Genomic DNA, 144,179 nt, shown 5'->3' with positions numbered 1-144,179 from the left:
TTCATAACTGTTCATCCATGTTGGCTTATGGTGATCAATATTGCACATGTGAGACTATGTTTGGTAGTCAAGTGGTTGCAATTTCCATCCTGGGAATCTCTGCACTGCATACTTTCATGTGTTTTCTGTGCCACAGTATAACATACCTGACTGAGCTCATAAAACATGTGACCGTGAGTTGTTTTCAACCAGGTGTGTTACAGCAGAAAACACAATAATGTGCATTTTATCCCAGGATTATAACTGAAAACCAGTGTTGTATGTAGAGAAATGGGAAATGGAGCGCTTTATGAACCTCTTAATGCTCATTAGGAAAAATGAGCTGTAGATGAGACACACAGACACAAAGGAAGGAATAAGGAATCTCAGTTTGCCAAAATCAGGCTTTCTTGTTTGCCAGCAAGAAAGAATGGAAACTACAGGGTGTCCCAAAAGTCTTCGTACATAGGGAAAATTGACACTTTTGAACAAAATGTCTTCCAAAATTTTCCATACTTTTATTTTATATATATTTTATAGATAAAAATTCAAGAATGAATTTTGACATAAGAAGAGTATATTGAAATCATTCTCACGACTGGATCAGGAAGCTGTCGGAACGTTGTGTTGGACTTTAACAGGAAACATGGCAAGCACATGACACTGTTGCCAAACTTCTTAGGGAATTCAAAAAGACTAGAAGTAATGCGGACTAACCAAGAAGTGGGTGTCCACGAACATCCACTGACGAAGGCACAACCGACGTGGTCCTGGCAAACACAGTCCTCTATGTATGGAGATTTTTGGGACACCCTGTAGATCAAGCCTGCAATCAAACCTGTGACTCACCAGGTTATCTAAGTCCAGCATGGAGCCGGTAGAGACTTAATTCCAACAACGGTGCATATTTAACACACATTACTACCAGGACCAGTTAATTACAGGACCGATTCATCACTACACTCAATAATAAATCAGACACAGTATTGTTTTATTGCTTCAGTAAACAACCAGATAAAACATGACCTGCCGTGAACAGCACAATTTAGCTTTTAAGAGAACTCCTCACACAGCATTGTGTTCAGTGCATGTTAAAGGCATCAATAATATTTTCTGAACGATTTACATTATTGTATTAATACACACCTGACCCCACCCATAAGATAGCAGGATCCTCTTACCCATAGGCAAAGGAAATTCCATTTACAGCAGGAAGCATGCTTCACCACTTTAAGTTATTTTCTTTCAGCTGCATGCGTCTATCAGGTTGCTGTGAAACAAGGCCGGGATTTGGAGCAGGCTAATGGATAGAGCAGATGATTGCTGCTGGCTGTACAAACTGCGATTTCACTTCCTGCTGTGTAGAAATGTTGAATGCGTATAGTCTCAGATATTTAAAGAAAAATCATAGACCATAAACATTATAGTTATTACTTATAATGGCTCTGAATGTATCTCACCTCAGCTGACCTTTAATCAAACCAAACAAATGCTTATGAGGTTTATGTTAACAGAGTTTGCTCCTTATCTTGAAGCAAAACTGGAGCATGAGAAAGTGGAATATTCAAGACTTTGTGAGGGTAGAGTATACTAGTGGTGAGCAGAATGTAAAAGTTATGTGCTCGATATTATATGGAGTCCAGGAACAATCACAGACATATCATAATTCATAGATCAAATAAACAGACACAACAGAAACAAAAACAACAAGGAGCATGAACCATAGCTCAAGAAACTGTGGCATGGTGATACATCTGACAAGACTTCACAACGAGACAAAGAAACAGCAGGGTATGAATAGACAAACAAGATAATTAAGAGATAAACATGGAAAAGGTGAACACATTTGGGGAACAAACCGATATCATGTCAGGGTTGGAGACAGGACCAAAACCTAAACAAAAGCACATGGCAAAACATTAGCAAAAATACATAATAAATACACACTACGCTAGGTACCGTGACAGTGAGAATCTCCAAATTTTAGGTTATTTGATAGATACCGTAAAAATGAACTGACTGTATAGTGGTAAAACTTTAAGACTAAATAAAAGTATCATTTTGTCTCTTTTCCATACAGTTTAATGAGAAAAAAATAAGGCTGTCCAAAAATCTTTTCTATATTTTATTTATGTTTTCCATTTTCTTTTTCTGAAATCAACCATTCAATATAACAGTTGATTGGGTATTTGATGATTCATCTTAGAGATTTTGAAACTAAAGTACTTCAGGGAGCAACGACTCAACATTTTCTGAAATTGCTTTCTTTGTAAAGATCATTGTGGTTCTGGTCTATTCAGGCTACAGGACAAAACAACCTCCTGGTCCAAAATCCCACATAAAAAATGTTGCAAAACGTGTTGGAAAATGATATCTAAAAGCTGCTTGTTTCACTTTTACAATTTCTTTATTGGCAAGAACTTTGTTTTCTTAAAATAAATGTTGATGAGTTAGTGTTATTAAAATGTAATATATATTGTGCATTATATAGTATAAATACTTGTGGACTGTTAATGTGAATGATGCAAAAGTAACATGTCCAGGTGGTCTATGATTCATCTTCTCCATTTAGGTTAAACTTGAGACTCTGAGGAAATGTGGTGGCCATATGGTGTTTTGACATATGAAATTCAGGTCCATGAAGCAGTTACCTGAGGTGTCTTGTCAGGAACAAAATGTGGTCATACAAATACTCCACACAGTAGTCTAGTGAGACTAGTTCCAACCCCCATTCAAAATCTGGTGTTTCGCAATTATAGCAACTAATGGTGAAAAGCGAGTCTGGCCTGATCAGCCAATTTGAAAGCACTTGGGTATAATTACGTGGGTGAGGTTAGGGTAATGGCCAGTTTAGCAGTCACAGATTTTCTTATGACTTACAGTAATTAATGTGAAATCACAAGCTTTTAATAATCTGATAGCCCAATATAGACAGTTTGCACAATGGAAATATGAGTGAAATTTAGGAAAACAAAATAAATCTGTTTTCACTGCCAGGATTTTTAAATGCCTGTTTTCTTCAGTTTCTCATTCATATCCTAGTGGTAAACTTTACTGCACTTCCTGACCTCTAAAACGGTACATTTCTGAGGCCTGATTTTTGTTGATCTCTCACAGTGTGTTCTCATAGTGTATTCTCATAGTGTGTTTTGACTGCATGGGAATGAAAAATACCCACTCTCTGGTTGAACTGACATTACAATCCCCAACTCATATACAGGTGCATTTAAAAAAAATTAGAATACCGTGGTAAGGTTCATTTTTTTCCGTAATTTAATTCAAAAAGTGGAACTTTCATATATTCTAGATTCCTTACACGTAAAGTGAAATATTTCAAGCTATTTTTATTTTAATCTTGATGATTACGGCTTACAGCTCATAGAAATCAAAAATCCAGTATATCTAAGAATAAAGAATTTATAATGCAGAAATGTCGACCTGAGAAGAGCTCTAATCAGCGAATTAACTCGAAACACCTGCAAAGGTTTCCTGAGTCTTTAATCTCTCAGTCTGGTTCAGTACACACAACCACAATCATGGGGAAGATGAAAGTAAATGTTGCATTTCATTTGGAAATCAAGGTTCCAGAGTCTGGAGGAAGAGTGGAGAGGCACAGAATCCAAGTTGCTTGAAGTCCAGTGTGAAGTTTCCACAGTCGGTGAGGATTTGGGGTGCCATGTCATCTGCTGGTGTTGGTCCACTGTGTTTTCTCAAGTCGAGAGTCAATGCAGCATCTACCAGGAGATTTTAGAGCACTTCATGCTTCCCTCTGCTGAGAAGCTTTATGGAGATGCTGATTTCCTTTTCCAGCAGGACTTGGCACCTGCCCACAGGGTGGCACCCCATCTAGGGTGTCCTCTGCCTTCTTCCCCTAGTTTCCTGGGATAGACTCCAGGCTCCTAGCAACCCTGTGTAGGATAAGCGGGATGGAAAATCTGAATGTTGAATATACGAAACACTGAACATTTCTTTCACCTTTGTTATTTTAATTCTAAAACTTTCTCAGTGACTGTGAAAATAATCAACTTACAGTGATTACTGAGTAGAATCTATTAGCCGTGGTCCAACTGAATCCCATACTTCCAGCAGTAGCTATGGCAGTATTCCATCTTATCCATGACGTGGTGTAGCCAGGACTTAATGTCAGGGGAGTATGAGGAAATGTGCTTGAGAAATTATGACTAATAAATGTACGATCTGTACAATTAAATTGATAGGTGTGATACACTCATGCATTTTGTGTGGATATCAGACAGTAGTAGAAGCAGTGATGAAATAAAAAAAATAATAATCTGGAAAAATACATTATCCCAATTCCAGCATAGTAGCTGATAGCTAATAAAATGTGATTAAACAAGCTAAAGAGATGACATCTATCAGTGGTTAGATATGGAGGAATCAAACTTTGACTTTGATGACTTTGTTGATAATTATTTGAACATCATTATAATGCAATTGCTGCACAAAACAATGTTAACTAACACTTACAGTATATAAGCAGTTGTGTTGTATGTGTGTTATAGTTTTCAGTACATAACCACCCAAAAATAAGCATTTGGAATTGTCATCATGTATTTTTTAGCTACGCCTATGAATCCTAGAGACTTGTGCGTCTTTATAGAGACAGCAGCTAACAGTTCCTCTAGCTGTTTTACTTGTGCTTTATATAAAGAAGACTGGTCTATTGGATCCATAAATGCAAGCATGTCTGTTCAGTCATTTGGTGCTTCAGATTTGTAAAGTTCTCAGTTAAACTCAGGGGAAACATTGAGTTATATCAACCCTCAGCTTTATTTTTAATAGCATCTATACAAACAACCTGTTCAGCAATAAAAGCTCTCTGCTTGGTTGGTTAGATTGCTTATAATACCAAGAATTATGCCTTCACATTTGTTATACTTTATGTTTAAATTCTACTCGAATCATAATGTTGTTTCTGCAATAACTACAAGTGTTGGGGGGGGGGGACAATATTTTCTCCTTTCAGGCCCTAGCAGTTTAGCAGTTTTAGAGGAAGAAGATATACATACATCTGCCTTTGGTTACAGATTGTACTGTATGGCCTCGCAGATAATATGAGGATTTACATTTGAAGTGTTATTTTAAAAAGGCGGATTTTAAAATTGAGATCTTTCCTAATCACGAAAAAGAAAATTATTGAAATGTTTTATATGGCATGAGATGAGTTTATGAATGAATGCAAATTGGACTGGGCAAGGGTTAGATATTAACAGGGGGAAGGTTTTAAATGATCTCAATGGATTTTAACAGACCAGAAGAGATAAGAAAATCAATTCTACTGTAGAAAGAAAAGAAAAAAAGAGTATAGTCCCTCTTATTTGGTTTCATAATACCACCGCATTTAGCTCAGTCATAAAAGCTGGTTAGCTGAGCATGCTTGACTAGAAGTAGGATCTATCCAGACAGCACATTATGATCACCATATTACATAAATATGCCAGCATATTGCTTTATATGTCATCATTGCAAAAAGGGGGTCAAAATATTCGACACATACTTCAACGCTAAACAAAATTGAATTCTATGTAAGATAAGATTTGTATAATGAAATCTGAGGGTGAAATCCTCTCTTGATATGGCTCTAAAAACACCCTTCATTTTATTAGGAGCACATGACTTTCAGATGATTTTGTAACGTTTATTTTGGTACCCCTGCACATCCTGCTGTTTTAAATGAGTTTCTCATATAAAAGCAATATGGGAATAAGGAAATCTAGGCATTCCATCCTCTTGACAGTCTCATTAAGACCATGTACAGTCCAGGAAATGAAATGATAGTCATCTGTGTTGCGTATTTACAATGCAGAAGCTAACATCATAAAGAGGTTTACAGACTTGTATATACAGTACTTAGCCGTATTGATCAATACAAATAATCAAAACTAAAAAGATACAAGCCCCATCAAGAACAACAGCGGCAGCCATAATTTAAACTGTGCTAGCATATCAGGGTATAAAATAAACTCTTTTTCTAGAGTTTTTATCAGTGCAGTCTTCAGTGACTCACTGAAATGAACCATTTACAAATGAACCATTTACTGTTTGTAATAAATCTGATTTCAAGCAATTGGAAGGCTCCGGATCCACCACGACTCTGGTCAGGATCATGCAGTAACTCAATTCAATTCAATTCAATTCCATTCCATTCCATTTTATTTGTATAGCGCTTTTTACAAGGGTCATTGTCTCAAAGCAACTTTACAGAAATATATAAACACAGGATACAGATTTTATCTTTTACTGAAGATAAATGTCTGAAACAAAGTGTGGAAATTGTTCATGTTTCTGTTGGTGGTGTTGCCCAAGAAAGATTGTCTAGCTTTGTTCATTTCCAGATTGTTGTAATGCAGTTTCTTTTTGCAGAGACTATACTGGATCTGAAGTAGGGTTTTCCTCCATATACATCTGGCCTAATGATGTTTTGACGAAGTGCTTTATGCTTGTTAGTAACTGTCTGACTTACCTGCAGCAATAGCATCAATAACATTTTAAATTCTGGAATTAAAATGGACAGGGAGTGTGTCAACAGAAATTGTATTACACGTAAAGCCGCAGCAGCTGACATGTTATTTCGGTGGTGATGGGGTTTGAGGGGGCTTTGGTGATGTGATCAATCTCAGAAAATCTGATTCAGTTTGTTTCTGAAATCGCTGATTTGTTTCATTTCCTTCTCATCATTTTAATGGCCAACAAATGAACAACTAATTTCATAGCCTTGCCATTTTTATCAGTTTTTGTCACAGTCAGGGAAAGCAAAACAGTCAATTTCATGCAAAACAGGAAATGTTGTTTCATATGAAAATCGCAGTGTGTTTGATAAACAAATATCTGTGTCCTTCGGGTGCTTGTGTTAGTACTGTAAGTGCTGTAAGGATTCTGCCAGATACGTGCACATGATAATGATTGCTAATGACATCTGGCAAGACATTTGACCCAGAGCTGAAGCAGTGAGATCGTCTCTGCTCTGACTTTTTTTAATTGTGTGCTGCCAAGCATCGTGCTCTGAGAGAACCGAGCAGGTAGCTTTCTATAATGACCGTCTGTGTGACAGTGACAGAGAAAGGAGAACTGTAGCCACGTTGTCTTGCTTTCTCTTCATTAGCAGTTCCTGCCATTAAATTCATTCTATATGTGCATTTATTTTGATATGTAATGTTGCCATAGGCGCCAGAGACAGGGTGTGTAGGTGACAAGTTTTGTAGCTGTCACCATTCCACTTTTAGCTGCAACCTATTATACCTCTAATGATGCTATGATAAGCCATCACTTAGAAACTTAAGACAGCACTTAGAAACTTATTGTTTTTCACCTGTAGAACAGAATTGACATTTAATTAAGTTATAAATACATACATGCTGTACACGTACAACCCTGAAGAATTAACTTGATTTCTTCCATACAGCAACAGTGTGAGTGTTAGCAGCCAGGTTTTGAGTGCACAACAAAGTGTCTATGAAATTAATGATGAAACAGCCTAAATAAGATGGATATTATATGCAGCAGGGGGGTTTATTTTAGCAAAACGCCCAATCTCCAGGAGAGAATAAGAAGCTTTATTGCCTCCTTAATTTATATTCTCTAGAAGCACAAGGATGAATACCAGTTTCCCAAAGTAATCATCCAGATTTTATTTACAGAGGTTTCTTCAGACCTGGCTGGGCATTTCAAAGACATGAGAGGGTCTTTCACCTTGGCCGTCTTGCTGACTACAAATCAATTCATATTATTTATCCATTAGAGCACTTGTTCTCTTCGTTCAGCAAAAGACAAATAGTCAGAGCTAGGGCTTTAGACTCTTTAAAAGATCCTGTATTGGGAGTGGAAATGATTAGTGGACACTCGGCTTGCTTTATGGTTGAATCTCCCACCCCAGCATTCTTTAATTCTTTAATTGATGGAGGAAAGTCTTAAGATATTTGGGGAATTGGCCTCGACCAGAGGCTAAATGTTTCATCAACCCTCCCCTGTTCAATCTTTCTAATCAGTGTGCTTCCAACTGGCTTCCAACAACTAATTGGCAAGTTTATACACGTATTCATTTGGTACTGTAGATGCTTTGATCCAAAACAACTCGAGGTAGAATACAATTCAAGCAGCGGTTCTCTGCCTGTCCTGGGATTTTAACTCACAACTTTCTAGTGCCTAGAACAGAACGTTCACGAATGTGCAGCACTTTTCAGGGGAAGTAGCTAATGTACACAGGAAAAATAGCTAGAAGTCATAAGATGGCAGCACTGACTAATTCATTGAATCTTTTGATCATTTTCATATAAAAACACAATACATGAAGAAGGAAGATTCTCTGAAGATGTTTAGAATAGAATAGAATAGAATTTAAAATATTTTATAATGGATTATAACATTTCTTGTGATCAGTGATTGGTCATTGGACACAATGGTGATCAGTGATTGGATGTTGGACACAATGATGATCAATGATTGGTTGTTGGACACAATGGTGATCAGTGATTGGTCGTTGGACACAGTGCTGATCAGTGCTTGGATGTTGGACACAATGGTGATCAATGATCGGTTGTTGGACACAATGGTGATCAGTGATTGGTCGTTAGGTTCAATGTTGGCCAGTGTTTGGGCATGTATGCTCACATAAGCACTACTCACTGCTGGTGAGTCTACTGAACCTCCTCTCTGAACTCATATAACCAGCAGCTGTGAGCTGGAGAGCCGTATCAAGTGCAGGTCAGACGCTAATTCTTGCTCAAAAAGTCATTAGATTTTAAATAAAAGTGATAAAGGGTTCTAAAAAGTCACTAAATCTAGTAATAAAGTTGTTACGTTGGCAACAGTGTATATACAAAGAAATGGCAACGAACACCATGTGCTTGTGTTTTGCTTTTTGTTCTAGTCCTGTCTCCACCTTGTCCTATGATTGGCTTGCTACCCAATGGTGTTCTGTTTGTGTGTGTATACAAACTTTTATTTGATTTGGACATGAAAGCAGGAAACAGTTGCGGCAGTGGACTCAGCTGTTGAGAGAGATGTAAGTGACAGGACAGCTCATTATGGTCAAATTGTACTGCCACTCTTGCTGAAGAATATCATTTTTGTCACCTGCTACATCCGCCATGTATGTGTGACTGAAAGTATTGTGTCCAAACATGAAGTTGTATTTAAATTCAGCCACAGTGACATTCGATGGGTTTTCATAGACCAACACACTTATACCTGTTTTATGTGTATGTATATATATATATATATATATATATATATATATATATATATATATATATATATATATATATATATATATTTAAATACAAAATAATGGATCAGTTACGCAGACATGGGGAATGAGATGTGCTGGATGGAAATGTTCATGGTTAAAATATCCTTCTCTATCTAACTAAAAATCCTTTCAATATTTTTCCACCTGCTTCTCTGACACATCCGTAACAGTTATTGAGGAGGTGCATGTGAAATATAGTTGTGGGTGTAAGAGGGTAAACGAGGTGTAATATTTACATTATAATATCCTTTTTTCCCCCCAAAATACCTGAAATGGAATCTTCCATTGAGACACACTGGTTTTTTTTCTGAGAAATAATTATTGAACGAATTTAGAGCCATTTCACTAAAACCTAAAAAACTAAGTCTCTGCAACAAGAGTTTGTGATCTATGGAATCAAATGCTTTAGACGGGTCAACAAGTAAAGCTGCACAATGGTGACTTCTGTCTAATTTCATGTGTAATTAGGGGGCAGTGGTGGCTTGGCAGTTAAGGCTCTGGGTTACTGATCGCAAAATCGGGGTTCAAGCCCCAGCCCTGCCAAGCTACCACTGTTGGGCCCTTGAGAAAGGCCCTCAACCCTCTCTGCTCCAGGGGTGCTGTATCATGGCTAACCCTGCACTCTGACCCCAACTTCCTGACATTCTGGGGTATGCGAAGAAAAGAATTTCACTAAGCTGTAATGTATATGTGATTAATAAAGACTCATTATCATTAACTAGCATTGCTGCTCTTATAGGACTGTGACCTGATCTAAAGCCTCATTGAAATTCATTTAGAATGTTATTTTCAGTTCAAACATGTTTTATTTGATCATTTATAAAAGATTCAAGTACTTTTGCCGACACAGACAATCTTGAAATGGGACGATAGTTATTTACGTCAAAGGGGTCTCCACCTTTTAGAAAAGGGAGAACTATAGCTGATTTCCATGCAAGGAGGAATGACATTTGAAGTTAGACTCAAATTAAAAATAGAAGTGATAGGTTCTGCTATAAGATCTGCAGCGATTTTTATAAAGTAAGGCTCTATTTTATCAGACCATGCTGATTTTTTATAATCTAAAATTTGATACGGCTTCATAAACTTGTGTGGCTAAAATAGGAGTAAAAGTGAACATCTGAGTAGGACAACATGAAACGGCTTCCACACTTCCTTTTATCTTATGTTCCCTCAAATTGATAAAATCCGAAATTGAACCAGTAGAAATAAAATGACTATTTAAGGCATTCACAATATTTATTTTATCATTGATTACACTCTCATTTACTTTTAAATAATCAGGCAGACTGGTGGATGTTTTTAATGAAAACATGATTTGGTCAATTCCCAGAACTTAGATGGATCATTCAAATTTTCATTTATCATATTTAAGTAATAGTCACACTTAGAATTTTTTTTAATCAATTTTGTACAATTATTTCTTAATGTTCTGTAATGTGTCCACTCCACATGATTATTTGTTTACTTTGCTTTAGCTCGTGCAGCATCTCTTTTTTTTTAATAAAAGAAGAGATTGACCCATTAAACCAAGGATTATCTCTGCCCCTTACCCTAAATCTTTTTAAAGGTGCATGTTTATCACGTATAGTCAAGAAAGTAAATTTAAAATACTCCCAAGCTAGATCACTAGTGGGTAACTGTGAAACAATGTACAATCACTCTTTGGAGTCTTACAATTTCTCACACAACTAATTGGCAAGTTTATACACGTATTCATTTGGTACTGTAGATGCTTTGATCCAAAACAACTCGAGGTAGAATACAATTCAAGCAGCGATTCTCTGCCTGTCCTGGGATTTTAACTCACAACTTTCTAGTGCCTAGAACAGAACGTTCACGAATGTGCAGCACTTTTCTGGGGAAGTAGCTAATGTACGCAGGAAAAATAGCTAGAAGTCATAATATGGCATCACTGACTAATTCACTGAATCTTTGTGATCATTTGCATATAAAAACACAATACATGAAGAGGGAAGATTCTCTGAAGATGTTTAGAATAGAATAGAATAGAATTTAAAATATTTTTCATAGTAGAAAGTAATGGATTATAACATTTCTTGTGATCAGTGATTGGTCATTGGGATCAATAGTGATCAGTGATTGGTTGCTGGGATCAATGGTGATCAGTGGTTGGTCGTTGGACACAGTGCTGATCAGTGATTGGATGTTGGACACAATGGTGATCAATGATGGGTCGTTGGGTTCAATGATGATCAATGATTGGTCGTTGGGTTCAATAGTGACCAGCGATTGGTCGTTGGGTTCAATGGTGACCAGTTATTGGTTGTTGGGTTCAATGGTGATCAGTGATTGGTCATTGGGTTAAATGGTGACTAGTGTTTGGGCAAGTATGCTCACATAAGCACTACTCTCTGGTGGTGAGTCTACTGAACCTCCTCTCTAAACTCGCATAACCAGCAGCTGTGAGCTTGAGAACTGTATCAAGTGCAGGACAGAAGCTAATTCTTGCTCAAAAAGTCACTAGATTTTAAATAAAGTTGATAAAGGGGTCTAAAAAGTCACTAAATCTAGGAATAAAGTTGCTATGTTGGCAACAGTGTATATACAAAGAAATGTCAATGAACACCATGTGCTTGTGTTTTAATTTCTGTTCTAGTCCTATCTCCACCTTGTCCTATGATTGGTTTGCTACCCAGTGGTGTTCACATGTTTTGCATTGGTCCTTGATTAGTTTGCCTATGCATACCCTGTTGTGTTACTATACCACTGCAAAGTCTTATTGTGCAATTCGTTATTTTACGCCTGATCCTTGTTTTCCAAGTTCTATGTTCAATTGTGGTCATGAACATGCAAAGGTCTAGTCCCTTTGTTCCTTATTATCGATGGATGATTGTTTAACTATGCCTGTGTTTTGATCCTTGCTATTGAGTTCGATTATTATTCTTGTATTTATGCAAAAAAACAACAACTTATATTATGTTTGCACACTTGCATCCTGCCTCTACTCTCTGCACATTACAGCCAGCTTGGTGCTTTATGAGAAGATTGCGACTTATAATGTGTGTGTTCTCTTAGAGTTATTTCATGCTTGGCACAACGCTGTTCTGTGTGTATGCCTGTTTGTGTGTGTATACAATCTTTTATTTGATTTGGACATGAAAGCAGGAAACAGTTGCGGCAGTGGACTCAGCTGTTGAGAGAGATGTAAGTGACGGGACAGCTCATTATGGTCAAATTGCACTGCCACTCTTGCTGAAGAATATCATTTTTGTCACCTGCTACTTCCGCCATCTCAGTGTGACTGAAAGTATTGTGTCCAAACATGAAGCTGCATTTAAATTCAGCCACAGTGACATCCGATGGGTTTTCACAGACCAAGACACTTATACCTGTTTTATGTATATATTTAAAATACTACAAAATAATGGATCAGTTACACAGACATGGGGAATGAGATGTGCTAGAGGGACATATAGCACTCCAGAAATAATTATGATGATTTTATGTTTAGCTCCATCAAATGTTCATGGTTAAAATATCCCTCCTTATCTAACTATCTATCCTAAAAATATTTAAAATCATTAAATTATTATAAAAGTCAGGGGCAATCATTGCAAGTATGTTATTTGCATTGTGGCACCCAATGACCATGACGTGAAACTGTATTAGTAAAAGAATAAGACCGATCTCTTCGAAAGAATGTTAAGGGCAGGCAAGATGTTCATTTTCTCTCTGTTGCACCTCCGTTTCTGTTTTGAATAACAGATCTTTAGGGCAAGATGTACAAAATTGGTTCCACTCTTCTCTTCCTTGTCACATACACACAATTAAACTCCAAACCGCACTCCAGCATTGAGCACACAAAAGATGTGGTTTCTGAGAAAGCTCCTAATATCTTAATTGGCAATGACTTTAAAGTTTTTCAAGTAGGAAATCAGGAGACCACTAAGTAGCCATAATTTCTCTGATTCCCAACTGAAAAAAGGTGCAATTACTGTAATCACTTTCTCTGCTTGAAATCCATACAAAAGAACCTGTGCTATGTTTTTCCATTTAGAGCCAGTTTAATGTTATCTTTCTTATTCATAAGAATGTCATATACAAATTTTGGCATTATTTCCAATCTTGCTTATATAAGTCCAATGGCTAGTCGTCCTCCTGTCTTTTGATGATAAGAAGACATCAGTGTAAGGTTTCATTTCCGGAATCCACATAAGATTATTTGCTGTAAACAAATGGTTGGGCTTTTGTGGAACCAAGCACAACAGCACCACTAAGTCATGAGTTAAATATCCAGAATGGTATGAAGAAGTGAGGCTGAGGCTGATTTCTTTTTAACCCAGACTGTAGATTCATGCAGCCTGTCAGTGACTGTCGTGTCAGATGGTTACACAGAGTGAAATGAGCCCTAGATTTGATCTCCATTTGGGTCAATATTTTTCCACCCGCTTCTCTGACACGTCCGTAACAGTTATTGTGGCGGTGCACGTGAAATATAGTTGCGGGTGTAAGAGGGTAAACGAGGTATAATATTTACATAATATCATCCTTTTTTCCCCTCCCAAAATACCTATAGAAGAGAAATTTAAACCAGCTAGACTACGCACACATTATGCAATGAAAGTACAAATTGCACATAATGGACAAATGACAGAACTGTAAGTTTAGCAGGTTTTTGTTTGTTTGTTTGTTTGTTTGTTTGTTTGTTTGAATGAAAGAGGTAAGCTAGGCATTACAGAATTGAAACACTTTAAAAAAGTGTATATTACATTTGAAGTTTGCCCCACATCATTCTTATTAAACAATCATTTAGACTTTGTGATATAATGCATTGGTCAACCCTATAATATTTTCAATGTCGAGCTATTCAAAGCTATTAGATTTTCTCCCTCCCATCTAATATCACAACAAACCATCACTTTATGAGTCATATGAATTTTACAAAGCATTTCAAAGCCAGGTTCTGAATACCACCCATACTGATTTGGAGTAAATATATAATATACCACTGAATTATGGCTGCTAAGTTTCCAAAATTTTAATTTCAGAGACTGAAATTCTCTAAAATGTCATCCAAGATAGCAGAAGCTCTTATAAGCCTGAGTGCCCTTTAAAGTCAAAGCTTGAAATTCAGCACCAAATTCTCATGTCCTACAAATAAGGGCTTTTATTTTTATTTTTTTTCTCCTCTGTGCTTAAACATTCCAGTTAAAAAGAATCTAATCTCTCAAGTACTGGACCAACTTATATGGAAATATAAAGCAGTTTTAATACAGCTTGGTATCATAAAGCAACAGCGGGTTCTTTGCACATTGCAGAAAAAAGATTATGCAGAGTGCTCTGTCTAGAGAGACTGAAATAATTAAAAGTTGCTGACATTTGAGAGAGAGAGAGAGAGTGATAGAGAGAGAGAATCGTAAGATATGAAATACAGAGACATTTTTAATAACTAATAACTCATATGAAAGGCAGAGAGGCTGAACGCGAAGCTTATTTATTCTACTCTTATTGATTAACTGCTGTCATTTATTTATTTATTTATTTGTTTATTTATTATTTATTTATTACTCAGTCATTTCTTGGAACAGGGCCAATAAAACATAGCTGTGGAATGTGCTAGAATATTTCAGATAAATAGATGTAGCTATAATATTTACCATACTCACTCTGTCTAAACCCGAGAGCTAACCCTAGAACAGCTGTCTCCTCTTCAGCAATTTTGAATTTAGATTTCAGGTATTTACAGCATATGAATTATAGATTTACTTACCATAATACAATATTGTGCATGGCCATTTTGTTTTTTGTTTTTTTTTAACAGGCTTTATACTATTTAAAGTATATACCAGTTGGCCCATCTGTTCTTCGTTTTTTGCCAATTAACCTTCAGGTCCTCAGCATCTTTCCTCCTTCTTCTCATCAGTCACTTGAGTGACAGCAAAAAGATCAGACAATAGGATAAAAGCGTCAGCTCTTGTCTAATCCCAGGAGGCATGGTGGTTTAGTGGTTAGCACATTTGCCTTGCACACCCGGGGTTGTGGGTTTAAATTCTGATTCCACACTGTGTGTGTGGAGTTCGCATGTTCTCCCCATGCTTTGGGGGTTTCCTCTGAGAACTCCGGTTTCCTCCCCCAGTCCATTTGAATGCCATTTCCAAATTGTTTGCATGGTGCGACACCATCTAGGATGTGCCCGAAGTTCCTTGGAATACGCTCCCCTGTGACCCTGTGTAGGATAAGCGGTATTGTAATGGATGTCTAATCCCAGCCGCATATTAACGTACCCACTAACTCTTCTGTTTGTTACATAAGTGAGGAAACATTCTTCAGCTTGAACTATGTCTATTGAGAAATTTATTTCAAAATGTTCAGTCTGGCCAGTTGCCAGAGCCTCAGTCTCACCATAAACACAACAAAGGAATAGGACAACATGTCAGATTCATCGCCATTCTAGTGTGGAGACGTAATGAGTAGTACGAGGCAGGATGCATGTATGTGAGGTTTATTAGGGTGAATCTAAGAATCATAATCCATGTCACCATAGCAGGGGTCAGTGCACTGGCGGGCAGCAGTGCGGGACAGTCCGTAACCAGGGGAATAAGCAAGGGTCAAATAAGCGAAAACAAAAACTGGAGAAACTGGAGACCTCGCAAAGATACAAGGAAACACAGAGGGTGAACCAGAACTGTGTGTGTAATCTTTTTATACTGTATCTTGGGGGAGGGGACCGAATGTCCCCACACACAGTAAAATTCCTAATGTTGAATTAACACCCACAGTGTTTATATAATCCAATTTGACTATATAAACACTGAAGGGTGTATATTCAACACTCTAGGTGTTAAATCAACACTGGGGATAATTAAGAATAGGCATATCTGACAGTTTTGACCTTATGAGGACAATTGGCTGAAAGAGAGAGAGAGGGGGGGGGGGGGAATGAAATGTCCCAGCTCTATTCAAACACATGACATGGCATACCCTTCACCCTGCCAAGTGTAGAGAGAGAGAGAGATGAAGACAGAGGATGGGACAGCCAGACAGAAGGAAGGAAAAAAGGAAAAGAGAAAAGGAGAGAGAGAGAGGGGGGGGGGGGAGAACCAACCAAATTATTCACTGAGTTCTGCAAAGAGACAGCTGAAGAAGTAAAGGATAGAGAGAAGTCACTGTTCCACTGAACAATTAGTCTCAGCACATGATGTTCAAGACCGTGAATCCAGTCTATTGTGGAGGGAGATCGTTGCGAATGAAAGAGAGAGGCAGTGACAGTCCCAGGTCCACTCAACCCTCACTGTCATCATAATCACATAAAATGAAAGGAAATTCGAAACTTGATAGACTGATCCTCCGAGACCTTGTGACAAGCTGTGATTGGTGGATGGCCTGCACCTGTTCCTATTTTTTCTTTATTTCTCCTTGTAATCTAGGGAGCAAATTTTTGCTTACGCCTCCCACTTTGATCTTTACGAGTGCACTATACACAGTGTCCATGTATTATAAACCAGCTCTGAAAATGGGGTGCCAGGCTGATCTAAGAGAAAAGTGTTTTGAACAACAGCAAAGCCCAATTTTCATTAATATTTGATTTCCAAGCTGTCAGGTACCAAGGTTCAGTTCATTAATGACTGTCCCGGGCTGTGCAAACAGCGTATTTACCCTTGGAATAGAGAGAGAAACTCTCTGTCCCATCCTGTGTACTTAAATGTATCCTATCAGGGAAATTAAAAGGAAAGTTTTACTTGCCTATCTGTCTGGATAAAGTTTCTTAATTATTAACTTCATGAGAGAGGAAAAAAGAGATGACGGTGAGGGAGCCACTGTTTATATCTGCTATAATGTTGTAGGTAGCACATTTGCCTCGTACTTCCGGGGTTGGGGGTTTGATTCCGACCTCAACATTGTAGGCTGATTGGCATTTCCAAATTGTCCGTAGTGTGTGAACGTGTGTGTGATTGTACCCTGCAATGGGTTGGCACCCCGTCCAGGGTGTCCCCGGCCTTGTGCCCTGGGTCCCCGGGATAGGCTCCAGGTTCCCTGGAGCATTACAGAAAATGGATGGATGGATGGATATTTCGTTATAGGACATATAAAATGCATCACACCACCTCTTTGTTGATTACTTTCCTATAAAAAGGTGTGCACCTTTGTGTTGCGTTTTATTCCTTACTGTTATGCATGACAGATCAGAATGATCAATTAATTTGCCCAAACAAATATCAGCATTTCCTTTCTCTAGTACTTTATCCTGATCTTTTTCTCCCCTACTAATTACTTTAATTAAAGCATTCTAGCAGGCAGCCGGCAGAAGTGTGCACGTACGTCAGCAGAGGAGCGTCAAGAAATGTGTATAAGTGCGGATGCGTTCTTAATCGTGCAGTTAATGTTGAGGAAATGGGGAGAAGGCTGACAGTGCAAATTACCTTTTACAGTTCATGAAGTATGTGGCACCAGCTGGGGCCTTGCCTCTGCACTACAATTTCACTAACTCTCAGCAATGAACATGTCTTTTGAAGGACAGTTTTCATCTTTCTTATCTAGGCCTACAGATCAATCACGCATTATTATTTTTGCAGCCGTGACTGATTCTGATTTACCATGAGGTGAGAGAGAGAGAGAGAGAAAATAAAATAAAGTGAAAATATCGAGCTATTGATAATGGGGAGCTAAGCAAACACTCTCTATCTTTTCAGCATTGTTAAATGTAGGTTATTGGACTTCATATAACCAGAATGAAAGACCATATCTTAAAATGGCTTATAAATTTTGCTACTGCCATGAGCAGTATTCTCATTGGTGTGGTTCAAAGTACAGAGTGGAAAAAGACATCTAGAATAAAAAGGAACATCCTGTTCACTACAGAGGCCCTTATTCAAGTTGTGTATGGTCAAATTTGATGGTAAAATAATATTTTAAAGCCAATACTTTAGCAATGTAATTTATGGCATATGTCACAGTAAACTCCCATCTGGTCAGACTGAGATGTAAATCTGAACAACTTTCTAACCCTGAAAATGTTCGATTTGCAGTTAAATAATTCAAATCAAAACAGTACCAATAATTATAGCATAACAAAATGGACTCGAAATCAAGACGAGGCCAAGATGAGGATACATTGGCTTCAAGATGAGAACAGTCTCAAGAACTCTTGTACCCACTATGGTACACCTTTTAGACACCCTATATAGCACGGCACTGGTGGATTTTCAACTCGGTCTCACTCTAAATTCATTATAGAATTGAACTCATTATAAAATTGAACACTGATTTTCACATAAGTCATAACGGTTATTGTGGAGAAGAGCCAGATCTTCTCCATTCAGACTCTCCACTGGTGTCCCATAAGGCTCAGTGTTTGGTCCTCTTTTGTTCTCCCTCTATACCTGCTGTCTTAGTCATATCCTCTCATAGGCTTTCAAACCACTGCTATGTTGATGACACTCAACTCATCCTCTTCTTTCTTTCTTCCTTTTTTTCTCATGTTTCTGCACTGATCTTAGCATGTGTGCCAGACATCTTGTCATGGATGGCAGCTAACCAGAAGAACCTAATCCCAGCAAAACTGTACAGCCCCGGAGACACATCCCCCATGTCAAGATCTTGTGCTCTCGCTGGTCAAATCTCAGATCACACATCCGTCACTGCACACAGCTTTGGGCTAGTTCTGGACAAAGATCTATCTTTCTCACCTCACATTGCTAACCTGATTTGGTCATGTAGTTTTAACATCAGGAAGATCCAGGGATTTCTATCCATGTACTTGTTCAGTCCCTTGTCATCTCAAAACTGGACTACTGTGAATTAAAGCTCTTCAATAAGTCTCTCTGGATAGATGCATCAGCTAAATGCTGTAAACATAAATGTAATAAAAGCACAGATGTCAAACACCTTCCCTCTCCCTAACCATATCTGCTCATAAGGGGTTATAAGGTGACTTTTTAATATGGTTTTTGACAAGTTGATATGTTTATATAGATTAAGATTACAAAGCATTCTGTATGATGCGCTGGATAACAGAGTCTGCTAAATGCTATAAATGTAAATGGGAATATTTACAAATTAGCAATAGTTAGAACTTACACAGTGAGTGCAGTGAATATTGGAAAAGTGGTAGCCATGTACTAATAAAGTACAGTACAGGGGGAATGGTGTAGGGTTTTAAACATAGCACCAGTCACTTTTGGCTTAAAAAGTGGCAGACGTTGATGATTCCATTAACTAGATAATGGCTAAATCTCCATAGCTCATTTGTCCATGTCTATAACCACTGCAGCTGTCCCCTTCCCAATCTATTCCTTTATGCCACTTCTAAAAACTAATGGTCCAAAAATGGAAAGCTTTTATTATGTCAGAGCTGTGCATCAGAGACAGAGAAGCATGAGAAAGCTAAAGAATTCTTTCTGTGACCTCCATTATGCATAGAGGATGGGAGAACTATTATGGATATTCTCCGGTTCCTTTTCACCATACCAGATCTGAGAGAAGACCTGAAAAGCTATCTGCAAAAATGTAGTTCAGTAGAACTGTAGTCGTAAAACCAGCTCAGTGATAGTCATAAATTAAAAATAAGGATAAGAACATGAGTGGTAGCAAAGGCAAAATTTGGAAAAACACCATCACGTGACAAACAAAAGTGTTCACCTGGGTCTTACCCAGAAATAAAGGTGGATGAAATAGATAAGTATTCAAGAACAATACAGTGTGTGTATCATATTTTGGTGCCTCTGAACAAGGGTATTATAATAGATCATAATGAAATTCAACTGCAAACCCATTACCAAATAAAAAAAAATTACAGATCACAAAGTTCACACTGCCCTGCCAGTCTGGGAACAAAGCGAGACAGAATATGGTTTTATTAATATGTTAAAATCACTGAGTTCTGGGAGTAGGAAAAAGATAGGTACACTATAAGTTCATAGTAGTTACATATTAATGTTAAATGAGGGGCATGGCATTGTTTTCTTTTTAGCTAGACATCTAATTTAATAGACGTGATAATCATCTTTAATTTCTGCATTTTTCACAGCTCTGAGAGCCAATGATAAACAATTATGCCATGGTTATTAACCTTAAATAGGAAGCGGTCAGTATACTGTTATAATACTAGCTGGTTAAATATGCAAGATCTTCATGATTCCTAATTCCCATTGCAATAAAGAGATTTCTCTCTTTTCTTCAGTCTATCATTCGAGTTCAAACTGAAGAGTGCTCATAGGATACGAATGTTTTTCGAATTATCTACATTCCCATTGAACACTACATTTGTGTTAATGCTCCTGCAAATGATTTTACAATAAATCACCTCAATAAATGAGTCCCAACGTGTTTAAATGTACAATAGTCTTTGCTGAAATATGATTGATTCAGGTCTCTGTATGAGACTTATTTTCTGCAGCTAGAAATGCTGAGCTAGACAAACTCCATCAATACATTTCCATAATTAGTGTTAGGAGTGAATTTATAGATGACCATACATGGTTTTATTCATGACAGCCCAGTCGACATTAATTATTCGCAAAACAATTCTCTAGATATCATTAGTCCAGAGAAGCAGGTTGGCTCCCTGCGTAGTGGGCTTGTAAAGGCTGGATTTATCATGTTGACATTTTGCAGAATGGAATAGTTGGTTAAAGTGTCGACTTCCTGCTTTTTACCACATACTACAGATCAACAAAACCGTGCTGCATCTTTACTTCGTTGGTTTAGAATAACACCACTATAATACCATACATTTTCTTTTGTCAGTGGAGTAATGCGATAGCCTAGTGCCATGACAAAGGTCAAAACAACTGACATTAGTGCCTCTCTCGTAACATAACAGAATCCCTCTGCATGTTCATTTTCAGGATGGTTTTGCTGTAAAATCACTGAAAAAAAATCACACATTGTAAAAGAATTCTTTGCTCGTGAGATCAGCATCAGTGTGAGAATTTTTTTTTAAGTAAAATTTCCAGTGTAATTTTTCCTGCTATGTCTCTCGATCAAAAGTCGGCAATAGAAGTATGGTGCAGGATGACGCAAAACTCACGGGACAGCTACAAAAACGTTAGTTGTTATGGTGAAATGTAAAAGAAACATAGGATTTAAAAGAAGAGTGGGTTGTTGTTTTCTGTAGGCTACTAAATACCAAGGGCTTGTTTCCGTTTCTGTTTTCTGCATGACCCCAGATCAAGAACAACATGGTAATTTCCTTCAATCGTATGCCTATCATTAAGGGATCTTCAAGCTGAGATAGGTAACACGAGATCATCTTGTACAGTATGATAAGTAATAATCCATCCATCCTTCCATCCATCCTTCCATTTTCCATACCGCTTATCCTACAGGGGGTCGCAGGGAAGCCTGGATCCTATCCCAGGGAACTTGGGGCGCATGGCGGGGGACAACCTAGAGAGGGTGCCAACCCATTGTAGGGCACATCACACACACATTCACACACTATGGACAATTTGGAAATGCCAGTCAGCCTACAATGGATGTCTTTGGACTGGGGGAGGAAACCGGAGTACCCGAAGAAAACCCCCGAAGCATGATGAGAACATGCAAGCTCTACGCGCACAGGGCAGAGGCGGGATATGAACCCCCAACCAAGGAGGTGTGAGGCAAACGTACTAACCACTAAGCCACCATGCCCCCCATAAGTAATAATCTTAGTCTTAAAAGACTGTTGAAATCACTTGCCCTAAAGCCGGCTTTAAAGTGAGAGAAAGGAAAAAATATGGATAAGCCATCTAATTAACCACAAATAACACAACTTCCAGCTCCGCTTTTGATTTACAGGCCTAAATAATAATAAATAACCTGAGACATTGAAGTCAGAGTGTGGAGAGTATGCAGGTGCAGAACAGAGAGAATAATTGGAAAGTGTGCTATTTAGGTGTGACTGAACTAATTATCTTTGAACATCTGTGTGTGAAAAGTAAATGAATTCACATTTGTTTCAGAAAAATAGAAAATTTGCTTAAATGGATAGGTATGGTGAACTTTGTGTGTATGCACTACGTGATCAAACTGTGAGAAAATCACACTTAGCTAGCAATGAGTCAGACATCTTTAGCAAGACTGACTGTTTTTAACACTGAATTTCTTCACTTGTTAAACTCTTTTGTATAAATATATATCATTTTATTTATATACTTCAAATAGTTGGATATTTCATGAAATCTTGCAAACTAATCAACACTATATGACGCCACTGAACAGACCTACATCATGGAGTACTTTTTGTATGGATTAGTGATTGTTATTAATCTATAATTCATTATACCTGGCCGTATAGCTGTGAAGACAGCATGAGTTTGAATAATCAGGGACAATTTGTGCTCATTTCTAAAGGACAGATCAGTGGAATTGGTTTTGATAAATGAGTGCACATATGGCCTCTTTTTGAACAGCATGTTATTTGCATAACTTTTTTTTATTATTATTTTTCACTACTCTTTATCAAGGTTATGCACTTTCTCTCTGTCTGTCTCTCATCCTCCCACACATCCTTCCTCCCATTTCACACTTTCCATGCCTGAAAATGCAAGCTGAAAAGGGTAATTTTCCGAACCTTAATAAAGGTTTAGTCAGTAACATAGTATTTACGTGATGAAATGGTAGGTTTCCAGAGATAACGCTGAGGTGCGTTCTAATTCATGGGGCTGTCATTAAGCCCATCATCTTCAGTCATTAGTATGCTTATTATGTGTTTAGTAATACGCAGTTGCATTAACTAGACTCTGATTATCATAATGCTATAGCACCACATCATTTGCGTCATAGTCATGTACCAAGTACTATTTAAGTACTGAAAATCCTTCAATCTACTTAATTCAAGTGAAAAGTAGATACGGCAAAAGGATATATGGTTCCTACTCTGTTTCACGAGTGAAATCAGCCAGAGGAAGTCTAAGCTGCGAAGATGCAAAATAGAACTTAACTATTTCGTAAAGTATTAGTAAAGTCGTGTGTAAAAGTTTTCATAGGTCAAACCATACTAAATTCCAGCCAGAATTACAAATGTTCTGGTAACACAGATTGTTCAAGCATGTTCAAGGCACTGCATGATAAATTATATAAAGAATAATACTGCAACCAACCAAAAGCTGAAATGCAGTTTGTTATGGTGTCAGTGTGTGTAACTAGGCAACCACTTTCTCTTCCATTAGTATGACCCAGTACTTGCATACACACTCAAAAGTATGTACTTTTTCTATAACATGTGTTTTATATAACTTTGAGACAGGAAATGAACATGACAATAGAAGAAGTGTCCTAGGATTCAGGGGAAGGTGCCCTCTGGTGGCGTGGTGGTGAAATGTCCCAGTTGGAAGCGACCATATTTAATAAATAAATAAATACATACATTTATTCAGGTCTGTTTCCCATACAAAGAAACAGACTATTACTATTTAAACCACCAAGACCCTGACCAGGCAGCTACTAAGGATGCTGTAAATGCAAAGACACAAAGCGTTTTTGTTTGTATTGCGAGTTTTATATCTGACCACCCGTTCGAGCTCTTACGAAACTAAAAAGCTCTCATTTGCATGATTTTTTTTTGTTCTGTCTCATGGGATCCCAGTCTGGATGCACACTCTAGTGTAAAATATATATATATATATATATATATATATATATATATATATATATATATATATATATATATATTGTGTCTCCTATTTGTATTTGTTTAGAACACATCTGTTCATTCCATGTATTTGTGTTTGGTTACATCCCTAAAGAACAGACTATTAAATGAAGACAGAAAACGAACAGAGAGAGAGAGAGAGAGAGAGAGAGAGAGAGAGAGAGAGCAATAGTCTATTACGGTTGATTTTTTTTAAAGTGGCACAGGCAATTTTGTTGGGAAATTAATTTTATTTCAACTAGAGGAATGTAATTATGACGTGGAAAGCAGGCGCATTTTGGCCATCAAAGCAGGTATCCAGAGTTATGAAGTTGTTTTATCTGTATAAAACCAAAACAAAATCTTATCCTCATAGTGAACATAAATATGCAGAGGTGTTTCAGTAGAATGGGAATGAAATGAAATGATGGTAATTAAATGCATAGGTGTGCAAGGCTTGTAATATTCAATATGAAGCGTATGATTAAAAATTATATTGATTTCAGATGCTGTATGGTTGCATGGTCTTACAATTGCAAATTTACAAAAACACTGCACAAGCGAACTAGATTGAGGTTAAATAACTAGTTTAAGGCTAAATGTCTGCAGTTAGCATTGTTTGAGAGAGGTTTATGGTCAATACAGCACTACATGTTATTTCTAAGACGATTCTCATTAGCGTTTTCAGCTGGCCTCAGTGTTATTCATATAATTCTTTTCCATTTTCACTTTTTAAAGACTATGTCTCTTCAATTGTAATGAGTGTATTGATTGATTACTTTAGACTCTGAGCAGTTCCCAGAAATAATGGCACTCAGAAGATTGTGATTATTTCAAGCACTTGCAAATTACTAAACTGAGTGAGTCTTAAAAAGACTCATTAGTTTTCTTTTCTTTTTTTCCTTCTTTTTTTTGCTTCAGTCTGGTCTGGTTTTGAACCGAATACACAGGTATGCGGCTACTTGTACTGGCATTTTTGCATTCTCTGGCATGTTTAAAGAATGTTGATAGACCTTTTTCATAATCCTGAACTGCTTATTATACTTGCAGTAACAATTTAACCTTCTCTATCCCCAGGAAATTCATGTTCACTTGGTGCTATTATTTATTGGTTGCCTTAAAGGGATAATTCACCCAAAAATGAAAATTCGGTCATCAATTACTCACCTTCATGTCGTTCCAAAACAATGAGACTTTTGTTCATCTTCAGAACATGAATGAAGGTATTTTAATGAAACCTGGGAGATTTCTGTCCCTCTGTTTACAGTCCAAGTAACCAAAACCATTAAGCTCCAAAAAGTTCATAAAGGCATTGTAATGTAATCAATGTGACTACAGAGGTTTAATCCCAATTGCACTACATGATATGAAGTGATATGAATGTATTGAATGAAAAGTCTTTATCCACAAAATCTTCACTTCCACATAGATCTCTGCTCTCGTGTCAAAACAACACGCATGCGTCGTGTTTCTGTCATGAACTCGCGAAGTTCAAAACGGCTGCCCTAAATGGACAAACCAAGCACCCATTAAGGATAAAATGTTTTAGTTTAGCTATTCCTATGACTCTATTAAAAGCCTATGAAACAAATCTCCTATATATTTTTTTGCAGGATTGGGTTTCACTCAGAGGATCAACAAAGGGTTCTTTGGATTAGTAGCAGCTCTAATTTTGTGTCATCTTTCCTGAAAGGCTCTCCCTCTCTGTTTCAGGGTTCTACACTTAATTTTACCCTATACTGTAGTGACAAACTGTATAATGTATAAGATTCTACATAGAGTGCAGGTATTATTGAAAGCTGGCTGTCGGTCAGGTTCCTGAGCTGTCTGGTGATGGCACAAATTAACAAGCTGTCCAGGACCATGTGGAGGTGACAGGCGCCAGGAATCGAGTACCAATCATTTGCCCTAGAGCGCTACTCGAGAATTCAAGCACTCTTGATTGTAAGCCTCACTGCACATCTTTTCCAGTCCAGAGCAAACTCATGTGATTCTTCTCAGGGCCACTTCTGGCTCATGGTCTGATTAAGCAGGTGAGTCAAGTACATTTTCAGCTGTTGCCAAGCAGACAAATTGGCTTCTTTTGTTCACTTTCATTTCAGGGATACCTCAAGATTAACTGAGAATACGATGCATTCTCTCAGCGCTCTCTCTCACTCTCTCTCTCTCTCTGTCTCTCTCTCTCTCTCTTCCTGCTCTGATTCACTCCTGTTTTGAATGGTCTGGACTTTGGTGAGGGATCAGTGAGGAAGAGGTGTCAGACCACTGGACTCCATTAGAGCCGATGCATCAGAGAGAGACTTAGATTTGGACTGAGGGCAAAAAAAGCATTTACATTTTACCTCAGGCACCACAGCTTTTCTTTAATGGCAGTCTAACAAAGTACAAGATGTAGCATGTGGTGTCTTTTTCCATTATTACGATGGAAACGGAAGGACAGAGTTAAGTTGCGCAAGCTGTCACTTAGTACCACTTAAGAAATACAAATTGCTTTAAGAAGACGTGAAGACAAGAAGACAATCAGCTTTGCTGTGAATGTGCTTGGTAATTTACTGGTGATTGGTAGAAAATACACAAATCAACATTGCCACATATTTGTACATCTGGCAGTAAATTTTTAGTTTGGTTTGTCCTAGGAAAACATTTACACACAACTTTACTAAATATAATGGTATACATAACTATACCATTATACAGTTTCCATAAGCTAAAAGGCTATTTACATTGTTATTTGCAATAATTAACAATAAAATGACTCAATAGTTCAGCATCTAGAACAATAACTAATAAACTAATTGCTGTACTCCATGAATAAGAAGGAGCAGTGTCTTGTGCCTGAATGCTCAAGTGGATGTCTGGTTTACAAATGAGAAGCTGTGCTTTTTGTTTTTGTTTTCATTAGTGTATGAGGGAGCTGAATATCAATATGCAGATAATTAAATGATTAATCAAAGCTTCAGGAATAAAGCTTACTGGAGTGAAATGATGCATCAGCTAATTTCATTTGAAATAATCTAATTCGGTTTTTCTACTGAAACATAATAACCACTGATAGTGCCAATTACTTTACCAAAAAAAAAAAAAAAAAAAAGGCCACTAATTATAAAGGAAACCTAATTCCCAAACAAAAGTCACTTTGTAACTATTTGTTCCAAGCAGTCACCCAGCCAGAATACTTGTGCTGCCAATTCAATGCTTGTCTGATTTCGGGCCATGTACGAACTCTCAAACAAATTTTCAAAAGAGACATTTGTCTCTCTGTCATCTAAATAACCCTGACCATTTCAGTATGCTGTCTTAGCAGTTACCAGTAGCTACAATCTTTCCAGTATGGGAAGCTTGAATCTAAAAGGCCAGTGTGTGCAGATGAACTGCCACACAGAGTCATAACTGAGGACTGGCCAGTTCATTTTTACAATAAATGTTTCATTCATCTTTTCATCTCTGACACATAAATTGCGTTTGGAGCCAAGGCCTCAAGAGACTGGGTTTTAGACTTTCCCTTGAACGCTGATGTTAAATGACCTTTGAAACAATTTGATTATGATGTTCTGCAGACAGGGCTAGATTTGTCATGAGAGAGAGCGAGAGAGAGAGAGAGAGAGAGAGAGAGAGAGAGAAACCAAGGAAAATAATACATCAGAGGCATCAGCTAATTCATCTATGAAGTACAATGAAGTTAGGAAGAAGGAAGATTAAAGAATAGAGTAGTCAGAGGGTGGAAAAGTGGAGAACGGATTTTTGCAGTGATAATTGCTTAGATGTACTGCATATTTTGCTGGATGTCTGATCATTAATAAAGATAGTATTAAAAGTTTGGTCCACTGTTCAAACACTACCCATAATGTTCAATAAAAAGGTGAAATCTGCCAATCAAGACAGCAGGTTTCCATTACACACAGTATAATACTCAAAAGCATGGCTCATGGTAGTTTCCCAGGAACACTGGGCACAAGGCAGGAATACACCCTGGATGAGACATTCCAGCATATGGAATTATACACACGTTCATACACTCTTTCAAAACTTAGGGCCAAATCTACTTACTGGCAAGGTTTTGGGAGATGGAAGGAAGCCAGAGAACCTGAAGGAATCCACACAGAGGGTAACCTCAACTCAGGATCGAACCCCAGACTGTGGAGTACTGACATACCATGTTTAAATTCAGTTTTATTGCTATTCATTGCCTGTAAATAAAGCAAGAGTGCGGCAAAGCGTTATCGGTAATCTGACAATGAGCTGTTTTGGTGGCACAAGGGGGGCCTACACAAGATTAGGCAGGTGGTTTTAATGTTGTAGCTGATCTATGTATATTCTTATTAGTGACTGAATGTATGCATGAGAATTTTTTTTTAATTTAAAATAAAAAGCCAAAATATTTCCATTAATTATTTATTAATTAAGCTTAGGTGTTTTATCTAAGTTTTTTGTTAAATGTCAGAATGGAAATATCCCACAAAAACAGAATTGCATGTGTGTGTGTGTGTGTGTGTGTGTGTGTGTGTGTGTGTGTGTAGATTTTTTTTTAAACTAAATATGTAACGCTTAATTTGAAAAAGTAAAATAGACCAAAAAAATGTGTTTCATTATAGAGGTTAAGGCTCGGGTTTGCATAGGTGTAAGTGTAACCTTATTTAGCTATGTTATTGCAAAAGTGGAAATACCTCACAGGGATAATATGAGAGTGAATATGAGAGAGTGTGTGTGTGTGTAATAACGTGAAGACTTGCATCCATAAAGAGCATATAAATACCACACAGAAGTCTGGTCCTTTGTGTTTAATAGTGTTTGCCCATAAACCTGACATTTAACAGCGCAGGATAATTGGTTAAGTGACAGGTGAGGTTCGAAACTTAACACCACAACTGATACAAAAGATGTACTGTTGTCACTACACCGCATGTTTTTACATAATAAATATCACCAGGGACACATTTCACACAGTCTGTGATACAGTCATAAACAAAAATATTGGCTCTGGGTTCAGAATGAGATTACTGATTTCATCCACATACTGCACAATGTCACAGCGTTCTTGCGCTTCTGCTCGTTCGTTCCCTCAAGGCTTAAGTAGCAGGTATTAAAATAGAGCAGGTGCATTTTTTTTTCTCAGAACAAGTGCTGGATTTGCCCCTGAGCTGAAATTGAGTATTGCCCTATTGATTTTCCTTGTTTATTGATTGCATGTTTCTCTGAAACAAAAAAAGTAGTTACAAAGAAATATTTAGCCCTGATATGCTCTTCATTCAAAAGTGACCTCTTGGGTAACACTTTACAATAACAGAACATGAATAATCATGCACTAATACCTGAATTACTACTTACTAAAATATTAACTAATGATGAGTTAAGGCATGTACTAATCACAAACTAATCAAGGGCTAAACTAAACTGCGACATCTTATGAATTCAACAACTACGAGTCTTATAAATTGATGCTTGGATAATGAACGACCACTTTAAGAACGTTAATGTGTGTTAGTGAATGTATTAATTAACATGTGTGGTCTGCACTTATATAGCACTTTTATCCAAAGCGCTTTACACTGTGTCTCATTCACCCATTCACACACACACTCACACACCAATGGTAGTAAGCGCTAACTTGCCATCGGGAGCAACTTGGGGTTCAGCGTCTTGCCCAAGCATACTTTGGTATGTGGAGTCACGTGGGCCGGGAATCGAACCCGCTCTACTGCCTGATCCACAGCCGCCCATGTTGGGGTAAACGACATCAAACACGCTGTATAAGATAGAATATGGAGTAAACGTGCATAACTTAAAATGTTATATACAATTTGCCATATGTAGTTGCGTACTTTTCTAACTTTCATAATTTACATTGATCCTTCTTATCGAGCATAGAAAGACGCACTAATAATAAACACCAATCATTTCATCTCAACCCATTTTGCCTTGTTCTCCATCCATTTCTCTTCAACTCTCACATTTAATTCATATTCTTAGTTACTTAGTTTTCTTCTTAGTTTACCCCTACGCGTTAATACATTAACTAGACTAAAATTAACAACATCAACTAGAGACACAGTCTCAGTGTTTAAGTCTAGTCTGAAAACGTATTTGTTTACTCAAGCTTACCATGAATAGACTTTCTTTTCACAAAGTACACAGTCATATCCATCACAGGATAGTAAGCATACCTAATGATCTCTCCCTCTCATACCTAACGATCTCTCCTGAACTTTCTTTTACTTTCACACTATCCGTTGTTACCCAGATGAGGACGGGTTCCCTTCTGAGTCTGGTTCCTCTCAAGGTTTCTTCCTCATATCATCTTAGGGAGTTTTTCCTTGCCACCGTCACCACTGGCTCACTCAATAGGGATTAATCCACACACTTAACATCTGTATCCTGTGTTTATATGTTTCTGTAAAGCTGCTTTGAGACAATGACCGTTGTAAAAAGTGCATTACAAATAAAATTGAATTGAATTGAATTGAACTAAGAAACACATACTAATGTGTACTTACATGTACTAATATGTACTTGGTCATTATTCATACATGAATTCATAAGACTCGTGTTGTAAGTAAGGTTAGCTCTTCATTAGTTCTTGATTAGTACGTGCCTTAACTTATCATTAGTTCATATTTAAGTATAATAATAAGAAGAAGAAGAAGGGGAAGAAGAAGTTTGTACATGTACATATACATATGGCATGTAAACAGGGAAAAAACTGTAGAACTGTATAAAAAAGAACAGGGAATGATAGAAGAAAGTGGAAGTGAGGATTTATTCAGGTATTAGTGCATGACTATTCATCTACTGTTATTGTAAAGTGTTACCACCTCTTGCAATTAAACCAACGTGGCTTCAAACAAGCAACTGTAGGAATTCCAACAAGCGAACACACAGTAATGCAACCACTGTGGTGCATCCATAAGGGATGATTCTCTAGTCTGGTAATTCGATAGTAATACCAGTCTCATGAGAAATTTGTAGAAATTATAGCTACCGTGATTTCATCCATACTTCATAACTGCTAATCTCTCACCAGCCAACCCCTCTAGCTTAACTGCACCATAAGATTTCGTATGAGTTAGCTTGGCTCTTTCTCATTTTTATGAATCTGCAGCGGTGAATTGAGTGAAAATACACAAAGACAAAACTTCAAAAACTAATTAATATACTGTGAACGAATACACCGTTATACACTAGCCTATTAATTCGTCACAGCCTTCATAATCAGCCTTTCTGTAGCTCTGGAATCAATAGCAACATAGGTATTTTACTTGAGTGCAGCAATTATACCTGACGATCTTTCAATCAATCTGAAACAATGCACAGCCCCCGGTTGAACCATGTATGAATTATATGAAAGACAGATAAACACTGACTAGATGTGGATTTCTTAATTAGCTATTGATGTTAATGAAAGCTTAGCAAAAAAAAAATACAAATTGTTTATAGGCTAGGATGTACACACATAGACAAGAAGTAGATGTGTACCTTCTGCTGTAATCATAAAGACTTTCCTTTTTATCCCAGGACCGTTATTCACACTATGCTCATATTGAATCGAACATCCTTTCAACACACAGTACTGTTTGTCTTAACTTTTCTACACCTGTACACTGTAATCATTTATAATCGCAATTTTCCTTATTGTATGGGAGAACATGGTGCTATTATTATTATTATTATTATTATTATTATTATTATTATATTGTTATCATCATCATCATCATTATTATTATTATTATTATTATTATTATTATTATTATTGTTTTGCTTTATTTTGTGTGTGTGTGTACTTATTAATAACAGAAAAAAATCAGCTCCCAAATCAACCCCCATGTGTTTCTGTTCTATCACAGTTCCAAACACAGTTGAAGCAAGCAATCAAGAACACTGAACATCTGTTCAGGCGTGTTAGGAGCCGGGGTAAAAGCAGAAACGTGTACAGGGAGCCGTGACAACTGGTTTGGGAAACACTGCACTGAAAATGAATGCCGGATGAAGCCATAATTTTTTTTATATGCTTTCTCTCATGCATTATTTATAATTTATAACACGGCACTGTTCAATGCTTCATTACGATCAGTCAGAAATGGTTAATTGTCTACAACAGCAGCAAAAACAGTAGTTTTGGCTGCAAGAGTAATATAGTAACAGCTTACAGAAGGACTTGTATGGTTGACGCTCCACATAAATGGATGTGTGTAATCATCGATATGGTGACTTTTTCTGTGAGGAGATGGTTATTTTGCATTTATGGAAGGAGTAACAGTTAAGAGGTAAATCTGTTTAGGATTTAGAGTTTTGTGGTTTCTCTAGAGCGAAAAAAAAAAAGAAAGAAAGAAAAAGGTGTTTATAGCTGCTGTAATGAAAGTGCTAACAGGAACTTGTCTCATGGACTCCACAACATTAAACTATAACTCTAAATGGACAAAACACATAATGTATTGTTTTTTAATCAATAAAAATGCAATATTTGGCAAATTGTTGGCTGTTAACACTTCGCGATGTTCTGTTATTGGAAAATATTCACGTTTTAGGTGCTAACACACCATTACACCAAATAATCATTGATTATTTTACTATAATGGCATGCCGCATTGTGTTTTATACCTTATTGTTTGAGATCATCCTATTTTATTGATGAGGCAACCTAGTAAACTTTGCTGTATTCTTAGGGGACACTTTATTACTTCATTTTACTTTGTTATTTATTTATCATCAGCATCAGTTTCTGTCCACAGCACTGCTCTTAGATGGATATATTCTGTTTGCAGACTATAAAGAATTACAAAATGGCCGGTGAGTGAATACAGTGAAATACAAAGTAGGTGTACCTAATAAAGCGGAAACTGAACTTAATGAATTACTTCAGCATAACTCTAGATTTCTATGTAAAATAATCTAGACTTTTATATCAAAAGAGAAGACACTTTATACATTATATGCACTTATGTACAGCACATAACATTCCCCATGTCATATCCTGTATAAACGATCATCCTAAAAATGCTGTCACATGATTCATTTTGTATAAGGCTGCTTAAAGCAGCAGATCCTAGCAAATACTAGTTTTGAAAAACAAAACAAAAAACATTGTTAATCCATTGGATGTTTCTTAAATATGGAGGACAAAAATCATACTGATACATGGATCAGTAATCTGTATATCAAGGAATCTTAATTAAGAGCAAAACACTTTTAAAAATGCAGCTTGCTAAATGACAGTAGATGCTGATCAGCAATCAAGTGTCTATTTGTGGAAAGAAATCTCTAACACGGTTTCTATCTTACTAAATAATCATCATTAATCTCACATTAGACTGGGAGAGTGTGTGTGCTGTGGTTTAGAGAACTGCTCTCAAGCACAAAATAATGTCTTTAATTAGAAGAAAACTGAGCTCACACTATGGGGTAGCATACAGAGAGTGTGCGCTCATACACACACCTACACACACACACACACACACACACACACGCACACACATACAAAGAAATATTCAATACCAACCACTGGAAATTATCAGGCCATTTTATAATATTGCCGCCATTTATGTACTTAATACCATTTTTATACTGCATTGTCAGAATTAAATTCTCTGAAATAACATAACACAAAAATATACATCTTGCATAGCTACGTATATTAATACTTAAACCACAGTGCTGTTGAATTCTCAAATCTGATTGCAAGCATTTCTGATACTAGTGCCAGCTGTAATTCATATGATATATGAATTCATATATTAATAATGTTTGTTCTACTGTCTGTACAGGATTTCACAAAGTGTTTTGGTGATTGTTGCAACTTTTTTTTGTGCTTTTTCGTGGAAAAATAACTCGAATTCACATAATTGAAATTGCACGAAATTGTTTTGCACGGTCTTTCACAGTGATGTTTGATGGCAAATGAGACCTTTTAGCTGTACTCCTGTTCGACACACGTGAATCGAAGAGGGATTTGTGATGTCACATGACACGTCTTGGCCCAAATCTGTAGAAAATCTGTGGTAATTTGAAAAATTACCTTCCCCAAAGGGCCAGATCACACCATTGTGACGTCAGTTATTTTACTATTTTATTAGTCTGCTGGCCAATTTATTAGGAACACATGTACCTTGTGTTGTGGCAACAGTACAATTCATAAAATCATGTACATACTTTGCATGTCAAGAAATTTGACTTTGACCATGGCATGCTTGTTGCAGCCAGACTGACTTGTTTGAGTATTTCAGAAACAGCTGATCTCCTGGGATTTTCATACATAACAGACTGTAGAGTTTACACAGAATGGTGCGAAATGAGAAAGGTCAAAACTAACAGGAAGTCTACAGTAATTAAATTAACCACTCTTTACAACCGTGCTAAGCAGAAAAGCGTCTCAGAATGCAGAACCTTGAGGTAGATGGGCTACACCAGCCCAAGACCACATTGGGTTCGACTCCCGTCAGCCAAGAACAGGAATCTTAAGCTACAGTGAGAACAAGCTTAGCAAAGTTGTAAGGTTGAAGATTGGACAAACATCGCCTGGTCTTTTTTCCCATCTTACAAAAAAATGTATAGCTCTTCTATTGTCCTTTTATTTCATTTCATATGAATATGTAGGCATGTGTATACAGTAGCTTTATGAACACCACTGAGCAATAAGTAAAAAATGCATTTCACTGTGTGAAAGATTTTCCCAGGTCACCACACATAGCTACCAACCACAAATTAGATGTAACCAACCTAAACTTTTAACTTCTCAGTGTTGCATGATATTGGAGATTAGTGTGTGTGTGTGTGTGTGTGTGTGTGTGTGTGTGTGTGTGTGAGTGTGTGTGTGTGTGTGTGTGTAGTCACCCCCAAAATTGTTTCATGGGTGTTCTCACTGCCCATAGACAGAATTGTAATGATTCATGAATGGCACATTGTACTTTTGTTTCATTTTTTTTTTTTTTTTTTTTTTTAGTTATGTTTAATGTTCTGCCAACAGCAGTGAAACGGTTAGCTGGTGTTATCATTTATACTGTAGGCCAGCTCTAAATGCTATAATCAATCATTCCCTCAACAGCCTGTCTTGAAGTTAATAAGACAAAAAGTGCAGCTTGTCATGTTAGTGAGAAAGAGGAAAGTGTAAACCCCTCTGTCCTGAAGATTTCCCCATTATGTAAGATTTAAATTTAATGGAACCAAATTGGGACTATTGGATTGGGAATCCAGATTGTATCAGATCAGTAGTGAATTGACATGTGTCGATTCGTTAACTTGTATAACTGTATTGTTTTTGCATCGTATCATATCACATACTACGTATCAAGATCATGTGAAAGACAGCGACTCACACCCTATGTAGATTATTCATCTTTGCCATCTCTCATGCTGCACTGCACTCGGTACAGTAGGTATGTCTTGATACAAGTATAAACACGTAAATGCTCTCTAATAACATATAATCATGCTAGTCAGCGTTACCCAGAATCTCTTCTCTGGTTCCAACATATCAGCAAGAGTTCGCCTACAGTGTGAGAACCCATTCGATTTTTTTTCTTTTGGCACTCTGACAAACAGCAGTTCTGATAAAGGAATAAATGTCACAAAGAGAGAGTGGTGTCGAGCAGAAAGACTCTTCTGGCTCCCCCGTTTTTGAGCTGTTAGAGGTAATTGGCCCAGTGGGGGATCATTCTGAGGGACTCCCACAAGTGCAGCTAGGAGTGCTGTTCCATGGTGGGAGGTCATTTGTTCACAGTGTAGCACACACACTCGCAGTGCATATGCCCATATTAACCTCAGTGAATGTCCTTATTTTTCACATTAATGCCACCAGCTGATTAGCACACATACTGCACAAAAACATATACCATGGTTTATTAGCCATTGGGCTGCCACTGAGAATTTGGAAAATCTATTTATCATTAAGAAAAGAAATAAACCCAAATGACCCATTGGTGGTGGTGATAAAACATTATTAGTCCAGAGCCATGGCTCTCAAAGTGGTGTGCAGGGACCTCAGTGGTCAATGAAGCATAGCCATGGAGTCCATTTATTTATTTATTTATCTATCTATCTATCTATTTATTTATATATTTTGTTACCACAGAGGAACTGGTCTACCTGTTTGACTGGTCACTTCATTCTAAGGACAAATGACAAGTCCAGATGGTGATCCAAACATTATACAAGAAGCACATTTTATGGCCGACTATGTTATATGAGCGTCAAGTCAATTATACTTCCAAAGCCAGCACAACACAAAGCACTGTATAAAAAATAAAGTTTTTGCAGATACAGTGTCTCAAGATAATAGAGAGACTGAGAGAGGCAGATAAGGGCAAAAAAACGAGAGATGGCTACAGACATTGTTTGCTGATCTGGAAAGGGAAATTGCATCACATCACAATATGTCTCACTGGTCTGCAATGATGCCAATCGCTCATGTCTCCAAGGGTTATCAAAGAGACTTCACTGGATTTGCTATAGGATCATCCACAAGATTGGTTTGGGGATTCCCATAGATTCCAAAAAGTTAGTAATCAAACAAATGTAGCAAATGTGCAGCAGGAGCTTGTTACCATAGATTTTGGTGGGGAAGGATAACATTAATAATGACATAGCCTCAAGCAACCTTAAGTCGAGAGACTATTACACTTGATTTATGCTATACAGTATAGCAGCTCGAATTGAGTGGTTTTAGACATATCTTTGTTCAAGTGTGTTCAATACAGTAGGTGAGTTTGCCAGATTTCAGCAGAATTTCCAACCCAACTACATCTCAAATTAAACCACATAAAAGACCTGAAATGAGCCCAAAAAATTGGACAAGGAAGACACTTTTTTTCTTTTTCTCAGCCTTTGCATGGGAATCAAAGTCACTGTGGTGTACATGCATTTCTGATATACACATATTTTCCACTCCATAACCCCCCCCCCCCCCCCAATCTCCCAACGTTTGCAATATATCTTACATAAAAATGGCCCTATATATCTTAGACACACTGTCTGCACTTACACTTTACCTTTATATTAGATTTAATTCCAAATATTTCCTGTTAAACAAGGTCGTGGTGGACCAACATATTTTTAAACTAGCCTAATCTGGCATTTAAAAAAAAGACGATCTTGACAAACCTGTCCTGTCCACTGCTCCTCATCCAAGGAAAATGTTAACAAGGTCATGCTCACGCTCATGCTGGGGCAAAATGATTCCTGCCCCAGTGGGCCTCTATTACTGCTTGTTGCAGTTCCCATTTTGACCACTAGATGCAATAATACTTTTAAGGAGTTAAATGGGGAAAAACGTACAATGCACGTGGTTGTGAATGAGGACTTTATGAAGATTAATATTTGTTGAACGGCTGATATAAATGGTGGTGCTCTCTCCCACCTGGCCCATGGATGAGCCGCCACAAGCAGTATAACTAATGTCTAACGAAAGCAGTATAATGTGCACAATCAGAGTGTGATGTTGCATTCTGTGCAAAAAATATTTGCCTTTTCCAAAACACACACCTGTTCCTTCTCTTCAGTCCGTGTTGATTAACCAATAGAGATCAGTCAAAGAGAAAGGAACTTTAAGCACACTCACACCCCATTAAAGTTCTTTTTGGTTCATGAACCGCTTTATGTAAGTAGTGATTCTCTGCCACCCACATGGAAAATACACAGACCCACACACTTTCTCGTGCTCAAGAGGTGGCTAGAAAGCATCTCCATTCGATGCCAATACAGGAATTTCAAACCAGCCACTAAAACAACTCACTTTATCACAATTACAACAGACCCAGAACTGCTAATAGATTACCTTTCCATTTTTAAATGTTTACAAGAACATAAAGGCCATGTCAGAGAAAACTGATGGCATGTGTTACACCCCCACAGGTCGGGTCTAGGAAAGGAAAGCTGAAGGTAGGATGCACTGAGCATAGGGGGACAGAGAATACACAGAGACTAGGATTTTTTTTTTTTTTTTTTTTTTTTTTTGGTTCAGAGGGAATGCAAGTGAATGAGACCAAACTTACAGACTCAAAGTTTGCACCTCGGGACATAATCCTGGACTGTGGTGACACAAAGAAAATAAAACAGAAATATGCAACTCCTACTATATAGAGAAACCAGCTATATATACACTAATATCACATACACAAAAGGCTTTGTCCAAAAAGCCAAAAATACAGGTGGTGGCACCCATCCACCAGTGAGTAAACAAAATATCAATTTACATGTTCACACATCCTTACCTGTCAAAACACAGGAAACACAGACAACGGAGAGTTTATCACAAACTTTTATCCTCTATTAACAGTACATTAACACACCAGACAAAAGCAATGTCAGCCAGCCTGGCAAGTTCAAATTCACTCAGACAAGCTCAAGTTTACTCTGTGCAAATCTGGTCCAGCCATTTCCTCATTATTATTCTAAACTGTTGGAAACATCTGCAGTAGACCGGTGTCCCATCCAGGGTTAATTCTAGCCTCACATCCAATGTTCCCAGTAGAGGTAGGTTTTGTATCAGTTATCTGCAAAAATCCACACCGTTAGCTTTCCCCGGTTGCGTCCGTTGCAGTACTGGCTGAGAAGGGTCATTATACAGTACGAGAGCGGCCTCTAGAGCTGAAATAAAAACCATCACTGACAAATTTTGTTGTGTTATTTGAAGTGTTTTTTGATTAATTTTGGATGCCTATTTTTATTTGTTATTTGGAATGTTACTTTTTCATTCAGTTTGGAGGTATATCTTTTATTTAATTTAATAGTTAATATATATTAATATTTATGTACTTATTTAATTTTTAAAAAGTAAAGTACATTTTTATGGTGCAGTCAGTACATTTTAATTTTTTAATAAAGTTCAGCAATATTTTACTTCGAGTGTTTTCATTCAGTATCAATTTTAAAAACTATCAGCTGATTAATCGGTTATCGGCAGGTACCGCCCAACTTAGTTATCCGTATCGGTAAAATCTACTATCAGTCGACCTCTAGCTCCTGGGATGGGCTCCGAAACCACCAGGACCTTGATCAGGATGAAGTGCTTACTGAAAATGAGTGTGCAATGAAAAGTGAGTGTTGGAAAATTTTTGTAATTTGTAGTGTTTTAAATAATATTTTCTGACAGCTATTCTAATTTTGTTTCATAGCTCCCTCTGGCTCATGTGTGTTATACTAATAACGGATACTAATGACTGTTTTTTAAATATTGCCTTGGGAAACAGATACAGTAATAGATAATGAGGAGAAATGATAAAGCGCAATCTTCTAATCATTCTAATCATTTTTATCTCATTAAATTTTGGGCTGTTTTCCAGAATTTAGCCACAGCGACATCAAGTTTTTCCAGCCTGCCTCACAAGACTGTTTGCACTGCTTCATCTAGAGTCAAATTCATACTGAATAAACATACAGCCAGATGATTACACAATCTCCATATAGCATATGATTAAACAATCTCTACCTATGATTAATGGACCTATTCAACCCCATACAGAGAGCATTAAATAAATTATCTTTTCACACTGATTCGAGTCATAATGCTAACAAGATATGCTGTATTTTGAGAAAAGTTTGTTTATCACTGTTTTAGTTAAAGAGAACTTTACCGTGCAGTGATGACAAAACACCACTGAAAGAATTTGATGCTTGTCGCAGAGCGAAAAAGATAACGGGAGAAAACCGGCACTGTAAAGTTGAATTATTTAGCAGTATGCACTATAGATGTGGATGTTCCCACATTAACAAAACATCATAGTAGTAGAATAATTCTCTACTTGTGTGTTGCTGTCCTGGAAAGAACCTGTTTACAGCTGCTTCAGCTCTTTGGGTTTACTTCTAAAATTTGACCAAAAAATGCATTGGGTTTCCTTTGTAAAATTTTAAATGAATTTAATCCTCCCTGGCTGTTGCTTGTTATTCAAATTTCCACCACAGAAGCAGATTTTCTCTCCAAAGAGAAATAAATGTGATAAGCAACCAATTAAATGTAATGCTATTTGATTGAAATGGTCTCTTGAAGGTAATTTTCCCAATTATACTGTGCATCTAGAAGTAAATTCACTATAGCTGACAAAAAAGTGGTCTTTCATTTAATGAAAGAAGAACAGCATGACTTCTGAACACAGCACTTTTCACACCGCAGTGAGTGACAGCTAGGCATCATTCCATTAACAAACAGACTGAAAGAAAAAATCATGAGCTTGGATATTCAAAGATGCATTTCCCACAGACACATTCAGTACAGGCAAAATTGTCCCCAAAATAGTCCCCAAAATAGTCATATACAAATTTGCAACAATTTGAACAACTCAAGTCATATGAAAAGACAGGTCTTAACAAGGTTAAGATTAAAGGCAGGGAATATGTTCACACCATTTGTATAAAATCAAACAAAATCCAACCACACTCATTTATCTGAATTAATATCAAACTCTCATTAGATAAAGTTAATTTTAGGCTTAGGGTGAGGATATGGTATGAAATTGTAGCACTTCACATCGACTGTATTCGCATTGATGTCAACTCAATGGCTTTTGCTCATTAAAATACCGACAAATGCTGCATGAGGCACCACTTAAGCCCAAATCCTGTCAAGACAACACTAATGCAGATACTCCTATTTTATTCTTTGGTTCTTTCTGATCTTCAACTGTCCAGTTTCGCAGAACCTGTACCCTTCCTGTTCATGGCTGATAGGAGTGGAATGATGTGGTCTTCTGCTGTTGCAGATCATTTGCATCAAGGTTCGACTCATGCGTTCTGAGATGCTTTTCTTAGGTGGGGCCTCCATGGAGGCCACTGCCATTAGGGATGAAGGGGTGTGCTTGGTCTGCAACACTGTTTAAGTAGGTGGTATATGTCAAAGTAACATCAACATGAATGCCAGGACACAAGGTTTCCCAGCAGAACAGAGCAATTTGTGCTACAGTAGCTTTTCTGTGGGATCCGACAAGACGGGTTTGCCTTTGCTCCCCACACGCATCAGTGAGCCTTGGGTGCCCATGACTCCGTCGCCGGTTCAACGGTTGTCAAAGTTGCTAAGTTCATGTGCTGCCCAATATATCCCACCCCTTGTCAGGTGCCACTGTAACTAGATAATCATTTATATTCATGTCACCTGTCCGTGGTTTTAATGTTATGGCTGATCAGTTATGGTTATGGCATATATATTCTTTTCCTGAAAATTATTATATTAATTAATTGTATATATATACTTAGAGCCATAGATATAAAATAATGCTGTATGTACTTCACACAATAGCGTAGCATCACACAAACCACATGAAAAAAGGTCCAGTGGATGGGGATTCATTTTGAAATAGATGTCATTACAATAGACATATGAGACTGTTCCTAAATGACTGTTCTATATAGCTGTCTTCAGATATGAGTCCTGTTCAGAGCTCCATTTCAGAGCTGTGTGTTTGGCTGCTGAACATTCAAACAGTGGGTCTCCAAATGAGGTAACATTAGTAAAATTGTTAGCAAAACAATATTCATAAACATTCAAAACATAGTTCATGGCAGTATAAATGGAGTAATATCATCAGATTTTTTTTATTATTATTTTTTTTTTCTTCATTTTACTATGTTATCATGAATTGTCTGACCAGCACAGGGAGGCAATTGGATTAAAGATTCAGTACAATACTGACAAAGTGACTTCTTACCCTTGGAAACATATTGTAACTGATGATACCAAAAGAACTAAATTACATTTCATGGTTCCAGCCAGACCTGCCACCAACTAGCAATGATTCTCACTATAACAGCCACACTTATAATTTGTTTTCCACTGAAAAATATAATATAAGACAGATAGTATAGAAAGACCACTATCACCATCTTCAGTTTGGAAAGTGATATTGCAAACAATATGTTACAAAAAACATTTCAGCATATGTAATGACTTTAAACTGTGAGGAAAATCTTCATATTAATAATTATTCTTAATCTTTCCAGACTCATTCTGTTCCTAACTTTGAGGGGTCAGTGTTATTTATTGTACAGTTGGGTACAAATGGGTCACTGGCTGTAAAAGGTTTGCGAACTGCTTATGTCGGATGTATATTTTGTCTAGGTCTGGTAATTATTCTGTCCTGGATTAGTTTGGATACATCTTTCTAGATTTTTTTTAATGCTATTGCCACATTTTTTGAAGCAAAACTGTTACTGACCATTTCCTTTGGCCTTGGTTGTATGGCTATAAAGATTTTATTCAGGAAAGTCCTTTTACATCCTTAAAATCTAGATTTTAGTGTAACTCCCCATTTGTATGACATGATTCAGCTACTGGTAGAAGACTTCATGAATACATGCGTAGTAGAGAATTAGTCTGAGAATCTGTTATTCCCTTAACCTCATTACTCAAAGTAATGAAGCTGTCCAAATAATCTCATTAGTAATTATTCATGCTCTAATCCAGTGTTTCTCAACCAGGGGTCTGTGGACCCCTTGTGGTCAGTGCCATAATAACATAATTACTCCGTAGGATTGTTTCTTTAAAAAAAAAATATATATATGTGTATGAGTGGTATTTTTGTTAAATATTTCAAAATATATGTTAAATACAGTTTTTAGGCCCACTGAAATTCAGAAACGCAGACTTACTGGTTTCGGTTGTTGTTGTTTTTAAATAAACCTATATGCTTAGTCATGTGCATTCACAACTCTCTCACTGCTAGTCTAGGTATTCATTCTGGAGTGATCTCTGTTCACTGTGTCATTATTAGAGCTAACATTATTTACATTGGGTGCAACATTCATGGGATAAATAAACAAAGTTCAATTTTAAGTTTAACACTGATAAATAAAATGTAATGTGTATGTCAATGTGTAATGTGAAATGTTAATGTCGATGTACAAAAAAACGTCACTGTTAATGTTAAAGCAATGTGAACAGCTGAATACTGAACTTAAAATTTATTACATTTTGACCCCTGTTGGTTTTAGAAAACATTTAGTATACACTACTTATATATATATATATATATAGTTTGACTGGCATGCCTGAAGCACTGAGAAGTCTGATGAAGTCAGCCTGAAGCTGTTACAGCAAGTCAGCCCATAGCACATCCAGGAACAGGAAGAACAGAAGTGATAAACAGGAAGCAAGGAAGTATCAGCCGTCGTCTTGAGGTCTTCACACGGGGTGGCAATGAGGTTGGTGCAGCTGTTACCTTCAACCATGGGCAAGGAGATGGCGCTGCACTCACCGTGACCTTCGTCTGCATACGGTGGGCGCTCTGTTTGTCTCTCTGTCTCCCTTCCATCCTTTTTTGAACTTACAGTGAGGTAGCGCAGCACCACAAGATTCAGAAATGCTCCACTCACGCTCAGTCTGATGAGGATATACAGGAAAGTGAAAGCCACATACAGAATATTTTTCTCCAAATCTTCCTTCTTCTGAAGAGCAACAAAGTCTAAAAAAGCAGCGTGGTGAGCGTGATGAAGCAGTAATAGAAGGCATGGAAGAAGTTCCATCCTTCAAAATGAGAGAACGCCACTGCACCCACACATAGTGTGCTAAGGCAGGTCAAGAAGTCCACTGAAACCATTTTTACCATTGACACACCACACACACCTATGTACTTGCTGACACGCCTCATCAGACAGCATATGAATGTGTTCATGCGCTCCCCTACACTCTGGAACTTGATGAGTGTTAGGGGAATGCCCAGAAGAGCATAGAACATGCAGAACACTTTACCAGCATCAGTGCATGGTGCCGAATGGCCATAACCTGTCATAACATACAGAAACATAATGAATATTAAATACAGTGTGAATTGGCTTATTAGAAATAAGATCTATCTTTGTCTATAGGATGTCATTAGCTACAACATTTTACTGTTGGCTGATTAGTATTGGATGTTGAACAAAATGCCTGGACATTAGTATTTCATTAAATCTGCAACTGAAAATCAGAACCAGATTTCTTTTTAAACAGCAGCCTCTGGTGGCAATTTTATGTTATGACAGAAAGTAGCCTATTTACCTTTACCAATATATAATTTGATATTTAAAAATAAATTACAAAAAAAAAAAAAACATTGTTTGACTTAATCTTACCATATTGACTGGCTATGCTTAGTAACAGCTGGATGACTGCATTGTTAGCTAAGCTGATAAAAAAAAAATGTTTTCTCTTTTATAATATCTATAACATCAATAATATTTACAACCCCAATTCCAAAAAAGTTGGGACGCTGTGTAAAATGTAAATAAAAACAGAATGCTATGATTTGCAAACCTCATATGTTACAAACCCATATGTTATTCACAATAGAACATAGAAAACATATCAAATGTTTAAAATGTACCATTTTAAGATACATTTTATAAGAAAATAAGGTAATTTTGAATTTGATGGCCACAACAGGTCTCAAAAAAGTTGGGACGGGCAACAGGAGGCTGGAAAAGTGAGTGTTACTAAAAAGAAACAGCTGGAGGAACATTTCGCAACTAATTCAGTTAATTGGCAACAGGTCAGTAACATGATTGGGTATAAAAAGAGTATCTTAGAGAGGCAGAGTCTCTCAGAAGTAAAGATGGGATGGAATCTGGATGGAAGCATATGTTGCTCTAAAACCTGTATATACCTTTCAGCATTGATGGTGCCTTTCCAGATGTGCAAGCTGCCCATTCTATAGGCACTAATGCACCCCCATACCATCAGAGATACAGGATTTTGAACTGAGTGCTGATAAAAAGCCAGATGGTCCCTCTCCTCTTTACTCCTCTTTAGTTTAGAGTGATTAACAATGTTTTCTTTTTTTGAAATGGTAAAAATAGCCTTGTGGGACAAGATACCCCTTCAGATGCAGACACAAAGCCTAAAGTAAGTTTAATTGCACATAAACCCTTACAGTTTCACTGACCAGCTTAGATTAGTGTTATAAGTTAGCAGCTGTTAGCAGTGCTATGTAACCAGACCGAATTTTCAAAATAATTTTTAGGTTATTTTGTTTAGACACATACAGTATAAATTCAAATAAATCTATTTTAGTTAAGTGCTGTAAGTCTACAAAATGTGTGAATACAAAATGTGTGGACACTTGTGCCAGGCACACACACACACACACACACACACACACACACACACACACACACACACACATATGGCCAAAGGTGGCCATTAACATGGAGTTGGTCTCCCTTTCCTATTATAATAACCTCCACTCTTCTGGGAAGGCTTTCCAATAAATCACTAAGTTTTGAAGCATGGCTGTGCCACAAGAGCATTATTGAAGTCAGGCACTGATGTGAAGTGATGAGGCCAGCACACAGTCTCCGTTCCAATTCATCCTAAAAGTGTTGCGGTCAGGGGTCTCTGCAGGTCACTTGAGTTCTTCCACTCCAACCATGGCAAACCATGTCTTCATGGAGCTCGCTTTGTGCATAGGGGCACTGTCATGCTGGAACATGTTTGGGGCCGCTTAGTTCCAGTGCATGGGAACTGTAATGCTACAGCATACAAAGACATTCTAGATAATTGTGTGCTTCCAACTTTTATGGCAACAGTTTGGGGAAGAACCACGTAAGGGTGTGATGGCCAGGTGTCCATATACTTTTGGCCATATACCTTGAATGAAAAGCTAGAAAATGGGTTCCTTATTGATTCTTTGGATAATAAAGAGTTTTTCACTTCTTAAAGATGCTCCATCTTTAACAAAGAAACATATTATCATTGATAATCAAGTTAAAGCTGCAGCGCTCAGTTCATTTTCTCATCATCTGCATACATATTGTCACTGGGGACTGAGACCGTCTAAGGGTTAAACTCTACAACAAATTACATAGGAGTAATAAAACCTCAGAGATGTGTTGTGTGGACAGAGTTATAGTGGCAAGTGAGAAGATAAGACTTTTTTTCAAGGGGCTGCCATCCTGTGCCACCAATGAGACCACGCCCCCTGCAAGCAGGTGAAGGCTACTTCCTGTTAACTATAATAGTATTTAGTACATTTAATTTTTTTGCAGGAAAAAGAGACCTGTAGGTGAAATCAATTGCAGAACAGTGATGCACAACTTACCAATCGTCGTTATGACAGTCATGGCAAAGTAAAAGGATCCAGAAAATTTCCACTTGCGATGAGCTTTAGCCAACAGTACAAGCTTCTCGATTTCGTTGTAATCATCGTCCGAGAGATCGTGTTTGCGTTTCACCATCAATTGTTTCTCTTCAACAACTTTGGCTCTGATGCTCTCGGTTTCTGACTCGAGGCTGTGAAACAACAGTATACATAGTGCTGAAGGACAGCTCGCGTCGTCTGATTGGACGCAAGCAGGAAATTTCCAGTTGCATCACGTGCAATATTTAATTACGTTTTATTACACTCAGTCACTCCTGAGCTGTTGTTTTTGGTGGATTTATAATGCTAAAATTGCTTCAGTTGACCAAGTAACAGTCTAAACTGCAACTTTTCCAAATATCAAACCAAGGAAAACTATATAAACAATCAAAACAATGATCCAAATTATTATTTCAGTCAAATTAAAATAGTAAATTAATGGTAACTTATATAATAAAAACTGTATACATGCAAACAATAATCTAACATTATATCATACAAAGCTACTTAAAATCATTTCCACTTCAATATTCAGTCCGTACAGGATTTCGAGGAGTTTTTTTGTGATTGTTGCGGCCAAAAATGCTTGATTTTGATTTTTTGCGCTTTTTTTTTTGCGGAAAACTTCTTGAATTGGCGAAATTGCAAATGCACCAAATGGTTTTGCACTGTCTTTCGAAGTGATGTTTGTTGGTAAATGAGACCTTTGGCTGAATGCGTGTTGTGATGACGTCACGTGACACATCTTGGCCCAAATCTATGGAAAATCTGTGGTAATTCTGAAAAAGTATTGCTTGAGTTTGCTTGATTTTGCGTTCATTTCTGCAATCGCAAAATCCTGGAGGGACTGAATATAGAAAAAGAGATTATCATTGTCCAGAGCGATGCTGACTATTTTGCATGTGAGGCATGTAGTCAGTTAAACTGTTAAAGAAGACTGCACACACAGCTAATGACATGAGCTAATGCACTGAGAACTGGCAGAGATGACCTTTTATGAGACGCCCGTAGCACCTCCTTCGTGGACATGTTATCATTAACAAAGGTAACTTGGGAAGAAACATGAGAGGCAGAGCTGCAAGAGAGTGGAAGTGAAGATCCGCACTGAGACGTAAATGTCTAAATCACACGTCAAACCTAAAAGCATGGCTGTAATGTAGGAACCTGTGCATGGAATTAAATATCACAACATGCTCAGACTACAAGATTCATAAAATCTGCTCAGCGTGGATCCGGAGTCTAATCCTGGAACACTGGGTGTGAGGCGGGAATTCACCCTGAATGGGACGTCAGTTGATTACAGGGCACCATGCTCACACACACATTTACACACTCTCTCACATATCAGGCAATTTACAGTACACAGTTTACAAACTGTCATGTTTTTGGGGGTGTAAGGAAACCGGCGAACCCAGAGGAAACCCATGTAGACATGAGAAGAACACTGATTGAATAACTGACATTCAATAATCTTTTAAAGGAGCCATTGCAGCTCGAACAACAAAAAAGTTTTTAAAAATATAATATATAAATATAAGATATAAAAGTTAATAAAAATATACATCTCTGACATTGTTTTCATTTTAATACTCAGAGTATCTAAACCAAACTGGCTTTGACTATATCCTGGTTACTTCCTTAAAAAGTAATACTACATGGCACTTTTATGGCACAAATAAGTCTTTCTGTGTATATGTGGATATATCTGATTCGCCATTTTTGTGCTACAGTAGCTCTTCTGTGTGATCGGACCAGACGGGCTAGCCTTCGCTCCCCACACGCATCAATGACCCTTGGGAGCCCATGACCCTGTCACTGGTTTACCAGTTGTCCTTCCTTGGACCGCTTTTGTCAGGTACTAACCAAGGAAAACTATCATGAAAACTACAACTATCAGTGAAAAAACATTTTCATATTTTTAAAATAAAAATAAAAATGTGAGTTTCCAAATAAACAAGAACTAAACTGCAACTATAATGTCCAACTGCAATACGAACAAAAATGAAATACAATTTCAGAGAATAAAACTAAAATTTTCACATTTTAAATGTTGGGTGGTCTGACTTAAGAACAGTAGATGGTAGAATATTGTGTATTGGAACTCCTTGGTCCAGCAGCGACTGAGTAGCATTGGAATGCTAATGGCAAAATTAGTAGGCATGAAAAGACAGTCCAATTTGGGATTTTTTAGTATGATGTTACCATGATATTAAAAACTAAAATGATACTAAAACGAAATACGAACTAAAAGTAATGATTTACGAAAGATAAAAATGAAATCAAAACTATTTATACAACATTAAACCTAATTGAAACAAAAATGAAATTGAAAACCAAAATACAAAAAAATAAAAATAAAAACTAGCAATATTTCAAAAACTACAATAACCCTGGTACTAACCACTGTATACCGGGAACACCCCACAGGACCTAGAGTTTTGGAGGAGCTCTGACCCAGTCATCCAGCCATCACAATTTGGCCCTTATCAAAATCACTCAGATCCTTACAATTGCCCATTTTCCCTGCTTCCAACACATCAACTTCGAGAACTGACTGTTCACTTGCTGCCTAATAAATTCCACCCCTTGACAGGTGCCACTGTAACAAGATAATCGATGTTATTCACTTCAACTGTCAGTTTTTTTAATGTTATGACTGATCAGTGTATGGCTTATTTGATGAACGGTCAAGCTTTCTGTGAAAATCTGAAGGCCCAAAACACAGAAACACAGAGCTGTAATGTGATGATAGCTGCACTTCTTGTAGGTACAGTAGCTTGGGAAAAAGGAATTGGTTAACAAATAAGCTGTTCACTCATATTACAGATTGCAAAACCTAATACATACTCAGAGACAAATATGTTATTTTCCAACACGAGGCACCATAACCTTTGTTTGCTGTATTTCCTAATGACATGTAATGTGTAATGTGTAACGTTCAAGGTACTTCTGAACTAATTATCATTCCAATATCCTTTAATTAAATGATACACCTTCCCCAGTTTTACATAACGTCCATTTTTCATTGTCTTACTGGTTTCTTTGCACTTAATTAAACAGACTTTAATTAAACTGGTTCACTTAACAAGTGAGAAGTCACAGTTTTGTCGATCTCGTATCTGTCTAAATAGACGACTGAGGAAAGGAAGCATGGGGCTTCGATATGCACTTTCATGTAGCGTTGATTATATTTTATACCACAGCATTGTTGAATTCTCAGTTCTAACTGCTCAGAAGGTGTTGATTAATTTTCCATAACAACAGATCTGACAGTAGAACCGACTGTAACTCAAAGCACAGGTTTATAATAATGCACTCGTTCTAAATGTTATGGTTTCTATAATAACAGCACATTCACAGGGACTTGTATGGCGAAGGGACCACATAATGTACGTCTAACAATAAATCATATATTTAAAAAATATATATTTTTTTTAATATTTACTGTTTTTTAATATATTCTGCTTTATATCCATTTTATGCTTAATGAAGACATGATTTATTCATTTTAAGATCGATTCACTTTAATATGATCGATGTAGGTATTGCCCATATTTTTCTTCTATTTTAGGCTTGGACATTATTTGTATTGTCTGGCACGTGCCGTCTTGCACATACACATCAGTATAAAAAGTGCCCAGGTTGTCTTCGTGCATGCAGTAAACTATTTCTTTGTATTATAACCTGGCTCTTGGTCTCCTGTTTCTTCAGATGAAACTGCAGTGTTTTGATGGTCACCCAGAAAGATTTACAACAGAGGTGTATAATTGTTGACATGCTGAAACTTTGCGTAAGGAGATGTTCATTTAACATTTCTGGAAGGAGTCTCCAGTGTCAGTGCATTGTAACTCTTAGTAAGTTTTCCATCATGGGAAAGTCCTCAAGACAGACATACTTTCTGGTTTCTTTCTAACATGACAAGCAGTGTTTTTGTTGTTGTTGTTGTTGTTGTTGTTGTTGCTGTTAATTACTTTCCTATAACAGTATGCCCCAAGTTTTTTTATTTCTTACTTATCAAACTGTGCAGTAAATGAGCAAGCATGAACGCCTCGAGTGAGTTATATTTCAAAAGAGGGAAACTAGGTCAAAACCAGAAACTCTGCAAAGTATGAGGAAACAAAACAATAAAAGCAGCACAGCTCAAGATTACAGTACAATGCATTCTAATATAGAAATATAGTTACACTGCTGAAAGAAACTAGCCACAGATGCTACTAGAAATTAATTAAGGTGTCTGTGTGTGAAGGATTTATTACATTTGTATTTGTTAATCTTTGTTCATATCTACTTATTCACTTTCTCAAACTAATTGATAAAATGGGTGGCACCATTAGTAAACACAAGACATTTGGATATAACTACTGTTACAAGCCTGCTGGATTTTCTGATCCCCTCTCTCAGTTTTTTCTTTCACTTCCCTATTGCTGAATGGTGAAAATGGGTTCATATCAGAGCACTTATCAGTTCAATATTAAACTAAACTACCTAAACCACCAGTTCTATATCCTATTGCCCAAAAAATGCAGGAAACTGAGCTGCTTTTACAACCTGCTACTGTAAATTGCTCACTGAGAAAACCTGAACTAGTGTTTGAGTGTTATGTGTGCATGCTTTACTGATCTGCTCCAAAAGTGAAAAAGACACACTGTACATTTCACACGTAAATATGTGCTCACATGTCAAAAACATGTGAGTGTGACTGCATTTTACCATGTTACGCCATGAAACTGCACTTTCATTCAAGACATCATTGAAATTGTTCATGAGAGAAAATCATAACTGAGAAATGAATTTATTTCTTACTTGTCAAACTGTCATGCAATTGAGCAAACATGAATGTATGAGGAAACAAAACAATGAAAGCAACGAAGAAACAAGCTAAGTATGAGGAAACAAAGCAACGAAATCAACACAGCTCAAGATTACCCGAGAATGCATTCAAACAAAGAAATATAGTTACACTACTGAGACTAGCCACATTTTTTAATATTTAAAACAAATAATAATAAATAATTTGAATATTTAATATTCAAGATTCTGCACTATTTCTAGGTCCCTATTTAAATGTAAGCAAATGTGTGATATTGACCATGTTACCTGTTTTATCAAAAAGGTCAGACAGATTTTATCTTCTACTGAACCATGGTTCAGACGACACTCTGATGGATTAGATCCAAAATGGATCATAAGGTTTTACACAAACTTGTCAAATGCTAATATCAAATGCTAATATCAAATGCTAATGAGTGCACAATGTCTTTAAACAGTCCATGCAGGATTTGCTTAGTTTTTTTTTGTGCTTGTTGCGGCCAAAAAAAAAGCTTGATTTTGCTGCAGCTTTTTAAAATATTTGCTGAGTTTTTGTGCTATTTTTATGGAAAACTACTTGAATTGGCAAAATTGCAATTGCATGAAATTGTTCTGCACGGTCTTTTGCAGTGATGTTTGTTGGTAAATGAGACCTTGTAGCTGTACTCATGTTCAACACACGTGAATCAAAGAGGGCTTTGACTGAATGTGCGCTGGGATGATGTCACATGACATGTCTTGGGCCAAATCTGTGGAAAATCTGTGGTAATTTTTAAAACTTGTAAGCTCCTCTGAATATTGCAGATTTCCTTGATTTTGCATTAATTTCTGAGATTGCAAAATCCTGTAGGAACTGATTAAAGCAAAAAAAAAAAAAAAGTCTTTGGGGGGCTGGTGGATAACAGACCAAATGTCAGTGTTTCAAAGATTCTACTTTTCATGTCTCAATGAAACTTGTTGTGCTAAATTAGAAAAGATTTAAGCATTTTTACCATGGTCTCAGACTTTTCAGCCCCACTGTGTGTGTGTGTGTGTGTGTGTGTGTGTGTGTGTGTGTGTATGTAAATATACATATATATATATATATATATATATATATATATATATATATATATATATATATATATATGCAGTTTTTATTTTATTTTTATTTTCTAAGGTGAATAGATTAAGGTGAATTAGAACCGCTTATGGTGTGAATTTGTTTAATGTTACTTACACTTTTCAAGTTGTATTTATTTGCTTATCTGTCCATCTATCTACCTATTATTTATTTATTCATTCGTTAATTTATTCACTTATTCATGGTCATCTTTCCTGTCTCCAGCACTTTACAAAACAGTACATTTTGCAAAATAAAAATAAACCCCTAAGAGAGTTGGAGCCTACTGTATACTCTATAATTATATTAAATAAATAATTTACAGTATTCACCAGTCATTTCAGTCCCTGAGTCCTACTCTATGTGGCTGTTTAATATGAATTTAATGCATGTTATTCATTAACCTTAAAGGTAAGGCTTGACTTTTTTAAGTGGGTGTGGTCTAGTATGGTGAGCAGCCCTTGTTACATCACTGTGAGTTCACTTCTTGTTTGAGTTCATTCTGGAGCTCTATGACTAGAGATCTATGTTTTCCTTGGATTGTAAAATGGGTTGTGAGGGAAGTGTCATGGAGGACCCTGATAACGAATATGACTCCACATGGGATGATGAGTATGGAGATCAGAAGTTCAGCATGATGAGGGTAAAGTAATGTTTACTTGTTTATTTTATTTATTTTATATATTCATGTCATGTTTGACTTTCTAATATCGCTCACAATCGCACGCAAAAGTGTTATAAAAGTGTTGGCTAGACTTATTTATTTATTTATTTTGTAGGGGTTTTTTAAGAGTAAGCTTAGAGTAAACAGAAGAGTAAACAGAATTCTATCATTAGACACTGTCTAAAGCGAAAGTAAAGCAGAGAGCGAATTTGCACACAAGGTGTGGTCCAGAACAAGTAGGACTGGAATTGGAACCTGTGCTTTAGTGCAAATACCTCTTTTCATGTGTGATCATGTGGTTTGTTTTTTGTTTTTGCGTGTTAATATGAGTAATATGTAATCCCAAGTGAAAAACCTGTGAAGGTGCATTTGATACAGCTCTTAAACTGTATATGCAAGATTTTATGCATTGTACTGCTGCAGCATGATTGACTGACTGGATAACTGCATAAATGAGCAGGTGTACTGGTGTTCCTATTAAAGTGGGTGGTGTGTGTGTCTGTGTGTGTGTGTGTACACACCATATGGAAATAAATTAGTTGTGTGATAAAACCATAAAACCATGTGAAAACTAATTAACTTTGGAAAAATAAAACCACATGCCCTGCATAGGAAAAGTTTGCGAAATTCATGTGACTTTTCTATCAGGGTATTGATTTTGTGTAAGACTTTTGAGCTGAAAAAGATTTTTGTTTATGTCAATAAATCTGAAAAATTATTATTGATCAATTAATAACTGAAATAATAAATAATACAAATTCATACACCCTGATAAAATTAAGTAATTAAGTCTCCTGCCACACTCACAATTGTAGTAGCTCTTGTTTTTCACTTTTTATAGGCCTATATACAAAATATCTTATAAATTATAGAAATGGCCTAAGTATAATTTAATGATTATAAGTATAAACCTATTAAAAATAATGCGCTTGAGCTAGCAGGTGCTATTATAAGTACTTTTAGCGAAGATAATGAGAGTATGCATTTGTCTGACCAATAACAAGCTTCCTTGAACTCATTCACAATTCAGTTTTGTTTTGAATTCAGATTGCATGTTTGTTCTGTATTAACTTTAGGTAACTAAGCATCGGACACGGACAACACAAAGAAACCTGGTGGCTGCTAGAGATATGCAAATGTTCAGGCATAGGTGTGAAGTAAGTTTAACACCATCACAGCCCTCATATCAAGGAGAGGTTACCTACTCTAAAGCCAAGATCCTAAATCCTAGGACTACTGCTCATTGCTCTGTCACATACTAGTACAATACACACTCCTCTGATTGGAAGACATCTTTGGAATATTTGTGTTTTCTGCCACAATGATTTGTTTATTTTTATTCATAGAAAAACAGACCAGTTTATCAGCATGGTCAAGTGAGTATTCACTTACTTGCAAGTTCACAAAACAGTACTGTACTTCAAACACTATATATATATATATATATATATATATATATATATATATATATATATATACATGTGTGTGTGTGTGTGTGTGTGTGTGTGTGTGTGTGTGTGTGTGTACTTATATATTAAAAATATATATATTATTCACAGGGGTGCCAATAATTGTTGCAGATCTATATTTAACAAAGATTTTTTTTGGATAAACCTGTGTTTTGTTTGCAATTGAATGAGATCCATGAGAGCAGAGTATTTTTGTAAATTTTTTTAACAGAAGATCAAAATGTTAAGCAATAAAGACAATTTTTCACAGCCTTCTTTGCTCATATTTACCAAGGGTGCCAATATTAGTGTACCTATCTATCTATCTATATATATATATATATATATATATCTATATATATATATATATATATATATATATATATATATATATAGTTATTTATTGTTATATATACTGTTATAAATGATTATGACTAAAACTACTGAAAATGCATTTTTTTATTTATATTTATAATATATATAAATATAATCATTATTGTTTTGTTTTTGCAGGAATCTCATTTACCTAATTTGGATTTCTATCAGAATAAAACTCCATCTCGCCCTGATGGTATGGCATACTGATGATAAATAAATTTAATTAATTTATTTATTTGTTCATTCATTCATTCCTTCATTCATGTATCTACTTGTTTGCAATTATAATATTTTTAAATAGTAATTCATGATTTTTTATCTGCAATTATAATTTTGTTCCAAGGTGTATATATTGAAGATTTTCACAAACACTGGTTTGGTGATTACACAAAGCTGGAAAAAGTGCACTCCTACATTCAGTGGTAAGTGAATAGTAATAGTCACGTATTACTATACATAGTCCACTCCTCTGATTGATCAAGTGGCATGCCAAGAATGCTTATATTTAGTATAACCACACTGGGGCGTTTCACTGTTTGTATCACTCTGCTCGTCTGTGTTTGGCATGTAAAATTCCACTTCTAGCAGCAGTCCCACTGAAACGGTTACTACAGTAGAGTTAGCGACATCATCAGTGGACATGGCAAACGATACATGGATTTTCATGGATGTAACTTCTGACTTAAAATATAAAAGCCCGTCAGATATTATAATTATTTCCACTTTACATTATACAGGTTGTTTCCAACTCAAGACCCAGGGGTAAATTATTGTGCACATGTCCTTACTCCAACAGAAATTATGGTAGGCAAATTTCTTTTTATGAGAAAGGTTTTAGATATATACTACCTGAACTGGGCAACATGGCTGTTAATGGTATTTATAATGTCATGACAGTTTTGCCATTATTAATAGTTTAGATTTGTAAAGGTTAGGTTTCCTGTCCTCGCTTGAAATAGTTTTAATGTAATACATTATGAAGAATTGGTTGTAATGCAAATGCAAAACAACATGTAAGCTTTATATACTGTACATACTACAAAGTTATTATTTTGATTACAAAAAAAGGCCAAATTTTTTCCACCTATAGAAGAAGGCTAAATCTTAAGAGATGTTAATTGAATGAGTGTTTTATTTTTCAGCATTTCCATGAGGATAACACAGTAAAGAAAAGACTGTTAAAGTCTTACAAGCTCATGTTGGACTTCTATGGCATAAAACTTGTCTGTGAAACAACTGGAAAGGTGCAATGTGCAAGAAACTGGAAAGAACGATTTGAAAACCTAAACAGGTTAATGCTGTCTTCTGTTTCTAGATCATTTATCTCACTTTAGCATTGAAACCTGAATGCTCATTTTATTTTTTTGTCTTTAATGTTCCAGAAACACCCACAACAATCTTCGCATTACTCGCATCCTAAAGTGCCTGGGATTACTGGGCTTCCGTCACTATCAAGCACCGCTGGTTGACTTCTTCCTCAAAGAGACCCTGGTGTATGGCAACCTTCCCCAAGTCAAGCAGAGCGTTATGGACTACTTTATCTTCACTGTTTTGGACAAGTCTGAACGAAAAAAGCTGATCAAATTTGCCAAACTAATGATAGAAAAGATAGAAAATGAAAGTCATTCCCATGGTTACTTGTGTCCAAGTGACTTACAGTAACACCTCCTGACAGACAGTGTGTCTAACCTGTGAGCTAGCATTATCCTGTGTACAACAGCGGTCGTGATTACCATATTTATAACAAAACTCCATGTGAATGGTGCACTTCAGTTATATAAACAAGCTGTGATGCAATGGTGAAGTTTTTCAGTATGGTGAAACCAATGGTTGTTTAGATAACAGTCAACACTAACTGTAATTGCAGTGCAATTTTAGTCATAGGGAGCCTTTTTTAAAGAATGAAATATTATCTGAGGGAATTGTTGATATTTCCTATTGTTCGGTATCATTTTGAATCTCACTGAATCTTTACACTGTGTGAATAAAAGACTTAGCTATGTAGCAATGTAGGGGTTGAATTGGGATAGAGCACATTCACCTTTGATTTGTTGGCTTAAACTATTTTTACAAACAATATTTGTACTATGAAAAAATAAAATGCCCCTTTAATTAGAAGGTAGAATAAGATCTGCAAATAAACAATTTTAGCCAAAGCTATGCATAGAAGAATAATTACTTGTCCAATTTTGAAAAAAATGGCATTGAGTCATTTGGGAGTGGATTAACCAAATGATGACTCACTGAAAAGGAGAATTTGCATCACTATCAGAAAGCAAAACATAGCCTATATGTCACACACACACACACACACACACACACAGTGGTATTGTAATTAAACAGTAAATGAAAAGATGCAAGTCTTTTCAAACCCCTAACACTGTACTGTTATTTTTTTTATTATTATTCATTCATTATACGTGGTAGTGAAGAGCTGTTAGAGTGAACTGTTTACACTCTAAGTGCAGTGTATTTTTTGTGCACTAATATCAAAACAATATTTTGATAGACAGTGTATCAAACTCTGGAGAAGTTCTATGATCACACTACAGTATTTCTATTGAATGAGTAAAAGGGGACTGAGAAGCTGGAGAGATGAGAAAAGAAAAACAGAGGACAGAGATGAAAAAAGATGGAATAGAGAAATAAAATTAATGCTATTAATTACTGTAGATTAGTTATATTAAAATAAACAATAAACAAATTTTATGTACTAACAATAGTCATGAGTTCTTCCAGAAGGGACCTTTTATTAATGAGCCAATGTATTAATAAAGTGGAATAACCGCACATTACTGCCAATTCTCAAATCTCAATTCTTGCTTATAATCTTGTGGTTAATTTTCATGTTGTCCTTATCACTTTATGAAGGTGAGATATGGCTCTGTTTCATCCTTTCTCCACATAAATCAGATTCAAAACTGACATACAGATTTACTTACACTACCAGTACAGTGCCAAAAGCTTATATCATTTAGCATTTTTGTTTTAAATGACCTTATTTTAAATAATCAGATTTGAAAATCTTACTAAGCAATAGGTAGTGAACGGAAGAATATTTATTATTAACCTTCCTGTTATGTTGGAAAAAAGTTACATCCATTATGTTATGGGTCAAAATGACTTCTACAGTATAAATACACACAAAAACAACAAAGAACAGCTTAAAACAGTAAATCTTTATTACGGCTTGTCTGAGAAAAGCCATAAAAAGTATTTGCATATAAGTTCATGACTCTAAATGAGGACAAGGAGAAATTAACCATTATTTCAGACAAATGTGGAAATGGGTCACATTGACCCATAACATAATAGGAGGGTTATAAACTTAGAAATGTTAGAAATAAGTGTTTTGTTTTTTTATTGGGAACGCCTCAATCTAATCTAATTAGAAAAGGCCAAAATGGATCACTATAATTTGACACTTTAGACACATCACACATATACTGTATGTGCTGTATATTTTACTGTTAATATTAGGTGAGTCTTCTATCTATAGCTTTAACAGTTTTCACCCTTCATGTTCGCCTGCCTTCCATTAAGTTCTACAAATATTAAGGTTTCCTCTAATAAATATAATATAATATAATATATATATATATATATATATATATATATAGAGAGAGAGAGAGAGAGAGAGAGAGAGAGAGAGAGAGAGAGAGAGAGATATATATATATATAGATATATATATATATATATATATAATAATTTATGTAATGTCTGTGGCAATAACAGTGATTAAACTGTAATAAAGCAGAAGAAACCCAAGGTATTCAACATAAAACTTCAAAATGAATGACTGTTTATGGGACATTCATGTGTAATAGAACAGATTTTCCACATGTCATTTATAAATAAGATTTCTAATAATCTAATACACCCCATCATTTCAAAAATAGATCAAATATACCCTAGTACAGTTTAAATATTACCTACATAGCTAGTATGTTTTAAAAAAAAATCTTATTGGCTTCATTTTTTAGTTGGTTTAGAAATTTGCCATTTTTGGTAGGCCTCTACTCATTCATGAATAAAATGTGGCCCAATTACTCATTTATTCATTATATATGAGGTGGTAAGACACCATGGATAGGGTGCAAGTCCATCGCATACCACCATGCACGCACGCGCACACACACACACACACACACACACACACACACACATATACACACCTAATCACACACTCATTCATACCTAGGGCCAACTTAGTGTAGCCAATCCACCTACTGCCATGTTTTTAGGAGGGAAGAGGAAACCTGGAGACCCGGAACTGGCAGATGACCAAATTGGGGAGAACCCACTCACTTCAAAAAGAAAAAAAGTAACTGAGATAAATAGGATGGAAAAAAATGTGCTAAAATAATTAAAATATAGAATAAAAGTATTTTGCTTTCATTAAGTGTGTTATGTATACATGTTTGTTTGATGTGTATTCAGGGTGCAATGTGTATGCTTCAGAACACTTCCTGGTAAAGCTGAGCACAGAAAAAAAACATGGGCCTAGTCACGTGACACACATATAAACAAGATACTTTGACACTTGTTCCACACACACACACACACACACAGTTTGCAGGAAGATCTTACTCCTGTTCCGGTCATGCCTCTTTAAGGGATAATGATTCATTTCGATTGCTGTGTTTGCTATAATGAGTTATTTTTGCAGGCGGATTGTTAAGCTGTTCGTAAATAAAAGATGGTGCAGAAAGAGCTTTTACTTTCGTTTTCTCTGAACAGTAAATATGGGTGTGTTTCAGCTGCTCTTTCACCTTCTGTTGTTTCTAAATAGACTTCCTAGTCGCTATGGACAGATCTTGGAGGTCTCTGAGACAGGACCAGGTTATGGGTAACACACCTAATTTTTCAAAGGACTATGACGAGCAATATGACTCAACATGGGAAGACGAAAGTGATGGTGAGGAGAGTAGAGAGGTAAAAATTTTGTTCGAGGTTATATTATACGAAGTATACGAATATTAATGATACAAGCGATCTTAACGTTTCGTTTCCTTGTCACTGACGAGATATACTGTACATAGTATATTCCTTTTCTCCTCTGTGTGACCTCTGAATACTTTCAAATGTTTTTATCATGCTTCATTTCTGTTATCAAAAAAAAAAAAGTTCTTAAAAGTAGCGTTTGTCTCTCAAAATTGACCAAACTGAATTTAACCCCTAATGGAAACATAGTTTAGACAGAGAAATTGTTTATTAGGCTTTGTTAAAAGGTTTGAACTCACAGTAAATTCTGTAGCTCCCATAAGTTTTTTCAGACCTACTTGGTGTAAAAGTGAATGCACAAAATAAAAAAAATTTAAATCTCTTGACCCGTTAAGCTTCTTCGGTTGTCCGTTTGGAGGAAACCATAACAGACCAATTTATACGGACCCCTTTATGCAGACCCCTAGTTTGCTGGGGGGAGGGGGAGGGGCGGGGGTTCTAACTTTAACTGTAAAATAAATTTCAGATTAATTTAATTTATTATCTGGAGTCTACACCGGGGACATCGGGAACACTGGGCACAAGGAGGGAATTCAGCCTGGATGGGACTGTCTCTCTGAATTACCCCCGTGCCAAGTTTCAGTTTCTCTGAACGGATAGGAGGGCTCCATCCTGTTGCACAACTGATCAAACTCTAAAAATCTTGTAGATTTGGTTGTCTCTCTGCAGGGACTCGTAAAGGTTCAAAGAGTACTTGAAAAGCCTTGCATCATGTACTTTAATGTATTGTGTATCTTTAACAGAAGAGAATCGGATGATATTTTGACACAATTTAATACCAAAACAGACAAACAGGGAAAACTTAAGGTTTGGCCACCAGCTTATATAACGTAGAAACAGAAATATCAAACAAAAACTTGGTAGCCAAGTTGTTGTAGTTGCTATGTCTTAGCAATACTCGTAAAGAACACTGCTAGTCTACTTTGTTCAAAACACTAACCAATGTGTAGTGACATTTTTATGCCTACTGCATCTTAAATCAAACAAGCTTTATCACCTAACTAACCATGCATATTTTTCAGTCCTCTATGCAGTGGTCACACAGGAACACACATGCTGCAAAAGACATGCAAACCTTCAGACACAAGTTTCGGGTAAGATGCAACACACATGGTATACAGTAGAGTTTTTGAGATTTTTTGCTATCCAAAGTTACCTGTATGCATTCCAGTTATACCCACTGTGTAAAGTAAGGATGTGTAAAGTGACTGTGTGCAGTTCCTACATTCAGTGGTAAAAGTCACTGAGCTGAAATCTGAGATTTTGCTTTCAGCAAAGCAACACTGCCCAAATGTTAAAGATATGACAGAAATAGGGGAACAGTATCACCTCATAAAGTGAGTTATCTGTTAGCACATCTAGTTTAGATATTTTATGAGAAAAAAATATTACTATATATACGACAGCACTATTGAATTCTCAATTCTAATTGATCAGAAGGTTTTCTATATCTAAATTTTGTACACTGTTATTTTTTTATAACAGCACGCCTCAGACTGTAGATCAGGCTACAACCCAAATCACAGTTTTATATTAATACACTTGTTCTAATACGTAATCATCACTATAGTAGACAGTTTACAAAGGAAATTGTATGGCAAAAGCTTCACATAAATGAATTTAAAAAACAAAACATGTAGTTCAACATTTTATGGTGGTAGTCATAGCCATGGGCTATAATAATAGATATTATAACCTCTAACTGCTCATGTGTGCTTGGATCAGATTCTGCTTCTTGCATGTTACTCCGGATTAAAGCACCTGCAAAATTAATAAAAGCTGTGCATTTCATTTTTACTTCAGAAAACCCAACATGATGACAGTACAGATGATTATTTGGAGGATGTGAGTATTACATTAGTCTATATAACATTATTTTCTTTTGCCATATTCCCAGCATTATTGATCTCATGCGTTTGTACCTCTTTATTAATGGTGGATCTGTATGATCTATAATTGTTGTACCTGCAGGATGAAGAATTACCGAATCTGCGTTTTTACCAAAACGACATGCCTTTCTACCCTGATGGTATGACACACTTTTGATGAGTGATGATATAGATGTTAAATATAATCATTTTCAAATAGACATTTGAGGAGGTTTATCATTTGTTCTTTGTCTTCAGGTGTGTTGATTGAGGATTTTCACTGTAACTGGTTTGGTGACTACGGCAGGCTGGAATATGTGCACTCCTACATTCAATGGTAAAAGGTTTATATTAATCCATTCTGTCTAATACGTTGTTGTTTCTATAGACCCATGAGTGAGACACATCAGGAACACTGCGGGAGACTATAGTGATTTTTGAGAACTAGCCAACAAATTTTATAAATTGCTAAATTGCTATTGGGTGTCAGAATTGGAAAAATTAAAGAAAGAAAAAATACCCACCTTTGTAGGGCCTGTTTTATCTCCAGTAAGTAGCTAAGTATTATATCAGTAAAATTAAATAAAATTTGAACAGGCTTAGCTTTCTAGATAGAAAAATTACCAACTTATATTGCCTACATAGCTTGCCTTGAATCTACATAAATAAACTAGCTATTTAATGCTAGATATCTAGGTCATGTTCTAACTGAGCAGTTGCCAATAATGGACACTTTTAGCTAGCTTATTTTTTCAGTTAAATTAGTTCATGGCATCTGGCTAGCTGACATATCAGCTTTCAGTGCTCAACGTCCTCAATGTTGTAATCATAAAACATTACATTATAAACATTCCATTTCTAAAGAGCTCAGTAGGTAACGCTTAATAAAGGCTTTGCATGGCGGGTGCTCCACATAAACAGATTTTATGTTAATTGGTGTGAATATTTCATGCAAACTAAAATGGGTTTCCTGCTGTTAACATCTGTTAGAAACATCTTGTATGTACGTGTTACATTCAGACATTGTACAAATTTCTTTACAGGCTGTTTCCAATTCAGGAGAAGGGAATGAACTATGCATCACGTGAACTTAGCCTAAAAGAAATCAAGGTAAGTATTGAAATACATTTTTTAAAAATAGCTGTCACCTTTTACTATCATGATCATAATGTCATGTCATCCAACAAAACTTTTAGATTCTTTTTAAAGGAAAAACTTATGAAGTGTCCAATTAAAATGCAACATTGGTTTTCTTTTGCAGCTGTTCCGTACAGATGAGGAGGTGCAGAGAAGATTGTTGACGTCTTACAAGCTCATGTTGGACTTGTATGGCATAGAACTTGTCAGCGAGGACAGTGGAGAAGTGAAACGTGCAGAAAACTGGAAAGAGCGATTTGCAAACCTAAATAGGTCAATATTGCACTTTACTGTTTTTTTTTTTGTTTTGTTTTCAATTTAGTACATAAAATTGTGTGTATATATATAAGAGACTATAATTTTGTGGTTTTACATTTTGTCTTTAATGTTACAGAAACACACAGAACAATCTTCGCATTACACACATCCTAAAGTGCCTGGGTTTACTGGGGTTCCGTCACTATCAAAAACCGCTGGTTCATTTCTTCCTTGAGGAGACTCTAGTCAATGACCAACTTCCACGAGTAAAGCACAGCGTTCTGGACTATTTTATGTTTGCAGTTCTGGACAAAGATGAACGAAAAGACCTGATCAAATTTGCATACTGTAATTTTAAGCCAAAAGAGGATTTTGTGTGGTGTCCTAGGAGGATTCGTAATAAATTGGAAAAAGAAACAGTGAGCCACAAATTAAATGCTGGTTCCAATGAAGGAGAATCAAGTGATTCAACCTCTCAAAGTGATCAGAATGATCTGTTGAACAGCAGAGTACACAAGAAAAATGAAATCAAAACAGATACTAATGAAGACACAGGTAATAATAAATCTCTTCGCTGTGAAAGCAGAAATGATCAGAATGTGTCAGGTGAGAGTCAAGATTCTGAGGAACAGGCTTCACAGCATACCGAAAGAGATTCCAAAGAAAATGATTCAAAAGAAATCCAGAAGAGTGACAGTGAATCATCAGAAGACAGTATGGCGACTGGAACTGCCACAAACACTGAGGCAAATTCTGCACACTATGATGCAGAAAAATCAGCAGATCAGAATAGTTATAAATATACTTTCTCTCCTGGAGAGGCCAATGCATCAAGTTGAACCTATGAACAAACCTATGATCAAAACATCTGGATTAGAAAGGTAGAAATTGAGCAGAAAGAGAACAATTGAGGGGATGAATTACTTAATGAAGCCTATTTTAATCAATTGAACAAGAAAAAATGAATAGAAATAATGTTTTTGTGTTTTCTGCAAATCTGTTGATATCAGAGTGTGTATTTTATGACTAAATAAAATGTAGGAATTCTGATCCTGTCAAAGAATGTGTTTAATAACTGTCCCTCAGTGGTGGAATGAACTTCCAACCTCAATCCAGACAGCAGAATCTGTCACTATCTTCAAAAAACAGCTAAAGACCCACCTCTTCCTAGAACACCTAACTAACCCCTAAAATGCCAACCCCACATTATCCTTAATAAATAAATAAATAAATAAATAAAACCTACTCTGACACTTTCACCTCTACTCTGCACACTTTGCTTTTCTAGAACTCAATTAAAAGATCTTGTATGGTAGCACTACTTGTATTGTTCTCTGCTTGATATTGTTGTATCGTTGTATTGTTCTCGCTTTGCTTGTATTTCCTCATTTGTAAGTTGCTTTGGATAAAAGCATCTGCTAAATGAATAAATGTAAATGTAATAAACAGTAGATGAAGTAATGGTTCTGTCTCCCTTCGCCTCAAAATATGAAGGTAATGAAAGATAATGAAAAATACAATTCTCAGAAATTAGAAAAAGATTAGGCTATAGTGGGCTCTAGAAGCCGTGCTTCACAGGATTCCTATCAGAGCTGGCTGCTCTGTCCACCGAAAACTGTTTGTGTTAAATGAACAAACAGCATGATATGGCAATGAGATAAAATATAGAATTTTATCGAGATTGATGAATAAACATTTCATTTTCACACCTGAATGAAATTTAAGAGGAAGCCGAACTTCCCATGCAGCTTTAAAGCAACCGCCAGAGTGCTGTTGTATTCTCAAATCTGGACCCCATGAAGCTTGAGGTAGCTATTGCAAGGAATAAATGATAAAAAAAAGTTACATACTTTTTAGTGTTTTTTCTAACAGGAGCTGTGTGAAGGTCCTCACCAGTGACTCTTCCTTTTAAGGGAACAAGTGACCCACACCATGCCTAAAATTACAGCATAACAGAGTCCATGGACCGAATCCATGTAACATTGCATTGCGATGCAAAAATGTGAAGATGTGTATAATGGAAATGTGCGATGCACATTATGGAAATCAGCACTCTGTTAATTATGCATCTAATGCAATTTCACTGTATGAACACCAGAAGACCCAGTCTGCTCAACCCATAGAGTTAAAATATACAGTATTGTTTTTGTGTATATCTCGTACTAAATAGTTTTAGATCTTCAAACGAAATACAACATAAAATAAAGGCAACCTGAGTAAACAAACAATACAGTTTTGTTTTTTGTTTTTTTATTGAATCATATAAAAGTTATCCAACACCTATCACCCATGTGTAAAACAAAGCAGCAATAACAGCAACCAAACACTTCCGATAACTGGAGATCAGTCTTTCACTTACTCCTAAGCTTTGGATCATTGTCTTGCTGCATAATCCAGTTGCACTTGAGTTTCAATTTACGGACTGAAGACCAGACATTCTCCAGAATTCATGTTTCCCTCAATTATTGCAAGTTGCACAGGCCCTGAAGCAGCAAAGCATCCCCACACCATCACACTTCCACCACCATGCTTGACCATAGGTATGATGTTCTTTTTGTGGAATTCTGTGTTTGGATTACGCCAGATGTAACGGGACCCCTGTCTCCCAAAAAAGTTCCGCTTTCGACTCATCAATCCACAGAACATTCTCCCAAAAGGTTTGAGGATCATCAAAGTGTGTTTTGACAAAATTCAGACAAGCCTTAATGTTCTTCAGGATTAGCAGTGGTTTTCACCTCGCCACACTACTATGAATGCCATTTTTGCCTAGTGTCTTTCTGATAGTGGAGTCATGAACCTTTAGTGATGTAAGAGAGGCCTGTAGGTCCTTTGATGTTGTCCTTGGTTCTTTTGTGACTTGCTGGATGAGTACTTGCTGTGCTCTTGGAGGAATTTTGGAAGGTCGGCCACTTCTGGGAAGGTTCACTATGATGCTAAGATTTTCCATTTGGTGATAATGAGTCCCAGAGCCTTTGAAATAGCTTTGTAACCCTTCCCAGACTGACGAATTTCAATCACTTTCCTCACCATTTCTGGAATTTCTTTCAACTTTGGCATAGTGTGTTACTGGGTAAGACCTTTTAACCAACTTCATGCTGTTGAAAAAGTTCTATGTAAGTGCTGATTTGATTGAAAAGGGTTTGCAGTAATCAAGTTGTGTCTAGTCCAGCTGAACCCCATTATAAATTCAGTTTCATAGATTTGGGGTATTAGTAAGTATGGGGGCAAATACATTTTCACACAGGCCCAGTTGGTACTGGATAAGTTTTTTTTTTTTTTGCTTCAATAAATAACATTATCATTTAAAAACTGTATTTTGTGTTTACTCAGGTTGCCTTTGTTTTATCTCAGATTTTGTTTTAATTTCTGAAACAAGTTAGTATGAGAGATACACAAAAACTGAAGAAATCAGGATGGAGCAAATACTTTTTCACAGCTCTGTATAGAGAGAACACTGGTCAAATGATTGCATTCTTTGACGGAGAGTCTGTGTCATTACCAGGAATTTTCTGCATTTGTGAAGTAACCGACAGCTCCATATCACAATGACGGACACGCATTACAGGTTATATAGTTACACCACCACATTATACCTGTGCACTTTAAAATGACACCAGCACAGCACCACTACAATTTACAGTGCCTGAGAAAGAGGCTGCAGAAGTTGGGCACTTTAGCTGACTTTGTTGCTACAGAGCTCATTACGTTTCAACCGATCATTTCCCAGGATCTGAGGCTTTGGATATTTAATTTTTTTAATGTATAAAAATTTTGTAGTATTTATTTATTTGTACAAACAATATACACAGTGTTTTTGCATTGACAGTGGTAGCTCAGTGGTTAAGATGTTGGGCTACTGATCAGAAGGTTGTGTTACCTCCAAGCTGCCACCTTTGGGCCCTTGAGCAGGGCCCTCAACTGCTCAGCTGTATAAATGAAATAAATGTAAGTCGCTCTGGATAAGGGCGTCTGACAAATGCCATAAATGTAAAGGCATTGTTTATGATTCATAAATAAAAAGGAGACTTTTTTTTTTTTCTTCATTAAAGTGCACCTGTGATGTTTTTTACCTTTCATGTAGTGTGTTTTATAGAGCTGTTTGTGAATGTAAAAAGTCTGCAAAGTTTCAAAAATCAAAGTGCACGACAAATGGAGTTAATGACTCCCAAAAGAAGGAACCGATTCTGAACAGCTGAAACGAGTCATTACTAATTTCAGACTTACTTTCTGAACAAACCTATGTAGGTTTCCCCCCCTTGGGGGGGCAGGTAATGCTGCAGTTTAAATTATGAGCACGTTAAAATGTTTTTTGACCTTGGATGCATGTAAATCTATTGTATGAGACCTCTAGAACAAAATTAGACACGTTTCAAAACCATAATAGGTGCGCTTTACATTGTTGTTCAAAATATTCTGAGAATCGAATCGTAGTATCGTGAATCGAATCGTGACTGCAATGTATCGTTTACACCCCTACTCAGAACACTTCCTAGTAAATCTGAGCACAGAAAAGAAAAGGAAAAAAAAACTATGAGCCTAGTCACGTGACACACGTATAAACGTGATACTTTGACACTTGTTCCACACACACACACACACACACACAGTTTGCAGGAAGATCTTACTCGTGTTCCGGTCATGCCTCTTTAAGGGATAATGATTCATTTCGATTGCTGTGTTTACTATAATGAGTTATTTTTGCAGGCGGATTGTTAAGCTGTTCGTAAATAAAAGTTGGTGCAGGAAGAGCTTTTACTTTCGTTTTCTCTGAACAGTAAATATGGGTGTGTTTCAGCTGCTCTTTCGCCTTCTGTTATTTTTCAGTAGACTTCCTGGTCGTGTTTTCTCCTTCATTGCGCGGCGGTTCAAAGCTATGGCCAGATCTCGGAGGTCTCTGAGACAGGACCAGGTTATGGGTAACACACCTAATTTTTCAAAGGACTATGACGAGCAATATGACTCAACATGGGAAGATGAAAGTGATGGTGAGGAGAGTAGAGAGGTAAAAATTTTGTTCGAGGTTATATTATACGAAGTATACGAATATTAATGATACAAGCGATCTTAACGTTTCGTTTCCTTGTCACTGACGAGATATACTGTACATAGTATATTCCTTTTCTCCTCTGTGTGACCTCTGAATACTTTCAAATGTTTTTATCATGCTTCATTTCTGTTATCAAAAAAAAAAAAGTTCTTAAAAGTAGCGTTTGTCTCTCAAAATTGACCAAACTGAATTTAACCCCTAATGGAAACATAGTTTAGACAGAGAAATTGTTTATTAGGCTTTGTTAAAAGGTTTGAACTCACAGTAAATTCTGTAGCTCCCATAAGTTTTTTCAGACCTACTTGGTGTAAAAGTGAATGCACAAAATAAAAAAAATTTAAATCTCTTGACCCGTTAAGCTTCTTCGGTTGTCCGTTTGGAGGAAACCATAACAGACCAATTTATACGGACCCCTTTATGCAGACCCCTAGTTTGCTGGGGGGAGGGGGAGGGGCGGGGGTTCTAACTTTAACTGTAAAATAAATTTCAGATTAATTTAATTTATTATCTGGAGTCTACACCGGGGACATCGGGAACACTGGGCACAAGGAGGGAATTCAGCCTGGATGGGACTGTCTCTCTGAATTACCCCCGTGCCAAGTTTCAGTTTCTCTGAACGGATAGGAGGGCTCCATCCTGTTGCACAACTGATCAAACTCTAAAAATCTTGTAGATTTGGTTGTCTCTCTGCAGGGACTCGTAAAGGTTCAAAGAGTACTTGAAAAGCCTTGCATCATGTACTTTAATGTATTGTGTATCTTTAACAGAAGAGAATCGGATGATATTTTGACACAATTTAATACCAAAACAGACAAACAGGGAAAACTTAAGGTTTGGCCACCAGCTTATATAACATAGAAACAGAAATATCAAACAAAAACTTGGTAGCCAAGTTGTTGTAGTTGCTATGTCTTAGCAATACTCGTAAAGAACACTGCTAGTCTACTTTGTTCAAAACACTAACCAATGTGTAGTGACATTTTTATGCCTACTGCATCTTAAATCAAACAAGCTTTATCACCTAACTAACCATGCATATTTTTCAGTCCTCTATGCAGTGGTCACACAGGAACACACATGCTGCAAAAGACATGCAGACCTTCAGACACAAGTTTCGGGTAAGATGCAACACACATGGTATACAGTAGAGTTTTTGAGATTTTTTTGCTATCCAAAGTTACCTGTATGCATTCCAGTTATACCCACTGTGTAATGTAAGGATGTGTAAAGTGACTGTGTGCAGTTCCTACATTCAGTGGTAAAAGTCACTGAGCTGAAATCTGAGATTTTGCTTTCAGCAAAGCAACACTGCCCAAATGTTAAAGACATGACAGAAATAGGGGAACAGTATCACCTCATAAAGTGAGTTATCTGTTAGCACATCTATTTTAGATATGAGAAAAAAATATTACTATATACGACAGCACTATTGAATTCTCAATTCTAATTGATCAGAAGGTTTTCTATATCTAAATTTTTTACACTGTTATTTTTTTTATAACAGCACGCCTCAGACTGTAGATCAGGCTACAACCTAAATCACAGTTTTATATTAATACACTTGTTCTAATACGTAATCATCACTATAGTAGACAGTTTACAAAGGAAATTGTATGGCAAAAGCTTCACATGAATGAATTTAAAAAACAAAACATGTAGTTCAACATTTTATGGTGGTAGTCATAGCCATGGGCTATAATAATAGATATTATAACCTCTAACTGCTTAGAGTGCTTGGATCAGATTCTGCTTCTTGCATGTTACTCCGGATTAAAGCACCTGCAAAATTAATAAAAGCTGTGCATTTCATTTTTACTTCAGAAAACCCAACATGATGACAGTACAGATGATTATTTGGAGGATGTGAGTATTACATTAGTCTATATAACATTATTTTCTTTTGCCATATTCCCAGCATTATTGATCTCATGCGTTTGTACCTCTTTATTAATGGTGGATCTGTATGATCTATAATTGTTGTACCTGCAGGATGAAGAATTACCGAATCTGCATTTTTACCAAAACGACATGCCTTTCTACCCTGATGGTATGACACACTTTTGATGAGTGATGATATAGATGTTAAATATAATCATTTTCAAATAGACATTTGAGGAGGTTTATCATTTGTTCTTTGTCTTCAGGTGTGTTGATTGAGGATTTTCACTTTAACTGGTTTGGTGACTACGGCAGGCTGGAATATGTGCACTCCTACATTCAATGGTAAAAGGTTTATATTAATCCATTCTGTCTAATACGTTGTTGTTTCTATAGACCCATGAGTGAGACACATCAGGAACACTGCGGGAGACTATAGTGATTTTTGAGAACTAGCCAACAAATTTTATAAATTGCTAAATTGCTATTGGGTGTCAGAATTGGAAAAATTAAAGAAAGAAAAAATACCCACCTTTGCAGGGCTTGTTTTATCTCCGGTAAGTAGCTAAGTATTATATCAGTAAAGTTAAATAAAATTTGAACAGGCTTAGCTTTCTAGATAGAAAAATTACCAACTTATATTGCTTTAACAAGCCTACATAGCTTGCCTTGAATCTACATAAATAAACTAGCTATTTAATGCTAGATATCTAGGTCATGTTCTAACTGAGCAGTTGCCAATAATGGACACTTTTAGCTAGCTTATTTTTTCAGTTAAATTAGTTCATGGCATCTGGCTAGCTGACATATCAGCTTTCAGTGCAACAACGTCCTCAACGTTGTAATCATAAAACATTACATTATAAACATTCCATTTCTAAAGAGCTCAGTAGGTAACGCTTAATAAAGGCCTTGCATGGCGGATGCTCCACATAAACAGATTTTATATTAATTGGTGTGAATATTTCATGCAAACTAAAATGGGTTTCCTGCTGTTAACATCTGTTAGAAACATCTTGTATGTACGTGTTACATTCAGACATTGTACAAATTTCTTTACAGGCTGTTTCCAATTCAGGAGAAGGGAATGAACTATGCATCACGTGAACTTAGCCTAAAAGAAATCAAGGTAAGTATTGAAATACATTTTTTTAAATAGCTGTCACCTTTTACTATCATGATCATAATGTCATGTCATCCAACAAAACTTTTAGATTCTTTTTAAAGGAAAAACTTATGAAGTGTCCAATTAAAATGCAACATTGGTTTTCTTTTGCAGCTGTTCCGTACAGATGAGGAGGTGCAGAGAAGATTTTTGACGTCTTACAAGCTCATGTTGGACTTCTATGGCATAGAACTTGTCAGCGAGGACAGTGGAGAAGTGAAACGTGCAGAAAACTGGAAAGAGCGATTTGCAAACCTAAATAGGTCAATATTGCACTTTACTGTTTTGTTTTTTTCAATTTAGTACATAAAATTGTGTATATATAAGAGACTATAATTTTGTGGTTTTACATTTTGTCTTTAATGTTACAGAAACACACACAACAATCTTCGCATTACACGCATCCTAAAGTGCCTGGGTTTACTGGGGTTTCGTCACTATCAAAAACCTCTGGTTCATTTCTTCCTTGAGGAGACTCTAGTCAATGACCAACTTCCACGAGTAAAGCACAGCGTTCTGGACTACTTTATGTTCGCAGTTCTGGACAAAGATGAACGAAAAGACCTGATCAAATTTGCATACTGTAATTTTAAGCCAAAAGAGGATTTTGTGTGGTGTCCTAGGAGGATTCGTAATAAATTGGAAAAAGAAACAGTGAGCCACAAATTAAATGCTGGTTCCAATGAAGGAGAATCAAGTGATTCAACCTCTCAAAGTGATCAGAATGATCTGATGAACAGCAGAGTACACAAGAAAAATGAAATCAAAACAGATACTAATGAAGACACAGGTAATAATAAATCTCTTCGCTGTGAAAGCAGAAATGATGAGAATGTGTCAGGTGAGAGTCAAGATTCTGAGGAACAAGCTTCACCTGTCCCTGCTGTAGGAAATGCAAATACGATTGTCACTAATGAAAGAACGGAAGGACCATCAAGAGTTGATTCTCAGCATGAGGCTTACATGGATTCAGATGGTAAAGCTGCAATCCAGAAGGATGACAAGACAGCGACAGATAAGGAGATCGCGAATTCTGTACAAAATGGTACAAAAAAATCAGATGAGAATGGCAGTGAATATGCTGACTCTACCAAACAGTCAAAAGTTCTGAGTGGTGATGAAACCTTTGACAGTAGCACAGCCATTGATAAAAGCACCAATAAAAAGCAAACACAAACTTCTAATCAGAGCTCCAGAATCGAGAATGTTGCAAACGAAACACCTGCATCAGGGGGAAACTCAGGGAGTGTGGAACAAAATCAAGGAGACAAAGTTGAAAACCAAGAAGACAAATCTGACAACCAAGGAGACACGGCTGACAACCAAGGAGACACGGATGAGAACCAAGGAGACAAGGCTGAAAACCAAGGAGACAAATCTGAAAACCAAGGAGACAAATCTGAAACCCAAAAAGTCAAATCTGAAAACCAAGGAGACGAATCTGAAAACCAAGGAGACAAATCCGAAAACCAAAAAGTCAAATCTGAAAACCAAGGAGACGAATCTGACAACCAAGGAGACAAATCTGACAACCAAGGAGACAAAGCTGAAAACCAAGGAGACAAATCTGAAATCCAAAAAGACAAATCTGAAAACCAAGGAAACAAAGCTGAGCAAGGCAATAAAGATAAGACAAAATCACAGTATACTGATGGAGATTCCAAAGAAATTGTTTCAGAAGAAATCCAGAAGAGTGGCCATGAATCACCAAAAGACAGTGTGGCGACTGGAACTGCCACAAACACTGAGACAAATTCTGCATGCTATGATGAAGAAAAATCAGCAGATAAGAATAGTCATAAATATACTACTACGTCTCCTGGACAGGACAATGCTTCGTGTAGAATTTTCAAACAAACCTCTGATCAAAACTCGGTCAGTAGTAAAACGATACACATGCCTGGATCAGACAGAAACATAGAACATCAGCAGCAAGAGAGTGGTGAAGTAGCTGAATTGCTTAATGCACCCAAGTCCATGGCAAATTTCAGCAGAAGTGAACCTGACAAAGATGCTCAATCTAAATGTGGTCCCAATCCAGATTCTACTACTCTGATGAAAACGCCTGAATCAGATGAAAACATGGGGAATCCGCACAAAGGAAGTGAACAGCAAAACCAAGGCGATGAAATGTTAAATACCACCGCAGAAGCAAATACAAAAGAAACAAGCGTATGACAAAAAAGATGATTCAGTACATCAATCTGTGGAAGATAATACCGAAGACAGGCTTACTGAAGAGCATAATAATGCTGTCACATCACACAATAATGATAATTCAGATTCAACAGAAGATAATAATAGAGACTACACTGAATCTGAACAAGGCACAAGGCACAAGAGTGATGTTAACTCATCTCAGGTTATTCCTGGTAAAGATTCAGAGACAGGAGAGAACAGTAAAGAAAAGTCTGTTGAGGACAAAAAGACAGAAATTGGGTGTGTGAGAGATGGAGGAACTGACAAAAAGTGAGGTTTAAATATTGTTTGACCAGAGATGTTTAAGGGATGATGTGATTTTGCTTGTTTTTTGAAAATACAAAAAATCTCTTCTTTTTTCGTGAAATTTGTTCTTACATTTAATATGATTGTTTTTTATTGCAAACGTTTAATTTGATTTTTTTATCCAAGTCATGGTGAATCCAGAGCCTGTTCCAAGAACAGGTGGTAATACACCCTGTATGGGACGGCATTACAGCCCATGTAGCCTATTTTAATAAACTGAACAAGAAAAATTTATAGAAATAATAACTTTTTGTGCTGTGGATGTGATAAATGATGTGATAAAAATGTATGAATTCTGATCCTGTCAAAGAATGTGCTTAATAAACACTGGATGAAGTAATGACTCTGTCTCCCTTCACCTCAAAATATGACATAATGAAAAATACTATTCTCACCACTTAGAAAAAGATTAGGTCATAGGGGGCTCTATAAGCCATGGTTCATGGGTTTCCTATCAGAGCTGTCTGCTCTGTCCCCTGAAAGAAGTTTTTAAATGAACAAACAGCATGATATTGCAGTGAGACGTTTGATCATTAGATTTGCTCAAATATGGAACTTCTTCAAGATTAAAAAAATATATATATAGACACTGATGCTGGGTGAGGAGGTCCAGTTCATCCCCAAGGTGTTCAGTGGAATTGAGGCAGGGTTTCTTCTTGCTGTAAGTAGCATAAATGGTTGCTTTGGACCATATTTTTTTTAGTATATATATGCAGAAAGGATAATTTGCTATCATTAGGGGAATTGAGGCCATCGGGTCATTGTGTAAAGAGACCATTGGAAAATGCTCACACACAAACCAATAAGGGATAATCACATTTTAAATATGTTTAGTGCAAGTAAGCGCTACGTGTAGCCTATGGTCAACAACGTTCTGTCGGCGTTGCGTTAGCCCTTCAACAAACGGTCCATCAGGTGGCACTGCATTAGCCCTTCAACAAACGGTCCAGCAGGTGGCGTTGCATTAGCCCTTCAACAAACGGTCCATCAGGTGGCGTTGCGTTAGCCCTTCAACAAACGGTCCATCAGGTGGCGCTGCGTTAGCCCTTCAACAAACGGTCCATCAGGTGGCGTTGCGTTAGCCCTTCAACAAACGGTCCATCAGGTGGCGTTGCATTAGCCCTTCAACAAACGGTCCATCAGGTGGCGCTGCGTTAGCCCTTCAACAAACGGTCCATCAGGTGGCGTTGCGTTAGCCCTTCAACAAACGGTCCATCAGGTGGCGTTGCGTTAGCCCTTCAACAAACGGTCCAGCAGGCGGCGTTGCGTTAGCCCTTCAACAAACAGTCCAGCAGGCGGCGCTGCGTTAGCCCTTCAACAAACAGTCCAGCAGGCGGCGCTGCGTTAGCCCTTCAACAAACAGTCCAGCAGGCGGCGCTGCGTTAGCCCTTCAACAAACAGTCCAGCAGGAGGCGCTGCGTTAGCCCTTCAACAAACAGTACAGTAAAGAATATAATGCATTCGGTGCTGCATATTAAAGAAAACATATTTAAAGAAAACAATATTCAGACTCACCAATGATGACATTTAAAAGGGCTTTGAAATAATTTGCAGTTGGTTCTTAGCACGGCGGTATATCAGTTGCATGGCAACGCTACAGCTACATATATACGTATATCAAAACGCAATAAACTCCTCTCAAGGCTGAGGCCTATAATGCCCCCTAGTGGCTGAAACCCAGAATGCTCACAATGCTTCCACTATGATTCAAGATTCAAGAACTTTACTGTCACATACACAAGGTACAAACAATTCTTAATTTTCACGCTCAATAGAGTAAATAAAGTAAATTTAATACAGTGTTTAAAGTATAGAGGTAACCATAATAATAATAATAATAAACAAAAAATAAAATACATTTTTTGTATTACTGTAATACAGTATGGACGCAGAAATATGAATGTAAAACTATCGGTATAAATATCACTGGTCTAGAAAATATATGTCTGTATATATGCATATTAAGGGTCACTCTGGGTCATATTTAAATGAGGTATTGTGCAATAGAGGCAATGTGCAAACTGTATATGCTAAAGCTAGCTGATTACACGTAATTTGATCCGTCACGTGACACGTGTTTACAAGCGAATACGCTTTGATACACTCTAAACAACATGACATCTAAATAGCATGATTGATTGAAGCTTTGACTCATGCTGCCTTGATACCTGTTTAACTGTGCATAATTCGTTCAGGTTGCTTTGTTTGATCATATGTAGGCACATTGTTTAGCTATTCATAAATAAAAAGTGGTCCAAGGATAACTTTTACTTTCACTTTAAAAAAAATGGGCGTGTTTCTGTTTGTTATTCAGCCTTTTTTATTAGACATCCTTGTCCTCTTTTCTTACTCGTTGCTTGTCTTTTCGGCTCTGTGTAGTATATCTTGATATTCTGTGAGACAAGGCATGCTTATGGGTAACTCAGAAAACACTTTAAGTGATTATGACTCGACATGGGAAGATGAAGATGTGTGTGAGGACACTAAAGAGGTAAAATTACTAGGTTTCGTTATGTTTATGCATTGCAGATATACCTGTAGATAGATAGATAGATAGATTATATTTTGTGTTATATGTGTGTGTGTGTGTGTATATAGAGAGGGGGGGGGGGGGTAGGGCAGGGTTACTGAAATGGGTCTCATAAAAAAAAAAAGATAAATGCCTTCATTTCAAAAGTCAACATTTCATTTCTGTAGTAAAGCTAAATGTTAACTACTGTGTGCGTTATGAAATCAAAATATGACCATGTTTAAATCTAAAACCCTTATAGAGTCCCTCTGGGTGAACTCTTATTACACTTATTACAGTACAGTTAAGATTCACTGTAGAACCCCACAACTGACAGTTTCAGAAAGTATATATCCTGCATCTGTATCAGACAAGCAGGGTCGCTCAGTTGTACATAAATTAATCAGAACCTAAACAGAAAATGTGTTAACCAGTTGCTATAGTTGCTATTTCTATGCAATGCTTGGAAAGTAGAATGCTAGTCTACCTTGTTCAAAACACTAACCGACATCCAGTGACGTTTAAAACAAACCATCACCAAATAAACTCTACCATGCATTTTTTTCAGTTCTCTAAACAGTGGCCATGGTGTGAGAAAAGAAACCTACATGCTGCAGAAGATATGCAAAACTACAGACGCGAGTGTCGGGTAAGTCGCGACAGGTTTCAAATACATTACTGTCTTTAAGACTTATTTTGGAATGGCATCCAACCTTACTGGTTTGGTGATTACAAAAACCTGGACTATGTGCGCTCATACATTCAATGGTAAAAGTCTTAATGCTACAGTTTGAGATTTTGACAAAGTAAAACAACATTGGCCCTTATCTTGAATACATGAAAGAAATGAGGAACATTCACCTCACTTCACAAAGTTATGTTTGTGTTTGCTTTGAGTTTGCACACAAAGTCAGATATTTTATGAATCTGTGGATTTTATGGAAAGTCAGATATTTTCTGAGTGGTCAGTAGGTTTTGATAGCTGCAAGCTTTAGTTTCTGTGCCAGTGACTGGAAGGCTTCTGGGCTTTTGATCAAAGCTCTTAACCCATAATGATAGGATTGGATTCTGCTTTGTATAAATTATTCTGGGGGAAAAAAGCATCTGCATTTCATTTTCACTTTAGAGCCAACTTGATGATGTGAAAGGTCAAGATGTAGACAATGTGAGTATTACATTTGTCTATTTCTAGCGTTTCCTATCTCATATTTGTATCTCTTTATTAATTTGAACGTTCTTTAACTGTTGCTGCAGGATGAAGACTTGCCAAATCTGTGGTTTTACCAAAATAAGATCCCTTTCGACGCTGATGGTAAAACATACTTTTAATGAGTGAAGATAGAGTTGTTTAACACAATTATATTTTTTTGAGGAGGTTTAGCATTTGTTTTTTGGTCTTTAGGCGTGTGCATTGAGGATTTTCACATGTGCTGGTTTGGTGATTACAAGAAGTTGGAACATGTGCACTCCTACATTCAATGGTAAATATTTTAATGGCACACTTTTTGGCTCAGCAAACCAACAGTGGTCCTAAACCTAAAGAGTGGAAAGAAACGGGGAACATTCAGAAAAAGGAATCTTCTATAACAGCAGCTCTGACAGCTGCATGGAAAATCACAGGTTTACATGAATACGTCTGGTCTAGTAGAATATTGTTTGCATGGTGAACATACCATGTAAATGGATTGAAATGTTTTATGTTGATTGGTGTGAATATTCCATGAACAGAAAACATTTTGTGCACAAGTCTAACATTTTCAGACATTTTAAACATTTCTTCACAGGCTATTTCCGACTCAGGAGAATGGAATGAATGCGTCATCTGTGCAAAACCTGTCACATGTGCTTAGCCCAAAAGCAATCAAGGTAAGTATTGAAATATTAAAATGCTAACTGTCAAGTGAAAAAATAAGTACACCCCATGGAATAATATTTGATCATCTTTGAAACAGTACCTATTAATAAAAGTTGATATACTTGAGCAAAATCACAAGGAAAAAAAGCCAAGCAGGAGCCACACCTGATTCCACCTGTTTAATCAGTTGATCTTGGCTTTCAATAGGCACAGGTGTGGCTTCTGCTTGGTTAGAATGAAAACCTGCACCCACACTGGCCCTTTCCAGATAAGATTGGTCTATACGGCTATAGAACAGTTTTAGATCTTTTAGCATGTCATGTGATCATAATGATCCAACAAAGCAGGAAGGAAAAATGTATGAAGTGTAAAGTTAAAACCGCATCTTTTGCAGCTGTTCCATAGGGATGAGGTGATGAAGAAAAGATTGTTGACATCTTACAAGCTCATGTTGGACTTCTATGGCATAGAACTTGTCAGCGAGGAAACCGGAGAGGTGAGACGTTCAGTAAACTGGAAAGAGCGATTTGCAAACCTAAACAGGTAAATATTGTTCTTACTTTTTTAATTTTCTTTAAACAGTTTATACAAGAGAATTTAATTCTGCAATAGATATTTTTCTTCAAATATTACAGAAACACACACAACAATCTTCGCATTACCCGCATTTTGAAGTGTCTGGGATTACTGGGGTTCCATCACTATCAAGCACCACTGGTTCACTTCTTCCTTGTGGAGACTCTGGTGAATGGTACACTTCCCCAAGTAAAACAGAGCGTTCTGGACTACTTTATGTTCGCAGTAGTGGACAAGTCTAAAAGAAAAGAGTTGATCAAATTTGCCTTGTGTTATTTCAAGCCAAAAGAGAAATTTGTGTGGTGTCCTACAAGGATTCGAATTCATTTTTTGAAGGAGGTCGAGCGTGCAGAGAAACAAACCGAGCGCTATTAAAAGTGAAGTGGAACACAGGCTAGGGATTGAGGGAACAGCAAGTAATTCAACTGTTCAAAAGGTTTAGAATGTATACAACAGAGATGAACTTTAAACGTGCTATAGAAAAATCCACAGATAAGAACAGTAGTAAAGATACTCACAGGCCAGTGCATCAAAATGGTAGCTTCCAACAAACCTTTTAATTTACTGTCAGTCTAACAAAGATGCTCAGTCTAAATGTGGTCACACATCACATCCTGCTAAAAATGTACACACTGAAAATGTACAATAATTATCAAACTACCAGTGAAAACAGCCAGCAGATTCCAACTGGGGGGAATGAGCACCAAAAGCAAGAGGATGAAATGCAAAATCACCAAAAAAAAAAAAAAAAAAAAAAAAAAAAAGCCACAGCTGAAGCAAATACCAATGAACCGGTGTAAGACAGGAAAGACGATCCACTACATCACATTAAGACAAACTGAAGATATGTCTACAATCATGGAGCCGTAAAGAAATAAAGGCTAAATTATGATGAATATTCAAACAAACATCTAAACATAAAGTTACTCTCAGAGAGCAGTATATGAAAATCTGTTTGTCAAAAAAGACGTATTGGGTTTTCTTGGGGTAGTTGGGTTTGTGAGAGATGGAGGAACTGGAAAAAAAGAGTAAAATATCCAAACTGTGATGTACAATATACACAAGAATTAACATTTTTTAAAATATATTTTTATTGTTGGTTGACCAACATTTTAAAAGGATCATGTTTTATTATGGTACAGATTAAAAACATGACTCTGCTCATTTTTGACTTGTTTATGCTCATGCTGCTATGTGTTAATGAAAAACTCAATTCTAGCCAATTAGAAAAAGAATGTTTATCTTTTCATTACCAGAATAGCTAGTTTATATTGATTTTAGGTAGAGCAGATCCTCTGAACTAGCTTAAGCTAATCATCAGAAACAATAAGTCTATGAAATTTAATATGCCATGAAAATATGCTTTAAACTAAGAAAATACATGGCGTATGCAATATGCTGATCAAAGTTCACCTGGATGCTGCAACAGAACCCCATACGTTGTTTTTGTTTGCTTTTAGATTTAAAAAGAAGTAATTGTTAGCCACATCATACAAGCACTTATAAACAAGTCTGTAAACTAATACTGATTACCCAGTATGGATGTATGAATAATTATAAATAAAGTTAACATTCTGCACTTTAATTCCAAAGTTAATAAGACTGTGGCATCAGTAGTTCACTAATGTCTGATTACCATGTTGTACAAGAAGAGTTTTTCATCATTAACCATCTACTGTAGACGAAGGCTGATTTATTGGTTGTCATTCTTTTTTCAGCCACAAGGTGGAGGTCTCAAGCCAACAGTTTTGCGTGGTGTGTAATAAATAATGCCATATAAACACAAATACACATTATTTTCCATTTTAAATTTGAGCCATACATAATATATAAAAAAACAAAAAATCAGAGAGATGCAAATCTCATACAAAGAGGGGTTTAATAAACAAAACCTGATAAAGCTTACAGAACATCTGACTGACGATAGCCTGCAGGCATATCTATTGAGTGCTAAACAAGTTTTACCATACAAAGACCTTGTTCATCAAGGCCACAGTTTATCCCTCTTACATTAATTTCTTTTAAGCTATATGGCTTCACTTATCTACTAGAAAAAACAGTTAAAAACATACATGTATATACACAAGTACAAATTTACATGTCTTTTTTTATGTACTTTTAAAATATATTTTACCAGATGATGGGTAGCATGGTATGACATTATCCCTCTAATAAGATCTTTAAATGAATTTCACAAGCTCAGTGTCCTTGAATGTAACCAAAAGCACAAAATGTCATGGAAGCTGCGAAAAATGTTCAAAATGGACTTTAAATTACCCATGGATAATAGTTTCACATACATGCAAATCCATTTAGAAAAGAATTCCAAGTACCAAAGCTCGTCAAATATGAAGGATGCCATGACCACTGTGGAGGTGGGGGCAATCAGGACATGACTTCATTATCAGTAGACTTCTCAGTGTCTCTTGAGGTCTCAGGTCTGTCTTTTTTCTCCTCCTTCCTGTCTTTGCTTCTGCTCCTCTGTCTCTTGTCTCTGTCCTTGTCCCGGTCCTTCTCCCTGTCCCGGTCCTTCTCCCTGTCCTTCTCCCTGTCCCGGTCCTTCTCCCTGTCCCGGTCCTTCTCCCTGTCCTTGTCCTTCTCCCTGTCCTTCTCCCTGTCCTTCTCCCTCTCTCGATCTCGCTCTCTGTCCCGATCTCGTCTATCTCTTGCACGGTCCCGTTCACGGCTCCTTGAGCGTTCTCGTCTTTTGTCTCTACTGTCTCTATCTCGGTCACGGTCTCTATCCCGGTCACGGTCTCTATCCCTTTCTCTGTTCTTTCCTCTTTCTCGTTCTCGTTCATGGTCTTTCCTGTCAGATTCTCTCTCCCTGCCACGATCTCTATCCCGTTCCCGATCCCTCCTCTTGTCCCCATCGCCTTCTCTGTGCCGGTCAGTGTCTCTACCTCTACTACGGTCTCTCTCTCTGCTACGCTCTCTCTCTCTGTCCCTTTCCCTGCTGCGATCCCGATCCCTGTCTCTATCTCTGCTGTGGTCTCTCTCCCTATCTCTGCTGTGGTCTCTCTCCCGATCTCTCTCCCTTTCTCTATCACGGTCTCTCTCCCTACCACGATCCCATTCACGGTCTCTGGTCCAGCCCCATGATCGGCCTCCATGCAGCCCATCCCGTTCTCGGTCTCTCCTCCTGTCCTCAGACACATCTCGCTGCCTTTCTTCAGACAACCTTGAAGGGCCGTCTCGGTCACGGGGGCCACTATCAAACCGGCTTGTTCTTTCCTGAGGTTCAGCACCATCTCTAGTTGAGCTGCTGCGTCTTCTCATTTCAGGGGAGTGTCTTCTCCAGTGGTCCTCACGATGGGACTCTGGGCTATGCCCGCCCATGCGGCCTGGTACTGGGATGGGACCTTCAGAAGGAGTAGGCAACAGAGGCCCCCTTACAGGTCTTATGTCATTTAAATGGTCATTGAGCTGGTAACGTGCTGTCTGACCTCCAGAATCATTATCAGAATAGTGTCCTGGCAGTGGAGCTCTTGGCCCTCCGAAATGCTGAGGGCCAGGACCCCTGTGTCTTTCCAAATCTTGGGATGACCCTCCTCTCGGTTCTTCAAAGGGTACTCTATCCTGAGGTGAACCACGAAATTGGGTTGGATGAGGAAATCGGTGCCCTGGAATATCTCCTGCAGAACCAGGTGGGCCTCTTCGTCCATCAAAGTGGTTTGGTGGAGGTCCCCTAAAGGGAGGTCCATGTGAGGGTCCCTGATTGTCTCTGTAATTGTGTGAGGCTGTTTGTACCTGGGGTTGCTCAATCCCTGACTGATAAGAACTTCCACCATCACTGTCAGCAGGGATTCTTGGGATGTTAGTCAGTGGACCAGGTTCCCCAATGTTGTGAGGGGGATGTGGACCTCTTGGCCCAGGGAAGTGGGATGGTGGTGGTGCCCTGCTGTCAAAATGACCAGGGGGAGGGCCTGCAAATGGTGGTAGTGGGCCTCTGGGTCCAGGAAAGTTGAAAGGTGGAGGAGGCCCATTGAATCTTTGCCCATCAAAAGGAGGGGGTAGTGGGCCAGGTGGCAGAGGACCAGGAGGTGGGCCTCGAGGTCCTATATGATGTGGGGGCATGTTATTATTAAATATTTGAGGTGGAGGTCCTCTTTGACCCATTGGTGGGACTGAAGGTGGGGGTCCTCTGGGTGTAACCATTGGAGGAAGTGGTCCTCTTGAAGCATCAAACTGTGGACTGTTTCCCCACTGATTCTGGTAAGGTGTATATGGGCCAGGTGGTGGATATTGTGACAGGTCATTTTCCCCATGAGGTGGGCCTTGTATTGGTGGGGGCATCTGCATTGGAGGTGGTCCTGAAATGGGAGGTGGCCCCGACATTGGAGGTGGAATAATGATGGGGGGTGGAACAGTCATTGGTGGTGGACCAAGAGCAGGTGGAGGCCCAACCGGCAGAGGGAAAGACATTGGAGGTGGAATGTCTGAGGGGCCTCGATAATCTGTTTGAGAGTTTGGTCCAGTCATGTGTGGCATATGAGAGCTATGTGAATCTATATAAGATGAACTAACTTGTGTCACATCTTGTGGCCTCCCCATAGAAGTTATTGGTGTACTAATTGTTGTGATGTTGTAATATGTCGTTGTAGAAGATTCTGTAGACTCTCCAACAGAAGAGATTGGCTCTTTTTTTAAAATGGTGGCAGAATTAGGCCAAATTTCCTCAAAACTCTTGTTTTCTGATTCAAACAGATCATCATTTTCTTTGGGACTTTCTTTAGGCTCTGTGTCCAGGTAACTTTCTACTAGATCAGGGTCTATTTTTTCCCCTAAAAGTGGAATTTCTGTGCTATCTGCATCTAGGAAAGGCACCTCTTCACTCTTTGTTTCCTCTTCAGAATTTGATGACTCTAACTCAGGATCAGTTGGATGCAACAGCTGACTGTCAACGTTCGTGTCATCTTGTGATGGTGGCGCATCTGTGGTTGCACAAGATTCTGTTGGTTCTACATTTAAGGAATCCGGTAATGGAGTGTCTATGACTTTAGGCTGTTGTGACGTTAATGTGTCTAGTATTGCAGCAATGTCAACGGGTGGATTGTCTGTTATTGTAGTAGGAGCAGCTGTAGCATCAGTGTTACTTAAAGTAGTAGTAATAGTAGACGTAACAGCAGGAGCCTCTTCCTTCTCTACAGAGTCATCCGAGTTTAGCCTCTGACTGGCAGCTACCTGCCTAGGATCCCTACTCTGCCTAGGATCCCTTCTCTGATTTATAACTGGGACGGTAGTTGTGCTTTTTGCAACCAATTGCTCCACCTTTTTACCAAGTTGAAGCAACTGACTGTTGGCTAAGAGAGATTTAGCATCAGGTATTTGCTGGTCCTGTTCCTCTAGTTGCTTCCTGGAACCTGGATCACCTTTAACCTCATCAAAAATAGAGTCATCTTCAGGGTCATATGCAACATCATCTACCATACCAGTTCTGACCTCGGGTTGCGTGATGCTTTTAGAGACCACAGGATCCTTAAGCTTTTCTTTACCATATGAAACAGTGGGATCATATTCTTCTTCAGGGTCATATGGTCGATCATCCTCTTGTTCATCTACTTGTTTACTTTTTGTAATGCCAAATTGCTCAACTATCGGATCCAGAAGAGGAACAGAAACATCTGTTGAACTTCGATCTGAAGGGGACTGAGAAGCATCAGAATCCTTCTTCTTACCAAACAAAGTCTTCAGGATGGTTTGAAGTGGAGTGGCAGATGTGGCAAGAACAGCTGGGGTGGCCGTAATTGATGGGGAATTACTGCCTGCACTTGTGGAGACACCAGGTGCCTTGATGGAGGACAAGATGGAAAACACTGACGATGTAAACGGACCAACTGATGACTCTGAACTGCTGAGAGGGGGCGGAGTTCCAGGAGGAGTTGTGCTTATAGGCTCCTGATTGATCCGCATGGCTTTGTCAGTTTTGCTAACAACGATTGGTTTCGGGAGGCCAGTCTCCTCATCTCTCTGGGTTTTAGAACGTTTTTCCTCACTTTCCAGAGGGGCTCCAGCACGTTTCTTGTCTTTCTGACAAATTAACAGCCCAAGCAAGAGATTCGGACGAGCTGGCTCAAGACCTGTCAATAAAAAAAATAACTTGTTAAAAAAATAAAATGATAACACCTGTTGATGTTTAAATCAATGAAAAAAGACTCTAGGGACTGTTCTATGTGCTAAACTTATGTGCATAACTTGTGAAAAGAGGGCTTGTTCCATTTATCTATGTAATAAGTATAAACAGGTACCATTGGAGGTATAATTGGAGAAATGCAGTCAAGGTGATTGTGTTCCTTTGGTATAGTCAGAAACACTGGTAGTAATATAGTTTAAAACAGTAGTAAAATAATATCCATGTATTTTCAAATCAACCTATAAGCATCCACACAAGTTATCAGTATATATAAAATAATTTCTTATATTATCAGTAAAATGTATTACAATTTCTCTTCTATCGCTCCTCATATATGATTTGGCACAACCAAAATGATACTACCATTGAAGATAGAAGGCCATTATGTTTGTAGTTACAGCACGACAGTTGTCAGTCATTCTATAACAAGCACATCTGAACCTGAAACGATGGATAAGCAGCCCAATGTGAAGAAAAGGAACAATTCTATGATTCTGCAAGTTGGTCCCACTTGATATGGCTTTCCAACACTTGTGTCCAGCAGATGACTTACCATAGATACCATGGTGTTTCAGCTGCATCCAGCAGTGATTAAGTCAGTGCTTATACATCCGATAACCAAAGACAATACCCTCATGTCTCTTTTCTACATAGTGGATTATAATTTTATGCAAGTATGTGCAGATTGGAATGGCACTAAAATCTAAATCAATTTCTCTGATTAACCATGAATAAATAGTTATTACAAAATATGGTGTAGCTAAGAAACAAGGCTGAGACAAACATCTCTGGTTGCACCAATTTTGGATGCATAATGTGCTTTATTAGAAACACACAAATGACATGATACAGATTACAGTAAGATAAAAACACGACCCAAAAGGAAACAATCATATATACACCTTCGGAGTTTAAAAAAACAAAACAACTAAACAACCCATTTTTGCAGAAACCACTGGTGACATGGAACAAGCCCTCCATTGATGCACAATACTGGCACAATTAAAGGGGACTAGAAGCATTACTTACCTGAGGATTAGACCACACCTACATTATTAATTAATACTTCAAAAGAGCTAATGCACACTGTTAGCATTTTTTTCCCCATCTTCTTGCACAAGCTTACCTGGTCCATCGAAAGGTAAGAGTTTAGCAGGCAGAGGGTCCTTGGAGCTCAGTGGAATGAGGTAAAGGTCTTTGATGCGTTTGTTGCTGTTGGCCACTACGCCAAACCGCTTGCGGCTGCTGAAATAAGAAAACAGGGACACGTACGCAACTTCCTCCTCTTCTGTTGCTGGATGGAAACGAATAAGACAAAGCTCCTGAAAAGCAACAGGACACAAAGATACTGTCAATCAACAAATGAATACAAATGTGCAATTATTTCAACTTCAGTCTTCACTTATGCTATCTCAACTTATCGATATTAATAGTATTTATTAACGTCTCTTACTTTCGACAGTGAAGTCTTCAGTTTACCAACATAGTCCCAAACTGTGTGTGGTGATATTCTGCCACCAATGTGAATGGTATCAGGTAAGTCCTAAAAGCAAGGAGAAATACTGGTCGTAGCATGTAATTTACATTTACTGACCAACATTCACACACACTGCAAGTAGCACAAGGAACAAACCTCCTTGAGATGCTCAAAGGATCCCGAGACCAGGTAGGCCTTTGTGACGAACTTGGCAACAGAGTGCATGTTGACAAATCCTTTCCACATAATCTCCTGTCCTGACAGGAACAGAGCTGTTTCGCCTTCAGGAGGCGGCTCAGTCATGCTGCAGAAAAAAACACCATGAGTTATTACCGATATTAAACGTGGTTTTACCTCTTCAGCGACCAAAGGAGTCAAATCTCAGTAAACAAATACCCCAAAATTTTACATAGTGGAAAAAAAAAAAAGTCTCAAATAAACGCTTTCTTTAAATTTGTGTATGCCACCATCAGAGTACATTTCTCCCAGTATACATTTATTATAATTGGACAAATGTTCCAGAGGATAAAAGTGACCTACAACAATAACTTTCCTTCTCACCTTTGAAAATGTACAAATCAGAAAACACCAGCATGCCAACTGCACCGCATTTTAACACAGAATATATAACAAAAAAAAAAAATCTGTGGACATGAACAATGACATACTGAAAAATCTCCTGGATTTGAAGAGTGTATTATGAAGCAATGAAAATTTGAGACGCAGTCTACCTGGATGCGCTGGCCCCGTAGTTCCGTGATTCTGTTGAAGTGACTTGTTTTGGCATCACAGGTTTAGGCAGAGATACCGGAGCTGGAGGTGGCATAGGCAACGGCCCCTTCACGTCCACCACAGGAGCTTCAGAGGGTGTAGGGGTGGCAACAGGCACACTGACTGGTGTACCAACAGGCATACTGACATCAGGTTCTGTCTGAGTGAGAGGTGCAGAGGAGCGGTGGCTGGCAGTACGAGGGTCACGGCGGCTTATAGTGACAGAAGAAACTGCCGGCGTGACCATAGGGGCTTGTACAACAGGCACTATGCTGCTCTGGTCGTCTGTGCTACTTGGCTGATGAGGCATAGACACGTCACTGGCAGCATAAGAGACGTTAGGTTGGTCTGTCGGCAACTTGGAGGCTCGCTGCTCTGTTTTGGGTTTTTCGGGAGGGTCTTGTCTTTTAGGAGCCAACATTTTGGGCTTTTTAGCTGCTGGCTCATCATCAGCTGACTTCTGACCTGAAAGAGATGATGTAAAAGAGTAATTATAAAACTCCAGTAACACAATACAAGTCCATACTTATTCAGACTGCATTTCAATAAAGGTGCTACCTGTGCAGATCTTGCAGTTAAGGTCAAACAGGTGAGCCCTGTGTTCTGCCGTGGTGTCTTTCAGCATGTTGCTCAAGATGTCTGGGACAGCACTGCTTTTTCCTGCTGAAGCAGAACTCTGAGGTGTGGCAGATGGGTGGGACTCCTGATGATCCTATGAAATGATAGTGTGCGCAGGTCAAACTGAAGGGCTCCCCAAAAGCTTATTAGCACCTTACAAACACATTACTTTGAAAATCATAAGAGCAGAAACAGAAGGAAAGTGAACAGAGCCAGAAGATTAAAAAATAAATATAAATAAATAAATAAATAAAACGCCAGAGACAGAAAGCCACCACTTACTGCCCCAGAAGCCAAGCGAGGAGATTGGGAAGTAGCAGAGATACATACATCTCCATCAGACATGGAAGGAGCTTCTTCCATGTCAACATCAGGGGGAGCTGCGTCCTGTTTGGATCCAGCTTTTGACTGCCCTGGATGGGTCCTTCCACTAGCATCCAGAATCTTTGTTTTAAAAAATAAATAAATAAAATAAAAAGAATTTAAAAAATAAAAATAATAAATTTAAAAATAAATTAAATAAGCTATTATACAAGTTTTTTTTTCATTTTTATGGAGACCAGCTGCAACTTGCACTCTTCTACAACTAATCAAGTTCCAGTACATCTTTATCCATTATAAATGCCTCACTGCTGAAGTATTACCTCAGAGTGACCAGGTTTCCTCCAATCAGAAATCTCTTTAGAGAGCAATTCTTCAGGGCTGAGCCTCACTAACCGAAACGGGCTGACCTCTCCACCAATCACACGATAAAACAAGCCCTGTTGAACAGACACAGCAGACAAACAACTTCATGTATGTTGTTCAAAAATATACAGTGGTACTGAAACTCGTAGAACTGTTGACCAACCTTATTTTTAGGATCCTTTAGATTGAACATTAGAGATCTGTACTTGTTCTTGTATTTGCTGTCTGTGTTCATGTACAGATTGAACATTTCTTTCTCAATGCTAACAGCCAGCTTGCCCACCTCGCTCTCAGACATGGAAAGATCATCACTGTCGCTCACCCTACAGTACAGTTAAGCATGCCATGTAGTGAATATTGATTATTCAAAAACAGATTTAAATAATAACTACTTGTACAGTGTTTACAACCCTACACGTTACAATAAGACAATGTGCACGTCTGTAAATAAACTTTACAGATACTTTCTTCTCAAACTATAAAATGCAGAATAAAAATCACAAGTCAATTGAGAAAATCAAGCAATTTTTTCACCTTTTGTACAGAATGTCAGTGAGCGAACGACGAATGTTGGACCTCATCTGGTTGTTTGGAGGTGCTTGTGGAGGGAGAGGTGCTGCTGGTAGCACTGGCTTGGACGCCTGTGGCTGGCTCTGGGAGTTAGTGGGCATGGATCCAGAAGGCATCCTGGAGGCCAGAGAGGAACCAGAACTAACAGATTCTTTCACCCCAGACTGTGGCTGCTTTTTGGGGATGGTAAAGGTGCTCTTGCCAACACTCAGAGCTCCAGTGGGATGGAGCCGTGATGATCCAGGAGGACCAGAAGAAGAGAAGACTGGAATGGGAGGAGGAGGTGGTGGTCCTGTTTTTTTCAATTTGACCACTTGGGATAGAGACTGTTTTTTCAAGTCTTTGGCACTGCTTGAGGACGTAGTGCTTGTTTTGCCTTTGGACGTTGAGACTGGACCAGGCTTGGCCATCTTCGGGCCTGGGGACCTTTTGCCTCCTTTAGGAGACATAGTTGCTGCAGGAGGAGGTTTCTTCTCGATAGGAGCTGGCTCTTTCTTTTCTGGTTCAGTTTCTTCTGTTTTTTCCTCTTCATCCTTCTGAGCAGCTGCTGCAAACAAAACGCAAATTAGATATTTTTTTAAAAATCTCATTAAAAAACTAAACTCTTAAAATCAACAAATAGAAAAGAACAATCGCATGTTTGCATAAAAGGATTAATTAGGGACTGTTTTTTTAAATGAAATGTGTGCCTTGCCTTGATTCTGTTTCTAATAATTTTACGAATAGGGGAATTTTTTTTTTTTTTTAATTTGTACGATTGTATATACTATGAGATTAGTGGGAGGAAAAAAAATACACAAATCTAAAAAGTTGAAAAAATCAAGTGTTTATTTTTTGTTTGTTTGTTTTAAATTCAGTTGCCATACAAAGTACAGATGAACATAATGACCATGTCTATAAACAATTTACAGTGACATGTGATGACAAATAGAAAAATATAATTCAGCCAAATTTGTGTTATATATAACTCTAGTATTTGGAGTGTACTAGTAGGAAACCAGTTCTAACGCACAAGCTTCAATGGCATGAAACATTTACAACGGTCATTCACATACATCAAACAAGTGATAAATGCCATAATATTCAAAATGATTGGAAACAACCATCATCATATATCTACCAGATGCATTCTAAAATAAATGGTTCATTTGCTGGTCTTGAAGACTAAACTGCCAGGCCTACCTGTTGCTGATCATGCTCAAGGATCTCTATTACACCAAACTGTTCTTCCATTCACTGAAATTGTTAATTTTACAGGTGTAATCTTTTTTTTTTAACCCCAAGTGCTCCTATGATCACAGGACATGCATGTGATTATATGCTCTAAGAGCAACCACATTCAAATGTTTCACCGTTTGTTAATGCTAAATAAAAGTGCAGTATCCCAATCCAAGTGAGCTCCTACAGTACAGGGTCATCCAAGACCCAAACAGCACTGATCCAAGTAGAATCCATATTTCCAGTCCTCCTCCATGAGTTGCTTTTTATTAAGCTTGTGTTTTCATTGTGAAGTGGTGCTGTATTAGACTGATCCACATGGCTCTTGTGTCATTCTTGGATTTGTCAAAGATTAAATTGGTCATATTTACTACACACAAAGAAAACACATTTTGGCATGAAAATGTCAGGAAGCAAAATTATTTGTTTGTGCCAAAAATAATCTAATGAGTAGATTTATTCCCAGCATAGCCTCCTACATTGAATACAAAAATGCAGGCTTATATTCATGAATAATTAATTTGTAAGTGAATCATCCTAAGCTTAATAGCTAGCATTCCTCTATTTAATAAGTCAAGCAATAAAACCTGATCAATCAATAATCAACACATCAAAAGATGGACAAAGCTCAAACCAAACGCTGGCTTAACTTCTGATTGTAAAGCAAACTTCTATTAAAAAAAAAAAAAAAAAAAAGCCTGGTATCTGCATATTCTTCTAATTATGGCATGGCATTTCCTGTGTGTTGTACTAATGACAAGAGAATTCTGCTTCTGGGTGCTGTCTGTCAGACTGTCGTCTTCCAGTTTGTGTAGTCCTCGCGGCTTCAAACTTCACAACCAGAGTGTCAAGGCCTTTTTCTCTTGAGTGCAAATATCTGTGCTGATCAGCTGCTGGCTGGATGGTGATGGCCAAAGCAGGCAGAGGCCAAGATATCCAAAGCTCTCCCAAAAGAAAACAAGACTTTGCTCAAAATTGAAGCAAGGGGCAGCAGAATATTTATCTGTAATAATCACTTTATTTTGAAGTCACTTATTCGCAAAAGAGGATTTCATAAAAAGCAAGGCATGCAAGTCAGAAAAAAAATATATATAAAAAACATAAAACGTTAGTGGTAACAGAAAGGGTTGCGGTGCTCGCAGAGAATATCCCTGCCGGGCACCATGTGATCAGAAACGCTGCTCTATTCTTGGTGAAAAGGTGGCGGGAGAAAAAGACACCGTGACCTACCTGTTCAGATGAGTGGTCAGTACTCCTGTTCTTAAGATACTATTCCCAGATCAGAGTGGAAGTTGGAGGCAATGTTGACATTCATACACACAATTAAAATTTAGTTTTCATACAAAACTATATATTCCACAGACAGAAAATGTCAAATCAACAGCATCATGGCAAGGCACTACACATCTCTTTAAACCTCTTGTGATGGTATCTCTCAAGACAGATTCAGCCAACTCTTAAGTTAATTAAATAACAAGAGGAGTGTGGCTTTGAAAATTCAACAGTCTAGGTGTTGGCTTTGCCAATGCCCAGAAAACTGGCCATTTAAACAAACAAATTATTTTTTAAAAAGCAGACCCCTTTATACAACCTGACGTACATAATACCTACCATTTCTGTTTATATGTGCATGTATACTTACCTGTTCAGGACCTCTGTATTGCTCTGTATACATTAAGGTGTTCATTTGGGCCACCAATTTACAAACTTCCACAAATACACATGCTTTCTTGCACGGCCAAATATTTCAGGTCTTCGGGCAATATGCTTCATTCAGATTTCTAGTGTAACAGCCTGAGGGCTTCTGGGCCAGAACGTCATCTCATTTCTCATATTATGAGTTCTACACCACAAGTCACAGAGAGACCAAAGATTAAAGTGTGGAAAACCTTTAAGATACATACACGCTTTGTTTAACACAGTTGGTGATATTGCTGTAGTCTTTTCTGGCGCTACTGCAATGTAATTATGGTCGCTGGACCAGGACGACATGGCTGGGGGTGGTGGATGCTCCTCTGCAACTCTGTCTTCTTCGTCCTCCTCATCTTCATCTTCGCGGCCTTCTGACTCCAAGGACTCCTCTTGAGCTTTGCTGGACGAGTCGGTGGACCTCCTGCTGCTCCTTCGCTCGGGACCCGAACTCTTCAAAAGAAACGAGCATAAAATTTTTTTTTTTTTTTTTAAATTGATATATAACTAAACAAGGCCCAACAGCTCCACTTTTAGGGTATATGGACGTCAAACACAAACCAACGTTTTCAAAATTATAAAAACCACCTTTCTAGGGGTATATGGAACCTACGCATAATTTAAAAAAAAAATCAAAAAGGTTTACACAAAAGGAAATAAAGATACTATACCTCATTTTTAATCAGTCTCCTCAGAAAAATCACTGCTATAACCACCTTTACAATTTTTCATTCATCAAAAGTAACACAGTTTATGTTAATGTTTTGTGTTTAAATTTACCGAGCAATAAAAATATATACACTGTTGATGCTTTAGAAACTTCACTAATACCCCGGTCCTGAAATTAATACCTTGACTGTAGATATGACTGCAGGCTTTTTCAGGATTTTCGGCTTGGGCTTCTCCTTGGGTTTAGTCTCCTTGCTGTCAGTAGTGATGGTCTTCATGGCAGCAGCAGCATGCTTCAGGATGCAGTCATTACCACAGTAGACCGAGTCGGGCAGAGCGTCCCTCTCACAGCCAGGACCAATGCATTTAGGGAGAGAGGATTCCTCTGCAGTCGCCATCACCTGCTGAAAACTCACGTTGGTCAGACCCATCAGGCTGTGGAACTATTAAAGCCCCAATCAGAAGTCAGTGCAACTTTTTATCACTTAAAGGAATGCTATCAAATATGATCATGTCAACATACCTAAGACAGCACTAGTGCTCTTGATACAGGGCTTGCTAACACAACGTAAATGTAGCAGCACAGAATACAACAATGGCAAGTTTGCGACTATTAAGCAACAACTTGTACAAAAGAATCACCTGCAATAAAACCTCGGAATCTTTATGAAAATGAGAGATGTAAATGACTTCATAACCACTACCTGCAATTATTAAACAAGCTACAGCGAGAAAGTCGAGATTCAGTCTAGTGAAGACCATTAGCGAGTTTTAAAGTCATCATTTTGTAGTTTGGTCTTCCCCGATTACAATATTTTATAGACAAGTCACAATAGCATCCTACTCTTAAGCCTTTTTTTTTTCTCTGTAAGCTAATTAAAACTGTGGCCTCTAGGGTTGGGCGGTATGACAAAAATATATCACATGATACTTGAGGACATTTCTACGATAAACGTCACGATGTATAATTTAGCTAACAAACTGTCTGCAAAACAGTAGTAAACTAAACAAAAAAAGGTTAAACTGAGCTTGACGATACTTTTCATTAATGCCTACAAAGACAAAAGATAAAAATTAATTACATCAAATCAACAGCATCCATTTTGTACCATATAATTTGTTAGTATTAAAAACATAAAAAGCACATCACCGTACCAACGATCTCAGGTAAGTGTATCGTAATTATTTTATCGCAATATTGATATGTCAATATCATCACACCCTAGTAGCCTCTCTATGTTCTTTGGAACTGTCCTTAAAATAAAAAGCAAATTATAACATGGTGTACATCGTGAACACCGGTAACTTAAATATTTTCCACAAAACAAACATCATTTAGCAATGCAACTGGAATTCATAATTCATGTTTCCCTGATGCAGGATATTTTATATAAATGAAATCACGTCACTACTCGCCCTAATTTAAAGGGACTCTATATACCATGTCTGTTAAATTCATACTGCTGGTAAAAAAATATTCTTCATTTACCTTGAAGTTGTGTGCTAATTTCATGGTAATAATTTGTATTGCTATTTAGTAGCTACCAAACTACATCCATCCCATATTATTACCTGGAAAGGTTAGGCTTCATTTGCCAGGTGTGCCCAAATGTTTCCATGTAGGTTATTGCGATAACCATAATGCAAATGATATTATTGTTACTGAATTAAATGGTTTCCACTTCACATGGTGGTTGGTTTTAATGGTGTGTTAAAAACAAGCAAATTAAACTGTTCTACTTGGAAATATTATATATACACATTATACACACACTCAAACACACACATTACATTGCTTTATAGTATAACCAACGACATGTGCTGAAGGTCTACGTTATGGTATGGGGCAGTTTTTCCTGTCTTTGATTAACAATTTAAACCGTCTTAGAAATGATCAATTTAAAAGGCAGTTGTCTTTAAAGTAGCATAAATACAAAATTATATTTTAAATATCCAGGCAGATCTTAGAATAAGAAGTGCATCAAAATCATGACACTTTCATAATGCAAGTTCAAAAAAACATTTTTTTAAACACAACATTAACAATCATACACCCTCAGAAAGTAATCAGCTTTTTTTTTAACAAAAAGGCTTTGTTCCAGTTTATAGTATTTTTATACATTTAAGTAATTATAGTACCCAACAATAGCAATTTCTAACATTTACAAAGTGTGCTTACAGTACACTTAGAAACGTAAAACAATACTGACTATGTAATCAATTTATTAATATTCTACAAGTCATATACATATATAAACTAAATAATTGTTTCAGCTAATCGCTCAGATTAACTGTATAGCATAATATAAAGGCAATTTTATGCTTTGATATTTTTGTGCATTAAACCAAACTTGTCATTTGAAAGGGTCTCAACTGGAGTTACACCTCAAACTCACAGATACTATACAACAACCTACCGGCTGGAAAATCTTTATTTTCTTTTTGCCGCTTGGGTTAGTAGCTTTCTCAATCCTGCCCTTGATGCCGAATTCTTCCCCGGTCTTCTCTTCTGCAGTAGCAGGAAAAGCAGCAGGAGGCAGACCGCTAGCAGTTGTAGGTGTCTGTACATTGGCTTGGCTAAAAAGAGCTGGACTGAGCTCTGACTTGCGAGCAGTAGTGGGAGTAACAGGCCGTTTGCCAGTTTCAGCACCTGCTGTAGATGTGGAAGGCTTGGCGCCCTGGGCTTTCCTGCAGGTGCAGTTGGGGCACACGTAGTCCTCACTGTTGCGCTCCATTAGGCGGCCGCGTGCCTCCGTAATGCCCACACAGTCTCCGTGGAACCACTCCTCACAGCGGTCACAGCAGATCATGAACCTGAGCACACACTGCATGCTTCAGCCACATTAACAAACAGCGATAGCATGCTCTCTCATTCGGTCAATATATTAAACACAAATAAAGGCACATTTTTGATGATGCTATTGGAAAAATTATTCAACATTCTTCTACAAAATATTAAAGGGTCACAAATACACTCGGTGGCCACTTTAATAAGAACACCTGTATCCCAGCTCATTCATGCAATTATTCATAAAATCATGAGATACAGGTCTTCCTGCACTGTTGGTGCAGACAGGCTGGTTTGAATATTTCAGAAACTGCTGATTCCCTGGGATTTTCACACAGTCTACAGAGTTGACAGAGAGAAGCGGGGGGGGGGGGGGGATACATCCAATGAGCAGAAGGGGGAAATGCCTTGCTGATGAAAGATGTCAGAGGAAAACTGCCAGAATGGTTTGCCCTGACATGAAGTCCACAGGAAGTAACTCAAATAACCACTCTTTACAACCATGGCAAGCAGAAAAGACTTGAGGTGGATGGGCTACAACAGGTCCTTCGACTTCAATCATGAACAAGGTTTTGCGCCTGTGCAAGCTCTATAAATTGTTATGTATGAAAATCCCGGATCAGCAGTTTCTGAAATACTTAAAATCAGCACAAAGCTCTTGGCCTGCATCTGCATGATTTTATGCATCATACTGCTTCCACAAGATTAGCTGATAGATAACTGTAGGAATTTGCAAGGGTTCAAATTCAAGTGGGTGGTGAGTGTACACAACAATTATTTGTTTTTATAAAAGGCACTAACCTTTTGTTGTGTTTCTGTCTGCAGATGCAGTAAAGTGCATTTGGATCATAACCGTCATTATCAGACTCGCTGGATGATGACAACGACTCATCATCCTCCTCTTCATCCTCATCCTTCTCTGTGCATCCCCCTGCTTTAGGCTTAGCTTCTCTTTTGGGGCCTGCTTTCAAAGGGCTTCTTGAAGGCCTTGTGTTGGCAGGCACTGCCTCCTTGCTTGTCTCTTCAGCTGGTTTCTCCAATTCTTCTTGTTTCAGTTCTTCTTTCGCCTCCTCCGACTTGGCATCCTCTGCACCAGTCGCGATCTCAAGCTGCTCTTGTGTCTCTTTCGTGGCGCTCTCTTCGTTTTCTGAACTATCGTCGTCACTGGCCGAGTCAGCCATGTCCGCTTTGGGCTTGGGGGTCGCCCTTCCCCTGCCCCTCCCTCTGGTCCTCCTCACTGGGGATGGCGCTTTGCTTTCAGTCACTTTAGGCTCGGTGTTTCCATCAAAGCTGGCCTCTGATGCGGTCTCAGACGTTGGATCTCCACTTTCCAGGTGAGCAGGTGCGCTACGTCTCCCTGTTCCTCTCCCTCGCTTGACTGTCACCAGGAACTCCTCAAGCTTATCAGTGCGCTTGGCCTGCCTGCCGCTTCTTCGCACCGGTGCTCCAGGACTCTCTGTTATACCTGCCGTCTCTCCAGTCATGTCTCTTTTTTCAATAGTGGTCCTGCGGAAGCGCCAAGTCTTCTTAAACTCGCCGGAGTTCTTGGCTGATTTCTCTATGTCCTCTAGTTCTTTGCGAGCGGCATCACTTTGGCCTTTGTCATCCTTACTGTCTTTTTCCTCCCCTGCCACGACAACTGGAGCTGTGAGATGGTGGCAAGGAAATTAGAAACATTGAAATTTTTTTGCCTTAACTTTGAAAGAATCAAAAAGGAAAATAAAGCTGAATTTGGCAAAAGCAAATGTGACTAAGCAAGCGGCATTTATCGGCTAGATTCGCCGTACAGAATTCTGCGAGGCCAAGATCCAATAGCAGAATTGAAATTATTCCCCGAATCGATTTAGAGTGCAAGATTTGAATCGAGACACCAGTTTGCAACAATAAGTTCAATAGTAGAACTGATTCAGAGCCAGATTAAAGTTCCACCAAGCTGCTGCGAACCAGGTAAATGAAGCTCTCATTCATACAGCGCTCCAAGGTCAGTGGTACCTTGTGAACTGGAATCCAAATCCTGGCTGGACTCAGGCTCAGGACTTTGAGCTAGCTCAGGGCTCACAATCTCCTCCATGATGGAGTCACTTGCTAGATTTCAAACAGAATTATCTATAGTTAAGAGAGAAGCACAACACATACAATGCAGAGTTGAGCTTTTCACCACTTCAGTTAAGGTGGCGTGGTCCATGTACAGGTTGACGAGTATTTATTTTGAACATTTTAGTTGATTTACTTAAGGGAACAGTTCTGTAATTGATATTTGAGAGAACACCAAAAATATATGTACCAATTATATATTACACACACATTATTTATATATATATATATGACGCATACATGCTGAAAGTGGAACACAGTCCACTATAATGCATTTTATCATATCTGCACCCAGAAGCTAAAATTCATCAGTCAATGATGAACTCCTTTTTGCTCATCCAAAGAAGCAACAAACAATATACATATTACAGTAACACAAAGAGATAGAAAAATGATTGATATAAATGCTACAGTATAAAATTATAAACTTATTTTGCCGCCCTTCATCAAAGTGTCCAAGATAATGAGGCCGAAATGCAAGCTTTCTTGGAAAACTGATGCATGTTTCCTAATTAAACCTTATACTTCTATAAACATGAGGCATAGGAGATGTACATCAGCTCCTGCTGCAATACAACTGTAGAAATTCTTGTTGTGCAAGAATTTTATTAGTTTAATTAGTTCATCATTGAATTAGATTGCTGCGATCTTGGGCTTGGCGATATCACAAAAAAAATTTAATAAAATTCAACGTTTTGATGATTCGTGATTACGATTTCATTTTTGTTCTGACATAGCGCATTTACAAATAAATTAATTTTTCAAGACTTTATTTGAATGAATTTTGGAAAATGCAGAGGTGTAAAAATACTAACAGCAAATAGTGCAAACAGTTGTGTGTTTTTTTTTAAATACCTTTTCTTTAAAGTGCCCTTATTATGCTGTATAAAAGTGTCTAATTTTGTATTAGAAGTCTCGAACAACAGGTTTACATGCACCCAAGGTCAAAAAACACAAATTTTCTCATAATTTACATTGCAGCATCACCTCTTGTTCAAAGGGTTACAAACGACTCACTCAAGGATCTGTTCACACTAAACTCCTCCTTACAGAGAGCCTACTCTGCTCTGATTGGTCAGATGCCCAAGTCTGTTGTGATTGTTATACCGCTCACAACGCGTTGGAAATTAAACCCTCACTATCATATCTAATATCATTTCAGCTCAGTAATAACGTCGTCGGATTTACCTCATCAATTTGAGCCCCGAGTCTGATACGTCGGAAGATCAACCCGAACCACCATCACAAGCACGATGAGAACAGAACATTTCTCGGTGGTAGGTTTGTAGGTAGTTTGGCAATAACGTGAGTTAGCCGGTTAACAGAGGCCTACAGCAGTACACTGGCTGTACACGTATACAACACAAAACTACGCATTTGGAACACTCGGTAGAAAATATATACATGAATAACCAATCATACTTACAGGTTGTGATCCAGAGGCGCAAGATGGTCCAAATAAAGTGGGTACAGCCCCGTCTTTAAGGAATAATCGTTTCGTAAATCCCTCATTGACTTCAGCTAGATGTGAGAAGCAGTCATCAGTGAAATGACGGGAACACAAACGAAGGTCGGAGCTGAACTGCTGTGAAGTTTTAAAGATTAACTCTAACCACTGACGCTTTACGTCCTCATCCTCTGAGAGTCCATGCAAAGTGCTTTTACTTCTGCAGCGCAGAAACCAACGTCTTCTAGACATGAACCTAGCTCTTTCAGGACGCAACTACTGTAGTGTAGTGTTTGAGAGTGGGTCAAAGTACACGTTCGCTAAAAGCCAATGAAGACCAGAGGCGGGGTTTTTGGTTACAAACCTACATAGGTTTGTACAGGAAGTAAGTCTGGAATTACAGAAGACTCGTTTCAGCTGCTCAAAATCGGGTTTCTTTTGGGAATCAATAACTCAATTTGTCATGCATTTTGATTTTTGAAACTTTGCAGACATATTTTTACATTCACAAACAGCTATACAACACTACATGAAAGGTAATATCTGAAAAAGCATAATAGGTGTGCTTTAAATATTCTTTATTTAAAAGACCCATTGTTTGCACTACTTGCTGTAGATGGCAGTTACGATTTTTTATGAGCTTAGTGAACCCTTTTTTTCTTGACAAATTAAATAGTGACATGTTTTTCATGATGTGAAATGCCAGCGCAACTGAGAAGTCAACTTCTCACGGGCATCCTTCTGAAATCTGAGCTCTTTCCCTGTTTATGGAGTGACGTCAAATCAACATGGTTGAGCAGAGGATCAGAACTGATCAACTGGACAGATCAACAGCTTTCATACCATGAAGACCAATTATTTCTTTAACCATAGAGCAGAAGTTAAGGGCTCACACTGAGGTCTGCTGTGTTTATTCCACACATTTTCCACTGCTGATATTTTGGGCATCTACATAAATAGATGCTTGAATTAAAAGGAAAAATAAAAATAAAGTGTGTTAAAATAATACATACTTCTGAAAGCTCAAGTTGTGTGCGTGGTGCTGAAACAAGGTTATATTAGCACACACACACTCAATTTGACACTGTGCAAAAATAAAAGAAATTAATAAGCTGGATCAATACATGTCAACCTGATTTATATCAAACAAAATGGTTTTTAAACCCACAATCTTGTTAAATTACCACCTGAGAAACCCTTAATCAGGAATGGAGTTCAGTACCTGTTTGGGTGCCGTTCAGGCTCTGCTGAACTGGGAATAGTGTTTAATAACAAGCAGTTCCTGAGCCGTTCACATCACAACGAGATACCTAAGAGGAAAAATACAATAAAACTCAACCACCAAACTTCTTGAGAGCTAGGAAAAAAATATATATATAATTTTTTTTTTTTTAAATCAGACAGCAAAGATCATCTATTCTCAAATATACTGTTTGACCAAAGTGTGAAAAAAACATTTGGAAAGTCCTTCAATAATTTTGAATAATTTCTGGGCAGCTGCTGACCAGTAGAACTTTGTTCTACCTCTAATATGTTGTTCAGATGCTCCGACACATTCATTCACCAGACCAAGTGTTAAATCTGGCTAAAGATGCTGTATAACACGGAGCTGGACTGATCACCCCTGACCTAAACCAGTATCGTTTGGCTTCGTGTCAACAAACTGGAATCAATCTTTTTCCTTTTACAGATCAAATCTAACTCAAAACACAACAGACATTGGCGATCAAAACCACACACGTTTAAACTGCTTGGCATCAATATCAATTTCCCACAATCGATTTAATTCCATTGCAATCTTATTGCAAAACTCATGACACAGTGATCTCATTGAATACAGTGTGATGCAAAATGGCATACATCCACAATTTGAAATGTTTCAAAATACTTAAAGATCTCCAAATAGACAAAATAGCTCATGTATTAAAATGAATGAATAAATAAATAAAAACATTCATGACAATGACATTTGTTTGTTTATTAGTAAACCAAAATATTCAGTCTGGATGAATGAACTTGGCATTAGGGTGAATGACTATCGTGGCTACTACATTTCATTCTCCTTTGCTTTGACCCCATATACGGCTGTTTGAATAGAACAGCAGGTCATGTTATACACCAAGATAAAGAAGGAATGCAGCAGATATCTGCAACTGTACAATCAAGTGTCCTACAAACTAATAGGTAATCATTTTTTTAATTATAAAAACATTTTTTTTTTACTTAAAACAGATTTATGTGAAAGACAACAATATTACCCCACTAGGAAAATTACTATAACTTACATTCCCTACATCATGTCAAAATCTCAGATGGATACATGGCAAAATCATATCACAGTGCTGCTGAATTCTTCAATTTTATTAGTCAGGTGTTGATTAATTTTCTATAACAGCGGCTCTGACAATAGTACTAATAACTGCTAACTCTGAGGGATTTGTACGACAAGCTGTTCTGCCATGGGGAAACCGGTCGAGACAGAGGACTTTGTGCCTTGAGTAAAGAGAAATTTTTAGCTGAAGACAAAACAGAATACCTCAGCTGCCGTCTTGTCCATCCCCAGAAACAAATTATGTTACGAGTTGTCCGTTTCATATTTCTCGCATCAAGAGGGTGTTTATATGATGGTCAGTTTATAGCCGTAACTCGTAACTTGTGGACATTCCACAACATTAAATGTAAACATAAACCGAATAAAAAGTAAGATGTCATTCTTTAATAAACAGAAAAAACAACTATATTCGTTAAGAAAAACACAAGACACTTGTCATGCTTTTATAGGATATAGGAAATCATCAAGTCTTGGGTCAGTGATTATTTTCAGAGCATCACGCCCCCATGGTGTTTTATTCCACCAGAAAACTACCAACTTCAAAAATACAACAGAAGCATTATGGGAAACGTGTGACCTCGCCCAGATACCACTGAAACACAAAGGCATTTTAGGCAGAATTTGAAAATGAATTTCCTCTGAAGAAGAAATCAAGGTAGTCCTAATGGGACGCCGTATTACCGAATGCACACGAGTTTCTTATTGACTTGTTGGATTCACCTATAGACCTGTTTTGTGTCATCGAGCTCGGTGCATGTCTGGTCATGTGAGGTCGGAAATCTTTTACACAAGAGTTACCGACCTAAACGTTAAACACGTGAAGTCGTAATAACGAATTTCAACGTCAGAAATGATTTTTAAACCATAGTTAACTTTTGCACTTTCATCCAAAGACGAACTATAATAGTCGTATGTAATGTGTTTTTTAATGAATAACGTTATCACTTAGTTTCAGTACTCACTAAGCCGCATACAGCAGCTTATACATGTAACCCACTTTGTTTTCAATAGATGAGAACGGTAAGAGGAAACCAAAACAGATCAGGCTAACGACTAACAATACGACTTGGACGCAAATGAAAGCTCGTACAATCCGAGGAGCGCGTGAACGCAGCATAAACCCGTTAACTACCAGCTACATGCACAGCTATGCTAGCGAGCTAAACACACTGCTCATCTTCTCGAGAGACTAAAACTCGATGTATTGTAATAACAGTTCATATTTTAACCCCCCCCCTCCCCCAAAATAAATAAATAAATAAATAAATACTCAAATCGTTGTGATAACTCAATAACGTTATTATAATTATTAACACTCGCGCTGTTTGTCTATTGTTATGCGACACGCTAACGAGTCAACGCGCATGCGCAACACCCATTAGTCTTGCTAAAACGGTTAAACAAACATTCGATAAATTGACAAATTTACAAAGCAATGCTAACTTACAGAACCACTACAATGTATAGTACATCACCTCAGATATAAAATATTGACCCAAAGGCTTCGTGGTAGCTAAACTCCCCCCACCCCCGAACTGTGCGCGAGCCACACGGTCAAACGCCATGCTAGTTTTCTCTTCCGTTAGCTTAGTTAGCTAATCACCATAGCGACCCACAACGAAGACCTCGCGTTCACGACCACCTCCGTGTATTTGCATGCAATATGCAGAACGAGCGAATTACCCATAAATGTAGCCTGTGCATTATTTTACCTACAATAGCTGTTCATTCTGCAGACAGCGTTATGTTGATAATATGGTGGCCTTCGACCGTGACGCCATTATCGGTGACTAGGCTCGCGCAGGGGTTTAATTAAAGGAATTTGACGTTAGCTGATTAAACCTGCTGTCGTAAATATATATATATATTTTTTAATTTACCTAGCTGTGATCGAAAACGTTCAGTGATGCATACTCACTTAGGAATATAGGGTATCTGCAACGCGGTCAACATAATATGACTTCCTCCATTTTCTCTTCTCGCTGGGGATATATGTAGCGCGCGCACGCCTGTACTAGGAAAGCACGCGCTGTGAGTGAATATGCAGGTTACAGCGCCACCGCATGACTGGGGAGGAATTACACTTCCAGCGCTAACAACTGTAATAGCTACATGCAGCCTAAATATCTATCTAGACATTTATATAGATATAGCTACACACACACACCTCTTGAAGATAATCATAGTGAGATTTCTATCAAGTGATTCAAGTGGGTAATCCTTTTATTAATAATCCATTAAATAAAAGAATAACACCCATGTAAACTTGAATCTGATTACTTTTCACGTTCAGAATTTGCACATGCACATTTGTATGAACGATGTGCTCCTTGTGCAAAATGCTAGAATGCAGAATATTTTATAAAAAATTTGAAAACTTTGATGAAACATTTATTTCTGGTGCAGTTAATCCCAATGTTGATGAGGAAAATGCATCGTCATGTGTGCATTTGATGTTATTTTCAACAACTCCAAAAACATCCTTGTTCGGGGCTGTCAAACAAATGTGAAATGCTGAATGCTTTTTTTTTTTTTACCTGCAATCACAAACTCTTCTCCTCGCTGTGCGTTTAATAATAACACTAGGATGAGGTTTTGCTGAGACTTGATCCACATTAACCTTGTTCCAGGCATGCACATAACTCTGGATCGGATTACATATAATGTGCATGTAAACAGGGGTTTTATACAGATTTTGTTTACACAGTGTACCTGTAATCAGAGTGAGTTCATTTGAATTGGTCAAAAGTTTTGCATGTAAACACAGAGCATAAACACACAAGGGTTTCACTTAAAGGTGAATTAGATAAGATTACTCTACGTTAATCCGGATAGATCTGAAAATTGCATTTTTGTTTTAAAACGCACTCCGTCTACACTGGCGTTTGCAAACATTTTCCAGAAACTGCTCGTCCACACTCAAATGTCTGAAAACACTGTTTTACACCCCTCTAATGCACATGCGTAAAAAAACTTAATAAGCTTTGCCCTGCATCATTTCCCTCAGGCGTTTATTTAAAAATGCAATCTGAAGGTTGTACAAAGTGACATTCATCTTTAACAAAGCCATCAAACTGGAATGCAGGCACAACAACTGCAGTACATCATCAACCATCTTGTTTGTTTTTGAGTTGACTGACTTTGAGTTGACTATCTTAGCGTTTATCTGTAAGTAAGAAATATATATTTTAAAAAACTACTGTTGCACCTTTAATAGACTAAAACCGAGCATGGGGAAGCTGTGTGGTTGTTTGATATTTCTTTTTTTTTTTTTTTAAAGCCATATAGTGCAGCTGCATTTGAGTGAAGCAGAAAGTATGCTTCACTTTTTACGCGTACGCTGGGAACCGCGTGCAGTAAGCGTGACGCAAATTTTGTCATCAGCAGAGTATGCGCGTACTGTACGCGCAGGTCGCACACTAGCATTTAATTCTTTTGCACTATTTAGTTGTCCCACAAGGTGGCAGCAGTGACCCAGGGCCGTTGATTCTCAAGGTAGTCGAAGAAGAGACGGAAACGAGTGCAGGCTAGAAAGTACCCGTATTTGTATAATTTTAGCCTTAAAGAGTATAAGGATTTGTATGTGTGCTAATCGTGGCATGAGATTGTCCAAGCATTCTTCTTCTTTGTCGTCCTTCACACAAAAAACCTGCTTTACTGCTCTGTACTGACTCTTGTAGGCCAGGAGAGGTATTGCATGTTGTCGTAACGCACATGCGTACATGTCAAATGGAATATACTTTGAAAGGCTATAAAAAAAAAAACGAAGTATACCATACCGAATAAGATTCAAGATTTCTTCCTTTGGTGACTTTTTAAAGTTTTGTATCCATCTATCTAGACACATTTGAGCTTTAGTATAGTGCACCAAAAATATCTAAATGTATTGGGTTTATTTTTAATTTATGTTGGTGTTGTTATTCAAAGCGACTAGGCCTTGTCCAGAAGTGTCCAATGTTCAAGTGCATTCCATTTCTCAAACGCGACAAAAGTACAATATGTCAATCCACATTAAACATAAACATAGACTAACTACACCACGTTTATAATTACGCATCGCGTGCTCTCAGTAGACAATCTGACTAGCCACCTTGTAATTCACCTAAATGCAAAAATAAATAAACAAGCTCAGCTCGGTGCCGTTTAAAAGATGGTAACGACAGATAGACTGATATTTATACTCTCATGAATGTAAAACTGCGAATAATATAATCTTACAATTTGGAAGAATTGGACGCTTGGATTTTCTGAGCCCTCGCCGTTCACTTGCAGTAGTTTATTTTTATTTTAATGTCGGTTGGGAACCGCGCTATTCGGCGCAACTCCGCCACCTACTGGCCTGGAGTGAGGCGCGTGCAATACTTACAAATAAACATGTGCTCTTCCAGCACAGGATAATTATTGATGGGAAGTTCGGATCATTGAATCTTTTTTCAAGTCATTTCGTTCATTTCAGCAGAATATAATTAAAATCTCTCTCTCTCTCTCTCTCTTTCAAAGACATGCGTTGTAGGCTGATTGGAATTTCCAAATTGTCAGTAGTGTGTGAATGGGTGTGCGATTGTGCCCTGCGATGGGTTGGCACCCCGTCCAGGGTGTCCCTCACCCTGTGCCCACCGTGACACAGTGTAGTACAAGTGGTATGGAAAATGGATGGATGGATAGAACTAAGGGGCCCAAACCTGCTCCTCCGTTCACAAAACAATCTCCATGAAGACACGGTTTGCCAAGATTTTCCCCAGAGCCATGCTCCAAAATCTAGTGGAAAGCCTTCACAGAAGCATGGAGGTTATTATAATAGTAAAATGGGGACTAAATCTGGAATGGGATGTTCAACAAGCACATACAGTGCATCCGGAAAGTATTCACAGCGCTTCACTTTTTCCACATTTTGTTATGTTACAACCTTATTCCAAAATGGATTAAATTCATTATTTTCCTCAAAATTCTACAAACAATACCCCATAATGACAGTGTGAAAGAAGTTTGTTTGAAATCTTTGCAAATTTATTAAAAATTAAAAAAAACAAAAAAAAGCACATGTACATAAGTATTCACAGCCTTTGCCATGACACTCAAAATTGAGCTCAGGTGCGTCCTGTTTCCACTGATCATCCTTGAGATGTTTCTACAACTTGATTGGAGTCCACCTGTGGTAAATTCAGTTGATTGGACTTGATTTGGAAAGGTACACAGCTGTCTATATAAGGTCCCACAGTTAATAATGCAGGTCAGAGCACAAACCAAGCCATGAAGTCCAAAGAATTGTCTGTAGACGTCTGAGACAGGATTGTATCGAGGCACAGATCTGGGGAAGGGTACAGAAACATTTCTGCAGCATTGAAGGTCCCAATGAGCACAGTGGCCTCCATCATCCGTAAATGGAAGGAGTTTGGAACCACCAGGACTCTTCCTAGAGCTGGCCGCCCAGCCAAACTGAGCGATCGGGGGAGAAGGGCCTTAGTCAGGGAGGTGATCAAAAACCCGATGGTCACTCTGACAGAGCTCCAGCATGTCTCTGTGGAGAGAGGAGAACCTTCCAGAAGAACAACCATCTCTGCAGCTCTCCATCAATCAGGCTTGTATGGTAGAGTGGCCAGACTGAAGCCACAGCTCACCTGGAGTTTGCCAAAAGGCACCTGAAGGACACTCAGACCATGAGAAACAAAATTCTCTGGTCTGATGAAACAAAGATTGAACTCTTTGGCCTGAATGGTAAGCATCTTTTCGGGAGGAAACCAGGCACCACTCATCACCTGGCCAATACCATCCCTACAGTGAAGCATGGTGGTGGCAGCATCATGCTGTGGGGATGTATTTCAGCGGCAGGAACTGGGAGACTAGTCAGGATTGAGGGAAAGATGAATGCAGCAATGTACAGAGACACCCTTGATGAAAACCTGCTCCGAGCGCTCTGGACCTCAGACTGGGGCGAAGGTTCATCTTCCAACAGGACAACGACCCTAAGCACACAGCCATGATAACAAAGGAGTGGCTACAGGACAACTCTGTGAATGTCCTTGAATGGCCCAGCCAGAGCCCAGACTTGAACCTGATTGAACATCTCTGGAGAGATCTGAAAATGGCTGTGCACCGACGCTCCCCATCCAACCTGATGGAGCTTGAGTGGTCCTGCAAAGAAGAATGGGAGTAACTGCCCAAAAATAGGTGTGCCAAGCTTGTAGCATCATACTCAAAAAGACTTGAGGCTGTAATTGGTACCAAAGGTGCTTCAACAAAGTATTGAGCAAAGGCTGTGAATACTTATGTACATGTGCCTTTTTTTTGTTTGTTTGTTTTTTATTTTTAATAAATTTGCAAAGATTTCAAACAAACTTCTTTCACATTGTCATTATGGGGTATTCTTTGTAGAATTTTGAGGAAAATAATTAATTTAATCCAATTTGGAATAAGGCTGTAACATAACAAAATGTGGAAAATGTGAAGCGCTGTGAATACTTTCCGGATACACTGTATAAGTGTGATGGTCAGGTGTCCACAGATTTTAGCCGTAGCTCTTTATTCCTAAACTTGTTAACGTTTTTGAAAGGCCAGCTTGGTTTTCAGTTATCGAGGTTTGAATTAAACCTGTTCAACTTACATGACCAGTCAAACAGGCAAATAACTATAAGAGTTCAATAATAAATGTAATAACTTTGTTAACTCATTTCCACTGCTGTAACTATATATTAATAACCACAGACCCATGGCTATGCTTCACTGACCCCTGGGGGTCCCCAGATTTTTAAGCAACATTTTAAAACCCACTTTTATATTCTTGCATTTAAAAGCAATTAGTAGTAGCTTTGTTTATTATAAATCTCTTATGTGTACTTGTATTCGTGTATTATTTTTAGTAAGACATATAAAGCGTTGTGTTTAAGAACTGTAAAGCATTTTGTAATTAAGGTTTAGAACAGTACTATACAAATAAACCACTTATGTTATTCTCATTTGCAGTGTTATAAAGGAGTTGACCAATGTGTCTCTCTGACCAATGTGCTGGACCTTATAACAGGTTATACCCTTTCACTAATAGTTTGCTCAGCTGTACAATCGATTAACATGAGATCAAATGCTATATCTAAGAAATAAAACACTTTGGGATGTACTGTAATCAACTGTATGAAGTGATGCGGTCAATTATAAAGCGGCATTACAGTTACCACCTCAAAGTTGATTTTCCAATAACTGCACATCCTGAAGTGTCTTATTCCACTTATACCACAGCAATCTGCAGATGACGAAAATATTTACGTCATTAATGAGCAACACAACATGTTTAACCATTTATAGTTACATTTAATGTTGTGGAATGTCAAGGAGACAAGTTCATTCCTGTTATCACTTACTTTATAACAGCTATAAGCAATGTTTCCACCATTAGCCTCTCTTTTTAATAGTTGTTAATAATTTTAAAAAATCAGCTGCATAAACTCATGTATCCTGAAGACTTTCCAGTGGAGCAGAACTCACTGACTGTTACAAGGTGCTGAAACTGGAGACTCCTTCCATCCATAAATGATAAATAATCGATATAAAACTTCACTATATCAACGATTACGTTTTTTTTGTTTGTTAAATAACATCAGTTCTTTAATTTGCTTATTATTGTCCTTAGACTATGTCACGGTTTCCCCTTTAAGCAGTGCGCTGGAGAGCATGTGGGCGCGCGTGCGTGAGAACCTGCTTTTCATTTGTTGACAATCGTGACATTGTGTACATTGGACACTTGCTTTTTGTTATGTTTCTGTTATGTCTCCTCCCTGTTCTGTCATTGGCTGTTATTTCACGTGTGTTTAGATTGGTGTCAGCTGTCAGCAATTGACGCTGATTATGTTTGTATATATACACCGCGCGCCTCCCAGCACACGGGCGGAATATTATAGTAGATCAGAATAGTTAAGATACTTAGTTTTGATTCCTTACGATAGTTTACCTCAGTCATAGTCATAGTCTTTGTGCATGTTATGTTCCATGTTAGTTTAGTCCATTGCTGGTTTTTCCGCTCCCAGTTCCTAGTCATTGTTTATGTTTCTTGTTTTGTTTCTCGACCCTGTTTTCCGTGACCGCGACCTTGATTCCTGCTTTGCTCCGTTTATGCCTGTTTGTCGATCGCCTGACCTTTTGCATGTTTTGGATTTATCTACCTGTGTCTCTCTTTAATAAAACTGTTGAACTGCACTTGCATCCGTCCCTATCTGCGTTACGTCTCGAGACGTGACAGACTATGGCAGGCAAATTTGAGAATTCAACAGTAATGAAACACATAAAATATCCTACAAAAGTAGCACCAAATTCTTAATTCATTAATGAACAACACAACATACGTTTAACCATTTATAGTGACATAACCTGCCATAAGACATTCATGAATTCTTATCGTCTTGCACCAGACACCAACCCAAAAAATAAATAAAGACACATTAAGACCACCAAATTTTATTTCTGTACAATATGTAAACATTTGTGTGTGTGTGTGTTTGTGTTTTATTTTTAAGTTGTAATATACACAGCAGTTCTTTTTTAAGAGCTAAGAATGTACTGAACAGTCAACAGTCAGTGTAAATATTAGGGAGGCTGCTCAAATGGTGTTTCTGTACTGTAATGACCTGTTATAATGCATCACAATGTAAATTATGACCTTCTAGCTTCAGCTTTGGTAACTTTGCTGGGCCGCTATATTTTTGTCGATCGGACAGGGGTATTATAAACATAAACATAAAGGTAACTGTTCCAACAGAAAATAAAAAAGTAAATTCAGAAAGATTACAGAATGATCAGTCAACAGTACATAAAGATCAATTAGAAAAGCAGTAATGAAATGTCTCTGTAGTCTGTATTAAGGATAGTGAATGAGATGAAAATATTATTACTGATCTGAATTTAATGCAAAAAAAAAAAAAACATAAGAACAAAATAGCTTGGTCAGATGTAATTAATGTCTAAAAAAATAATAATTTAATGGTCACGTTTAAAAGTGCGAGTGAAGGCAAAGGTGTTAAAATGAAAATTAAAATAAAGTGTGTGATTCTTTAACAGTAATCAGCCTGGTATCTTGTGATACATTGAGACTGTATCATACCATGCCATATTTAATACACTTTCATAAAAAAACAAAACAATATTGTTTAAAAACAACAACACCACTTTGGAACACTACTACTAATAGATCAATAGTCAAGCTTTTTTTTAATTATTATTTTGTCCCTCAAAATTGCAAATGTTTTTAGTAATGGATGCATAGAGAAAATAAAATATAATGTAATCTTCTGAGTTTCATATTACCAAACAGAAAGTTGAAAGAATTAAATATAAACAAATATTCATCTTTACAATTTGTGAACTATTAAAAAATAAAAACAAAATCTCACATTTTTATACCCAACCCCCATATAAAGCTTATATATAAATATATACACACATATATTAGGAAATAGACAACCTGCAATAAAAATGTAACACAACATGACATCCGTTTCAGAATGAGCCTTTACACAGTGAACAACATCGCTTCATCGTTTTCTGTCTTTAAGATATCAGTGATACCTACAGGATGTTTCAGTTATGACACCTAAACCATATTTACCAGGATACTTTCGGATCACTAAAGCATTTACATCTTCATAACTCCACTCTAGCTGGCGAGAGGCTTGCCGTTTAAAATGATGTGACCAAAAAAAAAGTGGTTTTCTGTCTTCTGTGTAAGACGATTTGAGAGAAAACAGCTTCTCGTTTTGAGTGCAGCGCTGAAAGCCAAATAGGATTTGAATAATTGTACAAAATCCCCACAAACATGGACTGAGCACCAATGGATAACTGCTTTGTGTAGAAATCCTGCAGCGGCCCATTCGTGGACTCTACGCTGTAATGACGTTGGTATTATGGTGATAAATGAATAAGCCAATCAGAAAATGTTATGGACTTCAAGTAAGAATCAAGTAAAAAAAAAAACAACAACCAAATAATAAAAAAAAACCAGAGTAAAGTAAGTAAGTCACTAAAGAGGTCTGGTTGTGTCTTTAATGCTATATTGAACTGAGATCGGAACATGGAGCTGTCATTGATAGAAATAATTAAATCAGCCTCCCAAAGTGTTAAAAGCAGATCCTGGCAAGACAACAACATGAAAAGTATTTTGTTGTAGTGACGGAACTTGACTATGTTTTGTACATATGTGCAGTTTTAAGTGCAGTTCTACAGTAGTTAGTACAGTATGTCTTGAGCTAGGACATACTGACAGTGACAGTGTCCTTCGATTTGTCCACATCGCTGCCCTTGTCTGTCGGAGGAGCTCCTGCAGTCTCTCGAGGCGAGTCCTGACTGCTGTTCGGATGGCCAGAAACCTTAGAAATGCCGTCTGTGTTTGACTCTGTGTCTGGCTCTTGCTGTGACGATGTTGCTACAAAATAAAAAAAAGGGGGTTATCAGATGAAATCAGATGATATGGTGAAAGCAGGAGTGGACAAATCAGTAGTGGGCACGCAGGTCAAGCAGATGTCGTGTCCAGCCTATTTGATTTTAATTAGGACAAGTTGGTTCTACAACCAGAAAGAAATCCACTTCTTATCAGGGGTGTAGGCTATGTTGGATGAGTGACGCACTCCGATGATATAACTACAGTACAAATGAATTCATAATCAGCACTACACACATCGGCTTAGTTGTGAACTACTGTCGGTAAAAGTATTTGTACTAGGTGGATTAATTCGCGTGAAAGGATGACGGACCATCTTTCCACACTTGAAAACACAATCGGCTCCATAGTTCAGTAGTCAGGGCACCGATCAGGGAGTCGGCCATTTTAAGGGCTCAATCGCAAAATCCTTCCGGTGCACTGGAACGTTCACTCCTTAAAAAATCCCACAATGCACCGCAAAAACCAGGGAACATCGATGCCCACTATTTTTCCTTACTAGAAATGACGTCATATTTTCTGGAAAAAAAAAAATTGGCGAACTCTCAGCCAACTTCCATCTACAAATGTAAGCAGCTTGTTATAGCTCTCAAATGATTACTTACGTTAGCGATGTTCTTTTTACTTTATTTGACATTTCTTTGAGTCTACGACTTTTAAGTGTTTAATGATTTTTTTTAAAAATCCACTAGCTAGCCTACGATCTTGCTTGAAGTACCATGACAGAAACGCGTGTGATTAAGCGAACAAATTTATATGACGTATAATGTCAGAAAGAGCTCAGTTCTGTCTGTTGTTGATAAATGCCAGTTGTGACGTTTTACGACGCAAGTTTGTAGTCATGTCGCCAGAAATTGAGTCATCAGTGTCCTAATGTGTAGCGATCCAGGGTCCTTACCAGTGCCCGAACTCATGTACACCATATCCCAGGGGTGTCCAATCTTATCCGGAAAGGGCCAGCGTGGGTGCAGGTTTTTATTCCACACCGGCCCTTTCTGGATAAGATTGGACACCCCTGCCATATACCGATTCACAAAATATGGAGCTAGGGAGCTGATTGAGACGCACCTACAGATTTGGGAAATATTGACCAAACTGTGAAATATAAAGTCTACAGTAAAGTAGCTCAAAATGCTAAGCGGTACATAAAAAATTGCTTTAAATTTACAGTAACAGTTTTATTATTTTACAGAGGATTGTACTGGAAACGATTAGGCAATTACAATGCCAGAAAACTCAATGCATAGTCAGGGGTGTGAATAGTAAAAATTATCCTCGAGTCGACAAACTGCAAATTGGTGTATCATTTTTGCACCCTTTATTTTAGCGAATAATTTTATTTATTTATTGACCTTTATTTTACCAGGACTTCCCATTGAGATCGAATTATCTCTTTTACAAGAGAGACCTGGCCAAGGTAGCAGCAATGCAAAGTCACAATAAAAGACACAACATGTACAACATGTGTGTAAACACCAAAACATTTGAACAAAAACAATTACATGTCTCCTTCACCACGTTCTTTATATTTTTTATTTTAGGCGAATACAAACCCTGTTTGAGTTTAACTTTATATGCTAGTAAAAACTTTAGATTAGTATTAGTAATGAACTGAAACTGGTCGTTTAGTGCGAGTTAATTCAGCGGTGGAGGTGATTGAACCAATGCAAGCTGGTCGAGCTCACTGTGGTTGCTCAGTGGTTAAGGCTTTGAGTTAGAGGTCAAAAGGTCATGTGTTCAAATCGCAGCACCTGTTCAAATCCGAATCCAAGCTGCTTGGGTCCATGAGCAAGAGTAAGGTCCTTGAGCCTCAAATGTGAATCGCTTCAGCAGATTTACTGGATGTGTTATTTTATCCTATATGAAGAAAAATTACTGTACATTTTACAGTAAATATTTACAGCGTATTTTATACACGCAATGCGAAGAGGAAACACTTTTAATAGCTGAAACTTTGGCCGACTTATTTTAGGCAAAGGGTGCAAATGCAATTTCCTAAGTGATCATGTACTTGTTCGTTTTCCTTAGTCTGTATTCATGCTCAACTACCTTACTACTAGCTCACCGTATGCTATTATGTTATATTACATACAGGTGCATCACAAAAAATTTGAATATCGGGGTAAAGTTAAATTTTTCCCATATTTAATTCAAAAAGTGAAACTTTCGTATATTCATAATTTCATATATTACACATAAAGTGAAATATTTTAAGACTTTTTATGTTTGAATCTTGATGATTACGGCTTACAGCTCATGGAAAATATTAGAATAAAGAATTTATATATACAGCAATGTTGATTATAACACAGCAATGTTGTTCAGCTAATTAACGCAAAACACCTTTTTATTAAAAAACTCCATTGCTCAGTGGTCAAAAGTCCTCTTGAAAGTAAATGTTGCATTTCACTTGGAAATCAAGGTCCCACAGTCTGGAGGAAGAGTGGAGAGACAGAATCCACGTTGCTTGAAGTCTAGTGTGATGTTTCCAGAGTCAGTGATGATTTGGGGTGCCATGTCATCTGCTGGTGTTGGTACTCTGTGTTTTCTGAAATTGAGAGTCAATGGAGCATCTACCAGGAGATTTTAGAGAACTTGCTTCCATCTGCTGACAAGCTATATGGAGATTTGGAGAACTTGGCACCTGCCCACAGTGCTACAACTACTAGTAACTGGTTTACTGACCATGGTATTACTGTGCTTGATTGGCCAGCCGACTCGCCTAACTTGAACCCCATAGAGAATCTATGAGAGACACCAAACCCAACAATACAGACGAGCTTAAGGCCGCTATCAAAGAAACCTGGGCTTCCAGAACACCTCAGCAGTGCCACAGGCTGATAGCCTCCATGCCACGTCGTATTGATGCAGTAATTCCTGCAACAATATTAAAGCCCTGACCGAGTGTTGAGTGCATAAATTAACATACGTTCCAGAAGGTCGACATTTCTGTATTATAAATTCTTTATTCTAATATTTTGAGATACTGGATTTTTGATTTCCATGAGCTGTAAACCATAATCTTCAAGATTAAAACAAAAAAAGGCTTGAAATATTTTACTTAATTTGTAATGAATCTAGAATATATGAAAGTTCCACTTTTTGAATTAAATTATGGGAAAAAATGAACTTTTCAAATTCACTATTCAAATTTTTTGAGATTGCACCTGTGTGTGTGTGTGTGTGTGTGTGTGTGTATATATATATATATATATATATATATATATATATATATATACACACATACACACACACACACACATATATATATATATATACATATATATATATATATATATATATATATATATATATATATATATATATTATTCTAGTCGAATAGTTTTCCAACCACTGACGCTCGTCCTGTGGGCTAGTCAATAGATTTGTGATTTGTCCACCCCTGAAACTTGAGAAACCAACAGTTGTAGAAAATGTATGATTACACATTTTTGTAAATGAGTGTGATGGTGCTCTTCATCCTACCTGACTGCGTGCAGGATTTCATGTGTTCTGGCCAGTGTGCTTGCTGGCAGGGGTAGTCACAGTAGCTTGTGTTCCAGCAGCAATAGAAAATGGCCTCTTTCTTACAGTTGGCACACCACTGCTTCTTCTTGGTCTCGTCGACAGCCTGCTGTTTCTCCATCTCCATTTGCTTCTTCACTTCTGCGACCAGCCGCTCTCGCTCCTGCTCCAGACTCTGCCGCATCTCCGCCATGGTCAGCTCTGAGATCAAGTGCAACACAGATCGATATAAAAATAAACACGTTTTCCTAGGGTAACTTGCTTTGCCTTATTTTTACGGCACTCCCTGTGTGAGAAAAGACACAAATGGGCACTGATGCAGAATTGGTCGATGTGAGATATATGGACTGAAAATGACAAACCTAAATTGTGTTTCATCTCTGATAATTCCTGTTGATGGAGCCACTGCAGCTTTTCGATTTCAATCCGTAACCGCCTAATCTAAAAGGCAAAATAAGAATACGTCACTGGTTCTTGAAATTGGCAAATATATCGCTATAATACCACTGTATTCCTTTTTCAGGATTTCATACTTCAGCTATTGTGTTTCCTGAGGTGCTCTTGGAGAGATCATTGTATATTTCGGTCATTGTCCCCTTGATTGCATCCATGATCTGTCCATACACAAAATAATAATTTGCTCAAATCAGTGACATCTCAATAATGCATTAATAACTCTTCATGACCGTCGTATTATCAGTATTGATCTACCATTCGATCTTAAACACAAACAGTGATCACACAAAGTATAATATTCAGATTTACTCGTTTAAATCTTTTTTTGAAAGAGTCTGGAATAGATCTGGCATCTTACTTTGTTGGTATATTTAGCGATGTCAGCTGCCACGTCGGCAGAGGTGGTGGGGATTTGTAGATCTCCAGCCATGGAGGAGGATGAGGACGAGGAGGAAGAGCTAACCGTGACACCTGCCATTATGGCTGCAGACACAGGGGTGCTGGTGACCAGAGTGACCGCCGAGGTCGAGGTGCTGTGTGGGGAATCTTTCTGCTGCACAGCTAAGAGAAATAAAACCGCAAAAGATTTGGTACCTCGAAAGATTTGCCGAGCTTCAGTGTGCAAGTGGGAAAGCCATTAGAGCATGGATAAGAATAGTCTGGCAAGAGGGTCTGGGACAATAAATGTGACAAGCAACAAAAAGAGGCTATTTGATTGGTGCAAGAGTTGATTGACCACAGATCCTTTCTTGTAGACTGCCAGCAAACACACAAGACGATCTCGTTTACTCACTATTAAGCACTTTACCCAAAACTCATTAGCACCATTTAAAGACAGAACGGCACTGAATAAACTTCTTTTTTTTAATTCAGTGATTACCCCTTGCTACAAAATGCTCATCGTGTTTGCTTTCCTGCTGAAAACCGGAACGTGAATCAGATGGGAACTGAAGGTCGTGGCCAGAAAAGTGTACCAAATAAATCAGACACGCTCTAACCCATTAAACCCGAGTCTGAGGCTCAGAGTAGGATGAGGATAACAAGGATAGTCACTCTAAGCAAAATTAAGTATTACTATGTGCAAAAATCTGCAAAAAAAAATAAAACAAAACAAACTGTAGAAGTATCTTAATTCAATTTGCATCTCAAGTCTCACTATCTTTATCATACATGATCAGTTCATGACTGAGGATGTGTATCAGGAGTTTATCAGTATCACTTCCTTTTTTCATATGCTGCTTATCAGCTCAGAGAGCCTGCATACAAATAGTTCTTTCTAATAATAATAATAATAATAATAATAATAAGAGGAAGAAGAAGAAAGGGCAGGTAGCAATACTTTATTCACGTATTACTACTGTATATTTACAGCTGTGTTTTAAGTCAACAGTTGCTTTTCAACTTATCTGAACTGCCGGCATGTTTTAGCGTTCTCCACTATTTACGAGTCTAATATGTAACCTCAAGACCGTATCTGTCTGAAAACAAAGGATATTAATTTAATTTCTTTCAAATACGATTTGTTCTTATTCACACTAATCACAGAATCCTTAGTGCAATTAAATGTGATAGATCTTAACCCCAGCTGTGGCCTACCTACCCTTGACAGCCTGTCGCGTTTGATATCGAGTGCTGGAAGTGGAAGAAGACGGTGAAGACGATGCCTGCTGTGCTTGCGGTAACGTCTGTGCCGGAGCGTGAGGCTGCGTGTGGCTCTGCTGCTGCCGCTGAACCTTCTGCATGTGCCACTTCTGAGACGACGTCTGAAACTTGGCACCAGGGTTCCACACAACCGCCCGCTGCACCACCGGGACACTCTCGCGGGGCAGCAGGGGACGCTGTTTCTTCACTGTGCTGGTGGGGGTGGAGGAGGGCAGGGCTGTAGGAGGAGCTGAGTTAGGCAGGGACGAAGAGACGATGGCTGCGCTGCTAGGGACAGCAGGGATGGTGACTACGTTTAGAGGAACTGCCATGGGAGACTGCGAGGGGTCTTTGAGGCCTGGAGTGGAAGAGGGTGCTGAAGGGGTTTGAGATGGAGCAAGACTTCCTGCGGGAGGTAATTTAGCTAGAGGATACAAATATATCAAAAAAGACATTAGATACATGTATAATAAAGCATAAGAGAAAGAAAAAAAAGTTACCACACTGGTAACATACACCGAATAATGATTCGAAAATGATTAGAATGTATATACACTACTGGTCAAAAGTTTGGAGACACTCGACTGAAATGTTTCTCATGATCTTAAAAACCTTTTGATCTGAAGGTGTATGATTAAATGTTTGAAATCAAAATATAATTTCTTCCATTAGAAAACTAACATTTTATTTACAAAATATATATATATATTTAAAAAAAAATAAAATGTAAGATTTAAAAAATTAAATATAAGATGTTTTTAAAAACAAATTTTTACTTTTTTTTTTTTTGCTTCAATTTATTTGATGTCGCTCTCAGAGATGCCAAAATTGTGGACAAGAAAATCTTACTTTTACTAAAAAAAAGGTGTACTAGAAGGCAAAAGTCATTACATTAACATTAAAGCAGCTGCTCCATTTTTTTTTTTTTACCTACCAACATGACGTCCCGCCTGCTTTGTTTCTGTTGGCTCACAAGACTGAGGCTTGTGAATTCACAGGTCAAAGTTCGCCTAGATGAAGTCAGTGTGAAGTGGAAGTAAGCACGACTGCAAGCAAATGTGTGTCTTTCACATCCTGCGTCCTTTACATATGTTACACTCTCACGTGTATGAGTATCAGCTGCTACGCAAACTGCGTTGTTCATGTACACGCTTGTGCATCTTATGTTCACCACCAGTCAAAAGTTTGACTGAATAATAAAGATAAAGAATAAATACTCATTCTTTATTTATTTACCCCCCCCCAACACAAATGGAACTATGGGAATTATGTTGTGATAAAAAAAATCCAAAATAAATAAAAATAATTTAATTTTAGCATCGTCAAAGTAGATGCCCTTTTTGCCTAAAATTTCCAGAAATGTATTCTTGGCATTTTCTCAACCGAGTTTTTGAGGAATCCCCCTGAGATGCTTTTTAAACAGTATTAAAGGAGTTCACACCTACGCTGCATGCTTATTGGCTGCTTTTCGGAATATTTCGCGGAATATTTTGCTAAAAATTTTATTTATTTTTTTTGTAAATAAAATGTTAGTTTTCCAATGAAAGACAATAATATGTTGGCGCAATGATATTTTTGTCTACAACACTGATTTTAAACATTTAATCATACACCTTCAGATCAAAAGGTTTTTAAGATCATAAGAAACATTTCAGTCGAGTTCCACAAACTTTTGACCGGTTGTGTACATCTGAAGTATTAAAAGCAGGGTCCACTAGAAGGAATGTCAGAGCCAAAACCATCTGTCAAAACAATGTTTAGCGATTTCATGCGCAGCTGCTGTTGTGACTGTTGTCATGATCTGAATCTCATATCAAAAAAACCCAGACCTTTTGGTAGGTTTAAGAGTTTAAAAAAAAAAAAAGGATAAATTGTGATAGGAAAACCGTTACAATTGTAGTACGTGACTTGAATGCATCTCAGCACTGTATATCACTGTGATGAAATGTTCACCATTTAAAGAGCAGGTCTTTCTTTAAACGTGCTTTATAAATCAACTCGACATGGCGTAACATCTAGACGTGATAGGAACACATGCCTAGATCAGTCTTTGGATGTTGCACTGACGCAGAAACAGTTCAGACAGTAACTCACCCTCTGTCTTGGAGGCTGTGGGCTCTTTGAGTGCGGTGACGGCGGCTGAGTCTTTCCTGCGCCTCTTCCTCTCTCTTCCTCCAGGTTCTTCTCCCAAATCGATCACCAGCTCTCGCTCTGAGTCGGAGTCCATGTCTACGTCGACAGACACAGGCTGCCTGGCTTCCTCTGCTACCTTGGATTTGTCTCTTGCACCGGGAGATGCTGGTGCTGCTTTAGGCACTTCTTTGTCGGACTCAGCAGCTGGCTTCTCTTTTGCTTGAGAGACGCTGCTTCCTACTTTCTGCACGATCTCACCTTTGGTCAGTGAGCTAGATGTACCAGAGGATTCTGTGCTGCTGTCCTTGTCTTCGCCAGCAGGGGATGGCAGTTTGGGCTTCTTTTTAGATAGTTCTTTCTCTGTTTTTTCAGCAGCAGCAGAGTCCTTGGTGCTCTTTGGTTTTTGGTCGTTATCACTGGCGTACTCGCTGTCACTGGAGTCAGACTTGTCAGAGTCGTCCGAGTCGCTGTGCTCCTCATCTTTGTACACATCCTCTGATATCTCATCTATACCTGATTAGAGCAGAGGTAACAAGTAGCACATTTTCTTAGGTATGACTTCTTTTTTCCACGTCATCTTCCATGAAAGAAAAGAATACCTTCTGCACAGTAAACAGACTGGTTACTATAAAAATCTAAGTTTTCCTGGAAGTGACTTAACTTGCCCATCCAAAAACAATGGACGATAAAAAAAAAAAAAAGTTTACTTTTGATGTTTAAAATATTTTCTCGTATATAAAATATCTGACCAGCTAGTTTGTATCATCAGAGTAATAATGCTAGCTAAAAATAATAATAATAATAATAATAATAATAATAATAATAAAATAAAAAGGTTAGCTTTAGTTTGCCCATGTTCCTTGGTGAAAAGAAGAAAGGAACGCAAATTTGTGTGAATTTGGGAACTGACTTTGTTCAAATTTGTGATTTGTTCTTCTAATAAATGTATTGAATTGAACTGATTATTATTTACATAGTGTCTGATATTTTACATAAAACCTCAAACAGATTACATTTTTTTATTAGTACTATTATTATAAATTAAAATAACCTCATTATTACTTTTTTGATATTTAAAATGTGATGTAAAAAGAAGACTTTCAGGTGTCCGTAAGCTCACCCAGCTGTGCTTTGCAGCTCTCAATGGTCTTGTCAAGGTTGAGCTGGAAGCGGCTCCTGATCTGCCTTTTAGGGGAAGTGAGTGAGGCCTGAGCGCCCTGCTGCTGCTGAACCGTCTCGCTCAGCTCCTTTAGGTCCATCTCGGCCTTACTGCGGTCTGAAACGAGATACGGATACGCATCGGACTTACGTCGTACCATGTAGGGATCGGCACATTATGTTATTATTTTATACTTTATAAAGCGTGCCATGGGCAACACTGATTTCTTTTATAAAGTGTTGACTCAAATACAGCTTTAGTTAGAGGAGAAACGGTTTACCAAGGTTAAGGTTTAAGATGCTGCCTGTGCCGGGGGTCTTCTCCTGTTTAACAGGTGTGTTTGGGGCTGTAGAGTGAAATGGTTTGGGGCTGTCCATGGTGCTGCCTGCAGGACCAGCTCGCGGAGCAGCAGGGGATGCTGTGGACACCAACAGGCTGCTTAATTTGGATGTATTTATAAAAGGACTACGTCACTTAAAAATGTAACGATAAACAAAAGCGCTAAAGTGCTTTCTTTGTACGAATGTGACAGATAGATAGATAGATAGATAGATAGATAGATAGATAGATAATTTCATTTGTCCTCAAAGAGGAAATTTGTTTCCACCATGGGTGCATAGAAAAACATAAACACAACAACACCATACATATTAACAATCAAAAACAACCACAGACATAAAGGGGAGAAGGGGACAAAAAGAAAACATCAGGATCATACAACAAATGCCAGAGCATAAGATGGCATCACAATGGCTGATTACCTATGTGTTTAACGCTCGTATAGTCATAGGAACAAAACTCCTACCATAGCTGGCCTTTCTGCACATGGGTAGTCTATACCTGTGGCCAGAAGGAAGCGGGTTGAAATATTTATAAAGTGGGTGGTTTGGATCATTTAAAATTTTATGTGTCTTCTGGAGCGTATAAGAAATGACACAGTCCGATAAATTAGGGGTGGGAATACCAATAATTTTTCTCGCTAAATTAGTTATCTTTAAGAGATTGGTCTTATTGGTAACTGTTAGCATATGGAAAAAACAAATGGCACAATACCTAAGAACCGGCTCAATAATACTTCTATACAGAAGAAGCAGACTAGGCTGAACAGACAGATATTTAAGTTTACGAATAACTGTAACTCAACTGAAATATGCAGGAGGCTTAGTCAAGTGGGTGCCGGAAAGATATAACAAACAAAAAAATACATAGAACTAAAATCGAGAATTAAAATCGAGAGCTACTCCCAACTAGATAATAATGCTTATTATAAGCATTTCAATTTGGGTGATCTAATAGCACATCATTTATTGACTCACATGTTTTTTTTAGATCTATATTTTATTTTTTTACTCCTTTGAGGATACAGCAGTCCTTGGTTCTCAAAGTAGCCAGCAGGTTTTAATGGTAGTACAGTAGTGATCACCATCAACAACCCTCACAGTCGGGCTAAATCGAAATCTCGATAACATCAAAACAAGTATAAACAATGTTGACTGTACATCAATCGAAAAATCATATCTACAGTTTAAAAATAATGGTTTTGGTTTCAGTTCTGAAAACATTAGGAATAAAAAGCTCTAATGTGACCAATAAATATAACCCCGATTCCGTAAAAGTTGGGACGGTATGGAAAATGCAAAAAAAACAAACAACCAAAAAGAGTCATATGAAAATTCAGTTCACCCTGTACTATACTGAAAACCCATCATTAACACATTATCTGATGTTTTACTTTGTGAATTTAATTTATTTTCGAAAATATACATTCATTTCAAATCTGATGACTGCAACACACTCCAATAAAGTTGGGACAGTCGACTGTTTACCGCTGTGTAACATCACCTTTTCTTTTAATAACACTTATTAAGCGTTTGGTGACTGAAGACACTAGATGGTTAAGTTTAGCAAGCAGAATTGTCCTGCAAAATGCATCCATTATGCATTTCTTCATCTGCGCAACTATACACGGTCTCCGTTGGCTTATTTTGTGCTTCATAAATCCACACATTCTCAATCGACATGCTAGCACCTGCACTCTATGCTTACGCAACCATGCGCTTGTAATCCGTGCAGAATGTGGTTTGGTGTTGTCCTGCTCTGGATGGCAGCATATGTTGCTCCAAAATGTGTACATATCTTGCTGCATTAATGGCAGGTTGGCGAGCCTCGACCCATCCTAGCTCTTGAAGGACTAGGCCTTTTTTGGAAGCTCCTTAAATACTATGATTAGACGATTACCTCACGTGATTCACATCACCCTCTTATTTCAACTGGTCACATTGCTATTAGTCCTAAATTACCCTGTCCCAACTTTTTTGGAACATGTTGCATGCATCAATTTCAAAATAAACATTTACCTTCAAAAAACTATGCAGCTGATTAGGTAAAACATCAAATACCTTGTCTTTATATGTTTTTTGTTTAAATACAAATCAAAGTACATTTACAAATCACTTCTCTGGTTTTATTAGCATTTTCCATACTGTCCCAACTTTTTCAGAATTGGGGTTGTAGAAATGATCATCGCAATCATTTATTTACTTTTTTCTATTAGAAGGAGTCATAGACTGCAAATGATTAAAAGAAAGATGAAACTCATGCTTTAATTTATTTCTCAATTCAAATCTAAAAATGCTGTAGAATAAATATTGAAAGGAATGTTCGATAAGTGCACAACTGCGCATGTTTTCAAAGATGAACACATGTCAAATGAGAACTTTATGAACATTATCTGACTATCCGTTTAGTGACTGTATCAAGTATCATGTGCGGTGGCACTGTAACATTATGCTACTACCTGTGCTGTCGAGAGACTCTTCTCCTGTGCTGTGGTGTTGCAGAAGTGATCTGGTCTGGCTCTTTTCTCCACCCTCCTGCTCGCCATCAGAGCCGGTATGAGCAGAAGAGTTAGTGCTCATTGGCGATCGCGGTATGTCCGGCATAGAGATCCGCCTACCAGTAGCCCCTCCACCACCCATCCCGGCTGACAACATGCCCTTGCCTACGTGTGCTGCTGTCATATCAACGCTGAACTTGGCCTTCTCCTGTTTTTCAGGTTTGACCGAGCCAGCCCCTGGGTTTGCTGGGTCAAGTAGCATTTGGAACTGGTTGTCCGGCGTGTAGGGTGTGCGGAACGGGGCGTAATTGAAGACGCCAAATTTTTTACGAATGTTCTCCACATAGACCTCCATCTCCTGCATGGCACTGTTGAAGATGCTTTTGGTCTTCTTTACAGAGAAAGGAATCTCTTTAGACATGAGGTAGCAGTTATTGATTGGGACCCAGGCTCTGAAAAAAAAAAAAAAAAAAAGGAATGTAATGTAAATGAATAGAACGCCAAACCGAAGACGATAAGACCTCTGGGGACAGAACTCCATACCTATCATGCTGTCCAAAGAATCGAGCATCTACTTGTCCGTCTTTGTCTCGTAGAGCTTTGGCAGGCCAGAATGGAAAGCCCTTAAGTTTGGCCCACACTAGGGGATGAGGGTTACTCTAAAATAAACAGCAAGTCAAACAAAAGAGACTGTAAATTCACACGATTGGAGTAATATTAATGTTGAATACATTAATAATTACATATTTATACTGCACAATTATGGAATTAAATTTGTGCCAAAAGTATTGAACGTAACCGTTCAAGAAACAAACAAAAATATACAACCAGAAAGAAGAAAAACTCTCTGAAACTGAAAACTTCACATAAACAGCATTTTTTGTTAACAGTTTTCCAAGCGCTCTTTTCTCTAATCATGGTTTATGAACGTTTCCGCTTTCAAACTTTGCCATTCTGGCACAAATCTCATGTGTGGGTGGGGCTTAACAGCAATTTACTCTCATTGGCTAGTGAGATTTGAAGCGACAGTTCAAGTGTCCAGCTGAGGAGGAGGAGGATGTTGACGTCGACGATGGCAACGACGATGACGCTCTGTGCCGCTCCTGAGAGCCCATCCCGAAAAAACAGATGTATCAGACCAGACCTAGACCTCAAATATTAATTATGAGCTAATACACTAAGTAAGTAATTTCCACTGCAAAGTACAAACACCATAACTAGCGCATCTGGAACACACTCCAGAATTCACGACACTGAAGCCTCTACTACCTGGTCAGGGAGCTGTCGATCCAAATCTCACTAGCCAATGAGAGTGCATCACTGTTAAGCCCCGCCCACACGAGAGGTATGTGCCAGAATGGTTAACATAAACTTGCAGAGCGTAAACAAAAACTTGGGCAGCGCAATCATAAACCATGATTAGCGAAAACAAAGCTTAGAAAACTTAACAAAGAACGCTGTTTATTTGAAGAGTTAAATGAGTTTTCAGTTTCAGAATGTTTTTCTTCTTTCTGGTTGTATATTTTTGTTCGTTTCTTGACAAGTTACGTTCAATACTTTTGGCACAAATTTAATTCCATACATAGAAAGTGCTCCTTACACATGGCTCACAAAACCAGTTGTCCCTCTTTTGGCAGGCTGAAAGATAGCACTCTGGACAGACCTCGATTTCATTCATCTGGAAGACAGAAAACATCTGAAAAAGCTGGTGCCAAACTTTGTATTTTCATTTTAATGTCTGCATTATTCTAAAAACTTTTAAACCCTGTTTTACTCACTTCATGTTCACAGATTTTTATGATAACTTTGGCTGTTGTGGTGAGCTTATGGTTACCTAGAAAATATGAGAAAGTATATTATATATTTTTTTTATTTCACACAAATCAACAATGACAAAAAATAACATAAGGTGCCCTCCACTAATATAGGCACCCTTGGTAAATATGAGCAAAGAAGGCTGTGAAAAACTGTCTTTATTGTTTAACCTTTTTGATCTTCTGTTAAAAAAATTCACAAAAATACTCTGCTCTCATGGATATCAAATAATTGGAAAAAAAACCCCCACTGGTTTATCAAAAAAAAAATAATAATAATTTTGTTAAATATAGCTGCGCAACAATTATTGGCACCCATATGAATTCATATGAGAATGAGATGGTTTTAATTTTTTAAATACATCTGGGTGACTAGGAACAGGAAATTGTTCAACTGGAAATTTATACCCCTGTTTCACAGGGGTATAAATATGAGGTAACACATAGGCCAAATTCCCTTAGTCATTCATAACAATGGGTAAGACCAAGGAATATAGCTGTGATGTGCAGCAAAAGGTTGTTGAGCTTCACAAAATGGGAAGTGGCTATAAGAAAATAGTACAAGCATTGAAAATGCCCATTTCCACCATCAGGGTAATAATTAAGAAGTTCCAGTCAACTGGAAATGTTATGAATCAACCTGGAATTGGACGTGTGTCTATATTGTCTCAACGCACTGTGAAGAGGATGGTTTGCATGGCCAAAAAGTCTCCAAGGATCACAGCTGGATCAGTTAGTTACGTCTTGGGGTCAGAAAGTCTCCAAAACTACAATCCAAAGTCACCTACATCACCACAAGTTGTTTGGAAGGGTTTCAAGAAAAAAAGCCTCTACACTCATCACAGCCTTCTTTGCTCATATTTACCAGTGGTGCCAATATTAGTGGAGGGTGCTGTACATATATCAGTTTTGTGTCTAACCTCCATTGTAAATGATGCAGTTGTGCAAAATCCACTTCACGTCAGCCAGGAAAGCTTCGGTAGAGCCGTACATTTTCTTTTTGATATTCTAAATAGGAATGAAAAAAAAAAATCCTCAAACATCTCCATTCCAAAGCAAACGACATGTTAGGGCAAGATGAGTTTCTGAAAGTTTCTTGTTTACCTTTTCCAACGTACAGAGATCCATGGGATGAAAAATATACTCTGCGTAATCCGGATGCTGCTCAAGACACACTGGCTTCTGAAACGGTTCTGTCTGAAGAGAGAAAGAGAGAGAGTGAGAAAGAAGTAAAACAGGGACAGAGAGACCCAGACCGATAACTGCTGACATTTATGTCAGGAAAAGACCTGGCATGAGCACATTTCCACAGTTCGAACTCGGCTGAGCACTTACACCCGGCTGTTTCATCTTCTGGAGGGCGAACTTGAGAAGGTAAGACAGCTGGTCCAGTGTGAGCATGGTCATTGCCTTGCTCTGGGTCTCAATGCACTCTGCAACGGTTATTTTCTGAAAAAAAGTAGATGCATTGTTAAAACGCATTATTTATATATAAATGCATTTATATATTTTCAGAAATGAACAATGTTTCATCAAAGCCCCTGTCAGTATACCATCAGCTATAGCTTCTAAATTTACCATCAATTGCAAAGAAGAGAACAATTTCTGTTTTGTGTGTTTTGTTTTCTGATTTCTTCAGTCGAGAGGGACAATATTTCATAGACGTGCTATCAGGTCTCTCTGAGGACCAATTTCTGATCATTTACCCCAACCACAGAAACTGACTTCTACCTGCTCACTTGGCCTCTTTGTGTCGGTGCAATTGTGAGCAAAACTGCATCTAGTTAGAATGTTCTTCACTTTATGTACTATATATTACTACCATATACTACCGTATATTACTATTTGTAGTAGTTTATAGTGTTTTAATGCTGAGTAGTTCTTTTAAACATTGAAAGGAACAAGTATTAGCAGAATGCACTGCGGTTGAGATCATCACGGCCTACGCCTAGTAGTGCCTGTGAAGTGTAATGCCTGTAAGTGTATTTTTGTCTAATGAACCCATTATGCTCATTATTTACACTTAGGTATATTGAAAAGCCAAGGCTACAGAACATTTTTCATGCATGATCAAATCCTGATATGGTTCGTCTGGTCTTGCTGTACTCGCGACCCTAAAGAATTAAGCTGGTTGATGCTGTGTTGTAGTAGGCAGGAAAATGACAGGACACCAAAGTTGATCAGAATCTATTTTATTAAACCACAACACATAATGTGTGCGCCTTATAAATGATGCAATGCCATTGGTCATTTGCCAGTTCACACCCACCCATGCCTTTCCACTATCATGTGACAGCTATCAACTGGTGAGGACGAAGGCGAGCACGAGCTTCCTCCAAGTCAGCCACCTTTTTAAACTGTTCAAACACGCTCAGAGGATAGCGCTGTCTGCCCTCTTCCACATACATGAGCTCACAGAAGCCTATGATTGGCTAGCTCTGATTGACAGGAGAGAGAGTAATTAGAGCGCATCCCTCCCATCCAGTGAGCACGGCCAAATTTGGTTCCCTGGCAACAGATGGATGTGACATCATAGTAATTCAAATTCCAGGATTTCTCAGAAATTAATGCAAAATCAAGGAGCTTGTGATTTTTCAAAATTACCACCGATTTTGAATTGATTTGACCTCTTCGAGTCACGTGCATCGAACATGAGTACAGCTCAAAGGTCTCATTTACCAACAAATGTCACTGCGAAACGAGTTTGTGCAAATGCAATTTAGCCAATTCGAGCAGTTTCTGCAACATCTCGAGAAAAGCTGCAGCAAAAGCAAGCAATTTTGGCTGCAACAATCACAAAAAAGCTCCACCAAATCCCGTACAGACTGACGATAGGGTGAACGCTTTCCTGTTGTGTCACTCTTGAGTCCGCTGTAGCTTTTAAAGCTAGGTGGAAGACGGGCCGTAGCAGTGGAGTGCACACAGACTTATAATCTTACGTCATTTTGCTGCTTTCTGCAAGCGTGGCTAGAAATATGTACAAAACACACAAATATTCCACGCAATGACTCAAGACGTGAAAACAAAAGCACTGTGGAAGTGCCCCTATGTCATTCTTACACACTCTTCTAGCACTTGATTGTTGAGTTCTTTATATTTCTGGGGAGACACCACTGTCAATCATCTGTAATGTCCACACACTTCTGATCTGGCGAAAAAATAGGACGTTTGTAACTTTTATTTATAATTCAATCCTATTTAAGATGTATCTCATTCTTCCACAATTTGGTTTAACATTTGTAACCCTGTTGCCTGGAGTTTTAAATATTTACAATTCGCAAACTACCTATAAGACAGTAGTGTTTAATTAAATAACTATGAATAGCTTAAAGGCACATTTTGTCTCGCATTCTGGTGGCAGTGTTAGTGTGCGCCAGTACCTCACACTCAGGACAGAACCAGTCGCCTTCAGGCTCAGCAGCCAGTTTGAGACACTTGGCATGGTAGACGCGTGGGCAGAGCTCACAGCAGAGCACCTGGCCCTCGCGGTGGCACACCCAGCAATAGAAGTCATTCCTGCCGTCCTGCGGTACAACATCAACAGGGTCTGTGGTGAGTGCGGGCTGCTTCACATAGTAAAAGGGACCATGTCTTAGTTCGGACTGGAATGCAGGCAAGAAAAACAAGAGAGCGGGGGTTTCAAAAGAAAGGCACTGCAGCTCATGACACACAGAGGTAACACTGATGATATGTACATATTAGAGACCTGGACAGATGACCGAAGCCACTGTTCCAAAAGTGCACACTCTCTATACACTTGCATTGAATTGCAGTGATTGTTAAATGCATTTTTTCTTTTCTTTTTCATACATGTGTGGGTTTTTGTTTTTTTGTTTTTAAAAAGACCAAAGTCTTATCATCTACATACCACAAGAGCAAATGTTTCCTAACTGAACTTCATCAAATAAGCAATCTAATCTACCCAGCGAGCATCTAACGTTTGCAGAGCAAAAGCAAGAGCAAATAATTTTTTGGTTAATGATACAAGCTTAAACTAACGTCAGTTACTCTTATAACTAAAGGATTTCGGGAAAAAACATTGGGAAGGACACAGGAAGCTCACAATGTCTTCAGATTCGAATAAGTATTCATTTCATCCATCCATTTTCCATACCGCTTATCCTACACAGGGAGCCTGGAGCCTATCCCAGGGAACTCGGGGCACAAGGTGGGGACACCCTGAATGGGGTGCCAACCCATCGCACACACATTCACACGCTACGGACAATTTGGAAATGCCAGCAAAAGTAACGGCTGACCTCACTTGCTGTATTGTGCAAACTTTGCGTGCTTCACTTGGTCAGTATCAAAGAAAGCACAACTACGCTCTTCAGCCAGATAAAATAAATCGAGAGCAGGTGTATCACATTATCTTATTTGAGTGGGTAAGGAATTGACCTGCCATTTCACAATACAACTCTTGTCCACAGATAAAACCAAGATACTCCATCTATGAAGCAAAATAAATCAACTAAGGCGCAATACTGTTAAATATGTAATGATTTTCCAGTAACTCTCTGGGTATTTAATTATTATTATTATTATTACTATTATTATTATAGCAGTTTGAATTTGTAGGCTGAAAATCAAGACACAGGGGTCTAACATGGAGATAGAGGAACCACTTAAAGCATTAAGATACTTCATATGTGATATGCAATGACAATCAAGGTGACATGATGTCAGGATTATCATTACAAAAAGCATGGTAAAAACAGAGGTAAGTTACTCTATTGTTAGGGTTTGAGAAGTGATTAAGAAAGCACTGAACCTGATCTTTGCTGCTGTTGACCGCTCCCGGTTTCTTCTTCTTTTTGACTGGGCTAGGAGAAGTTTCTGAAGGAGAGTGTCCATTGGATGAATGCGGTGGGCTGGGTGCTTTGCGCTTTGGGGCGGTGCGCTCCACTGACCCTGGATCAGACACTGCATAAAGCAAAACTCAGACAATTAGAGAAAATGCAGGTGTACTGGTATGCCGTGAGTATCATACAGTGCTGTGAAAAAGTATTTGCCCCCATTCTGATTGCTTCTGTTTTTGTATATATCTCATACTAAATAGTTTTAGATCTTCAAATGAAATACAACATTAAACAAAGGGAACCTGAGTAAACACACAATACAGTTTTTATTTTTTAGTGTTTTAACTGAAGCAAAAAAAGATATCCAACACCTATCACCCATATGAAAAACGAATTGCCCCCTTAAACTTAAAATCTGGTCGTGCCACCTTTAGTAGCAATAACTGCAACCAAATGCTTCTGATAACTGAAGATCAGTCTTCACAGCGCTGTGGTGGAATTTTGACCCACTCTTCTGCTTTAGTTCAGCCACACTGGAGGGTTTTCAAGCATGAACTGCCTGTTTAAAGTCCTGCCACAGCATCTCAATTAGTTCAAGTCAGGACTTTGACCAGGCCACTCCAAAACTTTTTTTAGCCATTCAGAGGTGGGCTTACTCCTATGCTTTGGATCATTGTCTTGCTGCATAATCCAGTTGTGCTTGAGTGTCGACTTACAGACTGAAGACCGGACATTCTCCTTTAGGATTTTCTGGTAGAGAGCAGAATTCATGTTTCCCTTAATTATTGCAAGTTGCCAGGCCCTGAAGCAGCATAGCATCCCCACAACATCACACTTCCACCACCATGCTTGATCTTTTTGTGGAATTTGGTGTTTGGTTCATGCCAGATGTAACGGGACCCCTGTCTTCCAAACAGTTCCACTTTCGACTCATCAACACACAGAGCATTCTCCCAAAAGGTTTGAGGATCATCAAGGTGTGTTTTGGCAAAATTCAGATGAGCCTTAATGTTCTTCTGGGTTAGCAGTGGTTTTCACTTCACCACTCTTCCATGGATGCCATTTTTGCCCAGGGTCTTTCTGATAGTGGAGTCATGAACAGTGACCTTTATTGATGCACGAAAGGCCTGTAGGTCCTTTGATGTTGTCCTTGGCTCTTTTGTGACTTGCTGGATGAGTCATTGCTGTGATCTTTCAGGAATTTTGGAAGGTCGGCCACTTCTGGGAAGGTTCATCACTGTGCTGAGTTTTTCCATTTGGAGATAATGGCTCTCACTGTGGTTCTTTGGAGTCCCAGAGCCTTTGAAATAGCGTTGTAACTCTTCCCAGATGGATATATTTCAATCACCTTCTTCATCATCATTTCTGGAATTTCTTTCAACTTTGGCATAGTGTGTTACTGGGCAAGACTTTTTAACCAACTTCATGCTGTTGAAAAAGTTCTATTTAAGTGTAGATTTGATTGAACAGGGCTTGCAGTAATCAGCCCTGGTTGCGTCTAGTCCAGCTGAACCCCATTATGAATGCAGTTTCATAGATTTGGGGAATTAGTAAGTACGGGGGCAAATACATTTTCACACAGGCCCAGTTGATATTGGATAATTTTTTGCTTTAAATAAATAACATTATCATTTAGAAACTGTATTTTGTGTTTACTCAGATTGCCTTTGTTTTATCTTAGATTTTGTATTAATTTCTGAAACAATTTAGTATGAGAGATACACCAAAACAGAAGAAATCAGGATGTGGGCAAATACTTTTTCACAGCTCTGTATATAATAAATTATAAAATGTTATGCTCTTCATACCTTTGGATCGTGTGGCAATCTCCATTCCTTCATTCACATCCGACTCTGTCTTCACTTCCTCTTCTGCTAAACTGCCATACACAAAGAATGTTTACTTATTACTTATACTGATCAGAACGCAGGGAATTATGGAAGTCACGATCATGCCATTTTCCAGGGTGAGTGCGTTCTCAAGAATGCTAGTTTCCCACACTGCTACAAAATTCATCCATCCGTTTTCTGTACAGCTTATCCTACATAGGGTCGCGGGGAGCCTGAAGCCTATCCCAGGGAACTCGGGGCACACCCTGGATGGGGTGCCATCTCATCCACAGGGCACAATCGCATACACATTCACACACTATGGACAATTTAGAGATGCCAATCAGCCTACAACGCATGACTTTGGACTGGGGGAGGAAACTGGAGTACTCTGAGGAAACCTCCAAAGCACAGGAAGAACAAGCCAACTCCGCACACACAAGGCGGAGGTGGGAATCGAACCCACAACCCCGGAAGTGTGAGGCAAGCGTGCTAACATGGGAGAAGCAACAATGGGATTTGTTATCAGTGTGGAAATCGTTATGATTATAATTAGAGATGTTATCGAAACCAAAAATGCTATCAAGTCTTAGCATACAGAGAAATGTTGTGCATGAGAGCACTTCATTTCTGTGCGCACTGAGACATGAACGCTTCCTTTCCCCAGGGTCTGCAATTTACTTGGGAGTCAATGTGCAATTCACGGCACCTTGCACACATTGTGAACGACCATGCTCACTAAGGTCAATGCACCAGTGCTCGCTTTAAAAGATACTGTTTAATCATAAGATTTTAAATATAAACCTCATGTGTAAAGATGACAGAATACAAGATGTTCATTGCTAGCAGCACATAGGAGCAACCAACATATACAGAGCAAAATAAAATGTTCCATGACGCCTTGGATTGTTTAATACTAAGTAGGTTAATCATTTTGGTAACAGTATCGGTTTCAACAAGTACCAAAAACATGTACTTTTACTTATCCCTTATTAAAACAAATGAAGCCTGCATAGAAACAGCCATAATTGTTAGCAGTTTCATAGAAATTTTTCAATCGACCGGTTGAACAGCTTGTGTAAAAGTGTGGGGTGGTTGGACAGCTAGCAGAAGCTTTGATTCAACCAAGAGGTTTCATCTTCTCTGGTATACTATTTCCACTGCTTTGAGTGTAGCAGAGAGAGAGGTTTCTCAGTGAAAGGGTCTCTCTCAGTGTCACTGCAGGAGGCTTTTCAAAACAAGAGAGGTCTGCAGTCCATGGACAAACACACTGACAAAATGCATGCTGCAATCAGGTCGAAATCGAAAAAATGCATATACTACAAAGGACAAGAAAGTCTTTAATTGGTCTCTGGTTAAATTAAGGTCAATTTCTGATGCCAAACTTATTCGAATGCCACACGAAAACACATGTGGATTCCTGAGAATTAGACATTGTAGTGGAGCCATGTTTGTATGAGGATTTGCATGCTTAAATGAGCAAATTCAACTAACCATTATAAAACTATCATCAGTGTAGGAGGTAAACAGACAGTGGACAAGGGAGGAAACGATTGCCTCTGCAAAATGAATAATGTATCCAGAGGGTGGGGTGATATTGCCTTCCCTCACTCCAGAACACCACCAACACACAGCCTAGTCACAAGGACAGCTTGAGAAAAACAAAGGTAGTTTATATAACACTGAATCGGCCTCCTGGGAACAAATATATTTTCGTATTACACGCAAAGTGAACGAAGGCCTTATACGTGAACGTATGTAGCGAGCTATATTATTAGTATACAGCGTATCCGATTCCCAGACCACTATAATGGTTCGAACCATGATTGTAATGGTGTTGTCTCTATAACTTCACAGGTTATGAAGTGACAGTCAGCCATTGCTGTTGTGCTGTTCTCCCCCTCTCCATACCATGCCCTGATCTTTCCATCAACAAAACAAACCCACCATCTGCTATCAGCTGAGCCTGTGCACTCGTCCAGTCTGAACATAAGAAGAGGAAAAAAAACAAAATGCAATGCAACGTGTATTTCTACACATTCTGCACCCCATGGCTCACGGATTTTAAAAATATCATTCGATTACAGTTAATAACATGGTATTATAAGGATCTTTTGGATACAATTAAGCTACAGAACTCCAATTCAAGGATAAGCATCTTCCTGTTGAGGCAGCAATATTTTGCCTTCTTATGCTGGCTTGATTCTTCCTCTTTCTCCCCCTCTGCATTTCTGAGGGAGAAAAATGAGTACACACACACAAACACACACACACAAGACAGCATTTGCAGAGGCTGTGCACTTGCCATCTTGGCCTCCTTCTCTCGTCTACCCTGCATGCACCATCCATCCTCAGCAACAGCCATTTCCCCTCGCAAATCAATAGCACCACTTCATCTGGCACAAACCCTTCACACGGCAAGGCAGCATGACACACATGTAACCATCTTTCTCGTCCAAAAAAACTGACATCGCACTAACCATCGCATTTAATCAAGTTAAACAATTGATGCATAATAACAGCATACCTTATTTTTCTTTATGTGCACAGTGAACAGGTTCTTCAGGCAGGGCCTTGTTTTTTTTTATTTTTTTCCCCCCTTCAATTATAATAGCTGGTAAGGGATGAGACAAAGATGGGTGCAGAATTTTCCAGAAGGGCCTTGCTCTCTCTCCCTGCCGCTCTCGGTGCAATTGTCAATCTTTAACCTCAGCTGTGGGCTGCCGATTGGTTTGAGAGCCACACGGAGGCGCGTGATTGGGCGCTCGGCGCTGTGTGGCACGCTGGCTCTCCCTGCTCTCTCCGCTCTGCTCTGATCCACTGCTGCAATGCAGGGAGGGCTGCTGCTGCCATCCGCCATCAAAAACACACTCCGAATCACACTCCACTTCTTCTTTAAGCCTTCACTGACAAGGCAACATGTACATGTTCTCTGTAGAGCTAGGACAAACGCTTCAGATTGCCTGCTTTCCCTCTGCCTCGTCTAATTGCTAAGAGCAGTGACAGGCATCCATTTTCTAGAGCTTTCTGTGGCAACTGTGAGAACGCAAGCTTTGCCAGCAGAGCAGCCCGCAAGAATGCAGTGAGGGCCTCGGACACACACACACATACACACACACACTCACTCCCACACAGAGACAAAGAACCAAAAGGAAAATGTAACCTGCCTTACAGGAAAAATACCCAGTATTATCATTCGTTCAGATGACTTCTGCACATACAATAAATACACATGGTATCTATATGAATGCCAGCTTTACAGCTTTTTTTTATAGATTATATGTAATATGAAATAGACTTCATTTTCATTTAATCAACAGACTTTATTATTTCTCTGTTTCAATGACAATGGTAATCATTTGAAGCTTATACAATAATCCCATTTATTTTGTTCCTCGAAAGCTATGGACCTAACGAGAAAATTACAAGGCATCCATGAGAATAGAAAAACATTATAATATTCTGAGGTGAGGAAGTAATACTCCAACTTAAAGCCCATGTCGACTTATTTTCCATAATATCTATAGTACTATAGTTAGCTGTAGCTTCTTTGGTGAATTTACTATTGACTGCATATTTGGTACATGTGTTATTTTTGAAGTAGAAGTATCAGTGTCTGCACACACAAACCTCAATCATTTCGGATCTAGCAATATATACATGTAGAAAATACATCAACACCCATGCAATGTTCATATAAATGTGCATATATCTTAAAAAAAAAAAAAAAAAAAAAAAAAAAACATATTGGAAACTCCACTCAGTCATTCCACACTTTTCCAGCATTAGAACTGTTCACAGGAAGACACCACTGTCAATCCGTTAGCAATCTGACATGCCCACACACTTCTGATCAGAACTCGAGATTATATTATATATATATATATATATATATATATATATATATATATATATATATATATATATATATATATATATATACATACACACACACACACACACACATATTGAATCAACCACTGGTAAAAGCTTATAACATGACCGATCCTTAGTATTACAAATATTTTGAAACCGTTTTGCCAGGGGCTACAAACGAGCCAAAATATTGTGAAACCACTTCCTTTTTCTCCTCGAAGCCAATACAGAATCAGACGCAGGGTAACCATAGTGCTACATTAGCACTAAATACATGACGTAGCACCTAACAACTGAAAATATTGCTAATTCTGCCTACATTCTTATCAATGCTACTGACATGACATTTTATCCAATTGTACTGTAAAGCAACAGAAAAGTAAGTATTCAGTCTCGGATTGTAGAGTGTTTATGTTGTTGTTAAAGACAACAAAGCATCAACAATAAACATTTATGTTGATGATATTTCATAACCGATCACTGATTTTGTTGAATAATCAATGCAGCCCAAACTGCACTGTATAATAATTATCTTCAACATATTGCTGTCCCTCCAGGATTTTGCTATCGTGGAAATTAATGCAAAATCAAGGAAACTTTTTTCCTTAGGTAATTTCACAATTACCTAAGATTTTCCACAGATTTTGGCCAAGACGCATCATGTGACGTCATCGCAATGCACATTCAGCCAAAGCCCTCTTCAATTCACATGCGTCGAACATGAGTACAGCTAAAAGGTCTCGTTTACTAACAAATATCACTGCAAATGTCCGTGCAAAACCTATCCTATCCATCCATTTTCTGTAACACTTATCGTTACTGGTTCGCGGGGAACCTGGAGCCTATCCCACGGGGCATGGGGCACAAGGCAGGGACACCCTGGACAGGGTGCCATTCCACTGCAGGCCACACACACATTCACACACCCATTCATACACTACGAACACTTTTGGACATGCCAATCAGCCTACAATGCATGTCTTTGGACTGGGGGAGGAAACCCCCGAAGCATGGGGAGAACACACAAACCCCACTCACAAAGGCAGGAATCGAACCCTCAACCCTGGAAGTGTGAGGCACACGTGCTAACCACTAACCATTTTGTGCAGTTGCAATTTTACCAAATTTTCCCACAAAAAAAGCACAAAAAAACTCACATTTTGAAAAAAAATCCGCAGCGAAATCAACCGTTTTTGCCCGCAACAATCACAAAAAAAACTCCTGTACGGACTGAATGTTGTGCTGTCACTGTTGCCAATGGGTCAATTGAGTGGATCACTAACAAAATCCAGACAACTGTGAACAACCTCAAATAATTAAGCAATTAATCAACTCCTTGCTTACATTTGAGAGGATCTGACATGTAAATAAACGCAGTCTTTAATCAGGTAAGGTCAGAATATTAATCAGAATTAAAAAGAAGGCTTTCATCGGTTATGGCAGTGGAGGCGTTGTCAAACAACCGACATGAATTTGAGTAGCTTGGCCATCTGTGGATCGAATACAAAAAGCTCAAGCCAGGATTTTGTTCTTGAAGAACATGCATCCAGACTCACATTATTTCAGCAGAGTACTACACACAGCCAACTCATATCTGCTTCCTCGAACCAGGAGCTCTGACAAGATCGGTTTAAATCATTCCAAACTCTTTTCATATAAACATACCATATGTTACAATGTATGGTACAAAATGTGGACAAAATCCAGTATTATCTCTACATATTGCAATATTCCTAGCAGTATATTAAAAGCACATTGCTGATGTGATTTTGATTCGGCTACAGTATTTATTTATTTCTTTTTAAACCAAAATTGTATCTTAGAGCACATGAATGCCACGATTCGTTGAAATACACCGTTATGTTCAACTAAAAAATACTCAAACAAGACGTCAATATGTTCTCAGCACACAACAAAACTAAGAACTGCATGTTGCATGTTGCAGCCTAGGATGTCAGAACTAAAAACTTCCAATTCTGATTATCAATTTATATATTTTGCAATCCTAGCTGATTCCAAAGTCCAGACACAATATAGTGTGATACATTTTGAATGTAATACATCTTTAATTTGTGACACATAAGATGCCTCTTCATGGCCACTCTAGTTCAGCTTAATAATAGAGTTTCTAAGCAAAATATTCCAGCTTCTTGAACTCACTGAGTGTGTGAAGTATACAGGACCAGGCCCTTATACTATATGGGTGAAAAAGGGAAGCTACCTGAAATGGCTGCCAACTCCTCTCCATGCAAAAACAAAACAAAACAGTGTCATAGTGCCATCAATGCACAGTACAGAAAGCCAGGTCCTTACACTAGATACAGTTATATGTGTCACATATAGGCCGTTATCAGTTCAGCAAACCACTGCTCCTCTTTTTGTATTACTAGGCCAAAAGACTAGATCAGCAATAAACAGCTGTTTACTTGCAGTAGTGCTTATAATGCAAGCCATTCTGCAGCCTGGGTTTCCCCTTACACACACAGGGCCTTCCATTTTGAGAGTCTTGGCCTACACCACTCCTGTATTCCTCTCCTTGCTTGATCAATGTTACAGCTGAGAGAAAGCACAGAAGTCCATTCTTGTCCTGGGTACACTAACAGCTTAACAAGGGGTTATAAAAACAGCAGAGACAGACAGAAAATGAGACACATTACTGTGGGGTCCTGTTCCTGTCAGGATCCAGCTCTGTGCTGTTGGAATAGGATTTTGCCACCTCCCTCCCCACCTCAGAATAAAAATATAATCTTTCTGTGTTAACAACTTATACAACATTAGCAGGTTTGCTAAACAGAAAGTGAAAGCATAGAAAGCAAACTTACCTCTGTGGATGCATGGCTTAGAAAAGACTTGAGTCTAATGTCAGTGCTTATTAAAACATGGAGGACAACCCTCAGCCCTCTCTCACTGCATAAGCACAGCCTCGGCACTCCGAGACAGCCGAGCCAAAAGCGTGCTGTGATTGGACAATGCTCGCTGGCAAGCTGGAAGGTGGTAGCTGATTGGCCGAAACGCTTCCTGGCTAAGTGTCTTTTGTTCAGCCAAAGCTGGGTTACAGACACGACAAGAAGAGCTAGGCCTTGACCAAGGAATCCATATTGAACAAACCACAACTGATCTGGGAACAAGATCTGAACTGTCAGGGAATTTTTTTAACCATAATTTTGGCTGAGTTTAAGTTTTAAAAAAAAAAAAAAAAAAAAAGGGATCCTTGACACAAGCTCAAAGCAATCCAGTGAAAAAGGCAATTGTTTTCACAGTCCCAGGTTAAATAAGACACCAAGAAAACATCAAATAGTGTTAATTTATCTATAATAATTTAATTACACCATAATGTTTTGTGTTTTTTAGTACTCTCAGCATTTCACAGCCCACAGCTCTTGGATGACAGAACTAGTCATTTTATGGAAGACAAATCTTTAACCCTTTAAATGCCCACCTCAAATATACAGCAACCTATAACCTAATTCTACCCCTCTACTTTGCCCTTTTTTCCCCATGTAGGCCCCCCAAATCCCTATTGTTCCTTAACCTTTCGATTTTATTTTGACTATTTATTAATTTGCAAAATTGAACAACACTGTTACACTGGCAAAGAACAATGGTCAATAAAATGTTACACTATTATGGCATTTTGTTAAATAAAAAAAAAGTTTGTATATTGTATTAGGTAAATTCTCATCATTATCTTTATAAATCTCCATAAACCAGATTTACTGTACTATTTACTTTCCACTATAATATGAAATCCTTGACACATAATCTATAAAAAGCAAAACTTTTATGTGAAATCACTAATGATGAGGGAACATCAATGAACCAATATAAACAAGACCCTACTGAATTTTAGACGTATACAATAAGGAGTCCAACCACTTCATAGTAGGCCATCAATCATCAGCTATGTTTCAGGAAGTAGGACGCTGTAACAGATTGACAATGCCTATATTCTATCCACATCCAGGACTGATTTGAACTTATTTTGGAAATATAAGATCAATACAGTATATTATATATAATGTTACTGACAATGATTCCAAAAGTACAGTGCCAAAGCATATCCACTATCCTGTGGTAACAGAGTAGACTACAATAGATAAGTGGATTACATTTCAAAATGTTTATTAATGAAGACAAAGTGGTATAAAAGTGGGCTTTTAAAGATTATTTTTTTTACTGTTGCCACCATATTGGACAGTAATGTATCTAAAGTGGTATCTAATGTAACTGTATCTGTGTCTCTAATGTACCAAAATAGCTTGCAGAGTACACGTGCTATTTTGAAACATTAAAGCACACTGAGATGTACCTGAGTGTGTTGAGGGTGTCTTGATAAATCACAGTGAATAAATCTGGACAAATATATGAATACTGTAGGCCATGGATTACATAAGGTCCAAAGTCAGACCTAATTTTTCACTGGTGTCTTTTTGTCACGGTTGTGCAGCAACCAATCTACTGTCTATAAAACTAAAACAATAAAAACAATGAATTTGAATTTAATTAAAGCGCTCTTGTAATGTAATAGCTTATTTGCATCAGACATGACAATTAGCCTGGGTGAAATTTCAATGATCAGCAATAACTTTACAGAAGCACTGTGCAAGAGAAGAGAAGGAGCTGGCTTCCTACTGGACACAACTTCATAAATTGTGAAAAAATGTAAACTTGGCAATGATGTTTATATTTTGCTAAACTAGCCAGCAAGGTGAATGTTGCACTACCTAGCTATGTGGTCAGTAGGGATATAATGTTCTGACGAAATGCAACAATTTAAAAGGCAACTTGATGCAACAATCATAAACAGAGTTGTTATCGAAAAAGAACACAGGTTTGTTTTTAGATATATTTTTAAACTGATGTAAATAATTATATAGGCTAGCAAGTTGATTTTCCCGTAGCTCTGATACTTTCAAAATAAGAATTCTCTACTTCATCGTCATTTGCGAGCATAGGCCATAAAAAATGTTGGTCGTATATTGATCTGAGGCTACTAAATCGAATCGCATTGTACTGTCGCAGATTCGGTTGCACTGTTTCGTCAAATATTAAATTGTTGCCTGATGAATTGAAATTGTATCATATCATGTGGATGCCTGAGGTTTACACCATTAGTGGTCAGTGACTCCCAGTGGCCCATGACAGTGTGGTATAGTTTTTAAACTGGGAAATTTTTTTAATTGTTGACGTTGATCACTGTGAATTAGTCTAAAAGTTGTTATAGTCAGTGGAGAACAACTTTGTAAAAACCTGCTACGACTCTGTAAAGAAATCACAGTCGCTAACAGATTTCTTCCGGATAATTTATGAACAAGAACGGGTTTGTTTGTTTGTTTTTTTATCTTGTTGTATCAAGAAAAATTGTTTGGCAGTAAAAAATAATTGGTCAATTACACATCTGTGCATTACAAAAATATAGTAAACATCACAAATGGTCATAACATAACATAACATAATATAATCAGACACCACCCGTTGTCACCGGTCCAATACCAGGTAGAGCTGAGGTCTTATTTCAGGCATTTACTCAACCTGCAACACTTGTGTCTGGTCAGAAATGGAAAGAGGGACATGAATGGCTAGGTGTCAGTGAGGATGGGTCAGTAAAGTGTCCCTTTTGCTCATATATTCATCCTCTAATTGTCCCCTCTCAGTATATTGGTTATAACTCTAATTCATGTGAAACAATCAAATTATGCCAATCACACTGTCATAGGCAGCTGTTTATTTTAGAAGCTTAATAGTGTAAAAATAAGCTTACATTATGTACATGTTAATGTGGTTGATTTTAATTTTAATTTAAAATTAGAAAAGCTCCTGTAAATATGATCAACTGTTTTTCAGTGTTAGTGATTTGGGTTCTGGTGGGAAATTTCTGGAGTTAACAGCTCTAATGCTTCCAAATATATAAATATAATGGCGATTGTATGCCAATATTTTAAATTGGTATATTATATTCACAAAATAAATATGCTGTGTGATCATATGAGTTTTTTCCCCACTGTAAACCTTTCAGGAAACCACTGAGGGAAGGGAACTCGCCTAGGATACTAGCTATGAGTAAGGTTCTAACATTAGCTATTGGTTGTTAGTGAAAGTATATGCAAAGTTGTAAATGTAAAGATTGTTTTCTTCACAATATATGAGAAGTATCAAATAATTCAGATAATTCTGTTCATCTCATTTGTTTTTATAGCTAAGTTCAGGTCATCACTTCAACAAACCACTAACATGAAAGGCAACCATAAAAGGATAAAAAGCATAACGTGTTTTGGGTTAGAGCAGATAATAGGCTAAACAGTGGTTCCCAAAGTGGGGTCCTTGAAGCATGGTCAGGGTTTGTGGTGGAAATCACAACCCATTGTTACTATTAAATTAATATGATATTTATTATTGAGTTATTAATCTGTTTGACGTCACTCCAAAAAAATGTTGGGTTATTTTTTCTACACAAAAGTTGGGTTAAGCCTTTTGGGTCATTTAATTGGGTTATTTATTCAGTCTCTACCGAGTTTTTGGGTAGTTTTGTGTAACCCAAACGCTGGGTTATTTGCTGGGTCATTTCCACTGACAGTTAAGTCAATGAACTGAGGTTATTCTATCATTCTCTGGGTCTGCATCTCATCCCAGGCTCCAAGTTTGGGTTAGCTAGCTGGATGCTTTCACCAATCAAAGTAGGGATGAGTGATGCCAACCTAGACCCTCACTTGAGTTAATAACATTACTTAGTATACAGCTCGCAGTAATGTTAGACATTCTCATTACCTTTTTAAGCATTAACAATAACCTAGCATTACAGCTACTCACCATGATGTAATACAGAGATTGGGTTAACATTAACTTTATTTAGCAAGTGTTTTGGACAAGGCAAGCTGTAGTAATTAGCATTCGGGAGATGGGTTAGGGCCATGTTTCTTCATGTATTCGGTGAATGTTAATGCTGGTTAACAGGTGCAGACAGTCAGTGGCTAAAGGAACTTAGCAAGCTCAGTAATGCGGTAAATATTATTGTAAATATTCACAAGTTAGCTAGATTTTCCTGGTAAGTCTACAGCGCCATTTGGTTCATTAGGAGAGTAGAGGTTACATTTCTACAATTGCACAATTTGGGATTCTGTAACACAATTTCTCAGTTAAAGCCCAAATGCATTTGTCTATATTTTGTAGCTAACAACTAACCAACACTCATTTTTCTCTTTTACAGGTTTTCAGATGGAAGGGAGTGGGACTCTTGTCTTCCCAGATGGCAGGGAAATTTGTAAGAAAAGTTTTTCGGATGTTTTAAACGTCCCCTTTGATCAAAATCTGATGTTTTCGTCCTAAATATATTACTTATTTGAGTAATTTACTTCAAAGTCTATATATAAACACCACTTTAGCAGCTCTAGCAATACATTTCTGAACACCTTGTGTATAAATAAAGGAGATACCATGTTGACATATTTGTTTATAATGTGGTATATTTGACATTTTTAAAGGGTAAAAATAACCCTGAAAATATTAACTCATTTATGAAATAAAATTAACCCAGGGTTTGTGTAAAAATTAAACTGTCCTTTGGGTTGAAAATCAACCCATTTGTTGGGTTAAAATTAACTACCCAACTTGATGGGTTAATTTAACCCAAAATGTGTTCTGTCCAATATTTACACAACCATTGGGTTAAAAAATAACCCAATTTGGGTTGTTTTTAACCCAGTGTTTTTTAGTGTTCTAACTGGAAGTGAAAGGGATTCATCCAAACCTCATAACTAAAAATCAAGTTCAACTTGGATCTAATGTGTTCTGTCAGTGCTAAGTTGAAAAAATGAAATGTTCTACGGCTGTAATAAATAACCAGATCTTCATTGCACACGTTTAAATATTAAGCCTAATATTTTAATAGTTACATTTTTTGTAGAAACTGTATTGAGCAGATCTGTGTATTTATTTCCTAGTTATCTGATATGCTTGGAACTCATGCTAGTATAATCATTTTACTGTGGTACCTTATGGCTACAATGGGCAGCACATCTTAAATCACAATACCATCATGGTTTATATGGTGCTATATGTTTATTACACATTTATAGATTATGTACACATTTAACAACAATGTTGCTAAGGTTTTATGGTAGAGATATAAATAAAGTTTTGTAGCAAGGGACACCTTTAACTGTAAAACAAATTTCACGGTTCCCCATCGGCACAAATTTATGTCGTGAACTTAGTCCAACTATTCAAATATTAGGCTAATTATTTGAATTTGAATATTTAGTGTTGCCTTATAACATTTTATTCTTTCCACCAACAGAACACATTAGGCCCACGTTGGCGTTATTTACAGGCTGAATCATTTTTGAGTTAGTGAAGTATGGATTCAACTCAATGTTACCAGTCAAATAGACTGAACAACAGCCCCAAAACATTAAAGAGCCACCACCATATTTAACTGTGGGCATGAGGTACTTTTCCATATAATTACCTCTCTGTGTATGCCAAAACCACCTCTGGTGTTTATCGTCAAAAAGCTATTTTGGTTTCATCTGACCATAGAACCCGATCCCATTTGAAGTTCCAGTAGTGTCTGGCAAACTGAAGATGCTTGAGTTTGTTTTTGGATGAGAGTAGAGGCTTTTTTCTTGAAACCCTTCCAAACAACTTGTGGTGATGTAGGTGACTTCAGATTGTAGTTTTGGAGACTTTCTGACCCCAAGACACAACTAGCTTCTGCAATTCTCCAGCTGTGATCCTTGGAGATTCTTTTCGCCACTCGAACCATCCTCTTCACAGTGCGTTAAGACAGTACAGACACATGTCCAATTCCAAATCGATTCACAACATTTCCAGTAGACTGGAACTTCTTAATTATTGCCCTGATTGCTTATGCTATTTCCTTATAGCCACTTCCCATTTTGTGAAGCTCAACAACTTTTTGCCACACATCACAGCTATATTCCTTGGTCTTACCCATTGTTATGAATGACTAAGGGAACTTGGCCTATGTGTTACCTCATATATATATATACCCCTGTGAAACTGGAAGTCATAATTGAACAATTTTCTGTTCCAAGTCACCCAGGTGTACTAAAAAATTTTAAATATCAATGGGAATATACTTCAAATATATTTTTCTCATATTAATTCATAGGGGTGCCAATAATTGTT

The 144,179-nt window shown here is 37.9% G+C and overlaps 6 protein-coding genes and 1 pseudogene across 23 annotated transcripts; 4 read left to right on the top strand and 3 right to left on the bottom strand.

The window, feature by feature from the left end:
* Positions 1-42,700: 42,700 nt before the first annotated feature.
* On the bottom strand, positions 42,701-46,879 carry LOC128624706 (potassium channel subfamily K member 15-like; annotated as a pseudogene).
* A 5,145-nt stretch (positions 46,880-52,024) lies between these two features.
* On the top strand, positions 52,025-57,156 carry LOC128625031 (opioid growth factor receptor-like protein 1). The gene is made up of 8 exons (XM_053653043.1): positions 52,025-52,404; positions 53,502-53,582; positions 53,772-53,801; positions 54,387-54,444; positions 54,595-54,673; positions 54,989-55,055; positions 55,394-55,542; positions 55,634-57,156. The coding sequence occupies exons 1-8, from the start codon at positions 52,288-52,290 to the stop codon at positions 55,911-55,913; spliced, it is 861 nt and encodes a 286-aa protein (XP_053509018.1). The 5' UTR covers positions 52,025-52,287; the 3' UTR covers positions 55,914-57,156.
* A 1,476-nt stretch (positions 57,157-58,632) lies between these two features.
* On the top strand, positions 58,633-63,976 carry LOC128625355 (opioid growth factor receptor-like). Of its 2 annotated transcripts, none has more exons than XM_053653587.1 (8): positions 58,633-59,187; positions 60,279-60,350; positions 61,060-61,101; positions 61,228-61,285; positions 61,383-61,461; positions 62,168-62,234; positions 62,386-62,534; positions 62,656-63,976. In XM_053653587.1, exons 1-8 carry the CDS (start codon positions 59,059-59,061, stop codon positions 63,356-63,358), a joined length of 1,299 nt encoding a protein of 432 aa, XP_053509562.1. In that variant the 5' UTR covers positions 58,633-59,058; the 3' UTR covers positions 63,359-63,976. The 2 variants fall into 2 exon arrangements, with proteins under 2 accessions (XP_053509562.1, XP_053509564.1); XM_053653589.1 differs by having other exon boundaries at positions 59,046-59,170.
* Positions 63,977-67,092: 3,116 nt separating this feature from the next.
* Positions 67,093-73,446, top strand: LOC128624823 (opioid growth factor receptor). The gene is made up of 8 exons (XM_053652597.1): positions 67,093-67,521; positions 68,613-68,684; positions 69,388-69,429; positions 69,556-69,613; positions 69,711-69,789; positions 70,507-70,573; positions 70,724-70,872; positions 70,981-73,446. The coding sequence occupies exons 1-8, from the start codon at positions 67,300-67,302 to the stop codon at positions 72,785-72,787; spliced, it is 2,496 nt and encodes an 831-aa protein (XP_053508572.1). The 5' UTR covers positions 67,093-67,299; the 3' UTR covers positions 72,788-73,446.
* A 2,002-nt stretch (positions 73,447-75,448) lies between these two features.
* LOC128624824 (opioid growth factor receptor-like protein 1) lies at positions 75,449-79,654 on the top strand. Its single transcript, XM_053652598.1, has 8 exons — positions 75,449-75,605; positions 76,192-76,272; positions 76,750-76,788; positions 76,878-76,935; positions 77,026-77,104; positions 77,408-77,489; positions 77,873-78,021; positions 78,114-79,654. Exons 1-8 carry the CDS (start codon positions 75,522-75,524, stop codon positions 78,427-78,429), a joined length of 888 nt encoding a protein of 295 aa, XP_053508573.1. The 5' UTR covers positions 75,449-75,521; the 3' UTR covers positions 78,430-79,654.
* Positions 79,655-79,914: 260 nt separating this feature from the next.
* Positions 79,915-105,175, bottom strand: LOC128624822 (death-inducer obliterator 1-like). 14 transcript variants are annotated; one of them, XM_053652587.1, is made up of 18 exons: positions 104,766-105,175; positions 99,438-99,525; positions 98,195-99,178; positions 96,667-96,780; positions 95,476-96,319; positions 94,304-94,700; positions 92,069-92,290; positions 91,433-91,670; positions 88,275-88,857; positions 87,904-88,063; positions 87,698-87,814; positions 87,336-87,497; positions 86,994-87,147; positions 86,396-86,900; positions 85,821-85,968; positions 85,641-85,730; positions 85,314-85,509; positions 79,915-84,134 (listed from the first exon to the last, which is right to left on the bottom strand). In XM_053652587.1, the coding sequence occupies exons 4-18, from the start codon at positions 96,743-96,745 to the stop codon at positions 80,440-80,442; spliced, it is 7,590 nt and encodes a 2,529-aa protein (XP_053508562.1). In that variant the 5' UTR covers positions 96,746-96,780; positions 98,195-99,178; positions 99,438-99,525; positions 104,766-105,175; the 3' UTR covers positions 79,915-80,439. The 14 variants fall into 14 exon arrangements, with proteins under 14 accessions (XP_053508562.1, XP_053508564.1, XP_053508563.1 ...); XM_053652589.1 differs by having other exon boundaries at positions 96,667-96,759; XM_053652588.1 differs by having other exon boundaries at positions 98,195-98,289.
* A 2,912-nt stretch (positions 105,176-108,087) lies between these two features.
* zmynd8 (zinc finger, MYND-type containing 8) lies at positions 108,088-138,980 on the bottom strand. Of its 4 annotated transcripts, none has more exons than XM_053653037.1 (20): positions 137,855-138,980; positions 131,136-131,206; positions 129,300-129,451; positions 127,909-128,130; positions 125,864-125,977; positions 125,633-125,725; positions 125,449-125,536; positions 124,493-124,548; positions 124,315-124,392; positions 123,258-123,373; positions 122,676-123,166; positions 120,159-120,296; positions 119,840-119,995; positions 118,681-119,232; positions 116,546-117,010; positions 115,304-115,506; positions 115,023-115,103; positions 114,852-114,930; positions 114,451-114,690; positions 108,088-110,949 (listed from the first exon to the last, which is right to left on the bottom strand). In XM_053653037.1, the coding sequence occupies exons 1-20, from the start codon at positions 137,866-137,868 to the stop codon at positions 110,774-110,776; spliced, it is 3,585 nt and encodes a 1,194-aa protein (XP_053509012.1). In that variant the 5' UTR covers positions 137,869-138,980; the 3' UTR covers positions 108,088-110,773. The 4 variants fall into 4 exon arrangements, with proteins under 4 accessions (XP_053509012.1, XP_053509014.1, XP_053509013.1 ...); XM_053653039.1 differs by having other exon boundaries at positions 127,909-128,052; XM_053653038.1 differs by lacking the exon at positions 137,855-138,980 and adding an exon at positions 133,684-134,996.
* Between the last annotated feature and the right edge of the window lie 5,199 nt (positions 138,981-144,179).

The sequence above is a fragment of the Ictalurus furcatus genome, chromosome 21, assembly GCF_023375685.1.
Source record: "Ictalurus furcatus strain D&B chromosome 21, Billie_1.0, whole genome shotgun sequence".
NCBI lineage: Eukaryota > Metazoa > Chordata > Actinopteri > Siluriformes > Ictaluridae > Ictalurus > Ictalurus furcatus.
The sequence above is the reverse complement of the archived record's forward strand: the minus strand, read 5'-3'. Positions and strand labels throughout refer to the sequence as shown.

Coding starts and splice junctions, on each gene's coding strand:
- LOC128625031 (XM_053653043.1), top strand. CDS start 52,288: ATGTTTTCCTTGGATTGTAAAATGGGTTGTGAGGGAAGTGTCATGGAG. Junction 53,583..53,771: donor TGTTCAGGCATAGGTGTGAA/GTAAGTTTAACA, acceptor TTTTATTCATAG/AAAAACAGACCAGTTTATCA. Junction 53,802..54,386: donor CAGTTTATCAGCATGGTCAA/GTGAGTATTCAC, acceptor TTGTTTTTGCAG/GAATCTCATTTACCTAATTT.
- LOC128625355 (XM_053653587.1), top strand. CDS start 59,059: ATGGACAGATCTTGGAGGTCTCTGAGACAGGACCAGGTTATGGGTAAC. Junction 62,235..62,385: donor TTAGCCTAAAAGAAATCAAG/GTAAGTATTGAA, acceptor TTTCTTTTGCAG/CTGTTCCGTACAGATGAGGA. Junction 62,535..62,655: donor CGATTTGCAAACCTAAATAG/GTCAATATTGCA, acceptor TTAATGTTACAG/AAACACACAGAACAATCTTC.
- LOC128624823 (XM_053652597.1), top strand. CDS start 67,300: ATGGGTGTGTTTCAGCTGCTCTTTCGCCTTCTGTTATTTTTCAGTAGA. Junction 69,430..69,555: donor CAGATGATTATTTGGAGGAT/GTGAGTATTACA, acceptor TTGTACCTGCAG/GATGAAGAATTACCGAATCT. Junction 69,614..69,710: donor CATGCCTTTCTACCCTGATG/GTATGACACACT, acceptor CTTTGTCTTCAG/GTGTGTTGATTGAGGATTTT.
- LOC128624824 (XM_053652598.1), top strand. CDS start 75,522: ATGCTTATGGGTAACTCAGAAAACACTTTAAGTGATTATGACTCGACA. Junction 77,105..77,407: donor GTGCACTCCTACATTCAATG/GTAAATATTTTA, acceptor ATTTCTTCACAG/GCTATTTCCGACTCAGGAGA. Junction 77,490..77,872: donor TTAGCCCAAAAGCAATCAAG/GTAAGTATTGAA, acceptor CATCTTTTGCAG/CTGTTCCATAGGGATGAGGT.
- LOC128624822 (XM_053652587.1), bottom strand. CDS start 96,745: ATGGAGGAGATTGTGAGCCCTGAGCTAGCTCAAAGTCCTGAGCCTGAG. Junction 86,901..86,993: donor TAACTGCAAGATCTGCACAG/GTAGCACCTTTA, acceptor CATCTCTTTCAG/GTCAGAAGTCAGCTGATGAT. Junction 85,969..86,395: donor TACGGGGCCAGCGCATCCAG/GTAGACTGCGTC, acceptor TTTTTTCTGCAG/CATGACTGAGCCGCCTCCTG.
- zmynd8 (XM_053653037.1), bottom strand. Junction 124,393..124,492: donor TAAAAATCTGTGAACATGAA/GTGAGTAAAACA, acceptor TCTGTCTTCCAG/ATGAATGAAATCGAGGTCTG. Junction 110,950..114,450: donor GAAATCCTGCACGCAGTCAG/GTAGGATGAAGA, acceptor TTTATTTTGTAG/CAACATCGTCACAGCAAGAG.